Genomic DNA, 144179 nt, shown 5'->3' on the forward strand with positions numbered 1-144179 from the left:
CCAAGGCTGTATACAAAATATTTATTCAGGCTGCACGTCCAACAAAGCAACTGTAAATGGCAACAATGGACAGTCACAAATTAAGACAAAATTACACGTTACAATGACCACAATGTGTAATCGGGTGTTACTGAACCCAAACATCACCAGGTACCCAGGACCTGACTTAAGGGGGTGAAATTCACATCTCCTTGGTCTTAAACTAAAGGAGAGGCAAGCCCTAAACATGGGTGACACTCCCCCCAAGGCGGAAAGCCCCAGTCCCTCTTTAACCCCTCCCACTGACCAGTGTTACATGTGACACTGGCTGGTGTTGGGGCCCAAAATGATGTTGAAGCAAGGAGTCTTGAAATCCTAGAGGTAATAGGGTGCTGTCCCCAAACTGAATCCTGAGTTAGTCCCTTCAACAGGGGGAATAACAAAATGCTGGCCAGTGGTCCCCCCACTCAGCAGTCCACCACTGTGGAACCACTTCCCTCTCTCGGGGAGGTGCAGAACCCTAGATCCTTGATAGACCGCTGGGAGGGGCTTAAAGGGGGGTGGTTGCGCAACTCAGATGAAGTGAGTGGTGCTCCTCTCCCGTTGATCTCTGAGTACCTCTACAGACAGCAGTCTCTGACTGAGTGTAGCACTACAGTTCTGCTATGGCTATATAGTTAGCTCTATCACTTAGCAGCATCTCCGGGTCTAAAGCATGCACGCCAGCAGTATCCTTTTACTCTTCCAGTGAGAGAGTCCTGACCTTGGGCTTTCCGTTCCTTTTTCTAGCACTTGGCATTCCATTATTTGATCAGCTGTCCTCCTGGGAACTACACACCCAGCAGTCCTTGCAGCTACCACTGGTCCTTCCACAGCTGGGGGGCTGTCTATTCTGCTATGGGTAACCCATCACTGCCCTCTTATTGTTGTCCTGTGTGGTGGGTAGTGCTAAGAAGGGTCAGCAGCCAATCAAAATCCTCCTGTTTGTATGCTAGAAGTGGATCCTGCCCAACAGCCAATCAGTGCTCAGTCCTTCTCTTCCTCACAGTAGGCCTTATAAGCAGGGACAAGTGAAAAAAGGGTGAGGGAGGGGGGTAGGAGTAGTGTGTGTGTGTGTGTGTGTGGGGGGGGGGGGGGCTAGGGCGTGGAGATAGGGGATAAGGCTTAGTACTGGGAGTAGCAGCACAGAAGAGGGCAGAGTTTAGTGTGGGGAGGGACAAGGATCAGTACTGGAAGAGGTAGGACTTGGTACTGGGAGGGCTAAGGTTCAGTACAGAAAGGGGCAGGGATTAGTACTGGAAGGTACATGGCCTAATACTGGGAATGTAACGGCTCAGTACTGTAATGGGCAGGACTGAATGTGATGGACAGACTGGATCTTGTCTTTGAGGGATTCCCCAGGTACACAGCATTTCATATGAAAGCTAAGACAAGTACTTGCAGACATTTTAAGTAGCTTAAGGACTTTAAGTGACTAATAAATAAAAGCCCAACTCCAGCTAACACTTTTAGGCAGTGGTTTTCATATACATGTAGGGCCCTGCTGGTTAACTAGGAGGGCTAAGTAGCAGCCTGGATGCAACAGTCAGGAGGTGTCAGGATGGAGAGACTGTGTCTAATTTGCCCTGAATTCAGGGGACCAACCTCCCTGATCGAAGCCTGGGTCAAGTGCGGGCACTGTTGAGAGCCATTCCACAAGCTGCTGCCCAGCGATCTGGCAGCTTGCACATACAGTGTGGACCTGCTGCCAGGGCTGTGTACGGAGAAGCTGGAGAGTCGAAGGACGTGTCTGAGCTAGAGAACGGGGTCGAGTCCTGGGATCGCTACTCCCCTGCGGTGGACCCTTGCAGTAGAGGAGGGATGCCTGCAATCATCCACCATTCACCCGAAGATATTGCTAGAGGTCTAGTGCCCACAAGCACTGCCCTGAAGGAGCCTAGCTGCAAGGACTCCTAACCCTCAGGTGAGCCAGCAGAGAGTGTCAGTGGTGGGGGGATAGATTGGCAACCACCTAGGTTGTTGGCAGAATTTGGGCCTCTAGAAACTGAATAGGAGGATTGGTCTTCTGGAGACACAGATAAAGAATGGGACTGGGGGGCACTACAAAGGACTTGGACTCGTTGACCGGATCGTCAGAAGAACCCTTTACAGCAGACTCTGCTGGACATTCTGGCAGGTCAGAGCCTGTGAGGATACCTACCACCAAACTTCTCCTCACCATTGCCTAGGACCAAGGCCAAGCATATTGATTTGCAAAAATGGGTCATTTGTTCTACTCAGTCCTGTGCACAGCCAGGATTAGGGAATAAAGTGTACCTTCACCGCTTTTCTTGTCTTCAGAGAGAGGTACAGAAGAAGGTAGCTTTGGAGTGGGAATTGGACTATCCATTTGTCCCTCAGAAAGTCATGGACACAATTGAGGCGTCCAGGGCCCAATGGGAAGAGGACTTGATCTGGGACCACATGCAAATCCACAGACACTTGAGAGGGCCATATCTGGAGGAAGCTTGGGCCCGCTTTCAGGACATTAAGCAAGAGTGGAGCAAAGGTTGGGCTATCTACAGGGACCGGGTGGTAGATAATGCTGGCCAGTCTAACCGTAGCTACTCTATGACCATCCGGAAACCTGATGGCACTATGGTGAGACTGCGTAGCCCTTGGAAGTACTACTAAGACTGACACAGGATCCCAGTCTACTAGGCCTTTGTGCCATTATACTTTGCCAGACTTCACCCTAATGACTCAGACGTGCTGGTTTGGGACTATTTTGCCAGGAGACGACTCTTCCTTAAATTACTTAAGGACTCAAAAAAAAAGTTTATTAACCGCTTCCATAGCGGGCACTTTTACCCCCTTGCTGCCCAGGCCATTTTTCAGGTTTCAGCGCTCTCACATTTTGAATGACAATTGCGCGGTCATACAACATTGTACCCAAACTAAAATTTTATCATTTTCTTCACAGAACTAGAGCTTTCTTTTGGTGGTATTTAATCACCGCTGGGGTTTTTATGTTTTGCTAAATTAACAAAAAAAGACCAAAAATGTTGAAAAAAAAACATGTTTTTCTTTGTTTCTGTTATAAAAGTTTGCAAATAAATAATTGTTCTTCATACATTTAGGCCGAGATGTATTCTGCTACATGTCTTTGGTGAAAATAACCCAAATTAGGATGTATTTTTAGTTTGTATGAAAGTTATAGAGTTCACAAACTATGGGATATATCTGATTATTGATCAATCCTGAAGTACTGACGGCCAATCTAATTTCTTGAGGTCCAAGAATGTCAGAACAGTACAGATATCCCCCAAATGACCCCTTTTTGCAAAGTAGACAGTCCGGCGTACTTCATAGGAGGCATGCCGAGTTTTTTGAAATTGTATCTTTTTGGGCATAATTTGTCAGAAAATGAAAAAATGAAAAAGATAATTTTCACTATTTTTTTTTTACATACTGTCACCAGTGCAGTACAGCGTCATCATATAACTGGCATGGCGGTGATCAGGGACACTGACTGGTGAAAGTATGCTACAAAAAATTTCTTTTTTAATTTTATTACATTTTTTCTTTTTTTTAAGATTTTTTTTTCATATTTCACTATGACCAAAGTAGTACAATGTTACCATAGTAACATTGTACTACTTTGGGGAAGTGATGAGTATTTTTTTTTTTACACAATTTGCTTATAGCAAAGAATTACTTTGCTATAAGCAAGCATTTACCTGAATGACATCGATTCATTCAGGGTTTTTTTTTTTTGTGCTTAGCTGTGATTTGGCCACAGCTAATCACTTGACACAGCTGGGCTGTGATTGGCCCAGCTTGTGCATGTGATCGCTGTGACCATTCACAGCTAGACACACTAGTATACAATGGATGGCATGAATGAAGCCATCCCTTGTATACAACGCTATCCGGTTCGGTTGTTTTCCTTTGGGGTCACCGGCTGCCTAGGTCTTGACCGGTCATTTCAAGTTGACAACATGGTGATATCCATAGATGATAGACTTTTAAGAAGAACTTCTCTAGCCAAGGGGTTCTATAATTCTGTGGACTCTTTTGAAAAAATAGACAATATGCAGGACAATAATAACATAAGCAAAACAGCCACTATGTCTGTAGACTCAGCAATAGAAGACGAGAAAAGTATGATTTCAAAATTTTATCAGCTACAACACATGCTAGAAAATGAGATGACTCAATGGTGGGACATAATATCACTGAAAAAATATCTAGAAGTAAATAGAGCACCCAGGGGGTTAAGAATCACTAAAAAATGTAACTTCTTAGATGAAGATCTCATGAATGACTGGTATGACAGCTCCAGGGCCTGCAGTAATAAATGGATGAATATCATTCAACAACGTGAAAGAAACATAGAGAAAATACACACACACATCAAAGATATAGAGAACAAACTGAACAATTACACACATATACCCACATTTTCAGAGTGGGACAGTAACATAAACAATCACACAGTAGATTTTGAGGCTACACTCATCAGCTCTAAGTCCACAAAGTTTGAAAGAGACAGAGAGGACTTTCTACAAGGTCGTGAGCATGGGTGGAAAAAATCGAGACCAATAGGGCACAACAAGTTCCACCACACTCAGGGGGATATCCAACAAGAATTTGGTAACACATCTCACCATCCCAATAAATCCAATTCTAATAGAGACAGAACAACACATACAGCCCACACTGAAGGGCCACAGGTTCCATCTACCAGACCCTATAAGGGTAACCAAGCACTCACCCATCAGACTAATGGAGGCTATGATAATCACCGGACCTTTGCCCATGGCCCTCCAAGGGCTACACACAGAAGACAACATAACAACAGAAATTATAATACAAATAAAAACATTAATTTTCATAAAACCTTTAAATATCCCTCCGATGTTGTCCAGTACCACCATGCTACTAACAACTCACTAGCACCTCTCCATTCCATGCCAGCCAGAGGAGGTCACCCCAATGATCAACCACATCGTAATCAATCACCCTTCAGAGAGACCACCGTCTCAATTTCCCCCATAACACACTCTGCATCAACCCCTCCAGCCGACACAAACACCCAACCAAACTTGCCATCCCCCTCATCCTCTCATTTTTTAGAGGAAAGTGCACCCCGAGGGGAAATAAACAGGAGAAAAAAAATAGAAAAATCAGAAGAGGAAAACGAGGAGGAAAGAAACACCAAACAGGAAAAATTCTCGAGGACTGTGTGATACCATCAAAATTTTCAACCTTACCGAATTGACATTCACTGATGATGAACTATTTCTTCTAAGAAAAGGTTTGAACTTTGCTCCTCCTAATCCCCCCAACCTTTTTGACATTTTTATAGATCTTAACAGATTCATCCGCCTCTTGACCCTCAAGCGCTATTATGCGATGAAGGACGGCTCCAATCAGACTGACCCAGTTCACAATGATGTCATCGCTGAGTCATTAGGAGCCAATGAGATTGACATCCTAAAAACTCTGGAAGAATTATGGGATGAAGGCCACTGTGACCTAGAAAATCCAGATCCCATACCTCCTGAACAGTCCCATACATATCTCAGCATGGCGGAAATCTCCCACACACATTTTAAACCAAAATCCATTTTCAATCCACATTGGGCCAAAGGTAATTTTATCCCTGCATTTTACGAAGTCGTTTATTCAGACTTATGCAAACTATGTGAAACCACTAAGAAAAACCACACATCAGATATGTCATACTCAGAAAAAAATGACACTTCATAAGCTCAAGAACAATTCAGATATCATTATCAAGCAAGCTGACAAAGGAGGGGGTATAGTGATCCAGAATAGACAGGACTATCTTAAAGAAGCCATGAGACTCCTGGGCGACAGTGAGACCTATGAAGCACTAACAGCAGACCCCATCAGTCACTATAAAACCTCCCTGAAGGCTCTACTAGACTCAGCCTCACAAGTAGGTGTGTTGACAAAACCTGAGTTGCTTTTTCTCTATAGACCATTCCCCCTCACCCCACATTTCTACCACATCCCCAAAATTCATAAAGACCCCAGCAATCCACCAGGAAGACCCATTATCTCTGGTATAGACAGCCTCACTAGCAATGTGGGCAATTATATCGACCATTTCTTGCAACCATATGTAACATCTCTTCCCTCGTATGTTCGAGACTCAGGACACATGTTGAACATACTTTCGCAATACCACTGGCAATCAGGGTATAGGTGGGTTTCACTGGATGTGGCCTCACTTTATACCTCCATAGCACATACATTTGGGCTTACAGCGATCCAACACTTCCTCTCTCTGGACAGTTCTCTGCATCCCGTGCAGGCTAATTTCATTACCCAATGCGTACAATTTTGTCTAACACACAATTACTTTGTGTTCCAAGATTCTTTTTACCGGCAAATAAAAGGTACAGCTATGGGAGCCAGGTTCGCTCCCAGTTACGCCAATTTATTTATGGGATATTGGGAAAAATTCCATATATGGAGTAATAACCCATTTGGAGCGAACCTTGTTCTTTTCGCGAGATATATAGATGACATCTTGATAATATGGGATGGCACGGACGAGGAATTAGAACATTTCTTCACACATTGCCAATGTAATCCTTTTAACATTGAATTTACGAAAGTGGTCAATGATAACACACTTGTGTTCCTAGATCTGGAACTGATGTTTGATAACGAACTCAACATCATCTCAAAAACCCACTTTAAGCCCTCAGCTGGAAATTCATATTTGCATGCTGCCAGCCACCATCATCCAAGATGGATAAAAAATGTGCCCTTAGGCCAATTTTGCAGGCTGAAAAGAACCTGCTCATGTTTAGAGGATTATGATATGCAGAGCAACACCCTAAGAAATAAATTTATAGAGAAGGGGTACTCTTCGGCCGTCATTGAACAGGCATACACAAAATATAGAGCACAATATTCCTTGGTCATTCCAGAACAAGAGCGGGTTCGTGTTGAAGGAAAACAGCTTACCAAACGCACTGCCTTCTGCACTCAATTCAACCCCAAGGCCTTCCAGATAAGAAATATTTTTAAAAAATATTGGGGCATTTTACAACAGGACCCTTTTCTCAGTAGTACCGTCCCAGAACATCCGGAGGTTATCTTTAGAAAACCAAAAGATTATAGGAGTTACATAGCCACTAACAGAGTCAAAAAAATTCAAAATTCAATGGGGTCCCCTTGGAACAAACTTTTTGACCAAAAAGGTAGTTACAAATGTGGTGGCAGCAACTGTGGCTGTTGTAAGTACATGTGGCACAAGAAAAAAGAGGTCATGGGGCATGATGGCAACACATACAGCATTAGGCATTTCATCAACTGTAGCACACAATATGTGGTGTACTGTCTCATTTGCCCCTGCGGTCTATTATATGTGGGTCGTACCATCCGCACTTTGCGTACAAGATTTGGGGAACACAAAAGGAATATCAAACATGGTCGTGACAAACACTCCATCCCAAACCACTTCAAAGAAAAACACGACAAGAGCCCCATGGGTCTTAGGGTGTTCGGTTTGGACAGCATACCTAAGGACATAGACACAGGCAGACGTTTCCGCCGTCTATGCCAGAGGGAAACCTTCTGGATCCACCGTTTGGGCACACTATCACCCAGAGGGCTAAATGAGGGGTTAGACATCCAATCTCTCATCTAGTTTTTAAATATTTATCCCCTTTGACTCACTCCCCCCCTTTGTTTTTGTTTTTTTTTTTAAATATATATATGCCCATCTGGGTGATGGGATATTTTTAAGATAAGTCACTTTCTTTGTGGTCAATACATTAGGCATATCACCGTTTTAGTTCCTAGAGATGTCATTCTCCTGCTATCATGGCCAAAAGTAGGGGCGGACTGTTGGCTCGTGGGACCCCCGGTCAGTGGGGGGTCTTTGGGCACTTGCGGCCTTGCCCACACTCGGGAGGGCACATGGGGAGGCTCCGGGGGGACCTCATGGGGCCCCTGCTGGCTCCGGACCCTCGGGTGGTCCATCCGCCCCTAGCCACTAGGGTTCATATGGTTTTATTGCACGATTGTCCTCATTATTTTATTAATAGTCTTCATGATCATAATTTTTCCACCACCATAGTTTATGATTATGTTCAGTTTCTCATGTGCAGTGTGAATTTGGATGTTTTATTTATTTATATATATAGATATATCTATATATATACACAGATTCCTTGCGATCAGTTAAACCAATACAATTACATCAGTATATCACATATTTTTAATATACACCCGCATCAGAGGGTGTGTTTTTTGTTTTTTTTTCTTCTTCTCAGACTTATTATTCATTAGGTTCACGTACTCTCATTCTTCCCCCCCCCTATTTTTGCCACACTCCATACATCATACAATACTTACCACATGTCTTTATCCCCCTTCCCTCCTCCTCCCCTCAGTTCTGACATGTTGATCATTACATTTTCAATATTCATTACAAATATATTTGCCCTCTTGGTTCCCCTTTTTCCCCCCCTTTTTTCCTTGCCCCCGAAGTCTGCCACTTTCATAGGTTCATTTCCATTATAGAACATATCACCACAACACCACATTCACCCCCTCCAGACATCCTCCACATGGCTATGCTGACTCAGTTCCCTTCTTCCCTCCCCCCTGGGAGGAGCCTTGCAATCACTGCACCTGTTCATGTTTTGTTCCAGGGATACCAGGCATGAGTCATCCAGAGTTTACTTCCTGTCTTGTGATTTGCATTCCAGCAGCCATTTCCCCACAGGTATAAAAGCACACTCCCACACCATCCCACTCAGGCATCAACAGCGAGGCTCTTACTTCACTTTCCATTCATCATACATCAGCATCAGAGGTATCTACACCATATTCATATGTCTCATCCATTCACTTAACCATTGCCTCCTAAAGGTCATTTATTTACCCATACACACACTCTTTATTTTATGTTTTCTAATGTTCCCAATTTTTTTTTTTTTTCCCCCAACAACAGTCCAATATCACTACACAGCACTCACACAGTGCTGACAGTTTGCTCAGCGCTTCACGTTTGAAGAGATATATATGGTCTACAGCCACACTCATTACTTTGAACTGATAATCATCCACTATCCACTAGTCTTATTATTTTTATTTTTATGATGTTTACTTATATTATTATTTTTATCATCATTGCCAGTGTTACTACTATGATTATTTTTATATATATTATTATTTTTATTTTTTTTTATATATTTTACTTTAGAAAAATGTTTTCTATTTATCTACATTTGCAGGTGCTATATTCATGTATTTTTAATAATTTTTAATAATTTTTTATTTGCTTTGTTTCTTAGTGCATGTATATATATCTTTGTATATGTGTACAGTTGCAAGAAAAAGTATGTGAACCCCTCGGGATTACGTGGAGTTTTGCATGAATTGGGCATAAAATGTGCTCTGAACGACATCTAAGTCACAACAATAGAAGAACACAGTCTGCTGAACATAATACTACACAAACATTAGATGTTGCCATGGTTTAATTGCACATAACATATAAACATTCACAGTGCAGGGAGGAAAAAGTATGTGAACCTTTGGACTTAATAACTGGTTGACCCTCCTTTGGCAGCAATAACTTTAACCAAACGTTTCCTGTAGTTGCAGATCAGACCTGCACAACGATCTGGAGTCATTTTGGACCACTCCTCTTCACAAAACTGTTTCAGTGTAGCAATATTCTTGGGATGTCTGGTGTGAATCGCTCTCTTAAGGTCATGCCACAGCATTTCAATCGGGTTGAGGACAGGACTCTGACTGGGCCACTCCAGAAGGCGTATTCTGTGCTGTTGCAGCCATTGTTTTGTTGAATTACTTGTATGCTTTGGGTCATTGTCCTGTTGCATCACCTATTCTCTGCGGAGCTTCAGTTGGCAGACAGATGGTCGTACGTTTTCCTGCAAAAATGTCTTGATAAACTCTGGAATTCATTTTCCCATCAATGACAACAATCCGTCCAGGCCCTGAGGCAGCAAAGCAGCCCCAAACCATGATGCTCCCTCCGCCATGTTTTACAGTGGGGATGAGGTTTTGATGTTGGTGTGCTGTGCCTTTTTTTCTCCACACATAGTGTTGTGTGTTCTTCCCAAACAACTCAATCTTGGTTTCATCTGTCCACAGTATATTTTGCCAGTAGTGATGTGGAACATCCAGGTGCTTTTTTGCAAACTTCAAATATTCTTTTTGGACAGCAATGGCTTCCTCCGTGGTGTCCTCCCATGTACTCCATTCTTGTTTAATGTTTTCCTTATTGTAGATGTGTCAACAAAAATGTTAGCATGTGCCAGAGATTTCTGTAGGTCTTTAGCTGACACTCTGGGATTCTTCTTTACCTCATGCAGCATTCTGCGCTGTGCTCTTGCAGTCATTTTTACAGGACGACCACACCTAGGGAGAGTAGCAACAGTGCTAAACTTTCTCCATTTGTAGACAGTCTGTCTTACCGTGGACACATGAACATCAAGGCTTTTGGAGATACTTTTGTAACCCTTTCCAGCTTCATGCAAGTCAACAATTCTTGATCGTAGGTCTTCTGAGAGCTCTTTTCTGCGAGGCATGGTTCACATCAGACAGTGCTTCTTGAAACCAGTAAACCCAAAACAGGTGTGTGTCTTTTAAGGGCAGGACAGCTGTCAGCAACACATCCAATATCATCACACTGATTGGAGTCAAGGTTGGCTCACTCCTGGCTCCAATTAGCTCTGGGAGAAGTCATTAAGCTAGGGCCTCACATACTTTTTCCTCCCTGCACTGTGAATGTTTACATGTTATGTGCAATTAAACCATGGCAACATCAATGTTTGTGTAGTATTATGTTCAGCAGACTGTGTTCTTCTATTGTTGTGACTTAGATGACGTTCAGAGCACATTTTATGCCCAATTCATACAAAACTCCACGTAATCCCAAGGGGTTCACATACTTTTTCTTGCAACTGTATATGCATGTGTATATATGTATGTATATGCGTTTATAAAAACTACAAAAGATTGCACTTTAAATAACCCCCTCCAACCCCTCATCTTATAACAATTAGAGGAGGTGGAGCTTTGCTCCCAAGGCATCTAGCCCTAGTTATTTACTACTTGACCTCCATACAGGTTGGTCATCAGCTCTGAGGAAAGGGATTCGTCCCCGAAGCACGTCAGCCATTTGACCGCACTGACAGTGAGAACACCTTGCCCGCCGTTGTGGTCATTGTCATTTTTCTATGCTTTTTAGATACATGCTTCGTCTGTGAGTATGTTTTTATTATTTAATTCCTACAATAAACCTTGGATAATGCACTAGGTGTGTGCGCCACCTGTTTTCTCTCTATCCAGTGGCTGATTTCCCCATCTGAGGAGGGCTGCACCCCTGGAACATTTCCTTTTGGTTGTCGCTGTCCTGGTACCCTTGGCTTTCCTTTTGGCTGTGCATATCCTGAGGCGCTGGAGAGTACATACGCTATCCTTTTTTTTTTTTGGTGCTTAGCTGTGATTTGGCCACAGCTAATCATGTGACACAGCTGGGCCGTGATTGGCCCAGCTTGTGCATGTGATCGCTGTGACCATTCACAGCTAGACACACTAGTATACAGTGGATGGCATGAATGAAGCCATCCCTTGTATACAACTGTCATGTGACCTGCTGTGATTGGTCACAGCAGGTCACATGGTACCGGCAACGGGGCCGGTACTCAGATCTGTCATCGGCCGTGTCTGAGGTACACGGCCAGTGACAGATTGCCCCGCTGCGTGGCTCTGTGGGCATGCAAACTGTGCATGCCCGAAAGGACGCCATATGGCATCCACCCGGAGGGGTGAGGGTTTTTGCCGGCCGCCATTCGGCCATAGGCCGGGCGGAAACCGGTTAACAATATGCTCCTGAAGTGCCTAATCTAGCATATTTGCATACCTAAAGTTGATCTTCATGTTTAGCTGCAGTTAGTTGTAGCTAGGCTGTACATATTTATTTTTTTACTAATTTATTTGTACATAATTTATTCTCCCTTCCCAGTTTTGTACACTTTTTCCCCTGCAGGAGGCTTGGAAAAGGGCTGAGACAACCTTTAACCCTAGGTTCACACCTAAGCGTTTTCTGCAGTGTTTTGCAGAAACGCAGTATAGTCCATTGAACATGATTTCCTATGGGACATGTTCACATCTCCACGTTCTCACCTGATACATTTTTTGGAAAGGGTCAGGGACTTTTCTGAATGCAAAAAGTTGGATTTTTGTTTATATAGACTTCAATGGAAACACTGCAGAGAAGCATGTATTGAATTTTTACTGCGTTTTTCTTTTAAGTATGCCAAGCAACAAGAAAAATGAACCCCCCTCATCAAAAATACATCAAAACCGCAAGTGCAAAAGCGCAAAACGCAATGCAGAAACGGTTCAAACGCAACCTGCATAGGTGTGAACCTAGCCTTAGACTTTCTGATTCTGCTCAGCTGCAGGAGTGTTAGGGTTGAAGACAGAGAGGAAGATGTGAGGCTAAAAGGCAGGAGCCTGGGAGGAGGCCTGGATGAAGAGAGGGGCTCACCTACAGGCAGTGGAGCTGTAAGGGAGGAAAGCTCAGAGCTTTACTGGCCCCCAAAGCGAGGAACACCTGTACAGCAGGGAAGGAGCAGCCTGGCTAGAAGGCCTGGTAACAGCCACCAACCCATCAGCGATACAGGAGAGGATCTGAATGAGTACCCCTGCACCCCCTGGGTGGTTAGGGGAAGTAGCACTCTGTTGGGAAACCAGATTCGCCACCTGCTTGGGAAGTGAAAGGCAGAGGAGTTCCTCTTGGGTCTGGGTTGGTACATTAGAAGACACTGGCTAGCTCTCCAACAGAGACTGTGTTGCAGTGGAGGCTTTTAAATAGTTCCAGGAAGTCGTCCTCAGTTCATCAGTTCCCTTGGGCATCCTGTACATCCCTAACCTTATACCAGTTCAAATTCCCTAATAAAAATAACAAAACCAATGCTCAAAGACTGATCTCTGACTCTGGATGCAAGCCTGTGTGAAGATACGTGTTGCCTGGCTGTGCAGGACTATAGGGGGACCTGAAATCTCTTTGCAACTCCTAAGTGGGTAGCGCTACATATAATCCATATGAAAAGCTGACTTTTGTAAGCACCGTTGTCAGTATTCTCCAACCTCTACAACCTAGCCATGTGTGCATGACAGTGGCAAGCATCTGTAGTGCTACCCTCATGAGGGCCGCTATGTGGTGAGTGCCCCCAAGCTTCTCTCTGCACAGCCAGGTGACAGGAATTTCCCATACACAGACTTTTATCCAAGAGACAGTGAGTCAGTCCATGCCTTGGTTTTGGGGAAATCAGCTTGGATGGAGAAATAGGAATTATGGGATGCCCAGTTGGCTTGAATGAATAGAAGTGGGACATTTCCTTCCTATGTACAAAGGCAGATCCTTGACTGTTCTTTTTCTGAAAACCATCAGTTGTGGCGGATCAGTAACTAGCAGCCCCTCAAAAATCAGCTCAACTTCTCTTGACTACATGCAGGAATGTCTCTTCTCCCCCTGTAGAGCTGCTCCCAGCTCCACATCTGCAGACACTACCAGCCCTCCTGGCTTCTCGGAAGATCTCCCAGGGCAAGGGTAAAGGTTTGAGCCCAGCGCTGTCCTTAGAGAGCTTGCTACATGTGGCAGTCTTACCCCTTGTAAATCCCAAGGTGTGCTGTACTCACTCTGTTCTCTCTGCTCCAGGCCTTGATCCCATTCATGCTGCACTGCAGAATGTATCCTCCTGAGCCTAGAGGACCCCTCCCAGGCACCAACAGTCTCCTCAGCACTCCATATTCCACCCGATTCCCCTGTCAGCCTGACTCTCCCATATTTAAGGGCCAGGGCCTCCAAACCTGTGATTAGCCAGATTCCCATAAACATGCAAATTAGGTTTCCACCCCTTTCTGCTTACCGACTTCTGGAAGGTTGGACAGAACCACAACCTCTTAAGTCATCCAGCTGACCTGAAATAACCCAATCTTAATCAAAGGCTCACATAGTTACCATGAGTCATACACAATGATTTTATCTGCAATACACTACACTAGGCGCGTAGCACACTAGAGGGTGCTACACATCCTCTTTTGCCTTGGCAGTGGCATCTGCTGTACCAGCTTTGCAGGTTATTGCAGTAAGTGTTGTCACAGCTTTTTGTGATTCTTGTTTGATTTATTGAAAAAAAAAAACACCCCACAATAGAAAAAAAACACCTCACACCCAATCTACAGGAGCTTAATCTGAAGATTTATTTTCTCGATAATGGTGTGACCAACTGACCAAAGTAAATATACCACCACTGGAGGGTGTATACAGGAAAATTATGACCCTCGGTTAGTGATTGTATCCTAAATTTATCTATTACAGGTACTTAAATAGCACCATCAATTTACGCAGCGCTTTACATATATATTGTACATTCACATCAGTCCCTAACCCTCAAGGGGTGTACAATCTAAGGTCACTAACTTACATTCATACATACACATACTAAGGACAATTTAGACCGGATCCAATTAACCTACCAGCATGTCTTTGGAGTAAATGATTCTCTGCTAAATTTCTGTGATGTCACTAGCAACACTGACCAAATGTGAAGAGGCACACATGAGGACCAGCAAGAGAAAGACAAGCTTTCCCAGCCCATCATCACACAACTATCATTCAATGATGGCTAAATGAAGAAATTATATGTCAATATGGATAATGCGATTACCCTGGGCAAACCTCTTCAAACCTTCAAATCCCAAGAATATCATGGTCCCCAGACCAGGAAAGTCTCTAAAAATAAAATCCAAAAAAACAGAGTTGTAAGGATGTCAAAATGTTTGGAATGCCCCACATATTGTCCCTCTTGGGGCATTAACGGCACCTGGTTCTAGGATTAGGGAGCAGATGATCCCTCTACCTTCTCCAGCCTTGTTCTACCCAGGCTTTTCTAAAATTCATCTCTCTCCTACTGTAATAAATGGAAAGGCCTTAATGGGATCACTAACCAGAAAAAGAAACCAAAATTATGTTCTAAATGTGTAACCCCAGTTTCATCATGTAACCACTGGCTCTACTAGTAGTGAAAGAGGCCTCCACTGCAAGCCATAAATGTGAATTTTGGGGGAGCACCTATACTTTGCCATCTTATTCCTATCTTCCCTATTTGGTGTTGGCTGTGCTCCTTTCTCTAGGAAAAGGTAAAAAAAAAAAAAAAAAAAAAAAAAAGGGAAGGGTGGAGCTGTAGAAGTGGCTCATGGAAAGAAGAAGCATTGATATTCCTCAACATTTGGTAGGAAACAAGCCACGAAAGTGTTTCCCTATACAGTGGATGGCTAATGAGTACCTGCAGAGTATGGAAGTGGAAGGATGAAACATTAGAAAATCAAATGCTGGCTCTGTGCAGAACATATACTGTAAAGATCTTATGTGTCAGTTTATCAGTGTCCCCCCAAGTCTAGGATGTTTTATGATTTTTATAATTCAATCAACCATTGGAAAATTAAGCTCAGAATGGGCATTCATTGTTTGGAAGAAAAATCTGCAAACTGTAGGGCATGAGTCAGGAGAGGTTGAACCTTATTGCAAGGCCTTGGGCCTATGGTTTCTGAGTGATGACAAGATGGCGGGGCCTTCCCTACAAGTAGGAGAATCAGCAAACCCCAATCCCCTTGTGTTTCACAAAGTTAAAGTAGGATGAACCTGGTGTAGAAGGTTAGTTACTAAGCCAAGGTATAATTCATGTGTTAATTACCATCACAATAGTTTCAGCCATGTCACCTGCTGTCAATTATGAAAATAATCATTGTGGCAAAAAATTATTGTAGCTTAGTATATGTTGTCTAATTAATTTTCAGGTGCAAATTTATTATTATACAGGATTATTATACAGGATTTATATAGCACCAACAGTTTGCTCAATGCTTTACAATATAACGGGAGACAATACAACAATACAGTTCAATACAAGATGGTTAGGAGGGACAAGTTTCAGTTGCCTTGTAGAAAGTGAAGATGAATAGTTGATGGTTGCAAGCTTTATGAAGCTGAAGTCACACCACCGCTTCTGGGACCGCCGGCCATCTTACCCTAGGTTCACACCTAAGCATTTTACGCAGATTTTTGCAGAAACTCAGTAGAGTACATTTTCATATGCGACATGTACACATCTCCGTGTTTTCACCCAGTGGGTTTTTTTTTTTAAAAGTCAGGGACTTTTTTGAACGCAATAAGTTGCATTTTTGGTTCTATAGACTTCAATGGAAACGCTACAGAAAAGCATGTAGTGCATTTTTTATGCGGTTTTCATTTTAAATCTGCCTAAAAAAAAAACAAAAAAAAACGCAAAACGCTAGATAAACCATTTCATTGTATAAATGTAGAATGTGTTTTGTTCCTTGGATACCAGTTTTTGCATATCAATTTTATTTTCAGTAATTAAAACTGGAGCAAATATGGAGCTTTGCCAATAGCAACCTGTTAGATTCCTTGTCTCATTTGCAGTTATATGGCTACTGTCAGCCTCCCATATTATAATGTAGTCCTCTTTTGGAAGTGGGAGGGATTATGAGAAATGGCCCTCCCCATACAAGATATTGTGCTAAACCTGTTAGTAAGAGAACCAGAACCCTTGATAAATGGAAGAATGGTTTGATAATGATGTTGGCAGTGCCTCCACCCAGGACAGGGTCTCTGAACAGGGGATTCCATTTATTGGAAATGAATCCATAATCTAAACAAAATAATTGGGAGAAGAAATACTACTGCTGCCAGCACATACCATTAACCTTAAGTATGTTGTATATAGATGTACATCTGAAGAAAAACAATACAGGCGTTATACAGTATAAGAGGAGATTAATAATAGTACATACATCCAAGATACAAACAAGTATTATCAGCATAGGGCCTGATAGACGTCCTGGTGGAATTTTGCACATATACCTGGGTATACAAATATAGTTATTAATAGGGATACCTCCAGATGAATATTGCAGCACAAGCCAGTTGCAGGGGTCCCTCAAGAAGATGCAGCATCTGTCTTTGTGTCAGAGACCTGAAGACAAGGTCTGAGGTAAAGGGGAGATCCTCCATCTGTTGTCCAACCAGCCTGTAATGGAGCTTCTCACTGGCATGAACTGTAGTGTGGCACTGGAATTCAGAGTCATCTATCTACTCTGTGCTTTAGTCCCTTCCTAATATTTTATAATCTGACATGCAACTAAACTGATGCCGAAGTGGCCACCGAAAGTCTAACCTGGCTCTAGCCTATGCTGGTTATTTAGCCCTAAACTAAAACTAGCTATAGAATCAGACAAGAAGGGACAGGGTTAACTAGAATAACAGGAGCTGCATAGTGCAATAAACAGGTTCACCTTCCAAAATACTGGAAGATAACCACTACACATGCAGTAGCACAGACATACCTATATGGCACTGAGCATGTGAAATAATAACAAAGACAGGGGAGAAATACTTTGTCTGTCATAAGGATTTCAATATCATAGAAATACTGGCACAACAGTTCCTTCTGGTTTGGAGCTTAGCAGAATGGATAGGACATGTGGTTGAGACTTGTTCTCTCTCTCCGCATCCTCCTTCCAGGGTTTAAAAGCCAACAACCCAAAGACAGGAAGTACATACAGTACATAATACATTTACAGGCATTTACAAATTTAGACAGTAGGATACATTGAACCATGACAATAGTGAGGGGGGTGGCCTATCCATTCCTTCAGAATATTGGTTCTTGTTATTCAGTTTACCAGGGAAAAGGCTAAGCACTGCATCATGGGCTATTCATTATTTCTGGTAGTAAACCTGCAAAGTTTTTATGCAACATTTTGAAATTTTGCAGATCCTGGAGATTTGCCTCAAATCTATGGTACCAGTGAACCTGAGCCTCCTTTAGAGTGACCAGTTAGAATTCTTACTATTTCCATAAACAAAGTGAAACCAGACTAATTTCTACTTTAACAAACTCCATTTTCTTTTCCCAGTTTTATGACCATTTTCTGAAACAAGAACCTCTGTCATAGCCCTTAGATCCCTGACCTGAGTCAGAACATAATCCCAAAGCCTTACAAATCTATGTGAATAAAATGTTATGTTATGTACAGTGCTCAGCATAAATGAGTGCACCCCTTTTGAAAAGTAAGATTTTATTCAGTATCTCAATGAACACAAGAACAACTTTCAACATTGACAAAACTGAGTTGTTTTTAGAACATTTACTTAGCTCATTACATGAAAGTAAGGTTAATAATATAAAATAGATTACAAAATCTTCAGTTTTACTCAAATTAGTTGATGCAAAAATGAATACACCCCACAACAAAAACTACTATATCTAATATTTTGTATGACCTCCATGATTTGTAAGGACAACACCAAGTCTTCTAGGCATGGAATGAACAAATTTGCGACATATTGCAACATCTATCTTCTTTCTTCAAAAACTACCTCTTGTAGAGCCTGGATGCTGGATGGAGAGCGATGCTCAACTTGTCTCTTCAAAATTCCCCATAAGGGTTTGATTGGGTTCAGATCAGGAGACATACTTGGCTACTGAATCACCTTCACCCTGTTCTTCCTCAGAAATGCAACAGTCATGTTGGAAAAGTGCACAACGACCTAGAGTGATGGTAGCATCTTCTCTTTCAATATAGAGCAGTTCATCTGTAAATTCATGATACCATCATTGAAATGCAGCTCCCCGACAACAGCAGCACTCATGCAGCCCCACAGAAGGACACTGCCATCACCATGTTTCACCATACATTTTTCTTTGTACTCCTCACCTTTGCGACCCCACACAGTTTTGAAGCCCTCAGTTCCAAAAACATTTATCTTTCAGGGATGGGGAAGCATGTACAGTGCTGTATTTCTTCTTACTTTCTGTTTGCAGGTTTGCAGATTTTCTGCTTCTGCATAGAAAAAAAATTACTACTCCAGAGTACAGAGTCCCAGTAGTCTTCTATTTCAGCATGGGCCCTGGAAAATTCTTTTTTGTGCATGGGCTTTGGGCGAGGCTTTCTTCGTGGATGACACCCATGTATGCCATGCATATTATACTTTGTAGTATAGTGTCCCATAAAAAAATGTTGATTCTTAAAGGAAAGTAAAGGTTATGTGACAAATTTGTTGGGGTGGACTCATTTATGCTGAGAACTGTATGTGTAATATGTTGGACCCCAGAAGACCTTTTCCGTCAACTTGTCCTATTGGAATGACACCAGTGATAAAGATTCATGTAGATTCTGGATATTTTATTTGTAAATACATTTTATTTATTTGTGTTCATCCTATTGTGACCTTATTATATAATTCAGTCATGTCTTTCCACAGTTCTAGTTAACAAAGCTGTTGTCACCCTCTAGTACAAGACAACATTGTGACCAGCCACTCAGCTGTCTTGTGCTGCTATAAACATGGAACAACACTGCCCATGGTAAGAAAGAATAAGTGTCAGTTGCTGGTGGATGTGGCTTAGTATTCATGGGTGGGGCCTAGCAGCAGGGGCGGGGAAGCATGTACAGTGCTGTATTTGCAGGTGATGAGCTAATCACTGACTCACTCATTGGAGATTTTGACATCCCTGTACCTGATCTCCCAGCTCCATCTAGGAGAGGGGCCTTATTATACTGGTTTGATCGCTATTTGTTTTATTATACGTTACAGTGAGTGCACCTCTGAGATTTAAAGTGCCACTGCATGCTTTATTAAAATGCAGCACAGGTTCCATTTTTCACTTTATTAGCAGATCATTGCCATCAGCATGCCTCTGCCTTGAAAGGTGAAATACCGCCAAAGGCTTCAGAATAGTAACATCCCTTGAGCACTTTCCTAGCAACTGACATTTATGCGCAAGGAAGCAGGCAAACCTTGAAAGGGATAGAGCAAGTATGTGAACCAGCATCTTTAAATCCTTCCCAGACTGAGACATACCACTACTAACCACAGTAATCTCCAATCAAACAAGCGCTTGTTGTGCATTGTAATTGTGAGTGCATTACCAATTTTAATGCTCTATTAAAAAAAAAACTCTGCAACCGTGGTGGTCAACTTGACATGGGGGATCTCAAGTGTGGCTATTAACATCACCAAAGGACTGCGCATATTTAATGTACTGTATGTTACTGGACATAACCGATAAGATGGCCAAAGACTATTAGAGCTCACTGCCATGCATTTTCCATTACAATTCAGCACAGTCTCCATAAAAATGACTACTACCACATTTGATATTTCTTTCAGTAAGATGCTTTAAACAAGGTCAGAAAAAAATGGAAAAAACAGAAATATGGAAGTGTGAAAAAAGTAAGCAGAATAATTTTGATTGCAAAAATTGGCTAAATAACGCCTTTTTATTCCATTGTCATTTGTGGGAGTGACCACTTCGCCCTGCACATGCGGGTAGTTTTCGCTATGCACACGCTCATCAGTGCTTGGGACCAGGAAAGGACACATTTATGTGAGTGTAGCACTACCCCCTTAGGGAATGCTGATGAATTTGGGTCCCCCTGCAGTCCTGCATAGTCAGTTAGCATTTTCCACAAACAGAAATTAACCCTTGAGCGTTGGTTTTGTTGTTTTATTTAGCAGATCAAACTTGGAAAGGGTATAGGGGTGTATAGGATGCCCAAGGGAACTGACATCACTATTCACAGCTTCTTCTCTCTCTGACACACAGTCTCTGTTGGAGTGCTAGCCAGCAGCTCCAGTTGTACTACTCCAGACCCTAGATGAATGCTTCTTCACCCAAAAATCTGAGGGCTTTCTTCCTGAGCAGGGGATCTGGCTCCTGTTCTTTTAAGAAAGGTGCAAAGTCACTAGCAAAGGGCTAATCTGGTTTCCCACCAGAGTGCTCCTTCCCCTTCCAGCCCAGGGGTTGTAGGTATACTCACTACTCACTCAGATCCTCTCCTGTACACCTTGTGGAATGGCTACTGCTACCAGGCCTATCAGCTGGGCTGCTCCTTTCTTGCCACACAGGTGGTCCTCTTTCAGGGGACCAGTAAGTCCTGAGGTTTCCTCCTTTACAGCTCCAGGCTCACAGGCAGTTCCCACCCCACTACTAGTCCAGTGTACCTCTGCCATCCCACTCCCAGTGACAGAATGGGGTTCTACCGTGCACCTAATGGTGACCTCATACGTGCACTCAACTCATTTACTCTCCCATACCATGCAGCTAAGCTATGGGCCTCCGTAACGTGGGTTTGGTGCCGATACCTTCAGGGAACCAACTGCTGGGGAGGAAGCCAGATCATTAACCCACTCACTACCGGAGGATCCTCCACCATGCCAGGTACCACACTTCATGACCGGCTGTTTTGCATCTTGCACTAGTTATGGTTACCCATAGCAACTGTATTCCTATTTGTCTTGCTGAGTTAATCCTTTGGTAGTGGTATTGCTTCATAACCCACATGTGCTTTACTGAGTCTCTGGCATATGAAAGAACAGGATATTGTGCAACCCTTTGGAATAACAACTTCAGATCAGGCTTGAAACAGTTTGTTATGTCTGTTCTGCCATGAAAAGTTGCAGTAAAGTTATCATAGTCAAGTCCAGACCTCAACTGATTAATGAAGGTGGCTGCCTTGGCATACCTTTAGAGGTGCTAGTCCATAGCTGGTGATCTCCAATGACTGGTAGTGTTCACCAGAACACTGGCATCTTGTGCTGGTTACATGTTGGTTCTTGGGATCCCAGATTCTGTGTCCTGGTGTGTTCCCTCATTCTCAAGCTCTCTCTGAACCAGATCTTCCCTCTTTTTATATATCACACCGGGTGAAAGGCTGGTTCAAGACAAAAAGTCCAATAACTGAGGTACTGGAAGTTAACCCTTACCCCAGCCTGGGTAAGCCAAACTACTGTAGTGCCACCCCGAAGGAGCCACTTGATGACATTGGGTTCTCTGTTCTGTGCCTCAACACCAAGAACAACCTTGGCCCCTCTGACACACCTGGTTGACTAAAAATCACTGCAAGCACACAAACACGAGTGTAAAATTCTTTAAACTTGACTGTGGGTTACTATCATTAAATAGGCACACATCTGTTTAATAGTAAATGCTCTTCATCTATTGATACGGGTTACAATAAATGACAAATTGAACATAAATGAGCACAGAGCTGATAGAGTAAAAACTAACAGAATATGTCATAAGCTATGTTAAATTGGCAAAAATTTGATTTCATGCCCCTACCTAGAATCGTGAGGGTAAGTTAGTAATAAACAATATTAGTAAACGATAAATACAGTATAAATTATGATAAACACTACACTAGGTTAGAGTTCACTCTAAGGGATTGGCTTGGATGCATCTCTTAAAAAAGGTAACTTTAACAGATCTGCAGGGCACACACAGGCTGGTGCAGGTAGAGAGGAGAAACTGACGCCGAATGAGGAAGGATTTGTATGGCTCAAATCGCATCACATCTGCACGTAAAAGGTGTAGGACCCTTTTTTAAATCTGCACCTGAAATGCAGGGGTTGGACTTGGCCCCTTAGTTCCAGTGAAGGGAACTCTTAAGGTGTCAGCATACCAAAACATTTTAGACAATTTCATGCTCCCAACTTTGTGGGATCAGTTTGGGGATGCCCCTTCCTGTTCCAACATGACTGCACACCAGTACAAAAAGCAAGGTCCATAAAGACATGGATGAGTGAGTTTGGAGTGGAGGAACATGATTGGTCTGCACAGAGTCCTGACCTCAACCCCATAGAACACCTTTGGGATAAACTGGAGACTGCGAGCCAGGTATTCTCGTCCAACATCAGTGCCTGACCTCACAAATGCACTTCTGGAAGAATGGTCGAACATTCCCATAGACACACTGCTAAACCTTGTGGACGGCCTTCCCAGAAGAGTTGAAGCTGTTATAGCTGCAAAGGGCGGGACAACTCAATATTGAACCCTACGGACTAAGACTGGGATGCCATTAAAATTCATGTGCATGTAAAGGCAGGCGGCCCAATACTTTTGGCAATATAGTGTATATTATACAGGTCATACACAGAGGGAGGAGAAGGTAAAGGGGTTAATGTTCAGGTCACATAAAGGGGAAGAATGGAGATGAAGTGGTTCATAAACCTACTATGGTAGGAAAGAGGTTAAGGGTATTCTGTGTTTACATTTTTTTTTTTTTTTGGTGAAAACATAAGTAGTAAGTTGAATTTGACTTTGTATCAGCTCTTTGCAACACACCATGGATTGCTTATCAGAGGGGCAGTTGGGACTGCCGCCATTGTGAACCTAGTCTAAAATAAAGCATAAAGACAATATAAAAGTAAAATGTATATCAGATACAGTAAGAAGGTAATATTAAAAATATATCAAAAATTACTATGAATGATGAAAATTACTAAAATTACTGAGAATGATAAAATAAATAATATTTAATTGTGAATATTGCACTATATTTTATTATTTTACTAATGGTTAAAAATCAGCTATTTGTCTTATTTACTTTAGGTGTTTGAATGCATTTATTTCATTCTGATGTCACTTTTCTAAACTTCTTCCTATGCAGGTTATGGTTACGTGAACTTTCTTTGACTTGTTTACCAGCTGGGGATGGTTAGATTAATAAAACACATCGTTTAGAATTTGTTTTCTTGGAATGACCATAGGGAAAAGTCTAATTAACAGAGAATCTGGTGAATGCAAGAGACGCTAACCTTCTACACCCTCAGGAATTATTCCGGAGAAAAACATTAGGCGCGTGTCACCAGTCCCGACTGACACAATTTTTATTGTTATCATAATTGACGGGAGGAACTCAGGTTGGCGCACCTGAGGTCTATGTCTCCGGAGTCTTGATGAAGAGACTGAGGGACGTGTAATGTAATTTGTAATTAGAGAAAAAAAATAGACAGAACAGAAGCCCTGGGATCCTCTGTCATAGCAAGCACAGGTCTCAGGAGGCCTAGCGAGAAATCAGTGAAGCCTGAGCTAGAGTTGTTTCTACAGTATTGCTTTAATGTATCGTTACAGTTTATTAAAAGATGTATAGGCAAAGGAAGCAAACTGAAATGCCTTATTTACTTTTCTGTGCATTGAGATGTCAGATTGTATCATGGCATCATGCCTAATATTATGTAAAGGTCAATAAAAGACACAAAAATATAAGCAAGCAATAGTTTAAAAATTTTTCTTCCGCCTTATAGCAGAAATACTGCTACAGGGTGGCACGGGTGCACAAAATCATATATATACACACATACATACATACATACATACACACATACAGTCATGGCCGAAATTGTTGGCACCCTTGATATTTTTCCTGAAAATCAAGTATTTCACACAAAAAAGGTATTGCATTAACACATGTTTTGCTATACACATGTTTATTCCCTTTGTATGTATTGGAACAAATATAAAACAGAGGCAGAAAAGCAAATATGACATAATGTCACACAAAACCCCAAAAATGGGCTGGACAAAAGTATTGGCACCCTTAACTTAATATTTGGTTGCACACCCTTTGGAAAACATAACTGAAATCAGTCGCTTCCTATAACCATCAATAAGCTTCTGACACCTCTCACCCGGAATTTTGGACCACTCTTCCTTTGCAAACAGCTCCAGGTCTCTCTTATTGGAAGGACACCTTTTCCCAACAGCAATTTTAAGATCTCTCCACAGGTGTTCAATGGGATTTAGATCTGGGCTCATTGCTGGCCACTTCAGAACTCTCCAGCGCTTCTTTGCCATCCATTTCTGAGTGCTTTTTGACGTATGTTTGGGGTCATTGTCCTGCTGGAAGACCCAGGATCTTGGACGCAAACCCAGCTTTCTGACACTGGGCCCTACAGTGCGACCCAAAATCCTTTGGTAATCCTCAGATTTCATGATGCCTTGCACACAGTCAAGGCACCCAGTGCCAGAGGCAGCAAAACAACCCCAAAACATCATTGAACCTCCACCATATTTTACCGTAGGTACTGTGTTTTGTTCTTTGTAGGCCTCATTCCGTTTTCGGTAAACAGTAGAATGATGTGCTTTACCGAAAAGCTCTATCTTGGTCTCATCTGTCCACAAGACGTTTTCCCAGAAGGCTTTTGGCTTACTCAAGTACATTTTGGCAAACTGTAGTCTTGCTTTTTTATGTCTCTGTGTCAGCAGTGGGGTCCTCCTGGGTCTCCTGCCATAGCGTTTCATTTCATTTAAATGTCGACGGATAGTTCGCGCTGACACTGATGCTCCCTGAGCCTGCAGGACAGCTTGAATGTCTTTGGAACATGTTTGGGGCTGCTTATCCACCATCCGGACTATTCTGCGTTGCAATCTTTCATCAATTTTCCTCATCCGTCCACGACCAGGGAGATTAGCTACAGTGCCATGGGTTGCAAACTTCTTGATAATGTTGCGCACTGTGGACAAAGGCAAATCTAGTTCTCTGGAGATGGACTTGTAACCTTGAGATTGTTGATATTTTGCCACAATTTTGGTTCTCAGGTCCTCAGACAGTTCTCGTCTCCTCTTTCTGTTGTCCATGCTTAGTGTGGCACAGACAGACACACAATGCAAAGGTTAAGTGAACGTCTCTCCTTTTTATCTGCTTTCAGGTGTGATTTCTATATTGCCCACACCTGTTACTTGCCCCAGGTGAGTTTACAGGAGCATCACATGCTTGTAACATTCTTATTTATCCGCAGTTGTGAAAGGGTGCCAATACTTTTGTCCAGCCCATTTTTGGAGGTTTGTGTGACATTATGTCGAATTTGCTTTCTTTCCTCCCTTTTTTTATTTTGTCCCAATACACACAAAGGGAATAAACATGTGTATAGCAAAACATGTGTTAATGCAATACGTTTCGTGAGAAATACATGATTTCCTGGAGAAATATCAAGGGTGCCAACAATTTCGGCCATGACTGTATATATATACACGTGATTCTGCAGTTTCGGGTATGGGTCGCATGCACGCTTCCCGCGCCAATCACAGGGTCCCAGCCAGTGATTCCCTGCTGACACCCAGCGATCACCGAGTATTACAGACAGTGGAAAGACCTGTGTATAAACAACACAGCTCTCTCCCCTGTCAGCTTCAGCACACTGCTTTGTATGGCTCTGCATAGCATACAGTGTACAGCACACTGTAAAACAGCACACAGTTCACCCTTTGATTGCCCATCATGTTAACACCTTCCTGCCCAGTGCCATTAGTAGTGTGAGTGCTTTTTTTTTTAGCACTGATCACTGTATTGGTGTCACTGAGGATGTAAGTGACAACAATTCAGTTCCCCCCAGTGTCAGAATGCCCGCCGCAGTCCCGCTATAAGTCACTGATCACCGCCATTACTAGTAAAAAAAAAATAAAAAAAAATTCCAGTATATATACACACCACCATTTGTACACGCTATAACTTTCACATGAACCAATTAATTTACACACATTGGGATTTTCTTTTAGCAAACACATGAAGCAGAATACATTTTGGCCTAAATTTTCTTTAATTTTTTTTTACTGGACATTGTTTAATAGCAAAAAGTCAAAAATATTTTTTTCTTCAAAATTGTTGGCCTTTTTTTGTTTAGAGCGCAAAAAATAAAACACAGAGGCGATCAAATACCACCAAAAAAAGGACATAATTTTCATTTGGATGCAGCTTTGCATGACTGCGCAATTGTCAGTTAAAGTAACACAGCGCCATATCGAGAAAAATGGCCTGGTCAGGAAGGGGGGGCGGTAAATCTTCTGGAGGGCAAGTGGTTAAATGTCACCCTCAGACATGAAATGAGAACAAAGCATATCCCTCTATAGTGTGCACTTGTCTCAATTAAAAGCACTAAGGGGTTTATTTACTAAAGCTGGAGAGTCCAAAATCAGACTCCCTTCTGCATAGAAACCAATCAGCTTCCAGGTTTCATTGCCAAAGCTTCATTGAACAAGCTGAGGTTAGAAGCTGATTGGTTTCTATGCAGAAGGGAGTCTGATTTTGGACTCTCCAGCTTTAGTAAATAAACCCCAAAGTGTCATTTCTGTCTGCTGCTTTGTTCCTCTGCTATCAGCATGAATCTCTTATGGCAGATTTTCCTGACACCAAAAGAAAAATGGTGACAGGCAGGCCCAGATCTGGGGAGGTGCTGGGGTGGGCTTTGGCCCCCCCAGGTCCCTGAGAGAGCATCCACTGATGCATGAGTCACTCTGATGGGTAAAATTGATGTAAGGGGGGCTTTAATGGGGGCAGTTGATGTAAGGGGGCTGTTAATGGGGGCAGTTGATGTAGGCGGGCTGTTAATGGGGGCAGTTGATGTAAGGAGCACACTGACGGGCACAATTGATGTACGGGGGGCTTTAATGGGGCAGTTGATGTAAGTGGGCAGGCTGATGTGGAGAACTGATGCAAGGGGGACTCTGATGCTGACAAATGATGTAAGGGGGGCTCTGATGGAAATATTTGATATAAGAGGCACTCTGATGTAGACAGCCGAAGACCCAGATTTAAAGGGGAATCTGATAGGGACACTTGATAAATGGAGGCACAGGTTCTGTTTTATCTGCGTGTTTGGGGACACGCACCCCACTGATGTCATATCAGGAGCAGCAGCTGTGTCCATGTAGTTACTGCATTCCAAATGACATCAATGGGTCTGCCTGCACCTATGCATCCCGTGTGGGTAAACACGGTCCTCACACGGGCGTAAGCTATAGCATACCATATGTGAACGAGGTCTGAGCTCTGGTTCACACTGTGGTGGCTGGTTGCAGGTACAAGAACCATATCTGTTCCCACACCCAAATCGCACTTCTCTTACAAGACGTGCGAGGCTGCCATTTATGGCACCCCCATGCATCTCAGCTCACAGTGCATTTGAAGGAATCGCAGGGAAATCTAAAGGTCAAATAGACCATGCGATTTCCCTGCCACCTGTGTTTTAAAAAATGTGCATGCACCTTTTTCTGCTGGAAACGTGGGCACGCCAACCCGTTCAAATGAATAGGCTGCTATGCCCAAGAAAATGCGGGACACTTGGCCTGCATTGGTGTGAACCAGAGGCATTTCTCATTTTTATGTCTCTGAAAGCAGCTTTATTTGTCCATGTACATTGTGGCACTTAAAATCATATGGGAAAAAAAGAACAAATCAGCATTTGGAAAGGCACTTACTGGCATAATTTATGTACATAAATGCATGTAAATACTATAATAATTGATGTCTGGTTGACAAGCTGTATAATCGATATGCCATACATGGTGGATCTCAATCAATAGCTAAGATATACTAATTTACAATCAAGTTGTTGATTGCATCTTGTTTCCACTAAGCAATTTCATAATCTGAGATCACATGGTCGTAGTATGATCATATTCATAAAACAATATCGATGTAAAATGATCAATAATATTCCCACCTGGCCAAGTTCCATTTGATCAATTCTGATTGAAATTGATTCTAAACAGATTGAAAGAGAAGTTATGGCCATCCAATTGTTTGTGAATTTAATTGTTTTGACCACCATACAGTATAGCAGAAGCCTGATCAATACCAGTTTATTAGTGACAAACTAGCCATAGGGGCTGGTACACCCACGGCAAAAGAGTCATATATATCCTCTGCTACTAGTGTTTTTGCTCTTTGAGATAGGATGGGTTCTTTAAGAGGTGAGCCCTAAAAAGTCAGGTTCCCTTTCAAAACACCTGGCCATGCATTATTAGTGTCACAAAAACATGGTGAAAGAATGCAGGGGGGTTACGTAAAATACCGTTACCCCTGGTGAAGGCAAGATAGCAGCTTAAAACTTCCTGATTGACTCAAAGGATCCTCACTCCTGGGGGCCTATTTAAAAATTTGAGATTCACCAGGAAATTCACTTCATTTATAAAGAAAATTACTGGACATTTGGCAACATCTTCTCTTTAATAGCATGCAGACCCAATACCCTGTCCATAAACAGCCCTTGTGCCTTTCAGCATTGGGAAGCTGTCTGAGAGGGGTTAAGACAGGGGGTACCTCTTGCAAAGCACATTGATTGGCACTGGCTCTACCACAACCTCAGTGCCCACAATGGGGTTCTGACAAGGAAGGGGGGCTTATGTACCACTTACCTGCCCACCAAAAGGGGCCAAGGTGGTTGCCCTACTCTCTTGCAAATAGAACAGTTCACTGTGCATACAGCTATAGAAATATTCAAAAAAGTAAAACTCCAAAAGTCTAGAAGAGTACTTTAACTATTTAGGTAATTTACTTTTACCTAATAGGGCAATGGCAAAGCTATTATGTGGTGCCCCCCCACCTCAGCATTCCCTGGAACATCATATTTGGGTTTAGTCCAAACATAGGTAACTACATTGCTTGGAGAACCTTCATTTGAATGGGCTGACTGACCCACCCAAATACACCATAAAAAATCTACATGTATTACCATGCATTGCATAATGAATGGCTGATCAGTGCACATAATGTATGCTGGTACTACACAATACTTTTCCACTTGTACCTGGCCAGGCCTAACTCTTGTCACTTCCTCTCGCTAACCAAACATGTTGAAAACTTTTAGTTGCATTTTCTACCCTCTTTGCCCTACAGACCATGGAGGCACTGCTCTCAAACCAGAGAACTGTTTGAACTTAGAGCTAATATAGCTCACCTGAAGCTGATTATCCACCCAAGGAAAATCCCAAATGGAGTTCTGGGATCTGGAAGCTGTACAGCAATATCCTGGGGGGGGGAATAAACTCTATCCTGGATCATCACAGGCTTCTAAATAAGACCCCTTTCAAACTGATCCGATGCGCAGGGCAGTATACCCACAATTTTTGTGCAGGTTGCCCGCACTTTGTCATAGACTTTAATTACATCAGGTGCTTCTGGATGCATGCAGGACTTTTGGTGAACTTTCAGAAAAAACATCAAAACCACCCGATCTAATAGAAGTCTATGGCAAAGTGTGGGTAACCAACATGGAAAGAGGTTACACTGTGCTGCAGGGAAATCGCAGCAGATCAGTGTGAAAGGGGCCTTAATCTTAGAACTAGAGCTGAGCTTGAGTGTGTTCCAAACCCATGTAGCCCACCAGGAAGCTGTCATCTGCAGCCAAAGCATGCCCTGTCCCGCAGCCACACGTATACACTCCCCTTGAATATGTGCAGCAGAGAAAGCCTCAGCCACAGATGATTGGTCTTGGGTGTCACCTTAATGGTGGGCTCAGCAACATGGGTTTGGAAGAACAGCCAAACACACTCAAGGTCATCTCTACTGAGTACCTGAAGTATAGCATTTTGTGAAATCCTTCATTGCTTACATTGTCATTCATGATCAGCCCAACTAAAAGTGATAACAGTCCCTGGTTAGGTATCTATGTTAGATACTTCAGCAACAAGACCTCCCCCCATCATAATTCTCAGTAATAAATAAGTTCTTGATTAGCTGAGAAATTTTAGGTGTTCAAGTGGTTACTGTTTCATTCTACAAAACTTTTTAATAACCTAAAACTCCATCAGCATGAGGGGGGTTCCGTCATGATGCTTATGGCAGGTTTTGGAGACTGGGGAGCTCAAGTGCACATGTAGGTAGGAGAAGGGAGGAAACCTCTGCTATATCCAAGGTGTTGCTCTGTCAGGTGCTGTGATAACTAGATCACTTCTTCGTTGTCCTTTAGTAGTACACAGAGTGGCTACATCATCTTTGCTTACTACTGATGCTAGGCTAGGGGAAGCCCAGTGTTGGCAGGTGCAGTTAGCTTGCCTGCCACTAGATGGCTATGTTGCTCTTGTGGCATGGTAAGGGGAAAGCAGGTGTTAGCTACTTAGCTACCCTTTTAGAGAAATCCCTCCTCTAGTTATGTAATGGGTGGAGTTAGTGCCTATATAAATGCCAGCTCTGGGTAGGGCCCAGGGTAGATGTGGTATGGGAACAGGAGACCTCAGAGCTGCAAGAATGTAATCATTTACTGAGCTGATTCTTAACGTCCTTTGCAGGGCTGAATTCCCTGGTGAGGTGGTGCAGATAAAAGGAGGAAAAGATGTAGTCAGTCTGTTCCCCCTGACCTTCTTCTGCAGGTCCTATAACAGTGTGTACAAGGCTTTGGGGGCCTGGACAGAATTCTTGCGAGTGAGTAATGGTGGAAGCCTGGGAATGAGATTGTCATCCAGGCAAAGCTATAAAAAAGACATTGGGAAGAGAGTGGCAGCATACTACTAGAAGTACCTTGTCCCCCTGACTCTCATCTTCGGTCCTATAACTCGGTGATAGAAGCCTAGAGCTTCAAACTTAGTATATATAGGGAAGTGGTCCCAACTCTGTTGTGCTCCCAAGAAGAGAAATGGTGAAGAGGGAAGATGGCTTATCTAAACGTTGTGTACTTGTGCTCTGCACTGAAATCACTGCTACAGAATATTTAAACTTGCACATGGCATTCCGCATGGAAGATCCTGATAGTACAACGTATGTCAAATGTGAAATGTCACTATCTTGTGAAGTTGGAGTAAAGTGCTGAAGTGCATCTGTGTGTGGACATTCCATTATTCTGAATTTTAAGGCCTCTGGATGGTGTTGTCATGTGCAAGCCTCTGGCCAAGAGACATGTGTCCAACATGGTGGCTACAAAGACAGGAGAGTAGGTGATCTATCAAAGAAGAAGCAGGGCAGGAATGCACAACTTAGAGGACCTGTGATTGGGCAGATGTTGGTGCTAACACCAAAATAGGAATATTGTGTCCATTACCATGGGCTCTGGGTACCATCTTGGGAGAGCCTGTGCCTAGTTTTGACAGAATTCTCATGGGAAGTGTAGATAGGGAGAAAAACCCATATGGTAGGTACAGGCAGTCTCTGAAACAGGTTAGCCCTGAGAGTTACATTGGGTGGAAGTCCTGGAGATTCTATAATCCTAGGAGCTGGATATCCTTTGGAAAAATTTGGTTACAAGGTGTAAGACAGACAAAGGTTCCTTTTATGAGCTAGAAACCGTTACCTTTCAGAGTTTAAGAAAAGCATACCAGGCTTGGTCATCTGGAGAATTTTAATCTGAACTTGTGTCTGCTATGTTCATTTTTTGTAGCCTTCATTCCAGCAAAACAAAAATACAGAAGTGTGAGTTGTGTTGCATCATTTCCTTTATAATTCTGCTACGCAGTTGCTTCCTGCTGATTTCACCACTGGAGGCCCTTAGAAAGCTGCTCTGTTATTCTGTTTCTTACTATTGAATTAAATCAAGCACACATTAACAGGTGTTCATGTGCAGCAACAGAAAGCCAATTAAAACATTCATTTCTCAAGTGAATCAAGTCAAAATGGAAGGGAAGCAAGAAAGAAAGCAAAGCATTTCCTGTGCCATGCAAGCCTTTCTTTTGTGCTTGTTTGTCAAATCAAGTTACACTTTCATCTTTTTTTAGGGTTGGCGAACAATGGAAAATTTGCTCTACCACTGATTCAGCAAAGTGGAGTTTGATTTACCTGGCCGATTAGGATTATTATTAATCATAGCTTCCTAATAAGGAAGTGGTATACTTTCTAACAAGAATAGCAACTAAAATGAAGTATATCTATTATGTTTTTAGGTCATGCACTGCACCCCTTATCTATCACTGCTTTGTATAAAAATGGCAATATGACACATGTAACAATGCCAGAGGATGTTTAGCCAATTCCTGCGCTGTGACCTCTAGTCAGGGCCGTGGATAAGAGGGTACCACCAGTCCTCCTGTATGGGGCCCAGGCAGCTGGGTGAATCAGATGTGGGCAGAAAGGGAGATCATAGGAACGGTGGAAGGGAGGCAATTACTGGAACTGATCCCCTGTATGGCTCTCTCTGCAGCAGCTTAAAGCTGGCTTCTTCTCCTCTCCCTCCTGCCAGCTTTCAGCTGCTGCAGAGAGCCTTACAGGGGATGAGTTCCAGTAATTGCCCCTACCCACACCCGTCAGCTTTTCTGTGCACCATACATTCCCCCCTGCTGTGCAGCCCCCACAGTGCTGCCAGCTTCTCTCCTCTCTTTCCCACTGGCAGCTGCAAACACATAATAGGATCCTTCAGGATGGAGAGTGGGGAAGGGTCCGGTTAATATGACATGTTTACCAACCTCTTGCTTTCCTGAATGAACACAATGAGTGATTGGTACCGATCACTCACTGTGTTTATTCATAAATGAAGCATAGTAGACTGTATTGTTTTGGGGGGGAGGGGTCCTGTCAAGTTGGCTGTATGGGGCCTCATGGTTTCTAACAGCAACCCTGCCTACAGTCCAAAGTGCAGCCCATTTTTTCAGATTCTCCCTCATCCCAGATGTTAGGGCACGTTGTTTATAGAGATGAGCTCAGACACATTCAGAAAAATCTAAACCCGCCTGAACTATTCCGCTGGGAAGCTGTCACCGCAGATAGCCAATCATAGGTGGAGGAGGCATTCCCTGCCTGCAGCCATGTATATGCAAGGGGCACGTATACATGCAGCTGTAGGGCACAGAATGTCTTTGCTGCCTATGATTGGCTGTCCACCTTGACAGCTTCCCAGTGGGTTCAGATCTGTGTCCAAACACGAACAAGCTCATCCCTGGCTGTGAAACATTCGTTCACATATCTATTAGCAGCCTCCCCACCACTGACAAGTTGGTGGATCTCTTCCACTAGGCCACCACTCATTCCTGACTAGAGCCAATTTTAATGTCTATACTGATCCAGGTTTTGGCTGCACTGCTAGCTGTACAGAAGGAATAGCACAAGTCCAGCAGTCATAGAAGCAGCATAAACCCTTCCTCTGCAGCTGCATGTAGATTCTCATCAAGCTGAACTTTGCTTACTTGTGTAGACAGTTCCCACCAGAAATCCTGGGGGGAACACTCTGCACACTGCTAATGACCCTTTCCAGCAAATGTTGCAATAAAAATAGGGATTTTTAGTTCACACATATTGCAATACATGTTTAAGTTGTCCAACTGCGTCAAAGTAATCCCTCTATGGCCTGTCCAACTCTGCTCTGCCAACACAATGCCAACCTGGGGTAAAGAGACACAAAGTAGAAAAGAGCTACTAGGCTTAGGTCTGGCTACTGACCTGCTATGCAATAGAAAGATATACCTATGCTCAAAATCTAACATGTTTTGCCCCTCCCACAGGGCATCTTCAGAGGCAAGGGGTAAAACGCATTAGTCACAGATTAGCTGTGACATCATATCCGTCTGGTTTAGGTCTGGCTACTGACCTGCTATGTAACAGATACAAGATATACCTGTGCTTAAATCTAATGCACTTCACCCCTCCCACAGGGTGTCTTCAGGAGCGAGGGGCTAAATGTGTTAGATTAGCTGTGACCAGGGGCGGACTGACCATTTGGAAGCCCGGGCTCAGTAAGGGGCCCCATGAGATGCCCCTGGTACCTTTTTCATAGGCTTTTTTTAATTTGGGCAAGGACACAGGGGCCCCATGATCCCCTATTGCCTGGGGGCCCCATGAGTTGTCAGTCCGCCCCTGGCTGTGACATTATATCCTGCTGGTAAAACGCATGCCAGTGCGCGACTTCCAGTCCGGCAGTTTTAATGCTTTTTTAGTACTCTATATGTAAGTGCAATCAATGTTAATTGTGAGATTAAAAAAGGAATTATGCTACGTGCGTTCCTCTTGCCATTCCATCTCTTATGTGAGAGTACACCAGTCTTCTGACTCCTGGAGATTCAGTGGAGGAGCAATTGACCAAGGGGAATCAAGTCCCAGCAATCCCAAGGGATTCATATCACATGTGCATCTGACTCTTTACAATATACACTATATTGCCAAAAGTATTGGGGCGCCTGCCTTTACACGCACATGAATTTAGATTGGGAGGCCATTATAGTCCGTAGGGTTCCATACTGAGTTGGCCTACCCTTTGCAGCTATAATAGCTTCAACTCTTCTGGGAAGGCTGTCCACAAGGTTTAGGAGTGTGTCTATGTGAATGTTTGACCATTCTTCCAGAAGCGCATTTATGAGGTCACGCACTGATGTGGCACGAGAAGGCCTGGCTCGTAGTCTCCGCTCTAATTTATCCAAAAGGTGTTCTATCAGGTTGTGGTCAGGACTCTGTGCAGGCCAATCAAGTTCCTCCACCCCAAACTCGCTCATCCATGTCTTTATGGACCTTGCTTTGTGCACTGGTGTGCAGTCATGTTGGAACAGGAAGGAGCCATCCCCAAACTGTTACCACAAAGTTGGGAGCATGAAATTGTCTTGGTAGGCTGATGCCCTAAGAGTTCCCTTCACTGGAACTAAGGCGCCAAGCCCAATCCTTGAAAAACAACCCCACACCATAATCCCCCCTCCACCATACTTTTTCACTTGGCACAATGCAATCAGGCAAGTACCGTTCTGGCAACTGCCAAACCCAGACATGTCCATCATATTTCCAGACAGAGAAGTGTGATTGGTCACTCCAGAGAACACATCTCCATTGCTCTAGAGTCCAGTGGTGAGGTACTTTACACCACGGCATCCAACGGTTTGCATTGCATTTGATGATGTAAGGCTTGGATGCAGCTGCTCGGCCATGGAAACCCATTCCATGAAGCTCTCTACACACTGTTGTCATGCTAACTGAAGGCCACATGCAGTTTGGAGGTCTTTAGCTATTGACTTTGCAGAGTTGCGCATTATGCACTGACCCCTCTCTGTCATTTTACATGGCCTACCACTTCATGGCTGTGCTTTAGAATCAGGCAGGAGGTGGCAGAGAATGTGGTCACCTTATAAGCCTTAGCTATTTAAAGTATTGGGTTACCATTACTGGCCTCCTGAAAATTCAAGCAGCCCGTCTGTGTATGGCTGCAATATTTCTTAATAAGAGAGGACAACCTGGGAAGCAGGGAAGGAGCCAAACCAGTAGCTTGCAGGAGAGGACTGAGAGAGTAATCCCACACCCCTTGGGTCAAATACGGGGAGAGGGCATTCTGGCAGGAAACCTGACTAGCCCCCATCTGGGACTGCTGATCTTAAAGTGGCAGCTTCTGGGTGCCCAAGGCCAGGGATTCTGTCAGGCAGCTGGGTGAAGAGGAGAATTCATCTGGGGCCTGAAGTGGTACATCAAGAGAGTCTGGATAGCTCTCCAGGAAGAGAAAACCCTTCTGTATACTTATACATAGTTCTAAGAAGTTGGCCTTAGTTTTACAGTTCCTTGGGCATCCCATGGATCCCTCATCCCCATCCAATTTGAAATCCCCCAAAAAACAAGTTCAAGGGTTGTTTAATGTCTTTGGAGTGCAAGGCTGGATGGAAATGTGTCTTGCCTGGCTGTGCAGGACTATAGGGGGACCCAAATCTTTAGCGACTCATAAGGGGGTAGGGCTACACCTACTTTGAATCTGATCCTTTAGGTTGAGAGTCAGGGATCAAAAATTATCTAAAAGGCTGCTTGAAGTTGTACACAAAAAGGAAGATTTTTAGGAGAAGAAACCAAACTAGGAAATTCATTGATGCCTCTAAAAGTAAGTAGCTATTTCACTCTGAAAAGGGCAGAGAATGAGGAATGCTGGTCATACCAATCAGTCTGAATCCTTGTGTGATTTTCTAGCACAGAATAGGAAAACAAATCTCTGTTGTTATTATATTAGTGATATATATTTGTTCTCTTTTTTTTTTTCACACTTGCTAGACACTTTTCAGTTTAACAGAAAACCTACTGTGATGATCCTGCATCATCCTGCTTACAGACTAAGATCTCAGGAGCAGGGCCCTCTGAACCCTCCTGTATTGGATTGTTTTGCAACTTTACTGTCTCAATGAATTTTGTAAAGCACTGTGCAAACAGCACAAAATAAATCCTGCATATTAAAAATAATCATACATAAAAATGTTTTGCGTGTAAAAAGATCAAGTTTACATTGTATTCTTATATTTGACCACTAGATAGCATCACAACATAATGTTATTCTAATCTGCTAGGTGTCATTTGTTTCATTTACTCATTTTCTAAATCAATCTGTACAACAATGTAATTATTAAATGAAAACTGTTCAGTTTTTATGCTGCATCCAGTGGTCTGCTGGGCTAGGACCATTCTTAGGCACCTATACTATATAGCCGAAAATGGGGGTCAACGACTAGGGGCGGACTGACCATCTGGAAACTCAGGCACTGTCCGAGGGCCTGGGGTCAGTAGGGGGCCCCATGAGATGCCCCTGGTACCTTTTTCATAGGCTTTTTTGAGTTTGGGCAAGGACACAGGGGCCCCATGATCCCCTATTGCCCGGGGACCCCATGAGTTGTCAGTCCGCCCCTGTCAACGACCCATAGATTGCAGCCAGGTGACTGGTAGATCAAGGTCTAGGCTTGCTAACCCACCATCCTAAAGCAACAGAATGCAATGCAGAGAGACTACTTGTAAAGTTGGAGCTGCAGCCGGGAGCAAAAACCAAAGTCGATGCCTTCCTCTGTAGTGCCGGTTCCTGTCCCATGCGGAGTGATACCAACTACACTCCACCTCTTATCCCGGGTAGTGGTCTCCAGAGTGGTGCCAGCAGCAGGAAAGAAGAGATATTCAGGTCCATGTAAAGCAATAGTATAGGGTACCTGCAGATTTGATGCGCTTAGCCATAGACTTCTATTATATCCTGCAGGTGTGGTGCACTTTCTGAAAGCGCACCACACCTGCGAGATATAATAGAAGTCTATAGCAAAGTGTAGCTAACCCAGGAAGGTCGCAGAGGCACAGTGCTGCACTCATGGTGTGGGTTAACCGCAGCACATCAGTGTGAAAGCAGCCTTATAGGGGGCTCAGAACAGTAAGGGTTCATTTACATTTGCAGTATGGGGGAGTGGTAAAACACCATAGTTAAAGTGGTTGTAAAGACTCAAAGTTTTTTACTTTCATGAATTCTATGTATGAAGGTAAAAAACCTCTGTGCAGTATCCCCTCCAGCCCCCCCTACCCCCAATACTCACCTAAGTCCACTCTCGATCCAGTGATGTTTTCTGGAGTCTCCCTCTCCTCATTGGCTGAGACAGCAGCAGAAGCCATTGGCTGCTCTCAATCACAGCCAGTGAGCCAATGAGAAGAGGGAGGGGGTGGGGCCAAGCCATGGCTCCATGTGTGAATGGACACACGCTGCAGCGGGTGTTCTCCTAGCAAGATGCTTGCTGTGGGTGCACTTGACAGGAGGGAGGGGCCAGGAGCGCTGGCAGGGGACCCAAGAAGGAGGATCTGGGTTGCTCTATGTAAAACCAATGCATAAAGCAGGTAAGTATGATGCGTTTGTTATTTTTTTTTAAATGTAAATGTAGGCCTTTAATATTACTTTAAGGCTTGGTTTTTCCATCTCCCTACTCCAACTGCATCCCCTTTAGCTGCAGTGGCCAGGGGTGTACACATGTTACAGCCACAGCAGGAGTTTTTTGCCCTTGCATGGTTGGTGGGTGTAGCACCTGTCAAGCATAAGCAATTCAAGTGAATGAGGCCACTCTGCAAGTGCCCTGCAACCTTGTGCAGTACAGCAGACAATGGGTTAAAGCAGGCAGTATTGTGTTGCTTTTTCACCACCGGCTTTAGCTTTGGAACTCACAGAAGCATGCAGTTGGTGGACGTTTGCAGAGTAGCCCCATTTAGTTGAATAGGTCACGATTGGCAGGTAGTAGCACCCAAAAAAAGCAACAGGGGGTTTCATTCTTGCTGAGGCATGTGCACACCTCTGCACATGGTTGCATTGTGGCCCCATTCACTTGATTGGGTTGTAATCTGCAGCAATACCGCCCACTGAATGCAACATGCCATTACCTCCTGCTTTTACCGCCTTCTGAACTAAACCCTAACTGCCTACCTTAACAGGGGCATACAGCCACTCAAAGCCGCACCAATACTGCAACCGTGATACTTTGTATGTCGCCTTCAGTGGGTGGTGTGTTCCAGGTACCAGCAACTTCTATGTTTAGTCACCTTATACATAGGTAAGTAGTGAAGCTGCAGACCTGCATACTAAAGCTTTAGCCTGTTAGCAGTGACAGAGACACTATATCGTCATCCAGTTCTGACATGTTTTTTCCTCCTGCCGGGGCTTAATTGTTGGTCTTTATAATTAGGCACCAGTAGTGGTTAAAAATGCATCAGCAGGAAGATTTGGGAGTAACGCAGAACCCCTTTTTGCCTAACTTCGGTGGCACGCGCAGACTTTAAGTCTGCTATCCTCAATCCCTTGCCTCCCAAATATCTCCTGGACTTCTAGACACGTCCAGGGGATATAAATCTTATTGTTTGTTTTATCAGGCCTGGTCTCTGAGGGCAGCAGAGGAAACCAGGCAAGAGATCTGTCTCCCGGTGTCTGATCGTCTTCAATTTCTCCTGGTGTTGGCAGCCAGTGTGGGGCACAAAAGCAAGCAGCTTCCTAAGAAGACCCCTTTCCTGCAGAGAACACTGTGCTTGCTGTCTACAGAGTGCTGAGATTTTTGCCTGTGTATCCAGATCAGAGGCTCTTCCAGCCACTTCCCTGTGGAGAAGGTCCAAGAATCCCTTTAGCCGCATATGTAGACTACCAGATACAACCAACTTTGCTGTGAAAGAGGTGTTGGCCTAAGATAAATGCATTTAACCATTTGTATCTTAAGGGTCACATATGCTTGCAATGGGGGCAGTATACATTGGTGGTTGAGCAGTTTTATTGCCCGCATTGACCACCCCTGAAGATGAAAAAGCAGCTGGAAGGAACTGTACACATGCTGAAGCCATGGTATATTACTTTGTGGCTGCTGGTGTTGATTGGAGTAGCCAGCCAGCAGTGATCCTTCAGACAGAAGAAGGCAACCCAATAACCTGCAGTAATGACTCCCTTATTCCTGGCAGGATTTCTGCCGCAATAGCTACCCAAGGCCATTTCAGAACTAAGAAAAATTGATCAAGTGCTTTCATTGTCCAAGTTAATCAAATGGAATTCTGTTGGCCCAGCAGGCTGAAATGGCTATGAATTCCTTCGAGGATGAGGCATAAAAATGAATCCTGCACCTCCCAGCAGAAGACTGGGATTCCTTCAACAAAATAGGCGTTAGGTTAGGTGATCTCTGGGCTCGCTTCATTGTCAGAAAGCAGAGAGCTGGAGTTATATAGATATAGCAGCCAGGATATACTGGAGGAAGAGGGGTCAAAGTTTTTTCCCAGAGATTGGGAAAAACTTTGGGATGCCTGGAACTAGAGAACTTGGCTGGGGACACTATCTTGAAACAGATGAATGGCACAAAGCAGAGTTTCCTCCAAAAAAAGGGCAACAACAGCTTTTAGCACAGGGAGGTTTCCTCTAAGGCTCATCCAGGTATGGAACACCCCCTCTAGCCAGAAGGGGTGCACAAGCAACAGTCAGTCTCTCAGGAATCTCTGTTGTCTACTCACTGTGACCTTGAGTTGCCACTTCATCCCTTTAAACCCGAATACATATTAATTACACAGGTTCTGCGGCTAATTTAATTCAGAAAAGGCACTAAGTTTAATTGCCACCTTAATCAGCCAAAGAACCATTATAATTAATATGTGTTCGGGTTTAAAGGAATAAGGTGGCAATCCTACTGTGACCCATGAAGGCCTCCTTCACTTCAGCCAACTCTGACACAAGGTATCCCAGAAAGATGCTCTCCAAATGTTGCTCTGAGGTTCCTGCAACTTTCGGTGATGCTTCTTCGACTCCTTGGTGAGATAGAGTCATCTGGAACTCCTTATGCCTTCTCTAAGCCTTGGTAGGTTTGACAGCACTAGCCTAGGTCAATGTCCAGCAGGAGAAGGACCCTACTACTCTCTTCTTTCACCCTAATATGCTACTCTTGGCCTCCTGCTAGTCACTCTTTTCAACCAGTGATTAGCTGAGTCTGTATTTAGAGCCAGCTCAGACTCTGCCCACTACGTTTTTAGAGAGTTCTGGAAAGACGGGGAGACAGGCAAGTCTTCAGATGCAAAAGTCAGAGTAGTCAAAACACAATTATGCCTCCACTTCTAACAGCAGAGCCAAAAATCTAACTTTACCTCACTTCTAGCACCTAAACTAGGAGGGTGCTACACTAAGATGGGAAAGAAAGGCACCTTTTAGCAAGGCCAGTAGCGTGAGCAGTGGACCATAAATAATTAAAGCCCAACTCCCGGATGAGGGGAAAAAAAAAAACTTTTCAGTGCTCCCCCCTTCCCTACACACACACTGCAAGGGTTAAATGCTTGTTAGGTCTAGGGAGATGTATTACGTATCATTGCCCCCCCATCTGGCAACTCCAAGGCTCTTATCTACACAGTCTCTTGCCTTCATTACGTACAATGCAGGGATATTAGCCCTGTATTATATGTGAAGAAGGCAGACATGACTGAGCCTGGAAGCACTTTAGAGAGGAAGCTTTGTGGAAGCAGATGCATGGATCCTCCATGACAGAAGGTAAGGTAGAAATTACTTCTTATCCCTGTACCTTCAGACATGAACACTTAACCCTTGAAGAGTAATGTGACCGCTGCAAGAGTAATTTCTTCTTGTTCTCAGAGTGGTGCTGTATTATGAGTAATACCCTCCTAGATAAGTGTAGGATAAGTAAATGGTTCCTATGCTTAACAGGAGAACGGTTAGGAAAATCTACTTCAAGTAGTAGTAGTTCAAGTGTTGTTAGTTCTACCCAGGGGTGGACTGACCATTTGGGAACTCGGGCACTGCCCGGGGGCCCCATGAGATGCCCCTGGTACCTTTCATAGGCTTTTTTGGGTGTTGTTTGAGTGTGGGCAAGGACACAGAGGCCCCATGATCCCCTATTGCCCAGGGGCCCCATGAGTTGTCAGTCAACCCCTGGTGCTACCTCTCTTTTCCTCTGTATCCAAGTATCATAGGAAGCTTCTGAATGTATAGGTGGAACTCATGCAGAACACAGTATATTAATGCCACTCCAGCCAATTCCAGGGAGTGCAGCCCTGAGGAATGCTGGGAGAGAGTATTTATTCTTTGGACATATTGAGTCTTGGGTCTTTCCTGGAGAGGATTTCACCAGCCTGGGGGGCAGGCACGCTGCCTCCCTAGACACCTGCTGCCATGCGGCCTCAGGTGGATGACATGAGGGCCTGAAGTAAGAGAGAGAGGGAGCATGGTTCTTCAGTAAGCTTACTGAGGGGAGCTGTTTGCCAAAGATCTATCTGGTATAATTGGAGGGCATCGTGTGGAAGATTGCAAGGAAGCTGCCATTCTGTCCTTAGGCCTTGTGAGTACAGACACTGTGGGATCTTGGTGACTCTGTGTGCTTTGCTACCCATCTGGGGCTTTATAGTCAGCGTGGGTCTGAAACAAGGAGATGCACCAACTGGTGTCCTGAAGAACACTGTCCATTTAATCCCTTCCTGACATTGGGACTTTGCTCAAGGCTGCTACTTAAGGAAGTTCTGTCCTCAACTGTAATTAGTTCTATTTCTGGAGTATCCTACTAAATTCACCTTCCCTATCCAAGTTCTCCAATATTAAAACAAAGACAACAACCCCTAGACTGATTATTGGAGACAATGAGCTAAAGTGTGTGTACCTGGCTGTGAAACTACCTTGTGCTTGGCTGCAGGATGATGCTAGGGAAGACCTGAACATTACTACATATATCTAAAATGATTGGCGAAAACTTCAAGTATTTTTTCACTATTATTTTCCCTTTATATTCTCATAACCCATATCTGTAGCTAGTGGTTCAAGCATCTAGAGGTCTTACTGCTTTGAGACTAATGTACCGTATTTGCCGGCATATAAGACGACCCCTTACTTTTCCTGTTAAAATATAGGGTTTGAGCTATACTCGCCGTAAAAGACTACCCCTCTTCCAACGCACACCAAATAAAAATGAAAAAACATCAGATTTGATTTCAATATGGTATGGTATTTCAGTATGGTATTCCAATGATGGGGTGCTATTCCTCCCACTGACACCAATGATGGGGCATGATTCCTCCCACTGATACCAATGATGAGGCACTACTCCTCCCACTGACACTAATGATGGGGCACTATTTCATCCACTGACACCAATGATGGTGCGCTATTCCTCCCATTGATACCAATGATGGGACACTATTCCTCCCACTGACACCAATGATGGTGCCCCATCATTAGTGTCAGTGTGTGAGGAATAGTGTCCCATCATTAGTGTCAGTGGGAGGAATAGTGCCCCATCATTGGTGTCAGTGGGAGGAATAGTGCCCCATCATTGGTGTCAGTGGGAGGAATAGTGCTCCATCATTAGTGTCAGTGGGAGGAATAGCACCCCATCATTGGTGTCACTGGGAGGAATAGCGCCCCATCATTGGTATCTGTGGCAGGAATTGCGCCCCATCATCGGTGTCAGTGGGAGGAATAGCGCCCCATCATTGGTATCAGTGGGGGAGGAATAGTGCCCCATCATTGGTATCAGTGGGGAGAAAAGTGCCCCATCATTGGGGGAGGAATAGTGCCCCATCGTTGGTGTCAGTGGGGAGGAGGAATAGTGCCCCATAGTTGGTGTCAGTGGGAGGAATAGTGCCCCATCATTGATGTCAGTGGGGGAGGAATAGTGCCCCATCATTGGTATCAGTGGGGAGAAAAGTGCCCCATCATTGGGGGAGGAATAGTGCCCCATCGTTGGTGTCAGTGGGGAGGAGGAATAGTGCCCCATCGTTGGTGTCAGTGGGGGAGGAACAGTGCCTCATCGTTGGTGTCAGTGGGGGAGGAACAGTGCCTCATCGTTGGTGTCAGTGTGGAGGACGAATAGTGCCCCATCGTTAGTGTCAGTGGGGGAGAGGAGCGGCTGCTCCTTCTTTCAGTTCGGCAGCTTGATTTTTGCGGGGCCGTTCGGCTCCGCCTCCTCGCCGGTGATTGGTCGCCTGTGTGCCTTTCCAGTGCTGGCGCCCAATCACCGGTGAGGAGGCAGAGCCGAGCGGGCGGCGGGACCATCGAGCGGCCGAACTGAAAGAAGGAGCAGCCGCGCTTCCTGGACCGGATCCAGGTAAGGTACAGCAGCCCCTCTGCCCACCCCTGTACTTGGTGTCCGTTGGAGGAGGAGGGGGGGTGGCGCCGCCCCTCGAAAAAGTGCCGCCCTGACACCGGCTCGCCGTATACCGGCGTATAAGACGACCCCCGACTTTTCAAAAGATTTTCACGGGTTGAAAAGTCATCTTATACGCCGGCAAATATGGTAAATGTGAGGCGAAAATCTTGTTGGTGTTAAAATGTATCTCTAGTCAAAATGTAAAATCATATTCATTTCCACAATAAATTTCAATTGATCTCTAGCCTATTCCTATAATCTGAATGATCCTGAAGTCTGAACTTGCTTTGTGCAAATCCCCACACATTCTGTAATATGGAGTCATCATGTCCTGTGAGTAGGCACTGCTGTGTCACACATTTTACAGAGCCTGCCTCCTGCACTACAGAGCTGCTGAGAGGAGGAGTTTCAGGAGGCGGAGTCAGTACAGGAATCACAGCTTGCAGGCAAGGTACCATGGGATATGTAGTCCTAAGAAAGCGAAAGTAAACAGTGGAGGAGAAGCTGCAAAGCATGCAGGAAATCGAGGAAGTTGTGGAAAGAGATAAGTAAGCTAATATTGAATTGTCAAATATAATTATTGTTTGTATTATTACAATGAAGGGGTTATAAAAACGCAGCGACAAGAGATCGCCTTTAAATCATTGTTTTTAGATGTTCTGTGGAAATATAAAAAGTGTGTTGTGCTCATAACATATGTGGCAGCCATCCTAAATAATAATAGTTATCAACAAGGCTTTTTTTTCAGTGGGAACACGGAGGAATGTAGTTCGGGCACCTCCAGAGCTGAACGTAATTAATGGCAAGGGGTGCTGAAATGTCTATTAATGCCAACTGCTGGAGGATGTATTGTCGCTGCAGGGGGATCTATGTTTGCAAGGTGGTCTGCTGTTGGTGATGGGGGATCTACTGTTGCGGGAAAGGTCTATTGTTGTTGCTGGGGTCTATTGTTGCTGGGATGGTATTTTGCTGCTTGGGGGGTCTATTGCTATTGGCTGCAGGGGAACTATTTTACTACTTTCTTCTTATCATTACCAAATTCCATACAACTTACGTAGCACTACAAAATTATACTTGGCTGTGTATTCTCTAGAAGGCTCCATGCACACGGGGCATTTTAATAACGCTGGTAATGTTAGCTGTGTAAAGTCACATTAAAAAGCATTTTAGCATTAGCGTTTAGACACTTTTTTTTGCGTTTGCATTTTTTTAAAAATGCGGTGTGCATGAGGACTAAGGAATGGTGCTGGGAGGTGGTTAGAGGTAGAACCAAGGGACTGTGCTCCAGGGTGGGTTGGGGGCAGAGACAAGAAGTGATTCAGAAGGGGGAAGTTCCTGCACCTATTCTCTGAGGAAAAAAAAAGCCCTGGTTATCAAACATAGTAGAAGTGTATAGGAATTACTGAGAAGAGGAAGCAAAGAATTGGATGTATGTAGAATTTGGAGATGGAGCTGCACTAACTGTAAATTCTTCAGTTGATATTCGAAGACAAAAAGGGAATTATTACAACTGGACAGCTAAAAAGATTTATACGGAGCTGTAAAACAGTTTTTTGATATTTATAATTTAAAGTGATACTAAAGTCTTGTGCTTTTTTTTTAGAACAAACATGCCATACTTGCCTGCTCTGTGCAGTGGTTTTACACAGAGCAGCCCAGATCCTTCTCTTCTGGTGTCCCCCGCTGCCGTTCCTGGCCCCTCCCTCCTGTCGGATGCCCCCATAACAGCTTGCTTTGGGGGCACATTAATAGTCCCGAGCCACAGCTCTGCATGTCCATTCACACACAGAGCAGCGGCCCTGCCCCCTCCCTTTCCTGATTGGCTCACTGGCTGTGATTGACAGCAGCAGGAGTCAATGGCTCCTGCTGCTGCCTCAGCCAATCAGGAGTAAGAGTCCCCAGAGAACCAAGGCTCTTGTGGACATTGCTGGATCAAGAGGGGTCTCAGGTAAGTGTTAGGGGGGCTGCTACGAACAGAAGGTTTTTTACCTCCTTCACAGATAGAACACATGAAGGTAAAAAAAAACCTTGAGATTTTAGAACACTTTATTTTGAATTGCTCTTCTGGAACTTTTTTTTTTTTTGTCATGTGACCAGCACAGCATCAATCAGGACTGTGCAGATACACTCACACTGTAGAGTGCATACATTAGACTAGTAATAGAAGCCCCTCCCAAGGATCTTTCCCTACAGCTGCCAAAGTACAGGGAAAAATCATGTGACCACACAACAGCGCTGCAGGAACAAGGTACTTAGAGGACTTAAAAAAAAACACTAAATACACTGGTATGATATAAATTGATGTATGTTAATTATTTATGGCAATTAAAGGAGAAGTATGGAATAGGTTATATTACTATAATCATGAATCAGCTGTTATTTCTTTCTTCCCCCTTTTAATTTTCAAGTAGGGACACTCTGTCTATCATGTAGGTCTCAGGAATGGTCTATTTGCGGTTTAAAAGTTTAGAGAGGGTGGCTACAACTTCAGAAATCCACCCCCCTCTTTTTGACCCTCCCCCACTGGGAGAAGGGGTGCCCTCAGTGAACAGGTATACACCTGAACAGTAAACATGTTCAGGCACTGTGCTGTTCCCCTGCATAAAAGTGGAAAATATGTAAGTGGTATTGATATGGCTGGATATAGAGGGAGGGGTTGGAGAGGGCTGTGCCCCCCAGATTTCATTTGTGCCCCTTATTGTCCTTGGATGCTATGCCTGTTGAGCTCCTTCTCACATCCCCATATTGCACACAGTCCGGGCACAGGCAGCACAGCTCTTCCTCTCACACAGCTCAGATCAATTGTCCTCCAGACCGCCTTTATTTTCACACTGTGTAGCTGTCTGCTATGCTGCAGTTCTGACCTGTGACGTTCCCAGACAAGAAAGGATGTGCAGCTTAAAACCTAACAACACAGTGTGCATATAAACTGTATTTCTAAGAGAATCTGATCTGAGCTGTGTGCTTTGTGAGAGGAGCTGTGCTTTGTGAAGTTTGGGGAGTGAGCTGACAACCCAAAGTTGACATCAAACAGAGGAAAAGGAAAGGGGGATCCCAAAATGATTGTTGGCATAAGAATCCAGAGAAGACTGTAGTCCCTCCCATTCATAATTGCCTTGATTTTAACAGAAAGGGTGCACTTCTCAGAGGGCTATCAAGATTTTTTGTATTAGTAACTGACAGGAAATCGGAGTGAGATAAAAAAAAAAGGAAACTCATACTTCTCTTTTATCACTTCTCGGTTTTGTATCACTTTAAAGCGGAGCTTCACCCAAAATTGGAAGGTCCACTTTAAAGCCTTCTCCCCCGCTCCTCTAAGAATTATCACTTTTTTTTTTGGGGGGGGGGTACCTTGTTTTGACAGGCACACACTCCCACTTAAGTGATAGTTCTCCTAAACCCCTCCCTTTCTGCAGTCTTCTGGGACATGTGACAGGTCTCAGCAGACTGCAGGACCATTCAGAATGTGCAACATGGCTCACGCATAAGCAGTGGGCACCTGGCTGTGCAGTCACAAGTTATCACAGCCGGGTGCCCACAGTCAAAATGCCGGCACCGGGGACCGCAGTCAGGTGGAGAAAATGGCTCTGGTGAGTATATCGCTGGATCCTGGGACAGGAGGGTGTCTGTTTAATAAAAGTCAGCAGCTACACTTTTTGCAGTGGATAACACAAGAAAGAAAAGCAAAACCAGCTTTCAGGTCCATAAACATCCTAGGAACACAGTAATGGTCACTCGTTAAGATGCAGCCCTCTAAAGATCTGTGAATCTTGATAATACTGGAAAAGAACCACAAAAGGGCACACTCTCCTCGTGCATTACTGTGACAAAAAAAGAATTGACTGTCAGCTCTGAAGAAGGGAGCTCATCTCCGGAAACGCGTTAGCACACCCTGCCACAAGACCACCACTTGCTGGGACTGTCACATTGGTTCCTTGCTTTTATTTATGACTCTTGGTTTGTGAGTATACACTTTTTTCATTCTCAATAAATTCTTTTTTCTCACGGTAATGCAAGAGGAGAGTGCGCCTTTTTTTGCTCTTTTCCAGTTTTTGTAGCTGCTGACTTAATTTATACATATATGATTGGAGAGCCTTTTTAAGGTGGGTTTGGATAATGTGTTATCTGCACACAGAATATAGACATACAGCTAAGAATATGCAATGTAAGAGGTGCAGGTTTTAAAACATGATATATAACAATAGAGAGAATGGTCTTTATAAGAGACTCACAGGAAATCCTGATCACAGAACTGGCCCTTTTGCATATATCTTACCAATCACTATAAAAAGAACAAACAGCTGGGTGCAAAAGCCTACTGCATTACTAATGATTTATTGTTCACAAAACAGATGCCAAATGGATACTCACAGAAGTGGAAAGTGGACAGCAAGGGGATTTGCATGTGTCCATGCAACCCAGCAGGACTGGTAAGCTGACACGTTTCGGGAGGCATACCTCCTTCCTCGATTCTATGCTAACCAACATCTGATAGAACCAGGTCTATATATATATATATATATATATATATATATATATATATATATATATATATATATATATTGAACCATAGACTGAACACCACTGGCCTTACTATAGGGGGTGGACCACCGGTCATGTCAAAAGGCCACCAACCACACTGAAAAAAAAATTATATATATATATATACACATACATACATACACACAAACATGATTGAAATATAATACTGGTCAGGGAACACAATGCTGTTTGTCCCTGGAGCCCTGTTTATAAATACCATAAAGAATTGCTTATGTAAAAAAAAATATATATTTTTACATAAGCGATCATTTATGGTATATATAAACAGGGCTCCAGGGACAAAATGCATTGTTATTATACTGACAGTATTACATTGCAATCACTATATATATATATATATATATATATATATATATATATATATATATATATATACACACATACACACACACATACATACACATATACAGTATATATATATTTTTTTTTTTTGGGGGGGGAGAAATAGTACTGCTTGGACCTTGAAGAAGTGGACATACCCTGAAAGCTTGTCCTGAAAATTGTATGTTAGTGCAAATAAAAAAATAAAATAAAAAGAAAGTATCACGGACAGTACTCAATTGTTTCTGAAGAATAGAGAAAAAAAAACTATTCATCTTCAGGGAACTTAAGAAGACATATGAACCACTTCTCCAATTGCTTAGAGTGGCCAACCTTAAACTAAATAAGGGATTCTTAACTGTCAGAGTGGTAAGGATGTGGAACTCCCTTCCACAAACAGTGGTGTCAGTCGGAAGCATCAATAGTTTCAAAAACGCTTCGATAGACATCTTAGCAAACGTAATATACAGGCATTTTACAGCCAACTTAAAGTGGTTCTAAACTCAAAAAATGTTTTGCCTTAATGCTCTCTTCTCTTCCTATTTTCACAGAAGACACAGACAGCAGTGGGGAGCATAGGCTCCTGCTGCTGTCAGCCAAATCCTGTGAGGAGAGAGCTGGGAACATTTTCAAGCTATGCTGTGTGTGTCTATACATTCACAAAGCCTGGCTTGGGAGCACACACGCATGGGTGCCCCCTCAGTACTTCAATTGCTGAGGGGGGCACTCGGTAGAGAGGAGGAGCAAAAAGTGCAAGTGGGGGACTCCAGAAATGGAGGTAAGGGACTGCTCTGTGCAATACCATGGCACAGAACAGATAAGTATAAACATTTTTTATTTTAATTAAAAAAATACCTTTATAATCACTTTAAGATTATGCAATGATGTTGCCTGCCTTTGCTCATACAGAAAAGCAGCCAGCTACCTTGTTGTATAGACACTTTTGTGTTTGTGCCATGAATACATTGGTGCTGGTGGATATACAGGGTTTTTTTTTGAAGAAGAAGAGATTGGATCTCAAGCTAAAAGCCACAAACTCTACTATGTCCATAACCCTATTGCTGCTTGAAGATAACATTTAGAAACACTGGCAGATAGATTGAGATAGATGGATACATAAGCAAATACAATAGATGGATACAGAGACAAACAAATACAATAGATCAGTGGTTCTTAACCTTGTTGGAGGTACTGACCCCCACCAGTTTCATATGCGCATTCACCGAACCCTTCTTAATTGGAAAAATAAAATATGATTTTTCAAATTCAAAACATAGGTATATATTTAGGTATATATTTATACATAGGTGCGCAAAATGAACAAAACCATTAAGAACAAAGAACAAAACCATTAAAACATGATTTTCACACAAAAACAAAAACATAATAATGAATATTTACTGCACAAATCATGTGAGTCGGGTGTGGGTCTTCACCTCCGCCGAACCCGCGAGACTGACTCACCGAACCCCTGGGGTTCGATCGAACCCAGGTTAAGAACCACTGCAATAGATGAATACATAGCCAAACAAATACAATAGATGGATACATAGACAAACAAATACAATAGATGGATACATAGACAAACAAATGCAATAGATGGATACATAGACAAACAAATGCAATAGATGGATACATAGACAAACAAATGCAATAGATGGATACATAGACAAACAAATGCAATAGATGGATACATAGACAAACAAATACAATAGATGGATACATAGACAAACAAATGCAATAGATGGATACATAGACAAACAAATGCAATAGATGGATACATAGACAAACAAATGCAATAGATGGATACATAGACAAACAAATACAATAGATGGATACATAGACAAACAAATACAATAGATGGATACATAGACAAACAAATAGATGTCTGTATTGAGATAGATGAATACATAGCATATAAGAAGATGTCAGCCTCAATGCTCTCATCCAGTATTGATCTCTTGGCCATGCATCCCATGTCGTTCTCTTGCAAAAGTGATGTAATGGCAATCCCTCCATTCCATTCTGCAGCATCGTCTGTGTAGTGTGATAGCCCCTCCTGTAGCATTTGACAAGGGACCACACAAATTCCAATAACCTTGCATACATGTCATGCAAATTCCTGTGCACGTTTTGTCTCCATCCCAGCCATTGAAAGAGCTGTCAGCCATCTCTGTAATCCTGACGTTGAAGCATGCATCGGTCATGTTTCCTTCAATAAAGCATCCTGCAGTCCACACCATCTTTTAGATGTCATTGTTCTCAAATCTGCCAGAACTGTATTACAGGGCTCTGTGTAGTGATGCTCTTGCGGTCCCAATTAACACATTCCTCCCCTCCCAGCCAACTCCATCCGCTAGTGGCATGAAAGCACTTGTGCTGAGCTACATTCCTGCATCCTGATTTTACAGCATTCCCTGATACAAGGGAGGATGCTGAGATGATGCAGCAGTGATGCTGTGGATGCAGAAGGTATATCCTTTTTCAGAGCTGGTGCTGATGCTGAGCAAGCGGTGAGGTCTCTGTGGCGCAATGGACGAGCGCGCTGGACTTCTAATCCAGAGGTTCCGGGTTCGAGTCCCGGCAGAGATGGTTCCTGCCAAATACTTTTGTTTTAAATAAAAACCTGTATTAATATATCAAATTAAATTTACCACAATCATTAGTAGGAGATGTCAGATGGCTTGGTGATTGCAGAATTCCATGAAATGTCATACAAGCATCTGTGCTGAAACTATCATTTACAAATTTAAAAATATCATTTAATTAAAGAAACAGCATATTTATAATATATTTTTTCATATATTTAAAGAAATAGCATAATAATATTTTTATGTTTGAGAGAGAGTGTGAAAGCGAGGGAGAAGTTTTTGTGTGTGTGTGTATATATATGAGAAAAGAGAGAGCAAGAAAGAAAGAAAATGAAATAAAGAGAGAGGGATAGAAAGAGGGGTGTATGTGTGTTTTTTGTGTGAGAAAGAGAGGGGATGTAAAAAAACAGCGAGAAAGAGGTGTGAGGGAGATTGAAAAAGAGAGGTGTAAGAAGGAGATGGATAGAGAGTGAAAAAGAGCGAGAGAGGGAAAGAGAGAGAGAAAGAGAAAAAGAGAGATAGAGAGAGAGAAAACGAAAGAGAGAGAGAGATAAAGAGAGAAAGAGAGGGAGGGAGAGACAGCAATAGAAAAAGGAGGGGGGGGGGGAGTAAGGGAGAGTTGGGAGTAAGAAGAGGAGATTGGAGGGGTGGGGGAGAGTTGAGAGAGTGAAAGAGGTGTGAGAGAGAGGTTTAAGAAAGATTGATATAAAGAGATTGTTAGAGAGAGAGCGCAAAAGCAAGGGAGTGAAAGAAAAGGAGAGGGAAGAGAGAGAGAGAGAGGAGAATGAGAAAAGGGGAGAAAAGAAAGACAGAGAGAGGGGGGAGAGAGGGGGGGAAGAGAGAGAGAAAGGGAAAGTGAGAGAGAGGAGACAGAGAGAGAGAGAGGGAAAAAAGAGGAAGAGCATGAAAGTGAGAAAGATGAATAGACAGAAAAAGAAAGAAAGAGGGAGGGAGACAGAGAAGGAGAGGAGGAGGGGGGGAGACAGAGAAGGAGAGAGGGGGGGGGGGAAGAGAGGAAGGGTGCAGGAGAGGGGGAGGGGGAGAGAGAGAGAGGGAGGGAGAGAGAGAGAGGGGGGGAAGGGGAGAGAGAGAGAGGGGGGGGGGAAGGGGAGAGAGAGAGGGGGGAAGGGGAGAGAGAGAGGGGGGGAAGGGGAGAGAGAGAGGGGGGAAGGGGAGAGAGAGGGGGGAAGGGGGGAGAGAGGGGAGAGAGAGGGGGGAAGGGGAGAGAGAGGGGGGAAGGGGAGAGAGAGGGGGTGAGAGAGAGATAGAGGGGGGGAGAGGGGGTGAGAGAGAGAGGGGGGTGGGGGGGGAGGGGATGAGAGAGAGAGAGGGGGGTTGGGGGGGAGAGGGGGGTGAGAGAGAGGGGGTGGGGGGGAGAGAGGGGGGTGAGAGAGAGGGGGGAGAGAGGGGGGTGAGAGAGGGGGGTGAGAGAGAGGGGGGAGAGAGGGGGGTGGAGGAGAGAGGGGGGGTGAGGGAGAGAGGGGGGGTGAGGGAGAGAGGGGGGTGAGAGGGGGGTGAGGGAGAGAGGGGGGTGAGAGGGGGGTGAGAGTAGGGGGGGGAGAGGGGGGTGAGAGTAGGGGGGGGAGAGGGGGGGGGAGAGGGGGGGAGAGAGGGGGGAAAGAGGGGGGGAAAGAGAACGGAAGATGCATAGACAGAAGAAAGAGAGAGAGGGAGAGAAAGAGGGAACAAAGAAAAAGTTTTTCAATTATATAAACTGATATTTTCATGTTTTAATCATTTATAAATAAATATTGCTGCAGAATGTTAAAGAAAAACAAATATTTTACTGAGTACAGCCAGGACTGGGTTGAAGGACATACTGGGCATTCTAGTATAAAATCCCAGCAATACATGTATTGTTGATGGCAGACTCCATACAACTCTGTCATTGAGTAATACAGAGGATCCTGTACCTGCTAGCCAAAGGATATATCCCATCTGAGCCATTTGACTGTATGTTTGTGTGTGTATAATTTGATCTCCTACTATTGGGTTATTCGTAACATAGCAGTAAGACCATGTTAAAAGCAGGAGTTTGGGGCACATTTTAACTCTCCTCAAACTCCTAGTAAAGCAGTCTGCAATTAATACTATGGACAGCATTATCACATTATCAACACATGAAGAGTTTGTGTCCTGTCAAAAAAAAAAATGAAGCTTAATGTAGAGTTTGGAAGGAGTTCAAGCATCTCAACTCCTATTCAAATCTATGAAAACTCATTGAAAAGACAAGCCGATCTGTTTATGGCGAGTTACCAATGTGTTTGCGGCACATTTGCAGAGAGTTAAGCCTTGTTCACAGCAGCCAAGAAAAAAACTAGGTATCTGGGGTGCATAAATGCTTGTCAAACTCATGTAAAACAAGCATAGGGCATTTGGGGAACGTTCTTAGCTCGCCTTTAATGCACGCACATGAAACAACGCACACTCAACTAGCAACTTACATTATCTCTTTAGGTGTGTTTGTTAAGCACCAGTACTTTATACAAGTGTGAACAAGGCCTAAATCAGCCTTCAGAAAATCTGGAACTGTAATTAATTAAATAAGGCCCCGGTGCAAGAAACCATGAAGGGCCCCCCTGATCCTCAGCTGGGGCCCTTCCCTCTGTAGCGCCCTTCTAGATAGCCAGCGGAAGCTAGATGCTAATTTTTAGTAATTTAAGGCTGAGTAGCAGCCTGGGGAAATAGTCAGCAGTGTCAAATTTGGGTCAGGGCTGAGAGGTTCTGCAGGACAGTTCCCTGATACTTCCTCCTGCTCTAGAATCTTGGAGAAGATTCTAGAAGCAGTGGGCAGGGGTGAGGCTGGTCTGCACACTCAGAGGACTATGGTCAATCCCCAAGCAGGAGGCTTGGCATGGGGCAGGGATGCCTTTAAGTGTGACTGAGCCTGCTCAGCAGCAGGGGAGTTTGGGTGGAAGATGTGAGGAAGGCTAAGATGCAGAAGCCTGGGAGGGGGCCCAGTGGGAAGAAGCCTACCTACAGGCCGGGATCTGGAATGGAGGATCACTTGGCCTCACCAGTTGCTGGGGACTACTTGTGGAGCCAAGGAAGGAGCCAGCCCATCAGAAGGCCTGAAGGCAGCCACCTACCTAAACCAGCTCACAGGAAAGAGACTGAGTGAGTAATCCTACACCCCCTAAGTAGAAAAGAGCACTGTGGTGGGAAACCTGATTAGCCGGGACTGTTCATCTGAAAGTGGCAGGCCCTGGATCCTCTTGCCCAGGGATTCCTCCAGACAGCTGGGTGAAGAAGAGGATTTATCTGGGGTGGTACGTCAAGAGAGGCTGGAGAGCTCTCCCAGCAGAGTTTTGCAGTGTAAAGACATATATAATTGACTGGAAGTTGTCCTCAGTTTGCAGTTCCTTTGGGCATCCCATACACCCCTTACCCCATCGAAGTTCAAACACCCCTAATAAAGCAAGCTAAAGGACTGTTTACGGTCTCTGTAATGCAAGTCTCTGAAAATTGTGTGTTGGCTGGCTGTGCAGGACTATAGGGGGACCATAATCTTCAGCAACTGCTAAGAGAGTAGTGCTACACCTCCAAACCTGATCCAGGGCCCGGTTGCAAGTGCAACCTTTGTGATCCTGGTGTCAGTAGCTTTATTTTGGTTATCCTATTAAATTTTTGTTACCATTTAAACTTTTTTTTTTTTACAATATTTTTAAACTGACCTCTGATGTTTCACCTTTGTGACAGAGAACAGAGAATGAGGGCACAGCCCTCAATCTCCTTCTCTGCAGCCTCAGCTGCACAGAATGAACAGACAGGAATAGCTCTGTATAGAGGCTCCTGTTCATTTACAAACAGACATGGTAAACCAGCTATGGATCACTGACTCTCCATTCAAAAAAAGAAGGGCATGTCTACCGGCCCCTTCCCTGCTCCCCATTCTGACAGATCCCCTGCAGCAGCACCCAGCACAGCTGCAGGGGACAGGGTTGGGGGGGGGGGGGTGTTTGAGGGCCAGGAAATAGTAGGTGGGGCTTGGAAAGAGTTCAGGGGGGGAAAGCTGGATATGAGGATCGGTGGGGGGCAGCTGCATGTAGAGGGACCAATCTCTCCATGTTACTCCTGCAGTCATTGAATGCCCGCTTCTCCTCCTCTCCCTCCCGCAGGCATTCAGCGGCTGCAGGAGGAACATGGAGAGATTGGTTCCTGTATATGCAGATGTCCCAGCCACTACTATCCAGGCATATAGGGGGCTGGGTCACAATTGCGACCCCTGTAGGTATGCCTCTGATGCAAATTCCCTTCATTTTCTCTTTAGGTAAAAAAAATACAGAATGGGGAGATGCAAACACTTTTGATACTACTGACTAGTGATGAGCCGCATGTACTTGATTTCGGTTCACGGGAGGTTTGCCAAAGTTTAATTTTTAATTTAAACTCACTGAATTCAATGGGAGCTTTAAAATAAAATTTAGACATTTTAATCCAAGGGAGGGGATTAGGATTGTTGAAAAAACTGTATAGATAGTTAGAACTGCCCTGGGGACCATTTACTAATGCATAAAAAAAAAGAAAATTCTGTTCAGAGGGGAATTCTTTGAAAGGAGATCTATGGCCACAGCATACACATGCATTCTATAACATCAGCATTGTACTTGCAATACAGATGTAACATCCTCCAGGTTAGCTAGATAGGCTGTTTGTTTTTTCACCTCAGGACAGGCTGAGAGGCTCTAACAGATCAGGACTTCTGGAGCTCTTCCGCCTTTTTAGAGAGTGGAGAACTTTCTGGAACAGGGGAGTGGAGGAGGCCCAGATCTGCGTGTTTTGAGGGACCCTGGCAGGAGGCTGGGCATGGTGACCCTCAAATATCACAGAGCCTGGAGGACAGGGGCAGTGTCAGGTGAAAGATGGAGTGAGGAAGGCTGGAGTGTGGAACCTGGGAAGGAGAAGGCTTACGTACAGTCAGCTTGCTGGAATAGAGGATCTCTACTGTGTCACCGTTTCCTGGGGAGGACATCCTGAGTAGCAGGGAAGGAGCCAACCCAGCAAAAGGCCTGAAGGCAGCCATGCAACCCACTAAGCTGACAGGAAAGAACAGTGTGAGTATTCTTACACCCCCTGGGCTGGATGAGAGGAGAGGGCAGTCAAGTGCAAGACCCAACTAGCTTCTCCTCTGGGACTGTTCTAAATTAACTGCTGCTAGGCCCCCTTAACCAGGGATACCCTCAGGTAACTGAGTGAGGGAGGAGGAATCATTCAGGGTCTGAGGAGGTACACCAAAAGAGTCTTTAGTGCTCTCTCTAAGAAGAGACTGTCACTATCCGCATTTTGTACATAGTTGTTAATGAGTTGTCCTCAAGTTCTACAGTGACTCGGGTAACCCATATACCCCTGGACGCCATCCAACTTTTTAGCCCCTTAATAAAATCACAAAACCAAGTTTAACCACTTGCCCTCTAGAGGATTTACCCCCCTTCCTGACCAGGCCATTTTTTGCGTTACAGCGCTGCGTTACTTTAACTGACAATTATGCGGTTATGGAACGCTGCACCAAAAATTAAATTTATGTCCTATTTTCACACAAATTGAGCTTTCTTTCGGTGGTATCTGATCACTTGTGCATTTTATTTTTTGCGCTATAAACAAGAAAAGACTGACAATTTTGAGAAAAAGCAATATTTTTAACTTCTTGCTATTAAACATGTCCAGTAAAACAATTTGAAAAATCAAATTCCAATATAAAATTTAGGCAAAAATGTATTCTGCGACATGTCTTTGCTAAAGAAAATCTCAATACGTGTAAATTAATTGGTTTATGTGAAAATTATAGCGTTTACAAATGGCGGTATATATTCTGGGATTTTTTCATTTTTAAAAATGTTTTCACTAGTAATGGCAGTGATCAGCGACTTATAGCAGGACTGAGGCAGACATTCGGACACTGGGGGGAACTGGGTGTAGGGCGCACGCCCCCTACCGGGAACTGCAAAATCATGTATATATACACGTGATTTTGCGCACCCGTGCCCCCCTGTTGCAGTACTTCTGCTATAGGGCAGACGGGAAGCAGTTAATGGAAAATAATGGCCCCATGAATGTTCTGTCCTCCAGGTGTGGCATTAATATGATTATCCATAGAGCTGTTGCACCTTATGAGTCTATCTGGAGAATGTGGTGGATTACATCATATGTGTATGGGGACCGCTCCACATCACTTATATTGTGTACCATCTATATTGGATGGTGATATCAGATTCTTCCTCCCCTTGTGTGTTAGGCTACATTCACACTATCTCTGTCAGCAGGTGTCAGACAGGCATTTGGGAAGCATTTTTAACGCTTCTTAAACTTCTCTGAAAATTATGCACATGGCAGCACAGTGCTGTTCACACTGAAGCGTTAGCGTCACGCCAAAACAGACGGCTCTGGTCGAGACAGGAGGAGTTGAAGCCTCCCATTCAAGTCTATGGTGCTGCTCTGCAAACGCCTGGTCGGTGTTTGCGGTGTGGTTGCGAGACATTTGCGGAGCGTTAACACCATTTAAACTTCATTATAGGCGTTTGTGGTGCAGTTTTAACACTTGGCAAAAGCCTACCAACCGCTGCAAAACTGTACATTGGGCGGTTTTGGAGTGTTTGCGGAGCGTTAAAAACACTTCACAAACGCCTAGCGCTTGTCAAATGCTATAGGGGCGTTTGGCAAGAGTTAGAAATAAAGTCAAGTGTGAACGAGCCCTAAGACATACTTAGATTGTTGATGGTGTGATATGGGGAATGTTTAGCTCAGTGGTAGATTCGTTTTTTGACGCAAGTCCATGTCAGTCTGAACTATGTTTAAGGGCGTTGCTACAGCTAAGTAGCATAGTAATGATGTAAAGCGTTGTTGACCAGGGATATCCCTGGCGATATCATTGTGCATTGGTAAGTATTCCAATAGGATCCCACTGGTACAAGTCTTATGTGACTTGGTATGATAGAGGGCCATCATTTTTTGGAGTATATTGGGTCCAAGTGCAATCTGAGGAGTCTCTCAGAAACCCCCATCCTACTGTATCAATGTCTTCTCAGCATCTACTAAAATAAGGCTGGCTATTATATGGTTTCTCTGTGTACTTTCAATTAAAGAGATCATTTTCATAGTATTACCACAGGCAGGGTCAGGACTGGGGAGAGGAGGGGGAAATGGGACAGCTGCCATGAGCAAAGTATCTTTATGTAAGTAGCACCCCTCTATGTAGCCAGGGGGAGCTAGTGGTTATTTTTTAGTTAGAAAGTCTGAGCAGCAGCCTGATCAGTAGGATCAAATTTGGGGCAAGTGTGAGAGGCTCTGCAGATCAGGGCCTTAGTACCTCCTCCTTCTCTAGAATTTTGGAGAAGATTCTAGAAGCAGTGGGTAGGGGTAAGAAGGGGCTGATCTGCATACTTAGAGGATCCCAACCAATCCCCAAGCAGAAGGCTTGACATAGGGTTGGGACAGCCTTTAAGTATGTTGGATCCTGCTCACCTACCTACCAACTGGGAACTGGACAGGAGGATCACTCAGCCTCACCAGCCCCAGGAGGGAGGGCTACCTGTGGAGCCAGGAAAGGAGCCATCCCAACAGAAGGCCTGAAGGCAGCCACCTACCTACACCAACTCACAGGAAAGAGACTGAGTGAATACACTTACACACTCTGGTGGGAAACCTACTTATCTCCTTACCCGGGACTGTTCATCTTAAAGTGGCAGGCACTGGATCCCCTTGACCAGGGATTCCCCCGGACAGCTGGGTAAGGAAGAGGATTCATCTGGGGTGGTACACCAGGAGAGGCTAGAGAGCTCTCTGAGAAGAGTTTTGCCCTGTGAAGACTTGTACATAGTTGTCAGGAAGTTGCCATATACCCCATCAAAGTTCAATACCCCTAATAAAACTAAAAGAAAAACAAAAACACACTCAAGGACTGTTTACTGTCTCTAGAATGCAAATCTTGCAAGTCTGAGAAAATGCATGTTGCCTGGATGTGCAGGACTATAGGGGGACCCAAATCTTCAGCAACTCCTAAGGGGGTAGTGCTACATGTATTTGGGAGGCTTCTCAAGGCAGCACATAGAAGTACATTCAACAAAGCTTAGAGCTTGGACTCACCCCTTCTATTCTTTACTGATCTGCCCTGCTGCCTGGGAGCTGCCCTACCTGACAGGAGGAGCGCTAGCAGAACAGCGGAGATGTCTCCAGTGGTGAGGTCCATTGTGTGAGCCAGAAACGTACTTCTGGGATTGAACTGGATACTGGCACTCTAGAGATGCCAGTTGGCTACCCAACACTTTTTTTGGTTGCACCTTGCAACTGTCAGGCAGGCAGAAGTAGCACTGTAGTGCCAGTATCATAAATCTCAGATGCAGAAGATGATCAGGGGTGCCCAAATCAGGGGGGAGAGGGGGGCACAGTTTGGCATCTTCATCTTGTGCACTGCTGGCAATTAATAGTTGCAGCACATACCTGCCACAGCTATCTGTGCTGCTGAACTGTGGCACACCATATGACACATGGGCAGACTCCTCACACCCCAGTATACTCAAAGTGGCCCACAATGGTAAACATAAAGAGGGCCAAGAAAGGGTTCACTTCTTTCCTTTGTTTTCCCACTTATCTACTGTACAACTTGTGAGACAGAGATAGGAAAAAATAGTCATGGCCGGAATTCCATTTCTGGAGTCCATACTGTACATATACAACCTTTGGTGCTCAGAGGACACACCTCAGCTAGGATCCTCCATCTCAATGACGAACCGCTGGGGAGTGGGGGCAGATTTCTCTTCTTCCTGTCTCCCCTTATGTGACAATATCACATCACCTGAGATAGGCAGAAGGAGAAGCTGCCGTCATTTCTGGTGGGTACTGTACTGAGGAGGTCTGAACTGAGTACATAAAAGATAGAGTGACAGAACAAAGTATTGTGGGTGTACAGGACTTTGAGGGCTCCAAATTCCACAGAAAACCATGAAATTAAAAGTTCTTTAAATCTTTATTATGGTAACATTAATAAACGAATAAAATCATAGGCTGAACCTATGTCAAGCACTCATACTCTCCTGAACACAGATATATAGTTGCAAATAGTTCAATCATCCATATTGCATTAGCAATACCCGACATGATTTGAGCTTCACTTTTCTTTAGGGCCACGGATTGATGGGGGCACCTACTGAAAGGGGGACTCCTGATGTAAGGCGGCTCTCTGATGGGAACACCAGATGTAAGGCGGCTCTCTGATGGGAACACCAGATGTAAGGCGGCACTCTGATGGGAACACCAGATGTAAGGCGGCACTCTGATGGGAACACCAGATGTAAGGCGGCACTCTGATGGGAACACCAGATGTATGTGAGAATTGAACATATTGAAATGCTATGCAAATTGTATATTGCTAAGGCTTCATGCACACTATTATGATAATCCTACCAACACTGGATATTTTTTTCCAGAAGCTGACAAAAACATCCAGGATTAAAAAAATGGTCATTTTGACAGGTAAGTACATGTGTTTTCAGACATTTAGAAGAGTATGCACATAACCTCATTCTATTGGCTACAATTTGAATTTATTCTGGCCACCAGAATTTTATAACATGCATTTATGTGCATATATGCATAAATTATGCCAGGAAGCTCCTCTTTGAATGCAAATTTGGGTCATTTTTTAAGCCCATAAGTTCTGCTCTAAAAGAGGAACCTAAATGCTGCAATGTGAATGGACACATTGGGTGAAATACAATTGCATTCAGGAGGCATAAAAAAAAAAACACCTCTGAAACTGTTTTTTTCTGCCTGTGTGCATGAGGTCTTCTTGTTGATAGACATAAAATGACTACATACTGTATGTACTAGAATTTGTGTCAAAGCCCATGACATCCTATAAGAATAGGATGTCTGCTGGAATAAAATTTTACCTCAATAACCATGCTTTCACAGCATAAAAGAACTGCAGTAAAGTTGCAGAGAGCAGACTATAGAGCTCCACTAAAAACTAAATATTTATTTGCAGAAGAAATAGAAGAAAAAATATGAATAAAACACTATACAGTACATATTCCTTACCATCCACAAGAAGGATGATTGATTGTCTGAATTAAATGTATGGAGTAATTTTCATAAGTAGCGCTACCATTAGGAACCAACTACAGCATAGTTAAAAAGATAAGTTCACCTTTCACAATATGTTACATTTTACACCCGTAATCAGAGTGTAACATGTTATGAAAAATCGGCCCCCTGCTTTGATCTCCTCCAACATTAAAAAAAAAAAAAAAAAACACATGTCTGTGAGGGGCTCCATCTGTGAATGAGAAACTACAAGTTCCAACAGCCTTAGGGGCTGTGGAGCACCGTAGTAGTTCATTGATTCTTCTTGTCAGTAAACAGTATCTGCTTGCCCATACATTCTGTACAGGCAAGCAGATATACTGACAGGTCTGCAGGAGACCTGCATGGCACCAGCGATCTGATGATCACTGGTGCAATGCTTTACAGGCTCCTGCAACAAAAGTTAAAAACCTTTTTTTTTTACCTACAAAAAAAATGTGCATTTATTATTTTTTTAGCAAAAGGTGAACTTATCCTTTAATATCTGATCAGGGTTCAGCGTTGGCAAAGCAATTATACAATGAAAGTTAATTGTCTAAGAGCTATGAATTGAAAAACTTTCTGAGTTAGTTGAAAAGATTTAATTCCTCCATGGAGAATATAATTACATCATCCTATTGGCTGTTCACTTTTTGGATGCTTCTTTTAAGAGCCTCTTTAACATCTTTGTTTCTCAAACCATAGATTACTGGATTAAACAAAGGGGGGAACAAGTTGTAAATTAGGGCATAAACTTTGTCAGTCTCCACATTATGCAGTTCTTTTGGCACAACATAGACAACAAAAACACTGCTGAAAAAAAGGATGACAGTAGACAGGTGTGATGAGCAGGTGGAGAATGCCTTACTCCGTCCTTGCTTTGTCTTTATCTTCATTATGGAGTATATTATAATTATATACATGAGCAAAATGAAAATAGGGATGAACAAGGTAGCAATAGTGCTGGCTGATTGATTGGCAGTGTTTACAGGGGTTACATCAGCGCATGCCAAACTCAGAAGTGGTGCCAGATCACAGAAATAGTGTTTTAATTCATGTGGTTTACAGTATGGAAGTCTTACAGTAAGAGTCAATGGCATTATGGCCAACAAAAACCCATAACACCAGCATATGAACATTACTACCTTACATACTCTTCCAGTTATGAGAGTGGGGTATCTAAGCGGGGTATATATGGCCATACAACGGTCAAAGGCCATAATAGCCAAAAAACTGCATTCATTGATGGCAAGGCTGTGGAACATGTAGAGCTGAGCAAAACATGCTTGGAATGAGATCCTTTTGTTGTTGGTCAGCAGTATGGACAGCAGCTTGGGACCAGTGGTGGACACTAACCACAAATCCAGGAAGGATAAATTGGCGATGAAGAAGTACATAGGAATATGAAGCCTTACATTAGACCAAACCACCAAGATTATGATTGTGTTTCCGCTCAGTGTTAGGAGGTAGATTATGAGAAAGAAAACGAAGAAATAGAATCGATATTGCTCAAGACTGGCAAAGCCTACTAGGAAAAAATCACCAAGCAATTCAGTGGTTTGATTTACTTCTTCCATAACATAACAGGGTATGTGTCAGATCTTGGAAAGGAGGGGTTTCCTTCTTTATTTAGGTAGACCTGTGAAAACCAAAGAGATAGTTACAAGTTCTATTTATTATATGTCAATTCAAATTAATAAAGGGCAATGGGATATTTGCACCTAAAATAAATTTAAATTACATTATAGTGAACAGAGCCAGCAGCCGCACTAGGTATCTCTGATTCCTGCCACTACTATTGGCACTGACCCTCATCGGCAATGTGAATGCAGACTAATGGATCGCGTTGTTTGGTTTATCATCATAATGTACAAGGTTGGTAAGGCTGGGGAGGATTGTTCATAGATTATACTATCATATTGTATCATGCAGGGTTTTCTCAACCAGGGTTCCTCTAGAGGATGCTAGGGGTTTCCTGAAGAATGAACAATTTCTGCCTCTCAGGTAACCAACCACTAACACCAACACTAATTGATATTTTTTGCTATCTGTAACGGGGTCACTCTTTCCAATAACCACAAGTGTAAGGAGCATTTTCCCACTAATGTATCATGAATTTTAGACAGTCATTTGTTAGCAGGGGTTCCCTGAGACAGTATAATTATTTCAAGGGTTTCTCTGTGTTAAAAAAAAGGTTCTGGAAGGGCTGATATAGTGTATGGCTTGAGTTATACACACATCAGTTTGTGGATTTATTTATTCTTTTTTATATATTTCCTCACATTTGGTTCATATTTTAATCAGAATATGTACATATTAAGGTCACATAACATAACAGAATCACAAAACACAATCCAGGGGGCCATAGATTTGGAGGAAAGGTTGAAAGCAATAAAAGGTCCATCAAAGCAGTGTGTGTATAGTAAGAAATGTAAACTGGGGGAGCCTCTCAACAAAGTCAAGATATGATAAAAACTGTATAATGGGTAAGATTTCAATATAATGGAGCATAATAAAAGGAATAGAAAATGTACTGGAGGCTCACATAGAAAAGTAAAGCCAGTGAAAGCAGATTGCATGTTTACTGATCTTTCCAGATTGTCCAGGAGTGAAGGACGTGCACAAAAACGAAGTCTCAACGCTTTTTTGGAGATCCAAGGGCAGGGGAAAAAATGAGCGGCTGACAAATTTTTATACTTCCAACGCTATTGGGTAATTGGTTTCAAATATGATTCTGAGAAGGGGATACTGTATTGATGTCGGATTGATATGGAGATGCCTTATAATTTTTGTAGCCTTAAAGACAGGGTCACTCCCAGATCCTTGAAACGCTTTGCCCACTTTTAAGATTGTCCTCCTGATTTTCATTTGAATAAGTTGTATCTGGACCTTTCAGCAGTGGTGTGGTGCGCCAGTTTCCATTTTTGTATTTGATGATGTCAGAGTGCAACTGATGCGTGGAGCATAAAAAGAGAAGGTAGCGGGGGGGCAGACTGCAGGGAACCAGGGATAAGGTGATTGAAGCTGCTTTTTAACCTCACAATCGTGGAACACATACAGTGTATGCAGCATCCAGGAAGTGGGATTTAAATCTGGTGCTGTATATATGTGTTCTAATGTTTGCACTGGGATCTGCGGCTCTGAGCAGCTAGGTGAGGCTACTGACCCCATTCACTATAATGACAGGTTGCAGGTAATCTCAGCTGTCTGCCACAAAGTCTTTGGAGGGACAAAGCCTCTAACCCTGGGGTCCAGATCTTACTGTGTACAGGTACTCAAAGCCATTATAATCAAAAGGCATAGCAGTGATTCAGGCTTCCACCTGGGAGACAGGTCTCTTGCCCAGAGGCCAGGACATTGGCCAGAGCAGCATGGAGCTGGGGGAGAGGTGTAGAGTTGCACATGGGCACAGTGGTGCTGAGGAACTAGACCAAAGGCCTAAGCTTGAGGCCTGAGCAGTGGAACTGAAAGTCCAAGCCAAGGGACTTAATGTCATTTTGCTTTTCTGTTTGAAGTTATGGTAGAAACCCCTGCAAGGGTAACCTTTTTGTTTTTCGTTGAAACTTTTACTTCTTTAAATAAAAGTGGGCAAACAAGCCCTAAAACAGTATTTCCTGGCTGGACTGAACTAATTGAAAAGCACTACATCTTGAGTGAAACCCCACAAATAGCCCAAGAATTACAAACTATACCTAAAAATAATTTCTTAAAATATTAACATTGCGGGATTTACTAAAGCTGGAGAGTGCAAAATCAGGCTCACTTCTGCATAGAAACCAATCAGCTTCTAGCCTCAGCTTGTCCAGTTACGCTTTGCCAATAAAACTTGGAAACTGATTGGCGACTATACAGAAGTCAGCCTGATTTCACACTCTCCAGGTTTCGTAAATAAACCTCACATTGTCTAAAAAGATCTCTCTTTCTTTATGAATGATCTTATGCCATTTTAATTTTATTATATTCATATTTCTTCAAACCTTTACAGCTTTATATATGTCTATATCAACATTCAAAAAGAAATTAGAAACTATTTTAAAAAAAAAGTGTTATTAAACCCTCAAGCAGTGTTGGTTTGCTGTTCAATTTCTGTCTCCAGCCTTCCTTTTAAGGAAAGCACTCAATGATCTTAGAAAGCATAGTATATCCCTGGTGACAATGCTGCCTTGAAGGGACTCCCTGCAGTCCCACTGTTGTCACTTGTCTTGCATGCTACTGGCTTGGACTATAACTGTCTGTAGATCAATGCACACAGGCAGCACAAAAAGCCTTCCTCTACCCCTTATGTTCCAGCTGTCCCTTACTGTACTGACATGTTCATGGGCATTAGACTCATGTCCAGTACATTGATCTTGATGGTGTCAGAAGACCTGAGGCAGCTGAAGCATAGGGGAAAATAAGCTGTGGGGGACCTGCCTTACAGCTTGGAGGGACCCTTTGGGAGTGGAGGATCAGACAAGTAAAATGGCTTTTTCAGACCCTCTAGACCTAACTGAGCATGTAACCCCTGCACTGCGGTGTCAGCTCCCTTGCAAGGCAGGATTTTTCTTTTCTTGGACTTCAGCCTTAAATAATTATTGCACTAAACTACAAACCCAAAATTAACTCAATAAAATATTTAACAGTCTCTAAAGCTGTAAAATGGATCTAAGGAAGGAAGGTGAGGGAGACCTCTACAAGAAACACAGTACATACCTTGCTTGCTCGGTTTAAGGGTGGCAAATGCAAATGTCTTATCTGACATTCCTTTTTTATACCTTTTAGTTAAAAGCCATCCAACTGAACACATTCTGGCCAAGCATATGTGGTTTTTTTTTAATTAATGTATGTGTTTGTAAACACACATCACAGTTTGCTCCTCTGGGGAGGCCATTTCAACTTATTCTTACTATTGTAACAATATTTTGTCCCCAGACTCTAATTTAAAAAAGCACTAGCACTTTAATTGGGTGATAGATACATAATAATTTTGGAAATATTTTTGTATATGAATTTTTGCACATTTATTTTTGAAACATTTGTTGTATGGCATTTTTTAAAAATATATTATATTGTATATGTGACACTTGATGTATAGGGGTACCTTACATATATATTTTTTGAGGTAAAGAGAAGTTTGACTCACATTTAGAGGACTTTTTCATGAGCACTTATTTTTATAATTTAATTTAAGATAAATTAAAATTAATTCAATTATTTTATTCATCATTAATTTAAACATGTCTGGAACTTTATATCAAATTTGAATAAAACATGATCTTTTGTGCCCTGAAAGGAATTTATATTTTTTAGGGTCTCAATACATATATTTTCCATCAACATTGAACTCCAGACAAATAAGTAAATCCACAGATAGAATTCAAAAGCAGTAGCTGTTCTGCTGCCAATTAATTTGTATTTCCATTTTTGTAGTCCTGAAATTGAGAGGAATCTCTGCTATCCCATAGTTTTTTTTAAATCACATCTGGTACTCAAATGATTTAAAAAACTTTAAAGCAGTACTGTCGAATTTTACATTCAATGGCAATTACTTTTTTCCCTGTTTCCGCTCCAAGCCTCTATAAAGCACTGTGTAAATTGACGCCGCTATATAAGTACCTGTAATTAATAAATAAATGCTAAAAGGGCTTGCTTATTTAACACTTCGTGGAGTTTTGGATTCCTGTGTGCTCTCCGACTGCTACACTTATCTTTTCTTCAACGTCTACAGCACTATAGGACTTAGCAGTGATATAGGGATGAGAGGAAGATACCAGTGTAGCAGGGGACACAGACATCTTCTAGATGTACTGGAAGTGTTGAGCACCAAAAGGGCTTATGGACACTGCTGGGCAAGAACGGAGGGGAGGATATGTTGCTTTGTGAGTATAATAGCTCATCCCCTACAGAGAATTGCCATTCTACATTTTTATAAGACTTTATAAGCAGGTGCAGTTAGCTAGTCAGCCAGTGGGTGGCTCTGTTTCAGAATAGTGCCTGGTTACAAAAGGTAGTGCTATCAAGTGCTAGACCCCTTTAAGTTAGAACCCTCCTGTAGTGGTGTCATGGGTGCTGCAGGACCCAGATAAAAGCCAGGTTGGGAGGAGGCCCAGTGCAGTTGGGGCATAGGAGCCAAAACACCCCACATGTATCCAGGTGTAGCAGCCCTAAAAAGGGCTGGGGAGAGGAAGACCTGCACCAAGGAGATCCAGATGTGGAATTCCTGACCCTTAAAGTGGTGGGGGCAGATTGCAAAAGGCCTTTTTGTCCTGGCCAAGCATTTATTGAGTGAGGCTATTTCCCTGGGAGGGTCCAGGGAGAGGTGTACCTCTGGAGGAGATGACTACAGCAATCCCTTTCCAGGGAGTACTAATGACCCCAGGTGGAGGGAGAGATTGTCAGAATGAAGATGAAGTATAAAGCTGGTCACTCGGTGTACTTTTAATGAAAAAAATCTTTTATCGGCTACTTGAATGACGCAGGTTCAAAAACACAACGCATTTCAGCTTCTACAGCCTTCTTTACAGCATAGTGAAGAAGACTGTATAATCCGAAACGCATTGCATTTTTGAAGCAGTGTCATTTTATATGTAGCCAATAAAATATTTCAATAAGCAGACACCAAGCTGCTGGATTTAGAATTCATGGATTTCTGTTTTGAGGGATGAACACCTCAGCCAGAGCACAGGTCTTCATTCTTTGAATTTGGAATATAGCAGTAGAGCTAGGGTAAAGTTGGTTATTTTGTCACAGGGCTGCTTTAAAGTGCTGCACAATGCTTTTAGATTAGACTACTGCAGACTGTCCATTAAATGTGGACTATGTACTGTCAAGCAACCTTGGATAGAATATCAATGTTATGTGACTGTTGTACCATTTTTCAAGGATCACCAGTAAAGTGCAGCAACCCTATATGTAGACATTCCTTCCTTGGGAATGTAAAGGTCAATGGCCTGGAATATCATCTGGAGGCCTCTAGCATGGAGTGGGGCTACAATATGGTAGAGTGTACAGCCTCAGCAGGAGGCTCAGAATTCTAGCAAGGGAGTAGGAGGGTAGGGACTTGTACTTTTGGCACCAATATTCAGCTAATTGCAAAGCCCCTCTTACTTTTGGTGGGAGTCAACAAGATAGAACACACTTCTGGTGCCATGTCATGGAACCTGGGATTGGTCTAAAGTTTCCCAAGGAGGATTTTGGGTGGAGATACTGGAGACTGTGTGGGGCAGATGCTTGCAAATTTCAGACATGTGCAGGTCAACAGCAAGAAGGATGCAACTGTACAGCTATGCTGGGGCTCGAGTGACACGGTCCTGCTTTGCACTTCCTGCTATCCATGATGTCTCCCTGGACAAAGGACTTTGTGTGAAGCCCAGAAGAGGTCTGGCAATGTGCCATACGGGGATCACAGAAACCTTGGTCCCAGTCTGTGCTGAGACCGGAGCCCTGACATCAGCTTACACACCTGGGACCCTTTGAGGGGAATGCTGGGCCTTCCTCTTTGAGGTGCTTCCAGTTGGGGAGGCTCCATGTGACCAGTTGATGCCTTATCAGGATAATGCTTCATGGCTCAACATCTCCTAGGGAGGACAACCTGTTAGCTGGGAAGGAGCCAGCCCAGCATAAGGCCTGAAAGCAGCCTTCAACCCACCACGCTAACAGGAAGGGACAGTGAGAGGGCAGTCAGGTGTAATACCCAACTAGCTATCATCCAAGACTATTTGAATGACAGGTCTTGGGACCCCTTGCCAAGAGATATCCTCAGTGCAGCTGGGTGATGAGGAGGATTCATCCGGTACCTGAGGATCTACACCAAAGGGACGTCAGTGCTCCATAAACATAGACTGTTGCAATTTCACATTTTTGTACACAGATACTGAGAAGATTTTCATCACATCCACAGTTCCTTGGGCATCCCATATACCCCTAGACCCTATCCAAGTTGTTAACCCCTCAATAAAAACTAAAAATCAGCTCAAGGACTGTTTACTGACTCCAAGTGTGCAAAGAATGGAAAAATGTATGTTGCCTGGCTGTGCAGAGCTTAGGGGCACCCAAAACAAATTCAGCAACCCTTAAGGTAGTGCTACATAGGCATAGGAACACCCCGTCACAATCTCTTACAAGGAGAATATTTACTCAAAAACGATTGGTTAAACTCACAAGTGTTTTTTTTAACCCCCCACTATTTCTTTATATTGATTTGAATGGACAAATGCCACAATTTAGAAATTGAATGAAAGGTTTACCACTGTAAAACACTTTTTTTATTGATAAATAGCACATTTTAATACAGGTATACACATCAGATCAAAATGAGGGACAAATGAGGTGGAAAGAGGGACAGCAGGACTTTGTTCCAAATGAGGGATAGTCCCTCGAAATCAGGGACAGTTCAGAGCTCTGAATTATATAAGAGGCTGGTGGGAGAAAGAGGATTGATTGTATATATTTGGGTGAAGGTCTGCTTTAAGTTTTGGGTCTCTCATTGTTAAAGTATTTTTTAAGCCTTACTAACTCCATAAGGGTGGTTTTCCTCTATTAATATGGGAACAGATCGTAAGTTTGGCTTACTATACTTTTTCAAACATTATTGCTTCTATAGTACTGGCAGAGGTATATAAAGTTGCAGATGTGTCTGGACGTGTTCCAATACTGTTTTTTGAAACCTTGGGAATCCTGGTGCTGATAAAAGCTCAACTTGAGATAGTAGCAGTGTAGTAAATGTTCCAGCTTCTGCTTAAATCCAAATTCGCAATGAACTTTGCATTCTAGACAAAGACAAGGTCACTGTGCTCTGTTTGTCTTTAGAAATCTCCTTTGCCCCAAATAACTATGTCAACACTTTTCTCTAGAGATGCAGTTAAACAGTATTTTCCGTTTTCTAAAGGGTCAGTGGTATTTTGTATCTGGATGTAGGAGTCACCATGCATGTGGCAGTGATAATGAGCCTTTTCCGTAAGTAGACTTTTTAGAATCCTTGCATATGCCTAAAGAACATTTAAAGTGTATGTAATCTCTCTCATATCTAAGTATTTTTAAAGTGTATGTAAACTCCTAACATTGGACTTCTCTTATTTGCTCCTTTTGATCTGTTAGCTACAACAGTAAAAATGCTTTGTTGTATCCATTTAATATATGTATAAAATACCTGTTGATTCTGCCAGAAATCTGAGCTGATAGTGGGTAACAATGCCGCACAGGCAGTAAGTTATCTGTGGACTATAGAACATCCTCCTATGGTATGAACTAGAGGAGGAGGGGGGTTGTTGGGGAATCCTAAAACACTTCCAGTCTTAAGGCGATGACTCTGCTTTTCTATAGAGTAAGGTCCCTAGGACTGAAAATATATTTCCACCACCAGGTGAAAAAAATAGAAGCCTGAAAAATGAAAACTATTGAATTCACTACATCTAAGAACTTGTAAGCTACAATATTACATTTTTGTTCATGGCTTTAGCTATTCTTTAACTTGAAAGTTTTAATCTACTTTGGCATTAAAGGTGAGATCTGCAAAAGTCTAATTTACAATTACATTTTTGAATGGTAATTTATTAATTTTTTAATGTTGAAAGGGTCAGTTAATCCAAAATGGTGTTTTAAGTGAGATCTGGGGGATCCTTAGCTCAGTGGTGTGACCTTGGTCACAGTACCATGTTGCACAGACCCACTCGGTCTGGAAAGAGCTTCTGACACCATAGGCTTCCTCACTCCTCTAAGAGTTTTCTGTAGGCTACAAGACTCTCTCCCATCTCCTAGAATCTCTCAGCTGGCCCAACTCTGTCTGACCTGGAACTTCTCCCACATGGAGTGCTGTCTCAAGTGGTTTGCCTTGGTCCAGGGGCGGACTGACCATTCGAGTACTTGGGCACTGCCCGAGGGCCCGGGGTCAGTAGGGGGCCCCATGAATTGCCCCTGGTACCTTTTTATAGGCTTTTTTTGAGTGTGGGCAAGGACACAGGGGCCCCATGATCCCCTATTGCCCGGGGGGCCCCATGAGTTGTCAGTCCGCCCCTGCCTTGGTCTCTAGACAGGGGCACACCTTCCTCCTGGTTGCTGCAGCAATTGCAACTCCAACACCAACTCCACCTGCTCTCACCAACTCATTGTTGAAAGAGCTGTGTGCACATGGGCACATACCCTGCTGGTTGTCCACAAAACCTGGACACTGGGTTGGAGATTTCTCTCCTCCCAAGGTAGGAAATACCAAATCCTGGAGAAAGCTGCAAAAGCACTTTTCTTTGCTCGACATCAATGCTCCGCAGTCCTGCACTCAGCAAATGTGCAAACCCTTTGTCCTTTTCCTGAACATTTCCACAGTGACGGAGTCTCGCACTTCTACATAATTTATAGGCCACATGTTGTGCAAAATGTGTTTACTTCTTATATGGTTTGGATATCCCAATAGTAAGATTACTTTAAATTGATTTTGTTTCTGTTCACTTTTTGTGTTCTCCTGTTGCATTTTCCATACAATAAAAGAAATAAAAGGTATAAGGGAAGTGAGGATCCATTATAATGACCACAGCACGTGTGCAGACCGAAGACCTCAAGAACAGAGGTTTCAGATACAAGAAATTGTCAGATGGGTTACCTCTCCAGCTTCCGTCCAACGCTAAAATGTTTTGGGGAGGACTGATCCATTATTTTTTAAATAAACATGCAGAATAGATATGCTGCTTGGTGTAGATAATCTAAAGATGTGTTAAAGATTTTAAAAACATTTTTTTCTCTTCTTTGGAATTATACATATATATAGGAACATCCATATTTGCCCATTATATATAGGCTTTATTTCCTCTTTAGTAGTGCTGTACAATGATTGTGCCTTTCGCTTTCTCTCCCTCAGAGCAAGTCCACTGGTCACTTCTGACTAGTATAAAGCTGAGCTCCAGGATAAGCAAACATTGTCTAAATCCCAGAGTGATGTGTGTTGTTGCTTGAATCTTGGTTCGCTCTGTGTACTTCTTTCAGATATGTGCAGAAATCCAGTGTAAACTTTGCCTCTGTGCTGGAGCTTCCTGTAACAAAGACCAGCCACTGCTACTCTCTCCCCTTGTGCAGGGTAACTGGTCTTGTCTCCGCCTCCCCTGTAGTTTCCTTCAGGCAGCCTGTACAGGGTACGGCCTGCTGCCCCCTCCTACAGCTCTGCTCTCTGTACACACAATGTAATGTCACTGCTACTTTTACATAGTGATGACTGGGTTTGAAAAGGCATTTGCTGAGCACTAAGTATATATTTTGTGGCTATTGTTGAATATATTTAAAGTTTTTGTGCCTGGACTTCAGCTTTAATAGCATGTAAACTAACAGTAGCTGGGATTTTATATCAGCAATAATTTGGTGAGGGTGATAATCCCACGTGTCTGACATACAGTACAGATATCCATACCCTATAAATCTGAACATGTAATGCATTACAATGATGGCAATATGCTACTTCAAGCACTTTAAAAATATAAATGTCCCATAGAACTGTATCACCCCTCTAGTTTGCCTAAAAAAACCTAGCCAGTTCCCCCTGGCTGAGGCTGAAAGACAGCCTGGGCATGAGTCAGCCTTGGTGTAAGTCAGCAAAGACACCATGGGGTTTATTTACTAAAGCTGGAGAGTCCAAAATCAGACTCCCTTCTGCATAGAAACCAATCAGCTTCTAACCTCAGCTTGTTCAATGAAGCTTTGGCAATGAAACCTGGAAGCTGATTGGTTTCTATGCAGAAGGGAGTCTGATTTTGCACTCTCCAGCTTTAGTAAATAAACCCCCATGTGTCAGGGCTGAGAGCTTTGCATATCAGTTCCCTGATACCTCCCCCCCCCGCTCTAGAGACTTGAGAAGTGTCTAGAAGGCAGTGGATGGGGGTGAGGAGGAGCTGATCTTCATGTCTAGAGGGCCCTGACCAATCCCCAAGCAGGAGGCTTGGCATGGGTCAGGACAGCCCTCAGATATGTTAAGCCTGATCAGCAGGAAGTGTTTATCGGGTGGAATATGGAGTAGGAGGCTTTAGTAAGGAGCCTAGGAGGGGGGCCTACCTACAGGCTGATTCTAGAAGAGGGGACCTCCACTGTGCCACTGTTCACTAAGAGGGACAGCCTGAGCAACGGGGAAGGAGCCAGCCCAGCAGAAGGCCTGAAGGCAGCCACCAACCCATAAAGCTATCAGGAAGGACACTATAAGTAACCTTACACCCCCTGGGCTGGATAAGGGGAAAGGGCAGTCAGGTGGAGAATCCAACTGGCTGCTCGTTCGAGACTGTAATCTTTGGCAGCTTCTAGATCTCCTTGCCCAAGGAATACCCTTAGTACCGCTGGGTGAAGAGGAGGATTCATCTGTGGTCTGTGGAAGTACACTGGGGAAATAGAGCGCTCTCAAAGAGTTGACAGATTTTGCTTCCTGTCCATAGACTTGTACATAGTTTGTCCTCACAGTTCACAGTTTCTTGAGCATCCCATGCATTCCTCAACCCCATCCAAGTTCGACACCCCTTAAAAAAATCACAAAAACAAGCCCAAGGAATAGTTGCCGTCTCAGTATGCAAGCGTGGAGGAAGATGTGGTGTGTTGCCTGGCTGTGCAGGACTGTACAGGGACCCAAAAATTTAGCAACACCTAAGGGGGTAGTGCTACAGAACGTCACTAAAGGTAACATTACAGTAAAAAGGCCAATGCATGTGCTCACTGCAAATATATCCCTGGGTGCTGGAAACATGGTACATTCATGCATCAGTTAAATTGTTTTACCTCCCCTGGACATCCCAGGTCCCTAAAATAAAGTAAGTTATTGGACATAGGGTTGCCACCTCCATCCCTTTAAACCCAAACACATTAATTACACAGGTTCTGAGGTTAATTTAATGCAGATAAGGCACTGAGTTGAATTACCACCTTAATCAGCCACAGAACCTGTGTAATTAATATGTGTTCAGGTTTAAAAGGGAACCCTAATTGGACACCACAAGGAAGGGGTAGGAAAGCTGGAAGAGTGGGAGGTGGGATCATTATTCAAACACAAAAAAACAGCTGTAAAGAACAAGCTATAGGCCAGGGGTGTCAAACTGGTGGCCCTCCAGCTATTGTGAAACTACAAGTCCCATCATGTCCCCTCTGACAGTTACAAGCATGACTCCCAAAGGCAGAGGGGACATGATAGGACTTGTAGTTTCACAATAGCTGGAGGGCCACCAGTTTGACACCCCTGCTATAGACCGTAATGAAGAGTACCCATGCAGGGTAGCCATTTTGTAGTAAACGATTTGCAAAACTTTATTTCATTCTATAAAAAAATGAATATAAATACCGTACAATAGTGGACAGACACAAAATCAGTCATAAAAATTCAGAGTTAAAATAAGCAGTCCAGACTGCAGTGTCTGCATACAGTCAATAACGTGAATCAAATCGCCCTAAAGGAGCCATGAGCGCTGTATGGCAGTGGTTCTCAACCTTCCTAATGCCGCGACCCTTTAATACAGTTCCTCATGTTGTGGTGACCCCCAACCATAAAATTATTTTCGTTGCTACTTCATAACTGTAATTTTGCAGTGGGAGGAGTAGTGCCACATCATTGGTGTCAGTGAGAGGAGTAGTGCCACATCACTGATGTCAGTGGGAGGAATAGTGTCCCATCATTGGTATCAGTGGGAGGAATAGTGTCCCATCATTGGTATCAGTGGGAGGAATAGTGCCACATTGTTGGTGTCAGTGGGAGGAATAGTGCCTCATCATTGGTGTCAGTGGGGGGGAATAGTGCCCCATCATTGGTGTCAGTGGGAGGAATAGTGCCCCATCGTTGGTGTCAGTGGGAGGAATAGTGCCTCATCATTGGTGTCAGTGGGGGGGAATAGTGCCCCATCATTGATACTGGGGGGAATAGTGCCCCATCATTGATACTAGTGTGGGGGGGAATTGTACCCCATCATTGGTGTCAGTGGGGGGGGGGGGATAGTGCCCCATCGTTGGTGTCAGTGGGGAGAGGAACAGTGCCCCATCGTTGGTGTCAGTGGGGGGGGAGGAAATAGTGCCCCATCATTGGTGTCAGTGGGAGGAATAGTGCCACATCATTGGTGTCAGTGGGAGGAATAGTGCCACATCATTGGTATTAATGACACCAATGATGGGGCACTATTCCTCCCACTGACACCAATGATACTTACCTTGCTGACTCCTGCTCCAGCCTGGGCTCGCTCCCTCCCTCTCCCATCTACAGCCAGCATACCTGGCTGCAGCAGCACCATCTGCACGCTACAGACGCTTACCTGTCAGCTGTCTTCCTTCTCCGGCCGCTTGCTCGATCTTCTTTGCTCTTCGGCTGCTCGGCTCCTCCTCTCCAAGCTCCACCTCCTCACCGGTGATTGGCCGCCTGTGTGCCTCTCCTGAGCTACAGTTCCGGCGGCCAATCACTGGCGAGGGGGCAGAGCTGTTGAGTGATCCTGGGGATGTGGCCAGATAACAGGGGCGGCATATCGTCCCACGCACACATCGCGGTCCAGGGAAATGTGGACGTATCTGCATGTGGGCGGACCCGCCTGGAGACTGATAGAGGAGCGGTGTCTCGGTTCCTAAGACCATCGGAAATGTGTTTTCCGATGGTCTTAGGAGACCCCTGTTAAAGGGTTGTTCGACCCCCAAAGGGGTCGCGACCCACAGGTTGAGAACCGCTGCTCTAGTGGATGTCACCACGCCTAAAAACGCAGACATTCCATGACATCCAAAGTAGCACTCAGTGTAACATTACTGCATTGAGATGCTAAACAAGTTAACTGAAAATGTATTAGGTCTAAACAAAAGGGTGACTAAAACATAAATAGGTAATACGTAGAATATAATGGCATATCTAGACTAAATAAACATGCATAGAACATGGTAATGAGACGCAAGCTGTCTGGCATGGAAAGCGATTTATACAAAAGTCATTCATTGGCCATGAGTTGAAAATCTTCAAACGATGTCAGCATAGAGCTCTGTGTATCTAATCATCAAATAGCAAAAAAGAAGGTGTGCATAGCCTGTGTTGGTTTAGATGAAACGAGCAAAAGCAGCAACAAAGTTCAATTGGCATTCAGTGTGAGACAGACACGTGTGTGAAATTCATCACTACTTGAACTGCAACAGGTATTCGGCAGAATAGGACCATGTCCTATAACACAGTAAAGGTAAAGGTCAAAAATACATGCAGTTCAATGACCAAGCTTATGGAACTGGTATAAATCCGATTTCCATGATGTAAACAAAGATTGAGGATTAGTAACCCAGCATTATATACATATATCATATATAAAAGGACTGGAAATCCAGCAGTAAAAGGAGAGAGGAACTGTGGTGGCAGTTTAGATTAAATATCAATTCCAAGTAACTCCAACAAGAGTATATAAAAAACCTACTACCAATTTCTATTGATTCAAACGAAGTTCGATCTCTCAAAGATTCATCCTTTAGTCTTTGCAGATGAAGAAGCTGGTTTATCCTCGTGTTTATGGTCTATTCACCGCTTGTATTATAGCTCCAGTGTGTATAGAAAGATCCAGGTTGCCCAGAATCCAGAGTGCTGTGCACAGGGTTCCAGATCGGCCATGATTAGACAAACACAAGGGCACTCACAGACATTGTGTCCGGACGCAATGACGTCATGACGTCAATATGTTGACCCGTTTCATCCACCTATCACTGGGGACTTCGTCATAAACACAAGAATAAACCAGCTGCTTAATCTGCAAAGAATGGCTCATGGTTCCTTTAGGTCGCTTTGATTCATGTTATTGACCATATGCAGATATTGCAGTCTGAACTGCTTATTTTAACTCAGAATTTTTATGACTGATTTTTGTGTCTGTCCACTATTGTAAGGTTTTTGTATAGAATGAATAACATTTTGTAAATTGTTTTCTACAGAATGGCTACCCTGCATGGGTACTCTTCATTACCACCTATATACAGCTTGTTCTTTACAGCTGTTTTTTGTTTTTGAATGATTTTTGGGTAAAACCCACATCTGTACTAATGATGAGACAGAGCAGTCAGGCTCCTTTCACATGGGCGTTCCGGTTTTTTTCATCAGATCTGTCACGTTTTTCAATGACAAAAACCAGATCAGTTTACATCCATTGTTCATCCGTTTTTTCATCCGTTTTTTCATCCGTATACATCCGTTTTTTCATCCGTATACATCCGTTTTTTCATCCGTATACATCCGTTTTTTCATCCGTATACATCCGTTTTTTCATCCGTATACATCCGTTTTTTCATCCGTATACATCCGTTTTTTCATCCGTATACATCCGTTTTTTCATCCGTATACATCCGTTTTTTCATCCGTATACATCCGTTTTTTCATCCGTATACATCCGTTTTTTCATCCGTATACATCCGTTTTTTCATCCGTATACATCCGTTTTTTCATCCGTATACATCCGTTTTTTCATCCGTATACATCCGTTTTTTCATCCGTATACATCCGTTTTTTCATCCGTATACATCCGTTTTTTCATCCGTATACATCCGTTTTTTCATCCGTATACATCCGTTTTTTCATCCGTATACATCCGTTTTTTCATCCGTATACATCCGTTTTTTCATCCGTATACATCCGTTTTTTCATCCGTATACATCCGTTTTTTCATCCGTATACATCCGTTTTTTCATCCGTATACATCCGTTTTTTCATCCGTATACATCCGTTTTTTCATCCGTATACATCCGTTTTTTCATCCGTATACATCCGTTTTTTCATCCGTATACATCCGTTCTGGTTTTTTTTTATACGGAAGAAAAATAGGGTTTTCTTCCGTTAAAAAAAAGGGATGTTAACAGATATGGACATTAACGGATGTGAACAGATGATCATCCATTTATATCCACTAGTCCATAGAAATACATGGGTGTCCATTTTTCATCTGTAAACAGACAGATGAAAAATGGACATATGGGCCACCCGTGTGAAAGAGGCGTCAATTAGGCTATCTTGCCTATTTTTTTTGTTGAGGTGGGATCATTAACTGCTTAACAGCTATCAAGCAAGTGCCCACCTACCTTCTTAACTTGAAGTTCCTCATGGCTTTGTTGGTATTTTTTTATCTTGCTATCTTCAAATGGTTAAGGCTTTAAGCCCAGCAAGAAACGTGGTTGGTGGACACCTGTCTGGAACGTGTGTTTAGACAATGTTGTGTTATTCGTTATGACACTCATGGTCTCTCTGTGACTGGCATGGATTTAAGATGGGTTTGAATTATTGGGTGCTGGGAGGTCATTGGCTTTCATCACAATTCAATTTGGGTCTGTTGCAGTGCCAATGCAGTGTAACATCCCCTCTTTGTCCCTGAGCCCTGATTCACACTGATGTGGTGCAGAATTTGCAGCGATTTCAGTGCAAATTCCGCACCGCATCAGAATCGTACCCCGTTAATGCAAAACGCTGCGGGTGTGCGTGTTAACACCCCGAAAGCGGAAATATGTGTGAATACCCATGCGATCCGATTCTAGTGCGGACCCAAAAAAGGGTCCCGCATGTCTTTACAAAATGTACGGCTCCAATTGCACCACACACAAATTGCATGTGATTTGCACAGGCATGCGGTGGGGTTCCTGTGCAAATCACATGCGATATACCGCACTGCATGTATGTGAACCCAGGCTGAAGGAAAAATATGTATATTCATTTTGTTATGCTGTCTCCATTTCATGTGTGTGTGTGTGTGTGTAATACTGTAGTTTAGATTTCCCAGGTATGATTTCTCATTTCTGTGTAACACCCCAGTCACATCAAGCCCGACTTTGAAATCGTGTGACTTACAGTGAAGTCGCACAATTTCAAAGTTGGGGGACCCGCCGATTTCAGGTGTGATTTGTAAGACATCTGATACAGGTGTCTATGCAAATCGCACCAAGAGTAGTGCATGTACTACTTTTGAAATCAGTGTGGCTCCAACCAAGTTGGAACCGCACCGATATGACCGCTCCAATTGCGGACAATAGGGTGCGACTTGGCATGCGATTTGCAGGTACATGCAAATCGCACCCAGTGTGACCGGGGGGGTAAACAAATATGCCTTGTATAGTACAGCTGCTGATGTAGTATTTCCTCAGTTTACGTATCGATACTTGTTTTGTGTTAGTGATTGGTTACTTTGATGGCTCACCCTATTAAAAAACAAACGCTGTAGTAAACATTGAATAATTGCTTGAACGATACCCGTGTGTCACTTGCATTATTCCCAGGATCCTGAAGCAGCTGAGGCAATGAGGACAGGATGTGTTACCAATTAACTCTTTCAGTCCTCAGCAGGGCTGCTGTTAGAAACCATGGGGTCCTATACAGCCAAACTGACAGGTCCCCCCCCCCCCCACAAAAAAAAAAAAAAAAGTTTACTATGCTTCAGTTATGAACACAGTGATTAATCAGTACCGATCACTCATTGTGTTCATTCAAGAAAGGAAGGGGCTGGTGAATGTGACTGTTACCGCCCTTCTCCTACTTTCCATTCTGAAGGATCCTATTGTGTGCTTGCAGCTACCGGTGGGAAGGAGAGGAGGGAAATCAACAGCGCTGTGGGGGCACACAGGGGGGCCTGGGCGGCAGGGAGAAACATATGGTGCACAGTGAGTGGGATGGGTGCAATGAGGGAACTGATCCCCTGTATGGCTCTTTCTGTAGCAGCGGGAGGGAGAAGAGAAGAAGCCAACTTTCAGCTGCTGCAGAGCAAGCCATACAGGGGATCAGTTCCAGTAACTGCCCCCCGCCATGCTGATCACCCTCCCTATCCACATCCAATTCATTCAGCTGCACGAGCCCCATACAAGAGAACTAGTGGTACCCCCTTATCCACAGCCTTGGTCCTCAGTGACTGTTTTGGTGGACACTGGTCATTAGTCAAAACCTTTTACTGTACTTTTTCTGTTCAGTTCTGGCAGATTCCCTTCTTCACCCATTCCCTTTTATCAAAGCAGCAATTTATCTGCAGATAGCAAAGAATGCTTGCATGTAAATTCAAGTAAAATTCTATATTCTAAACACACATTTTATTTTGTATTGCAGTGTCTACTTGGGTAAGAGCAGGTGAGTTTATTTTATACGACGTTTACACTTCAAAATATTGTTTCTCTTAGTACATGTACTGTATATTATGTATACTGCATTATACATATGCATGATTCAAGCCATATTTACCACTCAAATATATGACACACTTCTACAAGCCTTTCTAGCTCTTCTATAGTAGAAGTGTCACAAAGCCTCGGAGCCATAGAGCAAATAAAAAATTCAAAGCGGAGCCCTAGTCAAAGTCCAGTCCCTGCAGGAGCCAATTGGATCATGCTTTGCTGGGTCCTTTGCCTTCCTCTTGATCAACTGTGGGTGAAGGATAAACTTTTTTTTTTTTTTATTGGTTGAACTGGATAGACTTTGGTCTTTTTTAAACTAGATTATGTAACTAAAAAGAAAAGTCAACAGCTACAAAAGCTGTAGTTAAAAAAATCTTCAAAATATATGAGCGCTGAGTAATATGGTAAAAAGCAGCCAGCATTCAGAGGAAACCTCAAATAACTCCAATATGAAAACCAATAAACAAATATATGATGCGGCGCTAAGAGGGGTCACATGCATTATCGTAGTGAAGTTCTTGCATTATGAGAATAAGTCCTTAGGAAAAACCTATAGGTGCAGCGTGACAATGGTGATGAGTACAGCATGAAGATAGTGACTTTCATGGCTGTCGTGACTTATAGAAAATGAATGTACATTGCACTAACCAGATAGCACAAGTAATAGTGCATTGGAATAAATAAGACCTACTCCACGGTGCTCAGGATTTGGGAACTCTGGGTAAGGATGAAGTCAACAGGCAGGAATTAACCACCAGGTGTCATCTATCCAGGACAGGTTACCACTCTCCAATATCTCCACATCAGGCAGAACAGGTATAGCAGTATCCAGCAATATCTGTCTTGACCACCAGAGGGATCTCACAAGCAGGCATGGATCCGAGATGACAGAGCACCTTAGGGGAAGGGGGCTCAAAAATGCCAATAATGAGCCCAAAAGAAAAATTGCTCCAATAGTATAGTATTTTAAGTCATATGTATGAAGTATTTAGGAGAAAAAATTAACATATAAAACATACACTTACATGCAAAAAGTCCAATATGGGTGCTTAGGCTTACATAAGGTCATGTGGTAGGTGACTGGTGATTAAGGGCAACTCTCTAACGCGTTTCATGTCACAACACTTTATCAAAGGGAGCTGTAGTTGCTGACTTTTAAAGAACAGTCACTCACCTGTCCCAGGAGCTAGTGGTGTGCTCACCACAGCCGGTTGCACCAGCTGTCACCGGCATCTTAGGTGTGGGCACCCGGCTGTGACAGCTTGTGGCTTATGAATGGCCTTATGAATGATCCTTTAGTCTTCTGAGACCTGTCACGTGTCCTAGAAGACTACTGGGACAGGAGGACAACTTCTGCTTCCAATCGTCTAGGCGATTGGAGCGGAAATGGGAATGGGTACCTGTCAAAATCAGGTACCCACAACCCCTAAACTCCCCAAAGGTGGGGAGTGGGGGACGAGGCCTTAAAAAGGAACTTCACCTTTTGGGTGGAGCTCTGCTTTAACAGGAACTGTACAATTAGATAGAAAGTATTATCAATAAATTGTGTAGCACTACTCTTGTAAAGACCATTGGATTTGATTGGGTCCCCCTAAGCTCTGCACGGCCGGGCAACATGCATTTTTCACACTTGTACTCTCAGAGTCAGTGAACAGTCCTTGAGCTATATATCTATAACTACCACTTCCTTAAGTATAATAAGTGAAAAATTAGAAAAACCAATATGCAGCAAAGCTTAATTCCCCATAGCACAAATAAAACCTTCACCCTTGAAGATATAAAATAACAATATGAAAATGTGCCAAAATTACATAAATAAATACTTGTACAATTCACCTCATAAAGTAACTATATATCAATATTCAAAAAGAAGTTCAAAAAAATAATTCAAAAAAATATCCAAAAAAAATAATTCAAAAAAGTAAGAAAAAGTCCCAAAAAAAAGTCCAAGCAAAATTAATATAAATTCAAACAAATTCCAAAAATTATAAATATAAAGATGAAACTGAGAAATCCTTTTCAATCCTTCCTTTCTCACGATAAACCTCAAACAAAAGAAAATATCACATAGTGTATTATCTTTATAATATAATAAAATATTCGTGACAACACTCTGGTGATTATCCAAAATAAAATATGTTTTATTTTTTTAAAGTAATTAGTGTAAAAAGTGAACCAAGTGCATCAATTTAATTAATTAAAAAATATATAAATTAATTAGTGCAAAACACTGTGTACTGTGAATCACTCTTCCAGTGCTCCAAAAACAAATCCACACTGTGCCACTTCTATTATAGTAAGGAATATATACCCTTACCAACACTCCTCCATAAACCTGCTTTCAATAATTATCCTATGGATGGGATCCTCCTAAAGTGCTCCCCCAGATTCCACTGTATTCAGGGCACTATTCCAGCAGGATTTTCCATATCTCCATATCAATGGCACCATATAGATAGAAAGCATATGAGGGACAAATAGTGTAATACCGCCAAAGTAAAGTACAGAGAAACTTTTATTAGAACTGCTCACATTTCAAAAGATTTAAAACCGCTTTAAATACCGTAGAAACCACCAAGCTACCATCCAGGGAACATCCAGGGACCAACACACCGTCTTTATCCTCTTTTCCCTTTTGTAAAATGGCCGCCGGTCAACTTCCGGTTCCGGTTGGCGGTATTACACTATTTTAATTATTTTTTTGAACTTCTTTTTGAATATTGATATATAGTTACTTTATGAGGTGAATTGTACAAGTATTTATCTATTTATGTAATTTTGGCACATTTTCATATTGTTAGTCCTTGAGCTAGTTTTAGTTTTCATTAAGGGGTTAAAAACGTGGATGGGGTTTAGGGGTATATGGGAAACCAAAGGAACTGTAAAACTTGAGGACAAACTTCTCAGCAACTATGTACAAGGGTGGGCTGGCAAATAACACAAAAACAGCGTTGTCCCTTTTTTCAGTGTACCTCCTCAGATCTTGGATGAATCCTCCTCTTCACCCAGCAGCTCTGACGGTATCTCTGAGCAAGGGGGTCCTAAGAGCTTGCAGTCAAGCAGTCCCAGGTGAAGACTTGTTGAGTATTGCACCTGACTACCCTCTCCACTTATCTGGCCCAAGGTGTGTATGAGTACTCACACTGTTCTGTCCTGTCAGCATGGTAGGTTGGTAGCTGATTTTAGGCCTTTTGCTGGGCTGGCTCCTTCACTGGTAACAGATTGTCTTCCCAAGATGATGTTGAGGCAGGAGAGATCCTCCAGTCCAGCATTCTGCCTGTAGGTAGGCTTCCCTCCCTGGAGTCCTCTCCCAGGCTCCACACTCCAGCCTTCCTCTAGTCCATCTTCTACCCGACTCCCCCCTTTCCCCAGGCTCTGTCATATTTGAGGGTTGCCCTGGTCACCATGCTCAGCCTCCTGCCAGGGGATTTACCAAGGTCCTTCACACATGTAGATCTGGGCCTCCTCCACCCTTATTCTAGAAATTTCAGAAGTTTCAGAGTGGTGGGAGGGCTCCAGAAGCCCTTACCTGTATAACCACCCAGTCTGTCCTGAGGTGAACTCCTGCCTCACTCCCAGGCTGACTCATCTCAGGCTGCTACTCAGCCTCTATTCAAAAAAGAAAACAACTATCTAGCTAACCTAGAGGGTGTTACAGTTGTAAATGTTGACAGAGTGAAGGCATTCTGGAGTCATTCATTAATAGCATCCAGTACTGGGACAAGGTCATCCAGCACCCAAGGCGAAGATAATGAATTATGCCCCTCTTGCCAGGTTGAGTTCCCAGTACTCTTCCTTTACATCAGGTGTCCCCATGCTCGGATGCTGTTGCTCCCCTTCCCTCTTGTCCTAGGAGATCGGTACTCACAGCATTTACTTCCTCTCTCTGGTCATGGGACAAGTCAGATGATGGGGGGGGACAGAGGGGAGGACACAGTGGCGCTGAGACTGAGGACAGCAAGGGCTCTTTTCTGCCCCATGCAGGTTGCAGGGAGGAGAAAGCCAAATCCTCCTTCCAGCAGCAACTATCAGCCGCTGCTTCTTCTGGTGATGAGTGGTCGCAAAGTAACTTAATAAAGACTGCAATCTTTCAGTAGAGTAAGAGTTCTAGCTGCCACCCCTGCATTGTAATTTCAACTGAAAATCCAGTTTAACTGAGCTCAATACGATCCAAGTACATCAAAAGTCAGCAGGAAGCATGCATTCTGCAAATTTCAGATCTATGCAGTAGGTCTGATTTAGCAGGTAGAAGGGAAAGGGGAAGGGTGGTGGTGTTGGACCTCGGCAGAGACAAACTTGTACACAGTTTGTTGAAAGGGTCAGATTTTTTACTGTGGCTGCTTCTGAAGAAATTCAGCTGTAAAACTTTGCAAAGTAGATACTTTTGATGTGCCTATAATGTGTTAAGGCTAATTTCAATTGAATGTTTAATTGGCTTTGTAGCCTGAAGAAAATCATAGCCAACTTCATGTATAACTGGTCCCGACAATGCTACAGCAAGAAGATGGGCAATATGCAGTACAGTTTGTGTTCTCTAGCTTTTCCAGGTCTATACTCAATAAGTAATAAAATGAATAACTGAAAATTCCTTCCACTGCCAATTTGTCTGATCTACCTTCATCACCCATTATATCAGGTTGCAAAAAACTAGTGCTTACCTAGTAAGGAAATTACAAAGTTACTCCATCAGTACTCTCGCCCCATGATTTCATGTGCTGCTGTTAGTCATTTAAAGGGGCAATAAAACTAGAGATGCTGGACCCACTGCTCAGCTTTCTTCAATTGCAGGTTAGTAGTGGCTCGTCAGATGGATCTAGGCCAGGGGTGGGCAACTGTGGCTCTCCAGCTGTTGGTGAACTACAAGTCCCATCATGCCTCTGCTTTTGGGAGTCATGCTTGTAACTGTCAGTTTTGCAATGCCTCATGGGACTTGTAGTTCTACAACAGCTGGAGGGCCACAGTTGCCCACCACTGATCTAGGCTACTCTGAAAAACAAAGTATAGGAATATTCCCAAAAGGAGTAAGAAAACACCCAACTTGAGAGGTTCACATAAAGAGAATAGACAAAGCGCCAAATGGTCAGTTCAATAATTCATATAACCTTGATTTCAGATAACAGACACAAGTAAAGTCAGAGTAAACTGCTTCGTACTTCTATAATGTAAACTAACTCAAGCAGCATGTTATAAGACAATTAAATCATCTTGTCAACTTAATCACTTGCCACCCACCCTTTGTACATTTACTGCGGTCGGCAGCTCCAGACTAAGTAATGTACCCATATGTTGCGATTTATTTCTGGATATTTTGGGCATGCATGCCCCCTGCTGGCCTTTGCTATGATTGGACACAGCACAAGTTTACCGGGCAGGTTTCAGCCAATGATTTAGGCTATATACCTGCTGATCACCCCTGTCCCCCAGCCAATGTCATTACTACGGTGTACAGTATTATCACTGATCGCTGTATTAGTGTCACTAGCAACATTAGTGTCAGTTAGTGTCCCTCCCTGCCAGTGTCTGTTAGCGCCAGATTGCCTGCCATCGCTGATCACTGCCATTACTAGTATAACATCTATAGCTGCATAAATTCCAGTATATACACAATATTGCTAAAAGTATTAGGATGTCTGTCTTTACATGCACATGAACTTTAATGGCATCCCAGTCTCCGTCCATAGGGTTCAATATTGAGTTGGCCCCACCCTTTGCAGCTATAACGGCTTCAACTCTTCTGGGAAGGCCGTCCACAAGGTTTAGGAGTCTATGGGAATGTTTGACTATTCTTCCAGAAGCACATTTGTGAGGCCAGGCACTGATGTCTGACGAGAAGGCCTGGCTCACAGTCTCCGCTCTAATTCATCCCAAAGGTGTTCTATCGGGTTGAGGTCAGGACTCTGTGTAAGCCAGTCAAGTTCCTCCACCCCAAGCTCACCCACCCATGTCTTTATGAACCTTGCTTTGTGCACTGGTGCGCAGTCATGTTGGAACAGGAAGGGGCCGTTCCCAGACTGTTCCCACAAAGCTGGGAGCATGAAATTGTCCAAAATGTCTTGGTATGCTGACGCCTTAAGAATTCCCTTCACTGGAACTAAGGGGCCAAGCCCAACCCCTGAAAAGCAACCACACACCATAATCCCCCCTCCACCAAACTTTACACTTGGCACAATGCAGTCGGGCAAGTACCATTCTCCTGGCTACTGCCAAACCCAGACACGTCTAATGGATTGCCAGACAGAGTACCTTTGTCACTCCAGAGAACACATCTCCACTGAGTCCAGTGGCGGTGTGATTTACACCACTGCATCCAACGCTTTTCATTGCACTTGGTGATGAAAGGCTTGGATGCAACTGCTCCGCCATGGAAACCCATTCCATGAAGCTTTCTATGCACTGTTGTGCTAATCTGAAGGCCACATGAAGTTTGGAGGTCTTTAGCTATTGACTCTGAAGACAGTTGGCGACTTCTGCACACTGTGCGCTTCAGCACGATCTGACCCCGCTCTGTCATTTTACATGGCCTACCAATTTGTGGCCAAGTTGATGTTGTTCCTAGTTGCTTCCACTTTGTTTTAATACCACAAACAGTTGGCCGTGGAATATTTAGTAGCTAGGAAATTTCATGGACTTATTTCACAGGTGGCCACCTATCACTGTTCCACGCTTGAATTCACTGAGCTCCTGAGAATGACTCATTCTTTCACAAATGTTTGTAGAAGAAGTTTGCATGCCTAGGAGCTTAATTTTATACACCTGTGGCCATGGAGGTGATTGAAACACCTGAATCCAATGATTTGGAGGGGGGTCCCAATATTTTTGGCAATATAGTGTACGTAATAAAGTGACTGACCAGTTATATCTGCAGGCTGTCTACTGTTGAGAATCCCTGTTATATGCATTGATGTTAGGTTGGACAGACATTTTGATAGTCCCAAAAGTCAGGCTTGGTTTAGTGGGGAGAGCTAAGAGTTTTTGGTGAAATAATTGTAAGCTAATAAAATAGTTATACACCATGGAGTGGTGGTTTTTAATCACTGGGCTGTAGCTTACTGCCAGGTCACAGCCCCCTTCCTTCTGGTTCTGATCCCGTAATACAGGCTTTCACTACCTTTTTAAAATGGAGTCTTTGAAATTTAGGTTCTCGGGGAACCCTTGCTAATAATTGCTATATCTATCATATTCAAAGAATTAATTTGGAGAGTTGACACTTGTAGTGCACTGGATTGGTCTGACTGTTTCTTAGCAACTTCTGTGGAACCCTCATTGGAGGAAGGTTGCCCTAACCTGTCACAGCACCTCCCATTTCCCATAGAGCCACCCAGCCTCCATTAGTGGACCACAGTGTCCTCCACCTTTCCACAGTGCCCACCAGCCCCCTAGCTTGTTAGTGAGCCTCCAGCCCCCATAGTTCCCCTAACCTCCAACAGTTTCCCACAGTGTCCCCAGCCCCCTTCAGAGACACCATCCCCCCACCATATACAGTGAATCCAGAGCCTTCCAAAATTTCAATACATATTTTGTATACCCATGCTTTTATTGCGTGGCTATACATTATTTTTCTACTGTTGAGGCATTGAAGCTTTTGGAAGAATTTACCAGGCCCTGATCTCAATAAGTTCAAAATCCACTTCTATAGCGGGTAGACAGCCATGTTGGGTGGGTGATATTAAACAGCCAATAGATGCACAGGAAAAGATACTACATTAAAACAGTATGCATCATATCTGTTTACATAATTTTCTTGATGTTTTCCTAAAAGGTCATGTGTTAACTTACAGGAACCACAGTGAGGCCTATGGTGACCTTCAGTCCACAATGGAACCAGATCTTTACAGGAGAGTCTATTACAATGACCTGTGAGTCTATGGCACAAGGAGCTTTGGTCTATACCTGGTACAAGGATGGTGACTGGGTACATACAGGGAAGAGCTATACAATTCAACAAGCCCAACATTCAAACAGTGGAAACTACCAATGCCAGACAAGTACAAGTGAAAGAAGTGACTCAGCTAGACTGGATGTTTCTAACAGTGAGTCAAAGATTTCCCTTTACTGGTGATTTTCTGTATCAAGGAGACAATTTAAAGCAGTAGTAAACCCAAAAGCAAACATTATATTGCAGCTTACATATTATGAGGTGGCTGCATTTGTTTTCTTTTTTGGGCTTTTTCTTTATTTTTAGCTGGTGATCTGGCCAGTAAGTCTGTTGTTTTTCAACAGAACAAGCTGTTACCCAAATGTATTCCAGAGTTGAGACAAACCATTAACTACTGACAGGGATGCTTACAATCAATGATCAGTTTTTATTTATATAAATCATTAATCCGAAAAGAAAAAACAGTTTTCTGTAACTGCTTATAAAGTGCTAGCTATAGTTTGGCTTAAAATGTATTAGCGTATCTATATAAAGCTAGTACATCTTCCACCTCCCCCCTCAAATAATGCCACTGTTCAAAAGGTGCCCTCTGCGCGCCTTCATCCAGAGTGGGGGCATTCTAATCCAGAAGGTGTGTTACTGGCCAGATCACCGGGTGAAAAAAAGAAAAAGCCAAAAAAAAAAAAGAAAAAAAAAATGCAGATGACATCTAATGATCGGTAAGCTGCAATATAGTTTACTTAAAGCAATGTCCCAGGTCATTCAGGTATGTTATGCATTGAATGCCAAGTGAGGGTTTAGATGATTTGCAGAGAGCTATAGGGAGGGAGTTTCTACATCATAGAATGAGTAAAAAAAAGTCTTGCATGGGAGCAGATATACATATATATATATATATATATATATATACAGTATATAAAAGTTGGCTTCTATTAGCATTGCTATTGAAAACACTATATCTGCACTTCTAGGAAGCTACGTTGGTTTGTTGCTAGTAGCACAGCTTCCTTAACTACAGAAATAAGCCCACCAAATTCCATCATCCTGTCCACAGAGTGCCTCTGTGGCCAAATGGATAGTTGGAAAAGCTTAGTCCTGAAGTCGGGGTACTTTGGCACTTAAAAAGTGAATTAGTTTCAGAAAATAAAATAGAGCTACAGTATATATGTTTTTCCTTTTTTACCACTAAGCAAGACTTAGATAAAACACTCACTTCAAAGTGTATGTAGACCCAAAACCTTGAGGAACAAGTGGGTAAAGGCTAGAACTCATGAACGTTTTTTTTTTTATTGCTGTCTCTCTTCCCAGTGGGGAGATTCAATCACCTTTTTTTTTATACCGAAATTGTCGAAAATCCAACATTTTAAGTTGGCCATACCCTCCTAAGTCACTGTGTGGTCCTCCCTGCTCAATAAAATTAAATTATTTAATCAACTAATGTCTAAGACATATTAGAAATATTTTGGATGATCAGCAGCTGTAGCTACTGGTAAGTGTAGTCAAACTAAACATGGTGCTGCAATGATGCGATGCAAAGATGCAGTGACATCCATCCACCAAACGCCACCCTGCGCATTTCATCACAAACAGATGTCATCAGGGGATGGTATCACTAGGTATAAGTCATTCAGTTCCCTGTTGGCCCTCTCCTGTCTGACATCCCTCAAATGAAAAATTGAAGGAGTCAGGTGGAAAGTTGTTGCTGCAATGATGCAATGCAAAGGTGTAATGATATCAACCATCGCCCTACCCGAAAGAGTCATGTGGAATGTTGTTGCGTGAAAAGCAGCTGGGTCCAATCAGATGCAGCCACTGTTCAGCTATTTTTAAATCCAGCTAGGTAAGCTATTAAAATACAAAAGTCACAGCCTACAGGCAAAAAAAAAAAAAAAAAAACTACACTTCAGTGTATGGCCATGCTTAAGATGTCCTATATATAATGAAAGGTAATTAGACCACACCGGGCACCATACTACCAGGGCCAGCTACAAAGTGGCACACAGATGGCAAATAGCTTCTTTCCTTATTCAGTACGTAAAAGTGGAGGACTGATGTACAAAACATAACTGGATACTACCATTTATAGGTAATAAAACCAGGGATTGTTAATCCAGAGAATATCTAATTGCCTTTCAGGGGATCAGGAAGAATTGTTTTTCCCCCGCTGGAGCAAAATGCCTCTTTGCCTGTGTAGACAAAAATCCTAACACTGACCCGGTCAGTAGCAAGGGGACTTTTCACATATAGAAATTTCTTAAGCTGCTTGAGGTCCCTGGTCCACTATTACTTCACACAACTCCTTTAGTACTGTCATGTATAGCTTCTGCTCCACTGGTTATGGGCATTCACTCTGGCTCTCTTTTTACTCTCCATGGGCTCTCCATGTGCACAACTGCCTACTAATTATTTTTGTAATTTCCTTTCAGGCTATGTCATCCTGCAGACTCCTCTTCATGTGTACGAAGGGGACAATGTCACACTGAGATGTAACCACTATCCTGGACACGCAGCCAGACAGACTGTATTTTACAAAGATGATGAGGTTATTCAAAACTGGGCACTTGAATCTGAGCTACTGATTGAAAATGTAGGCAACAAGTCTAATCAGAGGTACAAATGCACAAAGCAGGTCCGCCATCATTTATTGTATTACCAGCACACAGATGAAGTGACCTTTTCAGCTCAAGGTAAATGTAGAGAACTTAAGGGGAGCTTACAATCTTTTAGAGTCATTTGATGAAACAGGCACGTCCATCACAAGTCTTATGTTTCATATCAGCAGAAAGTTAACATGAGTATAAAAAATATACTTTGATCACTTGGCAGTTTCCTTAGTGTGTATACATGAAAAAGTGCAACACAACCAAAAAATACCACAAATAATCAATTCATAACACAAGAAATATCTATTCTATAACTTCATACTTCCACAAATGATCAACTTAAATATGGCCATGTATTAAATAAATATCCGTATGCCACCCAATGTAGGTAAATCTTCCACCTTCTTTTTGTGCATTTTAATCACAAATATTAATATATAACATTTAAGTCCATCTCCTCCAAAACTGTGCTTGTGTGCGATTTTTCCTGTGTTTGCCATCAGTGCTAGTGCTCCACCACCATCTACAAAGGTTGCTTACCTATCTGTATGACCCACTATATAGTCAGGTCTATCCATGCCTTGCCCTTTAACAAGGACTTGCATCCCCTCTGGGTATTCACCAAATGTACCAATAGGTAGTCTTTAATCCTGTGTATGGCCAATTCATCCCTTAGCAGTAATTACTCAAAAGAAATAAAACAGCTTCCATGGTGTAGTATATTCAAAAATAATCCCCTTTATTACAATAGTATTATAAAACTATTAAAAATAAACAGAATGCACTTGCATCCAGTGTATATAGAATATTGTTGCCTTAAATTACATAGGTATTGCCTCTTTAAGGACAACCGTTGGTATCAGAGCATGTTTAAGCCAGCCTTCTTCTGGTTCTGGGCGTGTGCGATGATGTCACGTGGCTCTGCCCCTAACGTGTTTCTTCCATGATTTCTTCAAAGGGAAAAAGAAATGAAGACTGAGATTGAGCTCATCAGTTACTTTTGCAATGTCCTTTTGTCTCTTTCGGTCAGTTAATCATGTAGAGAGCACTTATGCTTAGCATATGACATTTTTCCAGTCATAACGTTTGATACTGTACTTTGTGACATGACAAATAAATTGGGAACTTTTTCCGGTCATAGCCTTTGATACTGTACTTTCTGACATGACAAATAAATTGGCAACTTCAGTCTCAGAGGCTCCAGCTAAGCGGGTACCAAAATTTTGCCCTCTTTGAAGCTCAGTAAGCTCTGATATGACTCTGAAATACTAGCCATGCACGCAGTGAATGACAAAAGTGAGGCTTCCCACCGGTTAGCTAGGTGTCATCACACAGCAGAAGCAAAAGAATATCACATCACTTCCGCTTTCAATGCAAAACATTTAGTTACTGTCACACATGCAAATCATGTAGTGTTTCCTTTTTTGTTTTTGTCCAACCCCTGTATATTTCTAGTGGTGGGCCATGCATGTCACACCAATGTCTTCAGTGATGTCCTACCTGAATTAATCCAGTAATTTTTGGCTGAAACCTTCAAAATGTAAATAAAATACATTATACTCACCAAAACTACTATTTGTACAAAAAAATCCATCCTCCGTTCTTCCCTCAAGAAGAGTTCAATTACCCTGGTGTACAAGTTATCTGTGCATTTCATTTCCAATATTAAGTTCTTTTCTATTGCCATGAGGCCTAATGCCGAAAGTCGATTCTGTTTAGTCATATTTATGTCATATGTTATTGTACAGATGCTAGATGGCCCCGGGAATCGCCAACTCAAAATCTGATTGGTTAAAGCAATAGTTTAATTGCCATTTACTGTAAGATATGGGAGCCAGCACTGCTGATTCTGAAGGCCTCAAGGCAGATTTCTTTGACCCTGGCAACACTTGATGGCTGAAATATTAGATAAAAAGTTCTAACATACGCTACCGGAAGCAGTACAATCGAGAGAAAAATAATCAAAAAGAGTAGACTACTGGGAATAACTTAAACACATTTTAATATATTTTTTCAGTGAATATAAGTCAGTGATTTAGGCAGCCAGCAGAGAAGGTCTTGGTGGGATCTGATGGCCCACTATTGTAATTTACTATATACATTTATTTAACAAATAAACATGTGATAGTTATGTAGTCTGGCTGAAAAAAGACAAAAGTCCATCCGGTTCAACCACAAAAACAAAGTTATAATCCTACACCCACAAGAAGGCAAAAAAAACCAGCAAAGCATGACCCAATTTGCTCCTGCAGGGGAAAAAATTCCTTCCTGATCCCCCGAGAGGCAGTAGGATATTCCCTGGATCAACTTGACCTGATAATGATAGATAAAAAGGATTTCAAGAGCACTATGAGGTATCCAAACAGGGAAACAGTAGTTGCCTGCCCAGAGAACATAATGTTTTAATAAAGTCTCAGACAGAACCATTTGAGAAGGTTAGTCACTCCAGACTCCCTAAAGTGTCTATGTAAAATTACAGCTCAAGTTACTGAACTCTGTAAACAGGCTTTTTACAGCAGATAGGAGAGGTGCCTACCGTTCTACCTGCTGGCTATATAGCAAGTTACCTAATATTATTCATATGCAAATCTTTCATGTTAATCTGGCAAACAAAAGTAGTAATACTATAAACATTTTCAAAATATATTTCTATTACTGTACATCCACATATTCATCGTACATATTCATATTTTTGCAGTTCATAAAAAAGAAAAAAAAAATGAAAGTATTTTTTTATCCTCAGCTTAAATTTCAGTGTTCAGGCAGACTGCTGGCTGGTTTTCTCTCTTTCAACAGTAGTCTTTAAGCGCTTTCAGTTGGGATCACATGACTAATGCCTTTGAATTTGATCATGTGAGACACCAGATGAACCCCCTTTGAAATCATCAATTAGTATACTAGTGAAGGGTAGTATGGGTGAGAAAAGATCTATATATATCAAATTTGTGTTCATGAATCGAGCTTGTGCAGCAACTCTTGATGCCCATTTTTAAAATTTTTTTTTTATATTTTTAGAGCTGTTCACACCTCCCGTTCTCAGACTGACAGAAGGTGATCACATGACCCTAACATGTGACACAAACCTCAGTCCGCTAAGAGAGACAACAGAATTACAGTTTGCTTTCTACAGAGATGGAGAGAGAGTTCAGAATTATTGTACGGCTGGTAGATTTTCTATTCCATCTGCCTGGATGAAGGACTCTGGGAGTTACACGTGTCAAGTGAGAACTTCAACTATCACAGTGGAAAAGACCAGTGTGCCCCTTCAAGTTGAAGCCAAAAGAAAAGGTGGGCAAAACATTTGTGTTTATAGTTTTATATCAGCCGCACTCCACTTAGCTCTTACAGTATTTTTTTACCACTTGTCCTCCAGAGGATTTACGCCCATTCCTGACCAAGCCACTTGTTTCCGATATGGCGCTGCGTGTCTTTAACTGACAAATTGTGCGGTCATGCAGCGCTGCCCCCAAATTAAATTACGTCCTTTTTCCCCATGAATAGAGCTTTCTTTCAGTGATATTTGATCGCCAGTGCGGTTTTTATTTTTGTGCTATAAATAAAAAAAGTCCAAAAATGGAGAAAAAAAAAATTAATTTTGCTATTAAATATGTCCAGTAAAAAATTTTAAAAAAATCAAATTTGGTCATGAATTTCAACCAAAATGTATTCTGCTACATGTCTTTGCTAACAAAAATCCCAATACGTATAAAATTAATGTGTTTATACGAATGTTATAGCGTTTACAAATGGTGGTATATAGACACTGGGTTTTTTTTTTATTATTTTACTAGCAATGGCGGCGATCAGTGAATTATAACAGGACTTTCTGACACTGGGGGGAACTGACTTGATATCACTGACATCCTCAGTGACACCAATACAGTGATCAGTGCTAATAAAAAGTACTGAAACTGTACTAATGACACTGGGCAGGAAGGGGTTAACATATTGGGCGATTAAAGGGTTAACTGTGTGCTTCACTGTAAGCACACTGCTTTGCATGGCTCTGCTATGCAGAGCCATACAAAGTAGTATGCAGGCGCTGACAGGGGTGAGAACTGTATTGTTTACTTACAGTTCTCTCCCTCCATCAGTAATAATCCTCGATCACCAGGTGCCGGCGTGTAATCACCGGCCAGGACCTGGTGATTGACAGCCGAGGCCACGAAAAGCCATGAACGCTCCTAACCTAGAAATGCAAAATGACACATATACATATATGTGATTTTGTGCACCCGTGCTGCCCTGTAGCAGTATTACTGTTATAGGGCGGACAGGAAGCAGTTAATCAGTGAATTGACTACATACAGCGATGTCTCCAGCCCAAAACCAACCTTGATGTGTTTCACCACTCCTGGCTTGCTCACAAGGATAGAGGAAGACTTCCATATGCTCTGAAATAAAAGTTTCCAAAAATGAAGAGGTTCCTAATCTCAATCGTAGAGTGTTTAACTGAACTGGTCACATATATTTATTAAGCTTTAGGAAGTTTAGATTGTATTACAAGTTACATATAACCAAAACACCTGTGCTCTATTGACCCCCGTTATACAATTGCTGCTGTGATATAAACAATAATGTGCAATAATAAATATAAACCAAGATATATAAAGCTTACATAAAAAGTGCAAAACATTTTTTGGTTTGCATCATATTTTTAGGAATCACATGTGGACATTTATTGTTTTGCACTTTTTATGTAAGCGATGTATATCTTGGTTTATATGTATTACAAGTTAGTTGGTAATTTCATTAGAACTGATTTCATAAGCTTCTGTGGCTTAAATCCAAAATCAGAAGTTCATTTTGATTTAGCAAGAGATTTGAAAAAGCAAAGTTCAGATGACTACATGATTTCTTGCAAAAGGACTTGGATTGGTGCTGTGGATAATAAATTGTTGTTCTGCAGGATAGGCTTTAATCATAATTGGTAATAACCCACTTACTATTCAAGGTATACCATGGGCTAGTCAACATCGAGAGCACAAGTAGATGAAGGTTCTTACGGTCAAAGCCGTGGTGTATTTTAGAGAACCAATAATGAAATGTACCAAAACTCAAAAAAAAGGAGGGGGATACGAGACTGTACGGTACCTAATAATCAAAGTATAACAATGATAATAAGCCCATATAGCCATGCAGCTTGTACATAAAAAAGTCACCACAAAAACATACCAATGCTGAGATCATAATTAAGACAGTATCAACATTTATATTAAAGCAAAACTTTCATGCATTTTGACTTGTACATAGAATGTGTCTTCCTCAGGGGGTTGTTGTCTTTGATGATCTCTGCAATATACATACCACCAGGGGCGGAATGACCATTTGGAAACTCGGGCACTGCCCGAGGGCCCGGGGACAGTAGGGGGCCCCATGAGATGCCCCTGGTACCTTTTTCATAGGCTTTTTTGAGTTTGGGCAAGGACACAGGGGCCCCATGATTCCCTATTGCCCGGGGGCCCCATGATTTGTCAGTCCGCCCCTGCATACCACTAATAAATCAGACCACATAAAGATGATAGAAAAGAAGTACAGTCTCATAGAAAGGAACATGTTTAAACCTTACTCACATTCAGTATACAATATCAATAAAATAAAACCAAAACAGGCTGAGTGTCTCCAAGGGGGTGCCCTCCAAAAAGTCCACCATAAGCACAAGGGATAAAGCAAAGCCTTCAGAAGGTGTGGAAACACAAAATATCAAAAATATAGTATAATGAACTAATATATAAATTAATATATACGCTTCAAAAAATAAATAGGCTTGTAAAATGCAGCAAGGTTAAGTTTCATAATTTGCAGACAATGCAGTCAAAATTGTCTGCAAAATCCCGGTTTTGGTTTTTGTTCGTTGATACTGAATACTGAATGTGAGTAAGGTTTAAATATGTTTCTATGGGACTGTATGTAATTTTTCTCTTTTATCTTTGTTATGCGCCTTGATTTCTTAGTGTTTATGTATATTTATTTCTAAAATCATCATAGAGAACAACCCCCTGAGGAAGACATCTGCTATATACAAGTCAAAACATGTTGGCGTTTTGCTTTAACATAAAATGTTGACGCTCTCCTAATTATGACGTGAACATATCTACAAGCTACATAGCTTTTTGTGTTTTTTGTCAATGTTTTACTAGTTTGTATATTTTTTATATTTCATGCCAAATATGCCTTTTGGTTATTAAGTACTGTACAGTCCTGTATCCCCCTCTTTTTAAATGTTGGTACATTTCAGCATTTTTGGATGTGTCACCAACCTAATTTCATTTAGTTATAGGAACACGCTAGATGAGAACTATTAGTATTTGAACTTGTTGAGGAATAATAGTATTTCCTTTAAAGGGGTATTCCAATTTTTTGGATGCATGAGGACTACAACACTATAGGAGTCATAATTTTGGAGAACTACAGTGGTGAGATCTCTGTACTGGTCTGTCCATCAGCTGGGCAGTCGTTAAAAGTAAAAGGTTACATTTACCCTTTTGTTTATTAATTATTGGCATTTACAATGGAGAACACATCTGAAGTAATAAGAAGAAAATATGATGGGTGGGAACATCCAAAATGTCAAGGTTGTTGAGAAATACAGAAAAATCTCACCACTGTTTTTTTGAGAGATTAGGAAACTCAACCTACTCATCCCAACCCCAATCTCTTTTGGGCAGGCCTGAGTGATAGATAAATTGTTATACAAGAGTACATGTTTCTATCTTCACATCCTGAATGTCAGGGGTTAGAGGTCACTTGGTGGCTATTGATTGCTGCCTTGTCAACATTCTGACCTTTCACACCATCTTCCAGCTTGAGTTAACCCTTTGAGGACCGTAAGATTTTGGAACGCCAAAAGAATCAATTTTTTGTTTTTAAAGTTCGTACACTTCAGTTGCTGTAACTAAGCCATTTCACTAATATTTTAATAACTAATATTTTGACTCAAACCAAAGAGAAAAAAAAAGTTTTTTAAGTTCTTAATCAGATGATACAGGCAATTAAAAACATGGGACAAATACGTCCCTTGGTCCTCAAAGGGTTAATATAGCAGGCATTGTCACAGTCTGCATTCCCTTTAATTAGGAGTCTGTTACTTGACGCTTTGTGAACTATTATAAGCTTCAGAACAAGATATTAGAATAAAGACAATTAGCTGCCAATAAAAACGTAAAGTGATCTGAATCTCCAGCTTGGAATTGTTATAATGGAGCAACCTTTAGAGCAGTGTTAAAGTTAAAACCACAAATGTATTAAAAATGCAGCCACCACATTTCAGGTTGGGTAAGCTGCAATATGTGGTGATGAGGCCAGTAACACAATTCCTGTTGTAGAGTCTCCACTCTGGATGCAGGAGCAATGGAGACACCCTTGAACAGCAGAATTGTCTTGTCATTTAAAAGGACTTGGCTAATGAATAAAGCTGAACTCCAGATAACACTTTATAAGCAGTCACAGCAACAGTTTTCCTTTGGGATAAAGGTTTTAACAAAATTAATAAAATCAGATCATTTGAAGCACCCATCAGTGGTAAAAGGTGTTTCTTGACTCTAACTGCCACTTTTGATGGACAGCTTAAGTGTTCCTAAACCCAAAACAGTCTGTATATGCAGTAAAGCATGCTTGTTATACTCATTGTGGAACCTAAAGGGTTAATCCTTTGCATTGTGTAAAAAAGGCTGTTTGATCCTGTCTTCTACCCTTCTACTGCCCCCAATCCATCTGCTGATAGTACAGAGCTCTAGGAGTCATTCTGCACATGCGCTGTTTAGTGTGTATAGCTAGAGAAGTTTTTATTTTCTTTGGGAAGGTGTATGTGATCAGCACAAGGCCAATCAGCAATGTCCAGACAGAGGGTAAGGGGTTATTCAGTCTCATAGGACAGAGCAGAATGAAAACTCCTCCTACAAGCTTTAACCAGTGCTCAGCTGGACAGATAGAAGTCACAAGACTGCTATATACTGCTGATGAAAAAAAGTTGTTTAGCAATTTATATTTACTAAGATAATTTCCATGTTCTGTGTACTGTGGGAGAATAGATATAGCAAATGCAGGGCTCTGGGTTTAGTAACACTTTAGTGGAAGTTGAAAAAAAATAACAGACTTACTGACCAGATCAGTAGGTGAGCATAGAGGAAAAATCCTAAAAAAAAACGAATGCAGCCACCACCCAGTAAGCTGCAATTTTTCTTTTTTTTAATTTAAATATCAATTTAATTCTCTGAATGTACTTATATTATCTCCATGTCAGTTTAGAAGTGTCAGATCTTACATAAAACTGTCATAATAAAAATGCTGTCAGTGATACATAAACGAAAGCTAAGGTCGTTGATAATATACAGTACATTCTGCTGCAGAATTTTACAAAAATAATGCAAAATTTGAGCTCCCTAAAATGTTCTTAATAGAAGTTCACTTTAATTTACTTTTTTTTACTCTTTTGTAGAGTCCTCTGATTCTTATGAAATTATAGCAACTGCACACCCAGTGACCCCACACCCAGTGACAGAAGGTGATTATGTGATCCAGAGCTCGGTGGCTTTTTTTTTTTCACCAGCATACTTACAAGGTTCAAACCTTACTGCAAAAATTGTTATGGGTCATCCCTAAGGTATGCCCATCAGCGTCGAAGTAACAGGCAATATAGAGAGGCTACAAAAGGTTGTACTGTGTATGAAGGTGGGTAGGCAAGGCAGAAAACCCAGCATTAATTTTTGTGTAGTAGGTGTACTGATGGACCCAAGACCTAAAGAGAACGGGGGCAGCCTTTCTGTGCCTAAAGCAATGGACTAAAGAATGCAGCGCATCAGTTCTTTTGGGACTATGAATTTATTAAAGAATGAGAGATACATTGGAAATAATAGCTAATATAGTCAACAAGCAATTTCCTTTGAAAAAAGTTATGATGCAGACAGGGGTGGACTGACAACTCATGGGGTCCCGGGCAATAGGGGTTTATGGGGCCCCTGTGTCCTTACCCACACTCAAAAAAGCCTATGAAAGGTACCAAGGGGATCTCATGGGGCCCCCTACTGACCCCAGGCCCTCGGGCAATGACCATCAGTCTGCCCCTGGGTGAGAAAGATGCTGGCATTGGTATCTTCTGTAAAAGGATGGATTGGTCTATTGTTCAGAAATTCCTGGCACAGAAGAAATGGGTATGCATACAAGGGTTTAAACCTAGATTTTAGAGGGTGGTGCTGGGTACACACAGGCCGAAATCAGCTGGTACAGTAGAAACTGGCTGACTTTTGGCCCATGTGTGAAGCTCCTTGCCCAACAAAAGCCAGTCTCACAACCAGCTTCAGTGGTATGGTCATGCTGGCTATGCTGGAAAACCAGCATTCGATCAGCACTCTCAGCCAATGGCTGCGAGCACTGACTTGTGTGTTCTGGAGGGAGGGAGGGGGGGGCAGACTCCCTGTCAGAACACAATAGCACAGAGGGGGAGGCTAATGTACTAATATCTATTGTGTCAGTACAGTACAGCGATATGTCAGGTTTTTTTTTCCCCATTCGCCCCAATGGGTTGGGCAAAGAAAAAATATATATATATATTAGTATATTAGGCATTAGTATTAGGTTTAGGCTTCTTGCACACTGCTACCTAAATACTCAGCATTTATAGGCATACAGGAATTTTTCTTTACTGGTCCAAAGGCAGCCCATTGTTTTCAATGTGCCTGTACACACAGGAGCATAAACACATGCGGATATAGATAGATACCAATATTTTATGTGCACGTACGAATTTTAACCTCATCAAATTAAAATTTTGAGAGCTAGAATTTATTTTCTTTCTGTGTGGATGTATGCACAAAAACATACAAAATAATCGCAAGACATTTTTGGCCAGGAATACAAAGATTCAAACATCTGTACCGTATTCAAGTACCCTTATAGTCACAGGGAAGGTTAATGTGATTAGTGTGAGTATTAACCACCTCTCGACCAGCCGTTGTATATAAACGGCCGGATGGTGACACTGCAGAGTCGGGTGGCCGTTTATAAACAGCCTCCCCACACCCTGCTTGTGCACGCTCCCCGGGAGCACGCAGCACTGTGATCCGGTGCCCACTGTGTCCTCCGGACACAGTGAAACACCAATCGTCGGACGGGGTCCCGATCATGTGATCACTGATTGGCCAATCAGTGGTCACATGCAAAGTAGTAAGCAAGATGTCACTTGTGACATCATTGCTTACTACGTGTGAAATCTGTGAATGATCACAGAGGTCACATGGTACAAGGCTATGCACAACAGCCTTGTACCATGTGACAAGCTGTGACCAATCACAGCTCACTCAGTTGTTCTCAATGGCTGTAAGAATGCAGACAGAGAGAGAGAGAAATGATTGCGTTTACATCCTATATGGGTATAAAAGCAATCAGTGTGTAAAGAAAAAAAAAAAATCCTCATCACCCCCAAAAGTAGTAGTGTGTCACCATGTGACACTGTATTGCTAGGGTGACAGTATGTCAAAAATAAAATAAAATATAAAAAAAATAAAAATGTTAAAAATTATAATTTTGTTTATAAACTAATTTGGCTTATTTTTTTTGTTACTAAAAAGATAATGGAATAAATTTTGGCCAAGATTTATGAAATATTTGCAAAATTTTAACAAAAACTTTTTTCAAAATTTTGGGACATTTTCATTTACATAGCAAAAAAAATTAAAAACCCAGCGGTGAATAAATACCACCAAAATAAAGTTTTATCTGTCTCAAAAAAATGGTAAAAAATTCATATGGGTACAGTGTTGCATGACCGCGCAATTGTCATTCAAAGTGTGATAGCGCTGAAAGCTGAAAATTGCCCTGGTCAGGAAGGGGGTAAAAGTGTCCGGTCTGGAAGTGGTTAAAGGATGGTTAGTTTAAGGGTTTGGATTACAGGGAAGATTAGTGTTAAGGTAATAGAAGGGTTAGTGTTAGAATTACAGGGAAGATTGGTTCTAGGGTTACATGGAGGGTTACTGAACAAGGGTGCGTTTCCCTATGCACCATCTGGCCAATTAATGAATCTAAAATATAACCTTTATTCAAAAATGTCAGAAAATGTATGTATGCTCAGCTGTAATGAATGCCTATTGGAGTGGAATGTACTGTGCACACCAATATAACTGAATAGCATTGCAGTTTACCTTCCATCAAAATGGTTAATAATACCAGACCAAAGCAAATACCATACCGTTTTAGATGAAGTGATGGCATACAAAGAGGCACTGTAGTTTGATCATAAACCTATCAGCTTGAATATATAATCTCTGTTAAGGAAATGGAGTTACCCCATGGACAAACTAATTGATTGTAGTATTATCTATCTTGCTACAGATATGTAGTAAGGGTACACTCATCCATGGGTTCAAATGTCCGCCTCTCATGGAAAAGCCCCAAACATCACCATATCCAGTCAAAAATACCTCACTGTCTTGAAGAGTGCAAATGATGCACTGTAAAACGCAGTACAGACCTCTCCAAAAAAAAGGGGAGAGAGGAGTGAATACCATGTGCATTCAAAAAGTGCTCCCAAAGAAAACAAAAAAAGACTCTACATGTTTCGCTTAAGAAAACAGAGCTTCGTCAGGAGTATAAAGAATTAAAATAGGTCACATAGTAGCTGAAAGTTGTGCTCAGCTGCACATGGTGGTACAATGGCACCTATTGTTTGTTTCACCTCTATATATAGAGATAACCAATAAAATGGCCCCCGCACATGCTCAGTTCCTCAAAAGACACCATATTGTAGACAAAGAACTGCACATGCTCAGTACCTCAACAGATGTCATCTTGTGGACAAAAAACACTACAGCAGCACATCAGTCCACAACACAATAGACATTGCTGGCGCTCTCAAGCACTGTTAATGCCCCACTAATAAGAGACCAAAATTACAGTTCATACCATTATATAGCATTTATGGAGCAAAATCAAACAAAAAAAGCACAGAATCCCTAATCACACACAAAAGGAAGCAAGGTGAATCCTTCATTTAAGCCATAGGGTCAGGGGCGGACTGACAACTCATGGGGCCCCGGGCAATAGGGGATCATGGGGTCCCTGTGTCCTTGCCCAAACTCAAAAAAGCCTATGAAAAAGGTACCAGGGGCATCTCATGGGGCCCCCTACTGACCCCGGGCCCTCGGGCAGTGCCCGAGTTTCCAAATGGTCAGTCCGCCCCTGCATAGGGTACTCTTGAGCCTAAACGGAAAATCCATTTTGGTTCAAGTTTCAAAAGACATTTATCTAGGTCTCCTTTTTTAGGACCCAGATAATATTTGTCAATGATCCAAAAGTCTAAGAGGTCAGCCTTACCATCATGTTTTTGTATCGTGTGTCTTGCTAGTGGTCTATCCTTGTTTCGAGCAATATCGTTCACATGTTCAAGAACTCGTCTCTTAAAGGGGCACATTTTTTTTTTCCTACATATATTAGGGGGCATGGGCATTTTAAAGCATAAATCACGCCTTGTGTGCTGCAATTATAGAAATCTCTTATTGCTTAAGAAAGTACATGCCTTAAAGTGACCACACCTGAAGCTACTTTTTGGTTTCTCAGGTAGCCAAGTGTGTTTCATTGATACAAAAATAAAAATGGTGAAGCGCTATACATAAAAACAATCATAAACAAACCATGAATCAAATGTTAAACTGTGATAATATAAAAATGCAATAAAGAATGATATAATAAATAAATATCACAGTGCTAGGGTGCTAGTAATACCACACTAATGATATTGTGCAAAATCTGCTGGTCAAATGTAAATATATGATGTGCCACTCAAAAGGCTGACAAGACTAAGGTCCCTAAACCGCAGAAAAATCAACATATATATAGAAAATAAATGGGTGGAACACTATACAAATAAATAAAAATATAAAAAATACATAAACGTGAATAAAATAAACCGTGATAGTAAACAAGTGCAATAAAGAAATGATGAATGATATTATAAAGATGATAAATGAATATGATATCACAGTGATATGGTGCTAATTGATCCACACTGGTGATAATGTGCAAAACTGCTAATCAAATAATATATCTGATATGCCAATCAAACAGCTAGCCAGACCAAGATAAAGGATAAACAAGTGATGTGTCACTAAATATAATCCAAAATAAAGTGACTAGTGCTCAAGATACACAGCAATAAATAAATACACAAAGATGCAGTCCACAGTAAAGTGCAAACCAATGTGTGCAAACAATATTGGTGTGCAAAAATACAAATAAGGTGCTTCACTTCTCCACTCCAATCTTGATACGTGCTCTTGTGACACCCTAGTGTGTCTATCCTTAAGTGGCTAGAGTTCCTCCTCACCTCCTTAACTCAACCCCTAGGGGCCACAGCTCATTTGGTTAACAGATGTTCCACACCATGAGGGATCTCAAACACCTGGCTCCACTAAGACTCAACTGACAGATCAGGTACTCCTCTTAAAAATGGTCAGCGTGGTACAGCTCAGAAGTATAAGATGAATACCAGGGCCATAGAGGGATAGACAAAAGAGACCTCCATAGTGTAATGCTGTTTATTTGTTAACATGTAAAAACGCCAAAAAATGAACACTCACATTGCTATGGGTGTACTGTGGGTGACTGAGTGTGTAAAGATGGCGTGAAACGGAAGTCCGTCAACCGGAAATGTGTCACTGCGCTCTACGCGTTACTCCACGATTACAACGTGGCTTCCTCAGGATAGTGCGATTGGTGACAAGATCCTCTATTTGTAATGAGATGCTAATTAGCCCAGCAAGGGCGGAAACTTCTCCATTTTGTAGTAGTCCGATTTTCGATCCGGCGGCCATATTTTTTTAGTGCATAATGCACTCACCTATGTACATCTAAATCTAGTAAACTAGATGTGAAAACCCAGAAATAACTACAGATGGCTCACATCTGGGAAAACCATATGCTACTGGAGTTTATATGACTGCTTATACAGTTGCAAGAAAAAGTATGTGAACCCCTTGGGATTACGTGGAGTTTTGCATGAATTGGGCATAAAATGTGCTCTGAACGTCATCTAAGTCACAATAGAAGAACACAGTCTGCTGAACATAATACTACACAAACATTAGATGTTGCCATGGTTTAATTGCACATAACATGTAAACATTCACAGTGCAGTGAGAAAAAAGTATGTGAACCTTTGGACTTAATAACTGGTTGACCCTCCTTTGGCAGCAATAACCTCAACCAAACGTTTCCTGTAGTTGCAGATCAGACCTGCACAACGATCTGGAGTCATTTTGGACCACTCCTCTTCACAAAACTGTTTCAGTGTAGCAATATTCTTGGGATGTCTGGTGTGAATCGCTCTCTTAAGGTCATGCAACAGCATTTCAATCGGGTTGAGGTCAGGACTCTGACTGGGCCACCCCAGAAGGCATATTCTGTGCTGTTGCAGCCATTGTTTTGTTGAATTACTTGTATGCTTTGGATCATTGTCCTGTTGCATCACCCATCCTCTGCGGAGCTTCAGTTGGCGGACAGATGGTCGTACGTTTTCCTGCAAAATGTCTTGATAAACTCTGGAATTCATTTTCTCATCAATGACAACAATCCGTCCAGGCCCTGAGGCAGCAAAGCAACCCCAAACCATGATGCTCCCTCCGCCATGTTTTACAGTGGGGATGAGGTTTTGATGTTGGTGTGCTGTGCCTTTTTTTCTCCACACATAGTGTTGTGTGTTCTTCCCAAACAACCCAATCTTGGTTTCATCTGTCCACAGTATATTTTGCCAGTAGTGCTGTGGAACATCCAGGTGCTCTTTTGCAAACTTCAAATGTGCTGCAATCTTCTTTTTGGACAGCAATGGCTTCCTCCGTGGTGTCCTCCCATGTACTCCATTCTTGTTTAATGTTTTCCTTCTTGTAGATGTGTCAACAAAAATGTTAGCATGTGCCAGAGATTTCTGTAGGTCTTTAGCTGACACTCTGGGATTCTTCTTAACCTCATGCAGCATTCTGCGCTGTGCTCTTGCAGTCATTTTTACAGGACGACCACGCCTAGGGAGAGTAGCAACAGTGCTAAACTTTCTCCATTTGTAGACAGTCTGTCTTACCATGGACACATGAACATCAAGGCTTTTGGAGATACTTTTGTAACCCTTTCCAGCTTCATGCAAGTCAACAATTCTTGATCGCAGGTCTTCTGAGAGCTCTTTTCTGCGAGGCATGGTTCACATCAGACAGTGCTTCTTGAAACCAGTAAACCCAAAACAGGTGTGTGTTTTTTAAGGGCAGGACAGCTGTCAGCAACACATCCAATATCATCACACTGATTGGAGTCAAGGTTGGCTCACTCCTGGCTTCAATTAGCTCTGGGAGAAGTCATTAAGCTAGGGCCTCACATACTTTTTCCTCCCTGCACTGTGAATGTTTACATGTTATGTGCAATTAAACCATGGCGACATCTAATGTTTGTGTAGTATTATGTTCAGCAGACTGTGTTCTTCTATTGTTGTGACTTAGATGACGTTCAGAGCACATTTTATGCCCAATTCATGCAAAACTCCACGTAATCCCAAGGGGTTCACATACTTTTTCTTGCAACTGTAGCAGGTATTATACATGGGCACCAATGTGATTATAAAGGAAAAAATGTTTGCACACATTGGTTTGCACTTTACTGTGGACTGCATCTTTGTGAGTTTATTTATTGCTGTGTATCTTGAGCACTAGTCACTTTATTTTGGATTATATTTAGTGACACATCACTTGTTTATCCTTTATCTTGGTCTGGTTAGCTGTTTGATTGGCATATCAGATATATTATTTGATTAGCAGTTTTGCACATTATCACCAGTGTGGATCAATTAGCACCATATCACTGTGATATATTCATTTATCATCTTTATATTATCATTCATCATTTCTATATTGCACTTGTTTATTATCACAGTTTATTTTATTCATGTTTATGTATTTGTTATATATTTATTTGTATATTGTTCCACCCATTTATTTTCTATATATATGTTGATTTTTCTGCGGTTTAGGGACCTTAGTCTGGTCAGCCTTTTGAGTGGCACGTCATATAGTTACATTTGACTAGCAGATTTTGCACGATATGATTAGTGTATTACTAGCATCCTAGCACTGTGATATTTATTTATTCTATATTTCTTTATTGCATTTTTATATTATCACAGTTTAACATTTGATTCACAGTTTGTTTATGATTGTTCTTATGCATAGAGCTTCACCATTTTTATTTTTGTATGATATTTTTCCTGTGGTATAGGGAATAGGTGGTAGCAGCTTGAACAGGCATATTTAATTGCATTTGTGGAGCGCAGGGGGATTTTCCACTTGTGTTTCATTGATGTTTTAAAAGTTTTTTCTAGATGACTGCGTACTAAGATGTCTCTCAAATTCATGTCCCGTCTGTAGGTTATCTTGGGGTCTTTAGGTAGGATCTGTGATAGATATTTGTCCTCATGCTAAATGTTCCAATATCTCTTTATGATGTTGTAAATCTGCCCTGATTGATTTGAATATTTACCTATGATATGCATGCCTTGCTGGTCATCCGCTTTTATGGTTTTCTGACCCAACAGAGATTCTCTTGGAACCCGTTTCACTTTCTCATAGGATTTAATCAAATCAGTCTTAAGATAGCAACGTCTCATAAATCTGTCAAACAATTTTTGACTCTCCACTTGGAATGCCTCTTGAGCAATTTCTCTTTGCTCTCATAAATTGACAAGTGGGAATTCCTCTTTTTAAGGCTGCTGTATGTAAACTTCCCCAATGTAACAGGCTATTCGTGGAGGTCGATTTTCGATAGATTGTTGTATTAATATTGCCTCCTTCACCCATTTTAATTTCCAAGTCCAAAAAATGTATGCTATAATATTTAATTTCACTGGCGAAGTACATCCCAATATTGTTTTGATTCAAGGTGGCTACAAATTCCACAGATCCTTTTGACCCTGCTATAATATGAACACATCAATGAATCTTGCCCACATGAGAATGTGTGACGTATACTCAAAGACCATAGTACAATCCCACCACCCAAGAAAGAGATTTGCATATGTAGGTGCACACGACAAACCCATTGCAGAACCTCTGCGCTGTCTATATTCTTTGTATTGGAACACAATTTTTTCCTATTTGATGGCAAACTGCAAAAGTTGGAGAGTGAATGTGGTATGGTTCTCAAATAGCTTGCCTCTAGTTTCCAGAAAGGATTTACAAGCTTTTAGGCCCAAGTCATGACTGATATTACTAAATAAAGCCTCCACATCTAGACTAGCTAACCACACATCATCTTCCATTGTGATATCTATTAGTCTGTTTACAAAGTCTGGTGTATCTTCGATATAAGAAGGTAAACTATATACAAATGGACGCATGATATAATCTAGATATTTGCTTGCTTCTTCTGTGAGATTGTTATTGCTCGAGATGATAGGGCGGCTGAGGGGTTTTCTTTATGTTTGTGTAACTTAGGTAAGGCATAAAAAGGTGCAATAGTTGGATGTGCATTCATAATAAAGGCACCTTCATCTTTGGAGAGGATCACCTCTTCAACAGCCCTTTTCAAAATAGAGTTTAACTCACTCAAATATTTGGGGGTTGGATCATTCTGAAGTATTTCATAGTAATCCTCCTTGCTTAATAAATCATAACACATTTTCAAATAAAATGCTCTGTCAATCAAGACTATATTTCCCCCTTTGTCAGCTGCCTTTATAACTCCTTTATTACTACGTAGATCTTCCAATGCCTTCCATTCAGAATAAGTCATATTATATGATTTATTTTTCCTCTGCCTTCTTAACCATAAATCATTCAAATCTCTCAACCAATTTCACAAACAGTTGGATGCTGCTCCCCTGAGGGAAAGGTGGGGTATAGTTATTCCATGGTTTGAATGTGGAAAAGGACCCCGTATTTCAGCATCCACACTGTTATTTTTAGCTTGTAATGATTCCAATACACTTAGGGCTTCCATATCTCTAGATGTCAGACCCATTCGGAGTATTAGATGGATTAGATTTGTCCTTATAAATTTGTTTTCCAGGAAACTGGCTTTAAATAAGGAATATATCTTTAACCCATTCAAATAGGTTAAAGTCTTGTGTAGGTACATAGGACAATCCTCTCCTCAATACTGCTAGATGGTCAATTGTTAATGACATCTTAGATAGATTGAATACTTGCAAATCATCTTCCTGGGTCATGTTCGTGTCAACAGGGCCTGCTATTTCTTCCCTCTCTTGGCACCTGTGTATCCCCACTCCTCCTGATTTCTCAATTGCTGGGTCGGATAACCTAAAAAATTCCCATGATTTCCTCTAGGTGGTCTTGAAAAACCTCTTCTACCTTGTCCCCTCCTAGGGGTATAGTTATATTCAGATTTATTGTCACTTGAGTCACTCTGTCTTTTTGTTGGTTATGTGTTATAGAAGACACTGGTAGTGATAGCAGAATTCAGGCTTTACTTGTGTGGCTTAAGTTACAAACATACAGAGCACATTTCACAGCAGACATGTTACAGACACATTACTTCCTGAAGAGATGATAGAGAGAGGGAGGAACAAACAAGTTTTCAGATATACACAACTAGTAACCTTTTAGTGTATAGTGCCATCTACTGGTCAAGTGATATTAACACACAATACTATATAGTACATTATAGTACATGCTGTTGCATTCCCAACATCCCTTCTCAACGGCATGTGCATAATTATATGACATTTAGTCTCTTTTGTAGAAAACAATGACGTTCCCTTGGCAAAGGTTTGGTGAGTGCATCTGCAGTCATCTCCTCTGATGGGCAGTACTGGATGTCGATAACCCCTTGTTCTTGCATGTCTCTGAGCAGATGATATCTTACATCAATGTGCTTGGTTCTTGGGTTAATCTTCTCAGAGTGTGTAAGCTTTATGCATCCCTGATTGTCTTCAAAGATGGGTGTGGGTTGTGACATATTCAGTCCCATGTCTAGTAGAAGTTGACGAATCCAAATGGCTTCTTGACATGCATGTGCTGCTGCTATGTATTCCGCTTCAGTTGAAGAGAGTGCAACAGTCACTTGTTTCCTTCTGTATCATATTTCACTTTAAAAGTCCATTTGCTTCCGATGGTTTTGCGACCGGGAGGGAGTTCTGTTAGTGACCAAGTTTTATTTTCTTGAAGTGATTTTATTTCTTCTTCAGCTGCTTTTCTCCACTGATCGGCTTCCCTTCTCGGCAAAGTTTCTATGTCTTCCCAGGATGTTGGCTCCTGTGTTTGATGTGTTTTAGCAGCGTATGATAACCTGCGGGGTGGTATCCCTTTTGTCATTCGAGAGGATCTTCTGATTTCTTGTTGTTCAGTGGATTCTATTGGATCGTTGATTGTAAGTTCCACTTCTTGTTCTGGCTCTTGTACTGCTTCGCATAAATCAGTGTCTCTTGCCGATTCAGTATGTAAATCCTCTCCACATTTTTCAAGAATTGTATTATCTGGTGCTTCACTTTCATCAAAATAAACACTGCGGCTTACTGTGACCTTGTTGTTCTTTGGACAAAGGATTCTATATCCCTTACTCTGCTCACTGTAGCCAACCAGAATGCCTTCTATGGCTTTGTTCTCCAACTTGGAGCGTTTCTGACTTGGAATGTGGGCATATGCTTTACAGCCAAATACTCTGATGTGTCCTACGTTAGGTTTTGATCCATTCCACATTTCATATGGTGTACTCTCAATAGCTTTTGATGGGAGCCTGTTTTGTAGGTATGTTGCAGTCATTATTGCTTCTCCCCAGTATTTGTTAGGTAAGGCAGCGTCCGTAATCATACATCTGGTCATTTCTACAAGAGTGCGATTCTTTCTTTCCGCTACACCGTTTTGCTCAGGAGTGTATGGTACGGTTGTTTGGTGTATAATACCTTGTTTCTTTAGGTATGATTCCATCTCTTTATTCATATATTCCCCTCCATTGTCAGTGCGTATTATTCCAGGTTTCCTTTGAAACTTGTTGCTTGTCATAGCTACAAAATCTTGAAGTTTTTCTAATGTCTCACTTTTGTGCTTCATTAGATACATTATTGTGTACCTGGAATAATAGTCGATGAAAGTCAGTAAATATCTGTTCCCGCCAGGTGTGATGGTTTTCATTGGTCCGCACACATCACTGTGTATCAGTTCCATGGGTTTAATGGTTTTACTCTGACTGGTCTGTGGAAGAGAGGTTCGGGTGGCCTTTGCTTTGATGCAACACGTGCACTTGCTGAGTGTGTGGCAAGGCAATATTTTCATGTCTTCTGATAGACCTCTCTTTGCAAAGTCCTTTATAGCTTCTGGGTTTCGATGCCCCAGTCTTCTATGCCACAGGTGGATGCACTTGTCATGGGTTATGAGTTGCCGCATTAGCCTTCTCACTCTCAGTGATGAGTTTGTACAGATGTTCATTTAATCTTCCTCTTGCTAGAATTTGCTTTCCATTTTGAATTGTGCATTCATTACCTCTGAACTGGACAGTGAGTCCATTGCTTGCAAGGGTTTTAACTGATAGGAGGCTTCCTTCTAGGCTTGGAACATATAGAACATTCTTTACAAGGATGCTCTGCTTGCCCCCTGATGGCGTTTTGCAGTTCAGAAATCCCTGACCTTTACCTTCTGCTGTAATACTTTTCCCATTTGCTAGGAAGACTTTATCTTTTACACTAAAATCAATTTCTGTGAAGAATGTCTCGTCGCTTGTCATGTGACTTGTTGCCCCTGAATCAATGTACCATCCATGTGAGGTACTATTCTGAGTCACTTTAAAAGTACCACTCAGTACTTTCATTTTCTTTCACTTTAAAAGTACCACTCAGTACTTTCATTTTCTTTCATGACCGCTTTAGCTCTTTCTCTTGTGGGTAGCTCCCGCTTTCGCTGCTCAGCTTTCCAGATTGAACAGTTCTTTTTCAGGTGACCGACCTTTTTGCAGCGAAAACATACCCTGGTTTCTTTGCTTTGTCTTATGCCTTCATGCACCTTTAGAGCTGCCTCTGGTCTCTCGTTCTCTTCACTATGCAAATTTTCCTTTCTTCTGCTGTATTCATCAATTAATTTTCCCTTAACATATTCTAGCGTCAGTTCAGTTTCCGGTCTAGTTTCTAGAGCATTTATAAGGGCACTGTATGATTCTGGAAGGCTGCACAGAAGTATTGACAGAACATGATTGCTTTTTAATTCTTCACCTATTGCACCCAGCTGGTCCACAATTTCTAGCATAGCATTTACATGTTCACCCATTTTCTGCCCTTTTTCCAGCCTCATCTTATACAGTTTGCGTAGCAGATATAGTTTGCTGTTTAGGTTTGCTCGTTCATGCAGTTTCTGTAACGCAGTGCACATACCTTTAGCTGTGCTTTCTTTCTGTATATGAATGAGTTGATCATCCTCCACTAACAGGCTTATGACTGCTTTTGCTTGCCTGTTTTTTCTGTCCCATTCTTCCGGGTTGTCATTGGGTCTCTGTGTATCTAGTACCTGCCACAAGTCATCTCTGGATAACAGCATTTCAAGCTTAAACTTCCATAGCTGGTAGTTGGTGTTGTTGAGCTTTGCTATTGTAAACTTCATATCTGAAGCACTTGCCATCTTTCAGTGAATTGGTAGGATTGTAAATGCAGCACTTACTTGCTTGTAGTTTTCCTTTTTCCAGTGTCTGGAGCTGGGCCCATAACCTGTTGGTTATGTGTTATAGAAGACACTGGTAGTGATAGCAGAATTCAGGCTTTACTTGTGTGGCTTAAGTTACAAACATACAGAGCACATTTCACAGCAGACATGTTACAGACACATTACTTCCTGAAGAGATGATAGCGAGAGGGAGGAACAAACAAATTTTCAGATATACACAACTAGTAACCTTTTAGTGTATAGTGCCATCTACTGGTCAAGTGATATTAACACACAATACTATATAGTACATTATAGAACATGCTGTTGCATTCCCAACATCTTTCAGTATCATCATCAGTCTCTGAGCTACCCAAGTCCCTAGATGTGTCTGACTCTGGTCTCATAGATGTCTTAGAGGAGGTTATATTTTTGCGTGTCCATGAGTAGACTCTATCATTTGCGAAGTCTCTTACAAATTTCCTATGTTTTTTAGTTTTCGTCTTTTTGTACCGCTACTCGTTTTTGTAACCTTTCCTCTAATTTCTTGAAGTCAGTGTGCTCTTCAAACCTAAGGATGTTGCTTACATCCTTAATGTATTCTCTGTCTGAAGGTTATCCTAACCCTGCATAAAGTCTACATTATCTGTATGGGAGTGTGATTTGATCATAATTCTTAGGCCCCTAACTGTTGTCTTTTTTGGAGAGGTCTGTACTGTGTTTTACAGTGCATCATTTTCATTCCTCAAGACAGTGAGGTATTTTTGGTGGACATGGTGATGTTTGGGGCTTTTCCATGAGAGGCTGACATTTAAGCCCATGGATGAGTGTACCCTTACTACATATCTGTAGCAAGATAGAATATACTACAATCAATTAGATTGTCCATGGGGTAACTCCATTTCCTTAACAGAGATTATATATTCAAGCTGATAGGCTTATGATGAAACTACAGTGCCTCTTTGTGTGCCGTCACTTCATCTAAAACGGTATGGTATTTGATTTTGGTCTGGTGTTAGCAACCATTTGGATGTAAGGTAAACAATTGCAATGATACAGTATTCAGTTATATTGGTGTACGCAGTACATTCCACTCCAATAGGCATTAATTACAGCTGAGCATACATACATTTTTTATATATTTGAATAAAGGTTATATTTTAGATTCATCAATTGGCCAGATGGTGCATAGGGAAACGCACCCTCGTTCAGTATAGATTTGTTATTTGCCAAAAATTATGATTTACAATTAGGGCTTAGTTAAATAGCTTACTGGGAGGGTTAGTATTAGGGTTATGGGGAAGGTTAGTTATAGGATTACAGGTAGATTTAGTTTTGGGGTTACAGTGAGGATTAGTGTTAGGCCTTAAAAGAGGGTTAGTGCTAGAGTTACAGGGAAGGTTGGTTCTAGGGTTACAAGGAGGTTTAGCATTACAAGAAGGATTGTTAAGGATTCAAGCAGGGTTATAGCGAGAGTTAGGGTAAGAATTAGCATTACAGGAAGGACTCACTTTAAGTTTACAGGAGGGTTAGAGTTACAGGAATAGTTACTGCTAAGCTTACACAAGGGTTAGTGTTAGGGTTACAAGAAGGGTTAACATAAGGGAGGGTTTATGGTATCTTTGCACCTCTGGCGCGGACACCTAAATTATTGCTAAAAAAAGGTTTCAAAGTCTTTTTGAACTGATGAAATATATTAAGAAAATAGATTATCCTCCTTTTATTTTGACTGTATAAAGGAAATAAGCGGATTTAACTGATCAACCTTATAAATAGGGGAAACTGGTAAAATCATTACTGCCTGCCTTTAAACGCCAATGAACTTTAATGGCATCCAGGTCTTATTCCGTAGGGTTCAATATTGAGTTGGCCCGCCCTTTGCAGCTATAACAGCTTCAACTCTTCTGGGAAGGCTGTCCACAAGGTTTAGGAGTGTGTCTATGGGAAGGTTTGACCATTCTTCCAGAAGCACATTTGTGAGGTCAGGCACTGATGTCGGACGAGAAGGCCTGGCTCGCAGTCTCCGCTCAAATTCATCCCAAAGGTGTTCTATTGGATTGAGGCCAGGCCAGTCAAGTTCCTCCACCCCAAACTCGCTCATCCATGTCTTTATGGACCTTGCTTTGTGCACTAGTGCGCAGTCAAGTTGGAACAGGAAGGGGCCATCCCCAAACTGTTCCCACAAAGTTGGGAGCATGAAATTGTCCAAAATGTCTTGGTATGTTGACGCCTTAAGAGTTCCCTTCAATGGAACTAAGGGGCCAAGTCCAACCCCTGAAAAACAACTCTACACCATAATTCCACCCCCACTAAACTTTACACTTGGCACAATGCAGTCAGGCAAATACTGTTCTCCTTGCAACTGTCAAACACAGACATGTCCATCAGATTGCCAGACAGAGAAGTGTGATTGGTCACTCCAGAGAACACGTCTCCACTGCTCTAGAGTCCAGTGGCGGTGTGCTGTACACCATTGCATCCGATGCTTTGCATTGCACTTGGTAATATAAGACTTGGATGCAGCTGCTTGGCCATGGAAACCCATTCCATGAAGCTCTCTATGCGCTGTTGTGCTAATCTGAGGTCCACATGAAATTTAGAGGTCTTTAGCTATGGACTTTGCAGACAGTTTGCGACTTTTGCGCACTGTGCTCTTTAGAATGCTCTGACCCCGCTCTGTCATTTTACATGGCCTTCCACTTGGTGGCTGAGTTGCAGTTGTTCCCAGTTGCTTCCACTTTGTTATAATACCACTAATAATTGACTGTGGAATATTTAGCAGCAAGGAAATGTCACGGATGGACTCATTGCACAGGTGGCCCCACGCTTGAATTCACCGAGCTCCCGAGAGCGACCCATTCTTTTGCAAATGTTTTTAGAAGCAATCTGCATGCCTAGGTGCTTGATTGTATACACCTGTGGCCATGGAGGTGATTGGAACACCTGGATCCAATGATTTGGAGGAGTGTCCCAATACTTTTAGCAATATAGTGTATTTTGATGCATTTGTTTTAGTTTCAAACTTGAACTCTGAGCAACTATAAAATGCCACCAATATCCAAAAATATATTCAAATGTCGCTAATTTAAAATACCGGAGTGAAATAAAATAGAGACTGTCTTCAAATACAGGTTTGTAGCAGTTCTTGTCAAATGTATTTCCACTGCTTGGAAAACACAAAGTGAGAGGAAAGTCCCTTAGGAGTAAAAGTTTTCATATATGCATTTCAACTATGTTTGAGCTGTTGGTGAATTTAGCTGTTTAACTGGAGTTCAGCTTTAACCATTCGCCCGTCCTACGATTTACCCCCGACATGACCAGGCCATTTTTTGCTATATCGAAATTAAATATATTTTTTTCCCAACACAATCACCTCTGGGTTTTTTATGTTTTATGATATTAAAAAAAAACAATTTTGAAAAAACATTTTTTTACCTTCTGCTATAAAACATATCCCATAAAAGAAATTAAATCTCTTAATAAATTTAGGCCAAAATGTTTTCTGCTACGTCTTTGGTAAAAAATAAATCCCAACAAGTGTATATTGATTGGTTTGTGTGAAAGTAATAGCTTTTACAAAAGTATGGGATATACACTGGAATTTCTATTTATTTTTTACTAGTATACTAGTATTGGTGGCAATCAGCAACTTATAACGGGACTGCGATAGTGCGGCAGTCAATTTGACACTTTGAGGGAACTGCAACTGACATCACCACTACCATTATTACATTGATCACTGTACTAATGACACTAGGCAGGATGGGGTTAACCACTTGCTGACTGGCCCATGTAGCTTCACAGGGGCTGGTCGCTACAGGGCGACAGCTCTGTGCAGAATCATGTGTATATACAAGTGATTCTGCATTTCTGGGTGGGTGGCACCCACCCGGCTGTGCTGTGTTTCATCACAGTTCTTGCCAATCATGGGGTCCTGGCCAGTGATTGACCGCCGAGTCTCACGGAACACAGCCCTGTGAGTGTAAACAGCACAGAGCTGTGTTCAGTGACAGGGGATCTAGTTGTTTTCATTCCTTGATAAGCAGGGAATGAAAATGACTAGATCACAATAAAAGCAGCACACAGTACACACACACACTTGTTAGGCACATATTTAACCCCTTGAATCCCCTAGAAGTGCAATAACCCCCCACGCAAACATTTGGCAGTGCTTATATGGCTATACTACATTCACCCGATCTCTGTCTCCCCCAACGTCATCATTATTTGGATGCAGTTTTGCAGAGATTTGGGTTATTGCCTGAAGTTCAAATCAACCATGGGCATCTTATATCTGTCAGGGACTCCTGTGGCAAATTCTGGCCCTCTGAGTTTCTGATCACTGATCTCATTCTCCACTTTTTATTATTCTTTAATTTTTCTTCTTCACTCCCCAATAATTGAAAATGACAACAGAACAATGATACCCCTTGGAAATGGATGTGAGAGGTGGGCTCTATAGCACCAACCCAAAACACCTATTCTAGTAGGATAGCCACCAAGAGATGAAATAATGAAACATCAGAGGTTTTAACCTACCGCCATCCATTATAAACTGAAAAATAAGTATAGTTTTGAGTAACATTCTTTACACTGCCTTCATTCTGCTTTGTCAGTACTATTTCATGTCCTTGTTTTAAAATACAAATAATAATTGCTTGTTTTCTCTATAGAGACAAGCAATCTAGTGTCAATACTCCCTGTGACTTTAGTGGTCTTGCTCCTATTCTTTGTTGTCGCCATCTTGATTGTCATGTACAGAAGGAAACACATTTGGTTATCTGTTAACAACCACCAACAGCAAATAGCAGGTAAGTCCCATAGAAAAGAAACAGATCCCCAACTAAATCATTAGCTTCTGAAGGGACGAGTGGCATCATTGTGGTTCACATTTTCAGTTTACAAGTCATCATGGGTACAATAGAAGCAAACAACTTACAAACTTGTAGTTGTTCCTCCTCATTCAGGTCCTCTGATAGCATTACACTCCACAATGATAAAGATTTCCCTTATTGAGAACTAACCATAAAAACATGTAAATTAGTAGAGTGGGCTGTCAATATATATTCAAATCTGCACCTGCATTCCAATATTGTATACATATATATTTATATATTGGGTAAGCATCTTCAAAATCCTGAATTTTCTATAAACACATAGAAGTTTCAGTAAAACTTATATTGAGTTACATGTTTGAAAGGTCATAATATCATAAAAAGCTTCAACACTACATAACATGTGGTTGACAGCAATTTTATCAGTGATACATTAATTTCATAGTCCCAACATGTTTCACCTAATCGGGCTTCTTCAGGGAAAGTAACTACCGAGCTCAACTAGAGCCAATAAACATCCTTCATTTAAATCAACCAAGGACTGTTACACTGCAATATATGCATTTTTTGCTTGTGGGTTTGGATGCACTCTAAAGATATGTTATTCTAATTAATGTTTTATTGTTCTGTCTTTTCCAGTTAACCAGTTTTCCACTGGTAAGGAAGACACAGCTGAGCTTGAAGACAAATACGCTGTATCTGAGGCGCTTTATACACCACAAAGTAGGTGCAGCAGTATTGATCTACGTGGTTAATCCATTCATGTAGCATAGTCACACATAACATTCCAAGCAGCTGTGTATAAACATACACCGATCAGCCATACTACTATGATTACTGACGGGTAAAGTGAATAACATTGATTATCTTGTGACAATCGCACCTGAATGTGGATAGGGTATATTAGGCAGCAAGTGAACATGTTGTCCCTGAAGATGATGTGTTGAAAGAAGAACAAATAAGTAAGCCTAAGGATTTGAGAGCCCAATTGTATTGGTTAGACAACTGGGTCAGAGCATCTCCAAAACTGCAGCTCTTGTGGGATGTTTCTGGTCTGCATATGTCAAGACCTTCCAGTAGTGGTCCAAGGAAGCAAAACAAGCAAACTGGGGACAGGGTCATAGACAACCAAGGCCCAATATTGTACGTGGGCAAGGCTGGCCTGTGTAGTTTGATCCAATTGTAGTTATTGGAGCTCAAATTGCTGAAAAGTTAATGTTGGCTCTGATAGAAAAGTGTCTGAATGCACAGTGCATCGCAATTTGCTGTCTATGAGGCTGCGTAGCTGCAGACAGGTCAGGGTGCCCATGCTGACTCGTGTTCACAACCAAAAACACCTACAATGGGCACATGAGAGGACTGGACCATGGAGCAATGAAGGAAGGTGGCCTCGTCTAATGAATCATTTTTTCTTTTACACCATGTGGATGGCCTGGTGCATGTGCGTCGCCTAACTAGGGAAGAGATGGCGCTAGGATGCACTATGGGAAGACGGATCAATGGAGGCCCTACGATTCAACTTACAGGATCTGCTACTGATGGCTTGCTGCCAGATATCACAGCATACCTTCAGTCTAGTGGAATCCATGTCCTGATGTTCAGGGTTGTTTCGGCAGAAAAAGGAGGATTTAGTCAATATTAGGTGGGTGGTCATGAGGTTATAGCTGTTTGAGGTGTATACACTTCTATTTCTGTGCAGTTAGTATGCACAGTGGGGATGCATTAAGGATACCAGTTTGTATATTCATACCCTATTAATATTTTTGTTATGAGGACTTTCAATACATTAAAAATCCCCAAGCATTAAAGTGCATGTAAAGTGCATTTGTTTAGTTTTTCATAGTATTTGGAATGGTTAGGACTTCTATCAGGTTTTATTGCTGTCTGTGTTCCCACTGGGGGAATTCTTCCCACTATTGTCCATTAAAGTATAACTAAAGGCAACACTTTTTTTTGTGGTTTTGTATTTTTTTTTAGTCCCTAACCATAACTAAGGTTTTGGCTTTATGTTCACTCGAAGACAAGTGGTACAATACAATATCATGGCAGTTTGTACTCGACAGCACATGACAAACCTTTTATAGGATAACTATAGTTAAAGCCTACCTCTGGGGAAAGCAAAATTCCTCCCTTGCAGTGGGGTTAAATGAGTTCCTTTAAGGTCTAGGGTACTGCAAAAGGCCATTTTACTTGCCTGATCCTGTGCTCCCCTACACTCCAGCGGTGGACTGTCCCTCAGCATCCCCACATCCAATGTAAGACTATGGATCTTCCTTCATGACCTTCAAAGGACCTGCAACCACTGGAGTGTAGGGGGAAGAGGTAACAGTCTAGCAGCGTGAAGGGAGACTGTCGGAGCAGAAGATCTGGTAGGTAAAATTGCTTTTTCCAGTGCCCTAGACCTAAACATGCATTTAACCCTTGGAGTGGGTAGAGAACCCTACTGCAAAGGAGGATTTATGTCTTCCTCAGAGTTTGGCTTTAAACAACTATATTTTACCAAAATTATTTTCTAATTAGAAAAGGAAATAAAATTGTGACTTGTTCTCAGATTCACAGAAGTCTTTCAATTACCCACCTGCATATAGTAAAGTGCCAGCTCTGGAGATTGCATGACTGACTGTTATCTTCACAAGGGACCAATAGAGATGTGAGTAGAACACGGTTCTTGTTTTTTTTTTTGCCCATTTCATTTTCGAAGAAAAGTGGCTAATGTGCCGTTACACTGATCTAAATCATCTGCTGAAGAGGTTTGTGGGGAGACAAAGATGGTCAATCAGCAGAGTGAAACTCTCCATTCAGCAGAGATCATGTGACCAATGCATGGCATTGGTCATCCCGTGAGCAGTGAAGGAGGCTCATTATTTTGGCAAAGGTCTTTACATTTTTTAGTGCAAGTTTATTTTGAAGCAAGCCTAAGGTGGGGTTTGGTGTAGCAGGAAGTGTGCATGCAGTTTATATAGAGCACCCAGGGTTCCTACGAAACTTGGAATGAATGGTATGATCCCTCTCACCTTATGTGCTTTAATTTTGGACCAGCACTGTCAATCGTAGCCTTACTGGCCAGTAACAAAACCCAGAGGGATCAGGGTCAGATTTTCACCTGGGAATCAGGTGTTCAAATTGCATACCAGAACACGCCGAAATTCAGGGATGTTCCATATTATATGTGAACATGCATGCAGCTGGATGTGTCTGCTACATCATACCAATTAGGAATGAATAATTCTAGTATGCTTTCAGGTTTGTTTTAAGATTACTTTGTATTAGTGCCTTCTTTTTGCTTTTTTAGAAAAACAAGAAGCCTCACCTTTGGTAGTACTCAAAGTTCAAAGAGGTTCAAATACTCAAAATTCAAACTGAAATATGAAGAATTAGAAAATTCTATTGTTAATATTTATTTTCAGGGAAAATAATTTGTCATCTTTTTTCACTACAGATATACAGTCATCCTCAGGATTTCCAAGAACACAGTGCTCTTCCATAATATGGGAAATCTATGCAACCTTCTGCATATTATCTTCATTCACTTAAAGAATATTTAAACTCTGTCAGTAAAATCGAATTTAAGCTATACAATGCCGTGTAATTTACAATGTTTTAAAATGTGCAGCTTTAAAAAAAAAACGAAAATACACCTAATGATCCTGCTTTAAAGGTCTTTGTTCAGGTACTCCTGTGTTCTCACTTTTTCACATGGCTTCCAGTGGAGAATATACACTCACTGGCCACTTTATTAGGTTCACCTTGCTAGTGCCAAGAAAATATCCCCAAACACCATTACGCCACCACCAGCCCGAACCGTTGATACAAGGCAGGATGGATCCATGCTTTCATGTTGTTCATTCCTTATTGTGACCCTACCATCTGAATGTCACAGATGAACCAGTCTGTTTTGGATACAGTGGAGAAGCCTGTAATCCCAAAGCAAGCACATTTTTTTTTTAATATATTGTTTTCATTGACCATATTGAAAAGATTTTCTGATATTTTAAAAAAGGTAACACAAAGACGATGTTAATGTCAACAGGAAAATTAAGATTGCAATAAAAAAAACAAAGTTTCAGCTAAATAGAAATTTTTTGTTGCTGTCTTTTTCCCCATTGGATATCCCATCACTTTCTGTCACTAATATACCTTGTTACTAGGACATAAAAGTTATAGTAATGTGTCCATTGCAGATGCAGATGGCAAATAAAACCTGAAAGAGGTTCCAGGCCTTTACTACTATATTAGTTCAGTATAGAATGGTGGAGTACAATGTGTAATGGCTAAGGAAGGAGCATCAGGAAGGTTCCGAATACTCCCATCTTTAGTTAGCAAATCTTAACTTTCTCAATTAAATGATAGCAAACATGGTACAAGACTCTTCTCCCTTTTTCTGGTACAAGGGGGGGAAAAGTCCTCTTTTTTGGTGGCACAATTAACTTGTATGATAAATTAACAATTCAAAAGATTTTTTTTATATAAAAACAGTACTAAATTTTATTTTTACAATCTTCAAAAATAAATATAAAGCTACAATACATATTGCGGCGCTGTCATCAGAGATGGAATTGCAAATCTAATCATGGATCATGCATGGTTCGCACTTGATGCGTTTCGAGATCAACAAAAATCTCTTCTTCAGAAGTGCTCAAGAAGGCATGAAGTCTATAACAAACATATATATATATCAATATACATGATGCAATCAAATTATTGTAAACACTTTGATACTTTACAATATGGTTATATTGTAAAGTATCAAAGTGTTTACAATAATTTGATTGCATCATGTATATTGATATACATGTTTGTTATAGACGTCATGCCTTCTTGAGCACTTCTGAAGAGATTTTTGTTGATCTCAAAACGCGTCAAGTGCGAACCATGCATGATCCATGATTAGATTTGCAATACCATATCTGATGACACCGCTGCAATATGTATTGTAGCCTTATGTTTGTTTTTGAAGATTGTAAAAATAAAATTTCGTACTGTTTTTATATAGAAAATCTCTTTTGGGAGTGCGCATGCGCGGCCGGCGGGACGGACATGTCCCGATAAGGCTCCGTCTCCCCGTCGGGTGACAGCGCCCTTCAAGCAGCGGGTCCCGGCCCGCAATATATCCTGGGGGGGACCCGATCCCTGCGGCAATCCATCCAGGGTCTGGTCCGCCTTGGTTCGCGGCGGATCACCTGCAGCAGACCGGGGATTTCTGACAGGGGACTCGTGTCCCGTGGTGAGCCGCACATAGGCCCGCCCACCGCTGCCTACACTGCGCCCAGACAGAGGAGAGGGAGAATAGGGGGGCTGAAATCTCTATAACAGCCCCCCCCACAAACTACACAATGGTTAAGGGGGCACCTCGGCACCAGATCCCCCCTTCCACCAAAACAATAAAGGAGGCCCTGGCAAAGGTTTCCACAAAGATGGCCACCGCCCCTACACGTGGAAGCAAGCAAGCAGCAGGGGCATATCAGCCCTGCAGGATCCGCAGCCCAGCCATCCCTGCACGTCTGAGGGTGAGTCTGACACTGAAACTGATGTCCCTGCACAAGCCCTGACGCCTGACCTTACACCCCCTGACCTGTTGTCACTCTTCGAAAAAATGCTGCACAAAGCTTTGAAGCAAACCTCAGACCGCATCACTGCCACGCTATCTAGAGAAATCCGTGAACTAGGACAGTGCACCGCGGACCTAGAACAGAGGGTAGATGGTCTTGACGCCTCGCTTCAGACACATGCGGACGACCTGGATCTCCTGCGTGACGAAAACGCTACATTATTGATAAGACTGGAGGACTTTGAAAACCGGGCACGGCGCTCAAACTTGCGGATCCGTGGCCTTCCGGAAATGATCGTCGATGTCCAATCAACGGTTACAGCTCTGTTCCAAGAGCTTGCTCCAGCTATCCCAATCGAGAGATTAGAATTGGATAGTGTCCACAGGGCACTAGCGCCACGACGCACAGATGGTCCTCCACGTGACATTATAGCCAAGCTCCGCACCAAAGAGCAACTCCTACAAGCTGCCCGTAACGTAGAATCTCTACAGTTCCAGGGACATACCTACCAATTATTCCAAGATCTATGCCCCACAACTATCTCCAAGTGCAGGGCTATGAAACCTCACCTACAAGTGCTCCAACAACACGCTATTCAATATAGGTGGAGCTTCCCCTTCGCAGTGCGATTCCGATACCAATCCCGAGATTACACCTGCAAGACTCCAGAAGATCTCCTAGACACCTTGCAGATCCTGCAACTACATTCTCCAGCGATGCCTTCAGAGAGCGCCAAGTGGAGGTCTGCATCCTGCTCGCCGCGGAAGTCCCACCCCGCGCGTGCAACTGAAAGTCCACTCAACCTCCACAAACGAGGACGATTTTCGTCTCCGGGTCTATCCTCACAAGATACCATGGACTGAACTATATCCCATGATTATTCCTCTTTCTCCCTCATTTTTTTTGGCCACATACACCAAACGGTGTTCCCTCCTGACTGTCATTGTGGTTACCACTGTTGATATTCTTTCTCCCTCTGCCTGGTAAATTTTGGTTGATCCACAACCTGGGGATTGTTCCACATCCCCCCCCCCGGGCTTCATTCTCATTCTAGTTTAGTTTATATTTGGGAGCCTAGGCTTCGACGGCAAGTGATGCCACAGCCCTTCCCCCATGATATCTCAATAGTACAGCTACTGCCGTCTGAACCTAGGATACCATGATTTTCTTTAATGTGTTTTTTTTTTTCATACACCTGTTCTACCGGGACCTCGCCATCATTTTTCAATTTCGTTGCTGTCATCCTTACGGTCCGTGTACCTGCACACTCCAACCTAGCCCCTGTGTTATTGGTTATTTAATAGCACTTGGGCTACTATTGTTCCCTAGCCCGCCCTGACTCAGGGTGTCCTTGGGAACCCACCCTCTAAGGCCTTACATGGCCTCTTACACCCTTTCTTTCCTGTTGCCTCTCATATACCATACCCCTCCTCCAACGTGACTCCATGACTCTGCACAACATGCTTCGCAGCGTTCTCATCCCTCACAGTAACCATCACGTTCCACCCCCGGAGGTAGTGAAATGCTACTCTAACCACTATGCACTTTTCCCATGGGCTCGTTAAATATCCTTACCCTGAATGTACAGGGCCTCAATATTCCACAGAAGCGTAATAAGGCCTTCCGAACCTTTGCTACACTCAAAGCACACGTGGTCTGTCTACAGGAAACACACTTCACTCCCAATTCTACTCCTAAGTTTTTTGGCCCCCGATTTCCTCAGGTCTATACAGCCTCTGCCACCACCAAACGTAGGGGGGTACTGATTGCCTTTCATCGCACAACACCTTTCACTCTATGTACCGAAATCAAAGATCCGGAGGGTCGTTACCTCCTGTTAGTTGGGCAGCTCCTTCACGTAGATGTCACCATTGTTGCATACTATGCCCCAAACCAAGACCCTTTACCATTCCTTTCCCACATACTCTCGGTTATAGACCACCATAAACGTGGAACTTTAATTGTTAGCGGAGATTCTAACAGTGTAATATATCCCTTTCTTGACAAATCCCCTCAACCATCTCCTGTCCCTGCCTCTAAACAAACCTTCCAAGCCCTACTACACCGTTATTCTTTGATAGATACATGGCGAGAACTCAACCCGGCTAAACGCCAATACACCTTTTATTCTCATCCCCACCAGTCATTCTCCAGGATAGATCATATTTTCATTACCACCGCCTCTACCTCCCGGCTCCTGACTTCTGAAATAATTCCAATCCCCTGGTCTGACCATTGCGCCGTACTCACGGCCATGACCTCGCTAGCCCCATCTCCTGCTGAACCCTCTTGGATTATTAATGATAACTTGCTTGCAAACCCAGCTCACTGTCTAGAAATTAAAGCAGCCCTTAAAGACTATTTTTCTCTCAACCAATCACCTGATATTTCTCCTCTCCTGTTATGGGAAGCACATAAACCGGTATTGCGAGGGTTTTGCATTAGCAAAGCATCCTTCTTAAATAAATCCAAAAGACAACAACGTCTCTCCCTGGAACAGGCCTACGATTGCTCCCATCAAGCTTTCCAGGCGGCTCCCACGCCTGCCAACCGTGAGGCCCTGGAGCGATCTAGATTGGCTCTAGATCTCATCCTCACAGATCAAGCGGAACTCTCACTCCGCAGATCTAGGCACAAATATTACACTAGGGCAAATAAACCTAATACATTCCTGGCCCTCTCACTCCGCAGGCTTGACCAACTTACTAAACCTATCTGGATGCGCACCTCTTCTGGCAACCTCACTAGCAACCCAGAACTCATTCTACAGACTTTCCATAAACACCTGTCACAGCTTTACTCCTCTTCCACACCTTTTGACCCCGCACAAGCAGAGGCCCTTTTAACTTCTATTTCCTTCCCGAAACTTTCGGAGTGTCAGTTAGTGGCACTTGAGCGACCCATCTCCCCAGCCGAAACCTTAGACGCTATTAAAAATCTGAAACTACGTAAACGCCCAGGACCAGATGGCTTCTCAGCCACCTATTATAAAAAATTTGCTCATCTCCTTACACCTATCCTCACTAATGCTTTTAATGCCTTACTGTCTGGCCAAACCTTCAACCATGAAACAGTACAAGCGAACATATCAATGATCCCAAAGCCGAATTCTGATGACACGCAGTGGTCCAATTATAGGCCAATTTCTCTTCTCAACATTGACATCAAACTGTTAACCAAAATCCTCTCTTCCCGTCTTAACCTGTGTATTGGCTCTCTAATACATAACGACCAAGTGGGCTTTATCCCAACTAGGCAAGCGGGGGATAATATTAGGCGTGCATCTCTTTTGGCTAATTTAGCCATGTCTTGTAATATCCCAGCCTGCTTCCTGTCCCTGGATATCTGGAAAGCGTTTGATACAGTCTCATGGCCTTACCTCAGATATATATTGCACCGTTGGGGTTTCGGCCCACATTTTTTAACCTGGGTCTTCTCGCTGTATCGAGAGCCTTCGGCCAGAATTAGATATCTGGGGCATAGGTCAGCTCAGTTCCCAATCTCCAGGGGCACGAGACAGGGCTGCCCTCAGTCGCCTTTGCTCTTTGCTCTGGTTATAGAGCCTCTTGCCCTCTTAATTAGAGCTAATCCGGATATCAGAGGACTGGAGATAGGAGGCATGCACCATAAACTATGTCTCTTCGCGGATGACGTCTTGCTCTTTCTTACATCTCCGTTGACCTCCTCCCCATCCCTACTCCGGCTTCTCGAAGCGTTTGGTTCGCTGTCTGGACTAGTAATAAACCCCCATAAATCAACAGCACTCAACATCTCTCTCCCCCCGATAGAGTTGACACATCTAAAGCAGATTTCCTTGGTCACAGTGTCATATCCCTTTTTTGGGAATCAAACTGACCCCTAAGTTATCAGACCTTTACGCAGCTAACTATCTTCCGATGCTAAACCACCTTTCGGCCCTTTTGACCAAATGGTCTTCCCTACCCCTCGCATGGCTAGGCAGAATAGCAGTTATCAAAATGTCAATCCTCCCAAAAATCCTATATCTATTTAGAGTCCTCCCAGTCCCAGTCCCCCCTCACTACATCCGCACATTGCAGTGTCGCATTTTTTCCTATGTATGGGGCAAAACTCGTCCTCGTATACCACGCTCCACCCTATACCAATCTAAGCTCAATGGTGGTCTAGGCTTACCCGACATCAGCAAATACTATCAAGCAGCGCATTTAGCCCAATTACCTAAATATCATGCAACCTTTGAAATCCCACAATGGGTGGCACTAGAGTCGATAGAATGTGACCCCTTATCTACAGCTAACTTACTCTGGTTGAGGCCAATAGACCGCCGCTCTATAACCAACCCCATCACTTCTCATTTTTTATCCATGTGGTACAGGCTGAAAACCCGATATCCCCTTCAATCACTACATAATCCCCTGCTTTCGTTCCTGCGAAACCCAGCTTTTCCCCCGGCCTGGCAGACACCCCTTTTATTCAAAGCCTGGTCCTCTGCTAATTTGCTCCGCACGCATCATTTCCTACAGAGGAATAAGTTTAAATCCTTTGCCTCGCTGCGGGAAACGCATAACCTCCCAGCTTCCGAGATATTCAGATACTTGCAGCTACAACACTTTTACGCCCCCAAACGAGCATGCTACAAAGACCCTCACAGACGTGGGCTTATCTCTTGCTTATATTCACTCTTCACAACCTCGATCACCACGTCCCCCCTTCTGTATACCCATAAGTGGGAAGTGGATCTGGGCAAGAAACTTGACCTATCTGATTGGGATCACATTTGGGCCAACACAAAATCTTCATCACAGAACATTGTAGCACTGGAAACAAATTATAAAATTTTAACCCGCTGGTACTTGGTCCCAGCGAGAATCGCAAAATTTACCCCTAATTACTCTCCCAACTGTTTCAGAGGCTGCGCAGACCTAGGAACACACTACCATATGTGGTGGAACTGCCCAGTGGCCCAAGTCTTTTGGGATGAAATTTTCACCATGATATCTACACTTAGCACTATCACTCTACGTCCTGACCCAACAACAGCCCTACTCAATCAGTGCCCTCCTGGAGTTTCAAATTCACAATTCAAGCTCCTCATGCAAGTTACGACGGCAGCTAAACAAGTTATAGCGAAATCCTGGAAATCCCCCACCCTAAGTGTTGCGGCCGTCAAAACCAGAATAACACAAGCCATGATACATGCAAAGGTGGAAGCCACAATTCTAGACAAGATTCCTAAATTTTTACGCATATGGAGCCCCTGGGTAGAGCACTTCCTCCCGCCTAACTTCGATGAATCAATCCTTCTTCCTTGATTTTTATACTGCGAGCCAAGGATGCTGTCAGCAGCCCTTCGTAGGCAGCACCTGAGGTCTGCTGCAGACTTGCTAAGTGCTCATGGAGTCACCGTTGCTGTTCCCCCTTCCCTCCCCTATCTTCCACCCCCGTCTGACCCCCTCCAAACTTCACCCTATTTCTTTTTTGCACCTGGGAGACAATACTCTGATTGGCTGGGACAATGATGTTATCTGTAGTCGACTTTTATATACCTGTTTCAGCTAGAATTATATAGACATCTGTAATGTGATCCTCATTCATTTTTTCTACGTCCTACTGCCTCATTGTCCAATGTACACTAACAAAGTCTCCCTGTTTGTAACGTTTGTAACTTTATGGTTTATTGTTAATAAAATGTTTGAACAAGAAAATCTCTTTTGAATTGTTGCAATTTATCATGCAAGTTAAATTGCGCCGGTAAAGTCCCACCAAAAAAAAAAAGAGGATTTCCCCCCCCCCTTGTATTCGTTAGGGATGTTGGCACTTTATGTATTATATCCCTTCCTCTCTCTATTTTTTCTGGTACAAGACTTTTCTCCATTTTTCTAGTACAAGACTCTTCTCCCTTTTTCTTGTGCAAAATAGAAAACAAATACTAATATATGAACAGTAGCTGTAAACTACACCAATAATTTTCTATTGCTCTCCTTGCTCTTATATTGTTAATGATTGGATTTAGGAAAGGAGTTACCATAGTGCATATAAGAACAATCATTTTGTCATAGTCTACAGCGGGGGTCGGTAACCTGTTGATTGCGATCTGCCCATCGACCACGGGCAGGTGACAGGTAGATTGCAAACACGTTCCTGCTTTGCTGATCCAGGGATCACTAAATGGGGGACCTTAGTCCAAGTCACTGTCGAGACCATCGTGGATGCACCACTTAAGTGTCGGTCCTTCCCCTCAGTCTTCACTGTTCTCATGCTCACAGCACATAATATACAGCACAGCAGGAAGAGGCAGGGTGGCCCTGGCAAGCAATTGCCAGCTTGTTAATATGAAAAGTTAACTCTGGCAGCTTCCGATCCTACCCTCAAACCAGAACTGTGCAGCCCTCCACTTTCCGCTCTGCTATACACCTATGTAAGGTAGGAAAATTAAGCTAGGAACTAGGACACTGTGCTGTGTGTATATGTGGCGCGGGGGGGGGGGTGATGTGAAGGGGGCAGAGATCATTGCTCTGGGGGGGGACACTACTGTGAGGGGAGTGATGTAAAGGGGGCAGAGGTCATCATTGTGTGAGGGGGTGATGTGAGGGGGCAGAGTACATTACTGTGGAGGGGATGATGTGAAGAGGGCAGAGTATACTACCGTGGGGGGCAGAGGACACTACTGTGGGGAGGGGGGTGTTCAGAGAACACTACTGTGGGGGGGGGGGGGGCAGAGGACACTACTGTGACACACTATGTGTTCTTCATGCCATCTTGATAGTTAATGTATTTGGAAAAAAATAGTGTGCCACACAGTAGGGATCTTCCATGTTGTCCAGGCAGAGCTACCTCTCTCTAGTCTACAGAGTGGTATACTGGGCTTTCATGCACAGTCTGGTATACTGGGTTTGCATGCACAGTGTAAGTACAACTGCAGAGGAAAGTATTTTCTACTTCCCTTTTAGTCCTAATCTTTAATCTTGAAAGAATGATAATAATGTACAAATAAGACAGCAAATCCAAGGTTAAACATGAAGGTAATACTAAAAATTCTGGAAAAACCCTCTGCACACTGTTATACACTCTTTGCAGCAAACTTTTCAAAAAATGAGGGATTTGTAGTTCATATACTGAACATTGAAATACATGTTTAAGCCAACTGCATCAAAGTAACCCCTCTCTGGCCTGTCCCTACTCTGCTCTGCAAACCGAAAATGCTCCTCCAGTGGATATAGTGCCAATGTGGGGTAGATAGACAAAACAGCAGGAGAGCTACAAGGTTCAGGTCTGCTCAATGACCTGCAATGCAATAGAAATAAGCTCAGGTTTATCCAGAGTTTTAGTGTTAACGTGGTCACCTGATAGATTATACACATTTCCTCATAGCAGTAATGTCCTCGGTCATTTAGTTTGAATGATGCCCTGCAGTATTCAGCCTGGGAGACTGTCACGGGTACAACCCCTGAAGGGGCACAACTATGGTGACCTGCACAGTGTAATGATGCAGAGAGCGGCTCAGCTGTTATTAAGTCAGCCCAGTCATTGAGGACCACCCACTGTGGTGAGATCTGAAAAAGGACCCTGCATGTCACATGACCAATCAAAAGACACCTGACAAAAGTATAAAAGCAAAGTATTGGGTAAACATTGGGGAGCTGGGATCAAGCTTTTAACATTACTACTAATATAATAGGCAGTAGAGATTTTAAATACTTAGTATAACAAAAAGAGAGAGAGAGAAAACTATGTATAGGCTATTTGGCAAAGACTTGCAGTTTTAACCTACAAGTGTTTGTTATTTATTATAGACTCAGGACAGCACGTTTACTGGAGAATGTGACTATGTGCATATTTTAGTGCCCAGAAATCTCCTAGTGCTGTGTAAAGCTGTCTATAGACTTGAATGGCTGCAGGCAGCTGTACGCAGATGTAAGGTCCCAAAAGCTGATTATCTGTGTACAGCAGCCTGCAACCATTCAATTCTATGGGCAGCTGTGCTCAGTACCAGGAGCTTCCGGACACCAAAATATGGCAATGATTTTATGCTGTACTAGAGTGCATCTGTGTGCATGAGTCCTAACTCAACCCTATTTCAAATATAATATTTATTACAAAAAGTTGTATCATTCATTGTAACCATAATTAATATCAATATTATTATGCAAACAATATGCTAATCATTGTACTATCATATTATATATCAATTTTTATTCAATAGGGTTTTTGCATTCAGAAAACATATGGTATATTATTATATAGAGTTTATACAGGACCAATAGTTTGCCCTCACGATGTAAAGCGCTGCGCAAACAGAACAGTTACAATACAATTAAATATAGGAGGAATCAGAAGGACCTGCTCATTAGAGCTTACAATCTAAAAGTGGAGGGTCAAGAGATACAAAAGTTTTTAGCTGGTGAGGATCAGTTAATGGAAAAAATAAAAGTATAGTTGTTAGTTGGAGGCAGCATAGGCTTCTCTGCAGAGAAAAGTTTTCAGGGATCGCCTAAACGTGGACATAGTATGAGATAGTCTGGCAGATTGGGGTGAGGAATTCCATAGAATGGGAACTGCTTGGGATAAGTCCTGGAGACGAGCATGGGAGAAGTTGACAAGGGAACTAAAGAGCAGAAGGTCTTGGGAGGAACAAAGAGTGATTTGGTTGGTATTTGGGGATGTGATGTAGATAGGAGTTGTGGATGGCTTTGTAAGTTGCTGTTAGTATTTTGAAGTTGATTCTTTGGGTGAGTGGTAACCAATGCAAGGATTGGTAGAGAGGAGTAGCAGACAATTAATGGCTGCTAAGGGTGATGAGCCTGGCAACAGCATTCATGATGGACTGGAGGGGGGATAGCCTATGTAAAGGGAGTTGCAGTGTGCATTCTAACACTAGTGGGCATTTGTGATGTGTGGGGGCTAAAATGTTCCCTCAAATATAAATAGTATTTTATCACTTACCTGACAATCTAGTAAACTATAGGTACAGAATAATAATGATAAGCATAATTATAATTAATATTTTTGTCATTATTATTATTTAGGTACACAAATATGCAAACACAAAAAAACAGTAACATATTGTATGGGCTTAAAGAAGAATCCTGGGACAGGCAAACACAATCAGCCATTAGTATACCCCCCTACACAGGTTAATAAAATTTTACAAATCCATTAGCCATTAGTCTAGACCTCCACCTGCTGGTTCAAAAGCAGTATAGAAAATATTAAATAGGAACCATTATGGTTTGTTAGCTGAATGTTAGTGGGCACATCTCCATGCTGTCCGTTACAAGATATGGCTCCCCAAAAACTGTGTTGGGAGCACAGAGGTACTTTTAACTCAATGCATCCACTCCGTGTGACCTCTACTTCTTTTTTGTGTTGCTTTATGAATGGCATACTTTATTACAGTGGAAGTTTATGGGGTCACTACCACCACAATAAAATAATAGGGAGTGGAAACAGAGATTGCACAAACCAGAAACACTAAGCTGGTATTCCTACTAGCCTTACTACAGTTTAACTTCCACCTCCAGCACTGCAGCACCAACCAGGTGGTAGTGGCTCCTCCTGCACTGAGGACTACTGAGGACTGGGTGAGTATCTGCAAGCTGCTCTTTCACAGTAGCCCTTCTTCATGCCACTTTGTTTTGGGAAGAAAAGGGAGAATTTGAGAATGGAGCCAGATCTCTCTACTGGGAAGGGGGTTAGGTTGCACACTGGCCTTTGTGCTACCCACTCCTGAGCCCTACACCCTGTGCAATATACTCTCCTGAGCCCTGTGCCTGTTTGGTAACCACTCCTGAGCTCTGCATGATACACACTCTTGAACCCTGCACCTTCCTGAGTTCTGTGCCCTACACAATATTTTTTCCTGAGCCCTGCATCCTGTGTGAATCACTCTCCTAAGCCCTGCACAATATGTATTCCTGAGCCTTGTACCCTGTGCAATACACAGTTATGAGTCCTGGCCACACACGCCACTTTGTTCTTTTGCTCAGGAAGAGGAGAAGTTGGCAGTCAGCAATGGAGATGTGACAATCTGCATCTAGAAAATAGCTCTCTATAAACACTCACACACATCTACAGTTTATGTTTTAAATTAACATCCAAACGATTGCCATTCCCTGAATAGAAGTCGTCGCCTCATTTGACTGAACTGTCTGGTAAAAGATAAGTAACTTCTCTAATGAGTCTTTCAATGCTGTGGACATAGTCATTTTCAGCTATTGATCTCTGTAAACAACAGGTGTTTTACAACATAAATTGTGCAGTTAATAAACAGTAGTATGAAGCTTTACTTTCTGTTAACTCACTTTACTTACTACTTTACTTACTGCTTAGAGGACCAAATAATATTTACAGACACTTATTTATATATAATTGTTTAAAACAAAAATTATATTTTGTCCTATGCATAATAAATAAAGACCCAGCACACAATAGTGACATGAAGGTCGGAGTGGGGACACTCCACTCTAAAGGAAGGCCCAAAGCAAAATTAAAAAAACAATAGGTGAAGGGCATACATGACTGTTTGAAGAGGTGAGGCAAGCCTTGAAGAGGTTAAATTTGGACTGGGGTTTTGAATGTTGGAGAGCTTACCTTATTGGTGTTGATATATGGCTGAGAGGAGTTTCAGAGACTCCACAAGGGGATGGATAGCTGCAGGCTCCGTTGAGTGTGCAACAGATGAAGAAGAAACTTCCCACAGCACCCTGGCAGTTGGTTTTTGGAGGCAGTGAAATTCAAAGTTAATAGAATGGTTGGAGACCCATTTGTGGTATGGTGTCCTTGGGTGCATTTGGGTTAATTATGGGTGAACTGGGAATATGGAAAATGGAGGTCTCTGCAGATAGTTGGGATTGTCTCCGGTGTGTTGCAGCTGGGGGCCTATCATAATTGAAGGCATCAAACACATGCTATATTGTAATCTGTGGAAACACTCACAGACCAACAAGTTTTGACTGTTTCTGTTTTAAGGAATGTTGTTATATTTAATGTTATGTAGCACCCTACTAATTAGCTAGGGGAAGCTAAACTTTAATTAACTAGCTAGGGCTGAGTAGTAGCCTGGGTGTGATAGCTAGCAGGGGTCAAAATTTGGTCAGAGCTGAGAGGCTCTGCAGACCAGCCCTCTGAAATATCCCCCTAAACTAGAACTTTGGAGAAAGGTCTAGAAGCAGTGGGTGAATCTGAGGAGTGGCTGACCTGTACTCTTAGAGGATCCCAGCCAAACCCCAACAAGAGAATTGGCAAGGGGTCAGGACAACCTTTAAGAATAAATAGAAGGCCAGGTAGCATCCACTGATCCACTGGCAACATAGGGGTGGGGCCAAGTAAGGAGACCAGCACCCTCTGGGTCACATAGGGGAAGGAGCACTCTAGTGGGAAACTGGATTACCTGCTACCCAGGACTGTTTCATTATTTAAAGGGACAGACACTGGTTCCCCTGCCCAGGGATTCACCCAGAGATGCCGGATTAAGGAGAATCTAGGGTCTGGGGTTATACTTCAGGAGAGACTGACTAGCTCTCCATAAGAGGATTTTTTTCTGTACAGACTTGTAAATAGTTTCAGAAAGCTTATTGTCAGGGCTCCAGGTATGACCAGAGGTGTGTGGACTGACACAGGGAAACGCAGGCTTCAGATATGGTATAAACAATATAATTTATTAAGACTAACAATACAAAACGCAGTGCAAAACTAAACAAACACAGTGCAAACAAACCAAACCACCCACCGATAACAATACATACAATACAAAGAGTAGTCAGGCAGGCCGGGTCAGTGGCAAACGGAGTACCAGGAACAAGCGGGAGAGTGGTCGGGGTCACAAGCTGGGTTCAGTAACTCACGGGCAGCGCGGTACAGAGGATCGGGCAGAGAATGGTCAGGGTCACAAGGCAGGGATCAAGCAGGAGAAGTCAGCAGAGGTCAGGATCAGGAAGGGTTGGCAACAAGTCAGACAGGAACAGGAATACAGGATACAAGGTACAGGGGCCCATGGAAAAACACACACCAAGGCCCTGACTGTGAGTCTGGCCATTCCTTAAATACAACCCCTGCAATCAGCTTCAGGTGTTTGGCTGATTGCAGGGGTGAGTCTCTGATTGCTGAGAGCACCTGCTGGCCAGCCCTGGTACTGCAGCCCACAAGGCAGGTGAGTCCCACCATTATTAGCAAGTCCATTCCTGACACTTATCCTCAGTTCCAGTTCCATTAGGCATCCAGTACACCCCTTATCCCACACAATTTTCAAATCCTCTAACAAAACTTCAAAACAAGCTCAAGAACTAGTCACTGACTCCTGAATGTAAGTGGATGTGAAAATGTGTGTTGGCTGGCTGTGCAGGACTATAGGGGGCCCAAAACTATTGCAAATCCTATGGGGGTAGTGCTACACTTATTTAATTGTATTTGTTAATAAAAGGCTGCAATGACTATTTTGACTACAAACCTTGGTGTGGCCTTTTTCATTTAGGGGGTATGTTAAGAGGTTGGGTTTGAGGTATGGCTAGCAGGTAATTGATAAAGTTGAGGACATCTATTCTACATGAGGCATGAAAGTGTTGGCTTCCAAAGACATTTCAGGAGATTTCTGTACAAAGCTTATATACTCATATGTTTATGAAATGTCCTTCTGACTACTCTTCTTAGGACAAGTTTCACTTCCATGTTCCTTAGGCTATTTTATTAAATGGTATGAGTAAAGCGGTTAACATGGCATACAACTTGTCATAGTCCACAAAGTGTGCACTTTATGGCCTGGTGTGGACAGTGAAAAACAGTAGTATAAAATACTGTCACCACAATAATGTGAGAGAAACAGGTGGAGAAGGTGTTGCTTCATCCTGAGTTCTTCCTAATTTGAACAACTCTTTATATATTATTAGTGCACATTACTAACACATATACAGCATTAAACATAGATAAACAACCATGTCCAAATAATTTTGTGGGTTTTTTTTTATTTTAGTGTTTTCTTTTTGTATTGTTTTTGCACTTATAATGAGAGAACATGTACGTGGTCATTGTAGATCTCTGATTAAAATGCTAGTTAGTCATGCAACAAGTCAGAGCAAAGTTGCAACTGATCTGGACATAAACCAAAAATACATGAGCCAAACACCATAGCTTGCACCATACCGTATGTCCTTATAGAAGTATACCGGCCAAATGAGAAAAAATGTGTCACAAAGTGATGTTCATGGTGTAACTGGTATTGGTATAGACAGTAATGGTAACATCGATGCATGCCTGGTCTGCAGAGCTGTCATTATGGCGGACAGCTGCTGGAACGCAAGCCTGGAGCCTCCGCAAACTGGAAGTGCATAACCACGTTCACTTCCAACCAATGGCATTGATGCCATTGAATCAGCATTGATCTCAGCATGAATCCCCAGCAATGTTCCGTCTGCAAGAGATTTCCTGCAATAACGCTGCCTCCCTTCTCAGAGAATACCTGCACAAATAGGGGATGTCTACTCATGACCTCATTCTAAAAACATGGAGAAATGTATAGTAGATTAACATTATTAATATTATACAGAATTTATATAGTGCAAATTGTTTGCACAACTCTTTACAAACCAAAGGGAGACAGTACAGTTAGAATACAGTTCAATGCAGAAGGAATAGGAAGATCCTGCTTTTGTGAGCTTACAATCTAAATGGGAGGAGGAGGTGGTACAAAATGTGGGGGGATGAGCTGATGGAGTTGGTTGACACAGTTTTTAGGTGAAGGCGGGATAGGCTTCTCTGAATAGTTTTCTGTGATAACCTAAATGAGGACAGGGTAGGTGATAACTGGACATATTGGGGTAGGGAGTTCCAAAGGATGGGAGAAGTTCTGAAGAAATCCTGGAGGCAAGCATCGGAGGAGGTGATGAGGGAGCTAAAGAAAAAAAGGTCTTGGGGGGAATGGAGTTGATGATTTGAGCAATATGTTGAGGTGAGGTTAGTGATATAGCTGGGGCCGTGTTGTGGATGGCTTTGTATGTTGTAGTTAGTATTTTCATACATTGGGCTAGTGTTAGTCAAAGGAGGGACTGGCAGAGTAGGGTAGCAGCCACGGATTGGTTGGTAATGTGGAGGAGTCTAGCAGCAGCATTCATGATGGACAGAAAGGGGGATAGCCTATGTAGAGGTAGGCCAGTGAGGATTGAGTTGCAGTAGTCAAGGCGGAGGATAACCAGGGGGTGAATACATTGTTTTGTGGTGGTGTTAGTTAAAAAGGGGCAAATTTGTATACGTATTGCAGATGTTCAGCCCAGTCCCCCATAATAATTCCATTCTGCCACTAGATATTTTCATTCATTCAGCCTGAATTCAACCAGCATTCAACGTGGAAGACTGATGACTAAAGACTGAGTGCAGAACGCCATGGATTCACCCCCTGAAGGGACATAATGATGGAGAGAGTGGCATAGCATGTTATTGCAACACTCTCTATCATTATGAAATGCCCACTGTGTGAAAAAAAAAAACAAGACATCTAAAAAGGTAGGTATAAAAAAAAAAAAAATTAAATTAAAAGAAAAAAAATCAAGAAAAAAAACACAGCATGAGGGGACGTGAGCCTGGAGTTATTTCTAATATGATAGATAGTAGAGCTTTTAAATGCTTTGCTTTTTTACAGCTTTTTAATTTTTTTTTTTTTTTACTATATCACAAGGACTTGATTTTAACCTACATATGTTTGTTATTTATTAACTCAATGCAATATTTTAGGATATAATTGCCAACTGTTGTATTAAATATAATCTGTCATTACTTTACAAGCAATCAATATTCATATAATATTCTATCAACAGAATAATGGATGACTATCATGTTTTTGCTTACAGAAAGTATAAAAATCTAGGGGAAGTGTTTAGCAGTTTTTTTTTAAATCCATAAAGTGCATTTAAGAAGGAGGTTAACCATTCAGTATGTGAATTCTCAGATTAGTGGACATTTATAATGTGAGTGTAGGGTGAAAGCAAATTATAATTTTGCTTTTTATCTGACACAGGATGCCAACTCACTTTGTCCAAAACTGAACCAGGAAGAGTAAAGATAGCTTAGCTCTGTTCTTCACCCACAGGAGAGCTCCCCAAGAGGTATTTTGCCTCTAGTGGGCTTAATTGTTGGCCTCAATAATTAGGCCAAATGGGGGGGGGGTCAAAATGCGTCTAAGTCGGATTTTTTTTGCATTTTTCTGTAGCCTGACTAGCTGTTTTATACGATTTGCAGCAGTTTATTACATGTCATGTTGATATCAGTGATAGGAGCTTTAGAGTTTGTGTACATAGAAAACAGGTCATTACCATAATATTTGTAATAATAACTTGGTTAAAAATGACACTAAAATATTGGCTGATATTTACCATAGATAACATTTAATTCATGAACATCAAACCTAACTATAAAATGTAATAAGCTAACAAGCATTTGCAATTTCAGTCAAAAGGCAAAAAACAATTGATGGTTTAATAATGCAATCATTAAGTATTGCGAAACTATAATGTAAAAAAAATGCTATATTGGTAATGCTAGAAGGTTGGGGTTCAATGAAATTACATTAATATTGTTAAATAAGCAGAAATATTTAGAAATAAAATAAGTACATTATTTGGTTAAAAGCCTGCTGGCTACTCGGTTGTTAGGATTTATCTCCATGGAAAATCTAACGAAAAGCAAGTATAACCATACATTTCACTAGCACCCAGGATGTACTTGCTTTGTGTGCATTATCAGTATGATCATTCGGCAAATCTTTGTCTTTAGATGCACAGAGTATTCATGAGTAGTACTACCTGACCAGCAGAGCCGCACAACCTTTGATGTATTGATGGTGAATTTCTTCAAGTTCCGTGTCCATCTATCCACCCTTGCTCTGGGCCATAGCGCGTAGGAGGTGTTTTTATAACTCAAGGACATCTCTGAGCCACAAAGGAAGTCACTGCTGAAAGATTTCCCTTTGATAGGCAATGTGATCACATGCCTGAATTGTAGATTACATCTTACCCCCTCTGAACGCTAAAGTGTACCTCATGTAAGACAACTGTCAAATGAGAAGGCTTCTCCTGCTTACTAATATTCTAGCATTTCACTGACAAATAGAATGAGGTGGGGTTCTCAATTTGGGCAGATTTCAGGGCCCCATGTACAGCCTGGGTCTAGGATCCAAGGAGTTTCACAGACAGAGTCACATGTATTGATGTAAAGACTAACTTTTTTAGGCAGGTCAAGTTCACTTTAAGCACAGCAAAGATATTTTATATTACCCATAGATTAGAATAGTAATCTTTTGAATCCCTCTTCTTAAACCTGATAATACTTCTTGATTCCTCAAACTATATATAATGGGATTGAGAAAAGGTGTTAACATAGCATATACAATGGCAAATATTTTGTCAAAATCCCCTAAATGAACTTCTTTGGGACTAGCGTACACAATACAGGCTGCACCATAGAAAAGAGTCACCACAGTCAGGTGTGAAGAGCAAGTTGAGAATGCCTTCGTTTGCCCTGTATTGGTCTTTATCTTCATAATTGCAATGATGATATTGATGTACATTGCAATAACTATTGCCAGGTTGAACATGGTGGCAAAGCCTCCAACACAACGATTTATAGTGACTGTAAGGGTTATATCACCACAAGATAGACTTAGTAAAGGAGCCAGATCACAGAAGTAATGGTTAAGAATGTATCTTCCACAAAATGGAACTTGTGACGTTAGTGTTGTAGGAATTATTGCCATTAGGAATCCCAAGATCCAGCACATGGAGGCCAAGTATATACATACATTTATGTTCATTATTGTTTTGTACCTAAGTGGTTTGCAGATGGCCACATAGCGGTCAATGGCCATGATTGCCAATAAGTTGCACTCTGTAATCCCCAAAGTATGAAACATGTAGAGCTGAACAAAGCACCATCGGAAGGGGATTCTCTTGTTTTTGGTTACCAACATGGCAAGAAGATTAGGTGTTGTAGTGGACACGTACCATATCTCCAGGAAAGACAGATTGGTGATAAAAAAATACATTGGTGTATGAAGATTAATGTGATAACACACCACCAAGATTATCAATATATTTCCAATAAGAGTCAGAAGGTAAATGACAAAGAAGACAGTGAACATTGCAAGGTTGTAATTCCCGTTGTTGACAAATCCTTCTAGTATGAAGTCATTAAAATAAGATTGGTTTGTCATGATAGGTTGGCTTATGTAGACATCAGAATTGTATTCTTGGATAGTTCAGGACTCCTGAAATACAAAATATTAAAAAATCTATATTAAATTATTAAAAATAATGAGGTTGATACCCTCAGGAAAACAAGATGATTCATCTACCAAAAAAAATTTGCAAAAGTTAAAGAAAATTTAATTTTCAAGGTGAACGGTTCCTATTTCTTCAATAAATTGTTCAGTCGCATGAATTTTATTTGCTCATTCCAGATCTGAGTGTATATCATAGGAGCTTAAAAAAATTCAAGAAAATCTCTCTAGAGCAAAATCTCTTTAGAGTTTCTGTCATACACAGTATCCTTTCTAGTATAGTTTCTGTGACAACTCAAAATGTTGGATTTCTCATCACTTTCAGTCCTAGTGAAAGTAATCTTCAGGACATTATATTTCATCATTCCTTTACGTAGGTCGGAGTATGACACATCAGCGCTCAACAGTAAGAGAAAACCTCTCTAGAGTAAAATTGCTCTAGAACCCTGGTGCCCATCCTGCGGTCCTTTGATATATGATGTGTGGCCCACGGACCTCACAGTGGTGTATTTAGGTTTTGTGCTGCCCTAGGCAACACAAAAATCGTCTGCCCCCACGAACACCGACCAACACCCCTTCCTTCCCCTTCCTGCAGAAAGAGCCTGACATTGACCAACACCCTGCCCTACCCCCACCCGGGAGAGCCTTCCACTACCCCCCCACGATAGAGAAAAAGACACTCATCTTTACAGCTCCAGACATCCGTAGGAACAAGAGCTAGGCTCTACATACACCATCAAGCAGCCCACAGTCTCTCTCGGATCCCACCTGGTTCCCATGGCACATGTGTCCCTTCTTTCATCCCTTCTTCTGGGGGGAGTTGCTGCCTCCCTGAAAAATGCCACCCTAGGCAAGTGTCTTGTTTGCCTTGTAGTAAATACACCCCTGGGACCTCAGCAGTCTGTAGTGGGAACATTGATTAGTAATAGCATTGATCTATATTAGCCTCATATAACATGTTCCTGGTTCCATACTATCTTCTGTAGCATATCCCCAAACTCTGGTCTTCATTTTCTCCATAAGGTCTCCAGTTTCTGACAATCCTCTCAAGCATCACTTATATTGAACATTATGTTTGCGTTTTTGATGTCAGGGGCCGTATTTATGGCCCCATTTAGCTCATAAATTGACAACCACTGCTCTAGAGCATCACTTTTACAACAATTACATATAAACAAATGCCCTTCTATACTGCAGTTTCTGTGACAACTCTCTGTTTTATGTTTCCCATAACCAGGGCCAGTGCTACCACTAGGAAAACTAGGCAACTGCAGCTAGGGTGCAGCCATGACCATGACGGAACCTCTGACATGCTGGTTGAAATGAAAATGGTTGCGGCACCCGAGCAAATCAAAACAGAAACACACACATTCAGAGAGACCCCTACCTCCTCTGCCTCCAGGTAGTCCAGTGCTGCTTGCCTATTTGCTGATTGGTCAGTGCTGAGTGAGGAGGCATGGCTACCCAGGGGACACCAGCCTGCCTTTGTGATGGATATGGTAAAATGCCTATTTGGTTTCCTATTGAATATATATATATATATATATATATATATACACACACATTTTTCTACACATTTTTCTACATATTTACTTTTATACTTTAATACTATTTCTTTCTTCATATTTATAAATGTTTAGTATGAATACATATGTTGTGTGAATATTTTCTGCCTGCTGGGCTTTGTGGTACTTTAAGAAATTCTTGCTTAAGAAATGTCTGCTCACAGGCACCGATCCCCCCCTCCCATCGTGCCAACTTAAGACAAAGGAATGTTTTTCTTTCTATAAGATAAGACTTGGAAGAAGATCACACCTATACCATGACGGAGATTGTTTTTGTGTGGAAATGACCAATCAAAGACTAATATAATGCTTATGCTGTTCTCACATGACTCTTGCATCATTTTGCATATATAAGCTCACTTTCTCATTATAATAAACTAGAAGTGTTCATAGAGTGAACTTGTGTGTCAGCGTGAGTCTCTTCCAGTGTGCACACATTCCAAAGCTAGAATGATAAATTAGGACAGGAGCAGATAAGCACTGGACAATTTAGTCCTCAACTAAATCACCTTGAGCAGATCAGTTGTGGGAGCACATGAAGAGATAGAGGAGGGTGCAGCTTTGGTATTTCAACAGCGGACCCATCACAAAGACCGGATAGCCTGAAGTGTGAAGAGCAGCTGCTGTGGACCCGACCAGAGCAAGGAGGAACAGAGAGATCCAGAGTGAGTGTGGTGGAATCCAGAGCCAGCCTAAGCGGTCACCCAGAGCAGACTGTGGAGGCCAGAGCCAGCCAACGGTCACCAAGAGCAATCAGTAGAGGCCAGCAGAGGCGACCCAGCCAGATCCAGAGGACTCAGGTAATTAATTTGCTGACCTGACACAGTCAACTCCCATGTCATCTCCATCCTGCACACAGTTATCTCCATGTCATCTCCATCCTGCACACAGCCATTTCCATCCTGCACACCACATTCTGCATGTAATTAATCTCAGACACTGTTTATCCGTGCCAATATTTAGCGTAATTTAAACCACACCCACTTTCAGCAGGGGTGTGCTTTACGCTCCACATTATTTTTCTAGCTTCCTGTAGAATATCACTTCTTCCCAGCTCCCCTGTCAGTTTTTTTTTTTTTTTGGGGGAGATGCAAGTATCTGGTCTTGCCTAGGGTACAAAATAGTCTAGCACCAGCCCTGCCCATAACTTTTAGTCCCAGTGAAAGTGATCTCCAGGACAAATAGAGATAGTGCATCTCCACATCAGGATCACGGAAAGCAATAAATACATGGCAGAGGTTATAATCCTTTCCCATTCTATCCAAAGCAAAACATGGTATTATATACACTTTTTGGTCATCAGTGGTGTAACAAAAGATTAACATCTTACCCTTTGTAGCAGTTGGTTGGCAGCCAATTGTCTACAGCTGCTCCTCAAATGTAGGATAGCAGTCTTAGAAAGATTTTCTTGGTGGATGATCTGAGTTTTGGCATTTCTAAATAATATATCTGGATAAAAAATTTTCACTTAGAATTTCACCCAAAACCTGAGCATAGCAGCCTATGATTACACATTAGGTCATCATTTAAAAGCTTGAAAAAAGTTTGAATGCAATAAATATTGATAGGTGATTAATATTTTATTTTAATAGATTTGCAATTCATCATAGGAAAATAAATCTAATCAAGGGGCTAAATTATTAACACAATGGAAATGCATTTGCACATTTTTTTTTTTTTTACTGAAAGTAGTTTTATGCTAAGAACATAGTTAGATTTAGTCAGTATGAGTAGACTGACACTGCAAAAATGTGTTTCCAGGCTCATAGGTACAATTAAAATTCTATCATTTCACAGTGCAATATGCATCCATGATATGAAAAGGACAAACAATCTTTTTTTTAACTTGCAACTGAAGGGTGAAAAAGGACATTTTGCAGAAAATACATGTGAAACTGCCTAACTGTTCATTAAAAATACAGAAGGTTGCATGTAATGTTAAAGACACTATCGCATAGATCAATGTGAGAACAAAAGCTTTACCTGGATAGAAGTATTCACTTCTCCATGGCACAATTGGACATTGCTCCATTGATGAGAAATCCTCTGATGAAGTCAGTGCAGGAACCAACACTTTGGACAAGGGGAAACCAAAGAGTGCAATAAAAGACCTAGATGATCAAACTGTAGAGACATAGGGATCAGCAGAAGGAAACACTATGTGAGGTGGGGGGCACAGGAGGTTGACACTTTTGGAAGGGTTGGTTCCTGCACACACTTCAATGGAGGATTTCTTGCCAATGGAGCAGTATGCAGCAGTGTGACCAGTGGCAAAGGGATTTACATTTTTCTTTCCAAGTACAACTATTATTCTCACTTTTATTTAAGTGACAGAGTAAGTTTAAACACAGAAGTGTGAATAGGACTAAAATTACAAATCAGTTTTCAAAAATATCTTTCTGTACAT

At 42.3% G+C, this 144179-nt stretch overlaps 2 protein-coding genes and 1 non-coding gene across 6 annotated transcripts; 2 read left to right on the forward strand and 1 right to left on the reverse strand.

Annotated features, from left to right (window-relative positions):
• The first annotated feature begins 51309 nt into the window (after positions 1-51309).
• On the forward strand, positions 51310-51383 carry TRNAR-UCU (transfer RNA arginine (anticodon UCU)). The gene has a single exon. It is a non-coding gene; the product is annotated as a tRNA-Arg (tRNA).
• Positions 51384-70243: 18860 nt separating this feature from the next.
• Positions 70244-121500, forward strand: LOC149452255 (Fc receptor-like protein 3). Of its 4 annotated transcripts, XM_089689576.1 has the most exons (10): positions 70247-70372; positions 80439-80459; positions 88282-88533; positions 90806-91066; positions 93998-94270; positions 99420-99485; positions 117261-117398; positions 118062-118145; positions 119974-120072; positions 120862-121500. In XM_089689576.1, exons 1-9 carry the CDS (start codon positions 70342-70344, stop codon positions 120036-120038), a joined length of 1191 nt encoding a protein of 396 aa, XP_089545702.1. In that variant the 5' UTR covers positions 70247-70341; the 3' UTR covers positions 120039-120072; positions 120862-121500. The 4 variants fall into 4 exon arrangements, with proteins under 4 accessions (XP_089545704.1, XP_089545701.1, XP_089545703.1 ...); XM_089689578.1 differs by lacking the exon at positions 119974-120072 and having other exon boundaries at positions 70244-70372; positions 88282-88359; XM_089689575.1 differs by lacking the exon at positions 119974-120072 and having other exon boundaries at positions 70245-70372.
• A 17702-nt stretch (positions 121501-139202) lies between these two features.
• On the reverse strand, positions 139203-140141 carry LOC149452256 (olfactory receptor 6N1-like). Its single transcript, XM_089689539.1, has one exon. It carries the CDS (start codon positions 140139-140141, stop codon positions 139203-139205), a length of 939 nt encoding a protein of 312 aa, XP_089545665.1.
• Between the last annotated feature and the right edge of the window lie 4038 nt (positions 140142-144179).

The sequence above is a fragment of the Staurois parvus genome, unplaced genomic scaffold, assembly GCF_062004578.1.
Source record: "Staurois parvus isolate SC_StPar_1 unplaced genomic scaffold, SC_StPar_1.0 ptg000486l, whole genome shotgun sequence".
Lineage (NCBI taxonomy): Eukaryota > Metazoa > Chordata > Amphibia > Anura > Ranidae > Staurois > Staurois parvus.

Bases quoted from the DNA above. Each gene is read 5' to 3' on its own strand.
- LOC149452255 (XM_089689575.1), top strand. From the start codon at position 70,342: ATGCATGTGGCAGTGATAATGAGCCTTTTCC. The intron at 70,373-80,438 runs GTAAGTAGACTT...TTTGTATTGCAG, and splicing joins AGTGATAATGAGCCTTTTCC to TGTCTACTTGGGTAAGAGCA. The intron at 91,067-93,997 runs GTAAATGTAGAG...TTATATTTTTAG, and splicing joins AGTGACCTTTTCAGCTCAAG to AGCTGTTCACACCTCCCGTT.
- LOC149452256 (XM_089689539.1), bottom strand. From the start codon at position 140,141: ATGACAAACCAATCTTATTTTAATGACTTCATACTAGAAGGATTTGTC.